The sequence below is a fragment of the Crocodylus siamensis genome, chromosome 3 (assembly GCF_052110815.1).
Source record: "Crocodylus siamensis isolate JL-2025a chromosome 3, ASM5211081v1, whole genome shotgun sequence".
Taxonomy (NCBI): Eukaryota; Metazoa; Chordata; order Crocodylia; family Crocodylidae; genus Crocodylus; species Crocodylus siamensis.
The window spans coordinates 121,718,721-121,862,899 of record NC_143397.1 but is presented as its reverse complement, the minus strand read 5'-3'; the positions used below and the strand labels follow the sequence as shown (position 1 = coordinate 121,862,899).

General features: G+C 44.0%; 1 protein-coding gene across 3 annotated transcripts; it reads right to left on the bottom strand.

Moving 5' to 3' along the window:
• Positions 1–80,635: 80,635 nt before the first annotated feature.
• On the bottom strand, positions 80,636–84,955 carry IRX2 (iroquois homeobox 2). Of its 3 annotated transcripts, XR_016441313.1 has the most exons (6): positions 84,452–84,955; positions 83,590–83,995; positions 82,795–83,490; positions 82,568–82,687; positions 81,916–81,983; positions 80,636–81,225 (listed from the first exon to the last, which is right to left on the bottom strand). XR_016441313.1 is itself a non-coding variant. In XM_090039108.1 (5 exons), exons 1-4 carry the CDS (start codon positions 84,692–84,694, stop codon positions 82,599–82,601), a joined length of 1,434 nt encoding a protein of 477 aa, XP_089895234.1. In that variant the 5' UTR covers positions 84,695–84,955; the 3' UTR covers positions 80,636–81,983; positions 82,568–82,598. The 3 variants fall into 3 exon arrangements, 2 of the variants coding, with proteins under 2 accessions (XP_089895234.1, XP_089895235.1); XM_090039108.1 differs by having other exon boundaries at positions 80,636–81,983; XM_090039109.1 differs by lacking the exon at positions 82,568–82,687.
• Positions 84,956–144,179: the final 59,224 nt, after the last annotated feature.

Here is a 144,179-nt window from a genome sequence, read left to right as displayed (position 1 = left end):
ACTCCCTGCACAAAGAGAGTTCTCCACCAAGCCTGGAGCTGACTAGGACTTCCTCCAGACTGGGACAGCTTCCAGTCAGCCTCAGGCTGTTTGGGGGGCCCTGCACATGCAGCCTGGAGCTAGAAGGGGACTGTACATATTTCCCTGCACTGCCTGGGGCTGGCTGGGAACTGTCCCAGTCTGGGGCAGGTCCCAGCCCCACAGCTTTTTCCCAGACCTATACCCTGATCAGGTGATTGAGGCATGGGGCTTGGAAAGAGCTGCAGGGGAGGAGCAGGTCCCAGCCCGCTGGCCTGATGTACCTATGGGGCAGCTAGCAGCAAGCACCCAACTGGGTAGGGGCTAGCAGCAAGCCCCCACCATGCTGCCTAGCTGCCCCACTGGTGGATCAGATTAGGGGGCTAGGAACTGCCCCTCCCCCACAGCTCTTTCCAAGCCCTCTACTGCCAATCTGGGAGCCAAGGCTGGGAGGTCCCTGCTGCCAGGGTTGGGGGACATTGTCCTTCCACGGGAGCCAGCCCTTGCAGCAGGCATCTCTAGGGAGCAGGGAGCAATGTCCCAGGCCCTGCCAGGAGACAGCTGTCTCCTGGCCCTGTACTCACTGCCAAACCTTGAGCTAGCACCCAGGGGGAGCCTAGAGTTGCCCCTGGCTGCTGCAGGGGAGCAGAGAAGGCTGGGAGCAAATCTGTTCCCAAATATATGCATGTGTAGATGCCTGCCCAGGTTGGGTTTACTCCAGTGTAAATTACTGTGGAATAAACCCATCCCACAGCATTTGAACATGTAGATGCACCCTATAAGTACAAAAAAATGACCAGGATTTCAGAATGTGCTGAGTGCCTGAATGTAAGGCCTAACATTAAAAACCTCTTCAATGTTAATTATAATGGATATAGTCAATTCCCATTTTTTAAAATCAATCAAGTACCATTATTTATATAGTGTGATTTGATTTTGTTACAAAATTTGGATCCTGGTTACAATCCTAGCAAACACCGTGCAAGTCATCAGCATTAATTAATCAGGTGATGTATTTGTGGGAAGACAGGTGGTGATAATTAAGTTTTGGCAGGGACTGAGGTCTCCCAGGTGCAATAATCACCCATGTGATACATGGATTTGACGATGTGATATACCCATGTTGGGGTGGAAAGGAAACTCAGTCTCCATGTGGGAAGTGTTTAACAATCCCATATTACTGGACTTCTGCTCATCATTCAAAAGAGCCACAAAGAATTTTTTCTTCCATGAATGTTTTATTTTCCTTTGTTTTATTTCCCCCACCACTCCACCCCCTGCTTCCTCTGAAGCACTGGACATTGTCCATAGCTAGAAGTGGGAGTTTGGGTAGGGGGCACTGCTGTGACTAGCTGGAGAACCTTAATGTCATACCAAAATAGTCAAGGATGGAATGTTTTTGTACCCATGTTAGTCCAGGAAACATATGGGAGGCAAGGCAATTTTGTGCTATCCTTTCTTAGGATAATTGTACAATTGGGAAAGAAATTTGACAAGCTTTTCGGCATAAACCACCCTTCTTAAGGTCACCTGAGACTTTTAGCTCAGACCTGAAGAAGGGTGTTTTGTGCCCAAAAGCTTGTCAAATTTGTTTCCCAGCTATACAACTGTCCAATAAAAGATAACACTGAAAAAAGTATTGTTTCTAAAGTAGTCAACCAGTGTAAATTACTCACTAAATTTGTAGGAGACAAATTTTGTACAATTTTTTTACTGTAGGAGACAAATTTTTTTTATTATATTTACTCATAATGCAAAATTCTTCCATTTGACTTTCATTAAAGGTGTGTGTGTGTGTGTATTTATTTATCTGCACACACACGCTTACAGACTAAAGCACAAGTGTAGATCTATATATCTATACAGGCAGACAGTTAGATAACCTGTGCTTTAGTCTAGCAAGAATTCAGGTCATATTAAACTGTAAAACCTCCAATGGCAGCTAGAGTAACTACTATGATCTGTGTTCAGTGCCATAGCAAGGAAGTTTAGCATCCAGAGCAAGCCCCCAGCAGCAGTCCACCCTTGTCCCACACATAGATCTGGGGGGCACATGCCCCACATGCTTGCCCAGGGATATACACAGTGGTGGGAGGCACCCTGCTGCCTCTCTGGTGCCTCCTCCCCCCAACCCGACAAGCTGCTCGTGGCTCTGTCTCGTGCTCTGCCCCAGCTGGGTAGTGCCTGCCCCAGTCCCAGCCCCTCTTCTTCCTCACCAGGGGCCTCAATCTGCACCCCCCCATGCCCCTTCCCTCTCCCCATTCCTCCCCCCCTGCAACAGACTCACCAGTTGGACACTGCTCTCCAAGCTGCCAAGCTGACTGCATGCATGGTGCAGCTGCATGCATGCACACAGCATTTATCGGTGACATTATCAGCCACATCAGCCACATTTTTTAAAACTATTAATAACAAAGTATCAACTCACAACTTACATGGACTCGATGATCTCCCAAGGTCCCTTCCAGCCCTAATCTCTATGAAATCTATGAAACCTGTTGGCACCCTTTTGCTTCAGTGCCCAAGATGGTCGCCCCACTCACCCCTCCCTTGCTATAGTACTGTCTGTGTTTTCTTCAGAATCATCTGTTATGTATGGGGACTGGGAGATGGAACATTCTAATTTTTCCAGTGAACAGGAAAGATGATCACTTTTACTTCCTGACATTTTGGCCCTGGTTCTCAAGTATACCAAGGCCCCTTTAAGCCATTTTAGCAGTGTAGACAACTGTTGATCCTCTGAATCATGGTGTACAACTGTACATGTACAAGATCTAAGTCAGATGCCTGATTAATCTGTTTGTGCCTGACAAGCCCAATTTGAGAGCAACACAGCTTGTTACAAGTTTCACAGATCCATATGTTGTGCAAGTTGGAGTCCAAGTTTCTAGCATTCTGCTTTCTTCTTTCTCACTTTGGTTCCATCCTCTGAATCAAAGTCATTTCATGCTGAACTGCACCCAGTGCCAGATGTTCCCTCCAGATTGGATGGGATTCTGCACGTGCCTCCCAGCTTTCTACACTAATGTTGAATGACTTCATATATTTTTTGCATACACTGTGACACTGCCCTAGAGGGAAACCCTGCTTTCTAGAGCCATCTTGAATCTCACTATACATAATATTCTTGGGGATATGGTCTTCTCCCATACTCCTGATGGCTGATCCATCACACCTTTTCTTCTTGAAAGTGTTTTGTAAGCATGTCAGTCCTATGCACTCCAGTACCTTTGGTTTTGATATTCTGTCTTCCCACTTTATTTTCAGGATCTTACACAGACATCTCATGCTCAAGTCTCTTGATATGCCTAGCATATGTAGTCCACTTTTTTTAACAATAAAGCAGTGATAGGAGCATGTCTCATAGATTAGTATCTTCACCTTAGCTGATAGTTTGCTGTTATTCCATGCATGTTTCTGTAATAGCCCAAAATTCTTAGCTGCTTTTCTGATTCCATTAGTCAATTCTGTCTGAAGGTCAAGATTGCTGCTGATTGTAAAACCCAAGTAGCAAGAACTGGGCACATCTGCATGTGACACTGTGTTGCTGTGTAGCAACATGCTACACCACCATAGCATCAGTGGATACAAACCATGATACTGAAGCTACATCACTGTAGCGACAAGCTACTTTATTATAGTGTCACTATGGTGACATAGCTGCTAAAAATAATTGTGCATCACTGGGGATGGTGCAGTAACAGCTGTTACTGTGCCATCATTTAGTACTCCCTAAAGCAAGTACTAAATGATAGCACACTAACAAATGCACAATGGGGTACATGTGTAGACCACCACATTGACACCATGGGGCAGTGACACTTCAATGACATCAAGACATTTATCCTCCAAAATAGTGTCAGGTATTGGTTCTTTCATTCCTTGGTACATGATCACAGTCTTCCTGAGATTAATTGCCATCCCTAAACTCTTGCATGATTCAGAAAATCTGTTCAAGGCATTTTGCAGGGAAGACCAAGGCCATGTCATCTGCAAACAGGAAATCTCAAAACCAGTTCTTTCACCCTGGTTTTCACTCTAAACCTTGCAATGTGGAACAAGCCTCATCTAATCTAGTTCAGAGATAAATGCTATCATTGCTGTTCTTGAATGCATGAAGAAACAGGAATGAAAAGTAGATGTTAAAAAGCACAGGGGCTAAGATGCACCCCTATCTCACCCCATTGTTGATGTCAAAGGTTTATGCTTCCTTGTTTTCATACACTCCAGTTTCCTTCATAACTTGATGTAATGAGTAAATTATGTTCAAAAGTTTGGGGGAACAACCCAGTTTCTTCAGAACAGTAAAAAGGCCCTGTCTGCTGGCTGCATCAAGGGCCTTTGTCATATCAATGAAGGCTATGTGCAGTGGTATGGATTTTTCTCTACACTTCTCTTGCAGTTGCTTGACTGAAAAGTATCAAGTCAATGGTGAAGTGCCCCAAGCAAAAACTTCATTGACTTTCAAGATGGATTCTTTCACCTAGAAATCACAGCTTAGGGAACATGATGTGAGTGACAATTTTTCCAATGATGTTCAAAAGGGAGACACCTCTGTAGCTGTCACGGTGGCTTCTATCCCCTTTGTTTTAGCATAATTTTCCAAAACAAGCATCTTGACATCTTGTGGTACCACCTCCTTTTTCCAAAAGAGCAGTATAACTTCATGAAGTTTTCAAAATAATTCATCATTGGCACATTTGTAGATTTCAACAGGCAAACAGTCGTTGCCAGATGCCTTGCTCCCAGGAATTAATTCAATAGCTTTCTGCAAATCTTCATTGTCTAAAACCATCATAACTTTGTATGGTGGTAGTCTTCTTGCTTTTTGCATTTGATTTCAGTCTCACTGAACTATATAATTCCATAGTATTCAATCCAGCATTCACATTGTTTTTGTTTAGCAGTTAATGACATTTCTGTTTAAGTCTTTCAGCAGACCTTTTTTCTTCTTGACTGGAGCAATTCCTTGTTTGATGCCTTCATACATTCCACAGTTATCACCTGTGTCAGCTGCTTTGTGAATGTCATCACAGAGTTTCAGCCAAACTTTTAGCAGTGTAAAGCAGCCTTAACGTGGCTTTAAATTACTTTCCATTGAAGGCCCTCTTACACTTCCAAACAAGTAAAAAGAGGCCCAAGTAGAAATGAAAATTTAGGCTTCAGTTTTGAAAGATGAGATTGCCACATATAGTACAATACTAAACCTAGTCTACTGTATTGCAACAACCACAAGCTACACAAAAGCTCTAAACAAAGCTTAAAAATCATATGCTAAACAAAATGAAGTGAACTTTCATAAACTACATGTCATTAACTGCTGCATCATGTTGTCTTTATTGTATAACAGGTTTAGCTGCTTTAATTGCAAGGGATTCTACATAGATTTGCAAATGTGCTTTTCCCTTTATTGAACAACAGCCAGCACAAGAATGGGAACGCTGCAGCAATGCTATGCTAGCAATACTTCCTAACAATGCCTTAAAACAGGGGTGGCCAACCTGTTGTACAAGCGGCACAAGGAGCCTCCATGTGAGGCATGTGACAGATCAAGGAAGGGGCAGGCAGTACAGCTGCAGACAGGCAAGAAAGGAGAAGGCAGAGCAGCAGAGCAGTCAGGGAGCATGGGGCAGGAAGCAGAAAAAAGAGCAGGGGATTGGGCACAGTGCATAGAGAATGGAGTAGCCAACAGAGCAGAAGATCAGGCAGGGAAAGAGGATCAAAGCAGCACTCAGGGAGGACACAAAGCTAATTTGTGGCATACCTGCCAAAAAACTTGCCCCCCACTGCCTTAAAAGTTCTGTAGGGAATAATTTGTAACCACAGAAGGAACTATAAAGGAGTAAAATTAAATTCATATTTCAAAGCTGCTATTTGGCAGGAATAGACAAATTAATGCCACTACAGGAAAGAAAGGAAAGTGTGATGTTCATATGTAAGTAATCATTATAGAGAACCGACTTTATCCAACAGGCAGCAAAGTGGTCTTCAGCACCAATAGCACTTTGGTTAGTTGGTATTTATTCTGAAGGAGGCATTAACTACTGAATTAGCATCAATTTCTGAAGTGATTTTCTTAGAAGTTTTCTTTCCAAATCTGGTCTCACAGCATTCAGAGGTCTAGCAAAGGAACATAAAGAATGTTATACAGGGGCATAAAGGAAATATAATACTGGATTTTTTTTTCAGATTTAAAAGCAAACTACAAAAAAGCAGCCGTGATGGAGTTCAGCATCTTTGTCACATGCTGGGGCAACAATCAACAATATTGCTGCATCGCCTTAAAAAAAATCAGGCTTACACGTTCCAAAGAAGTATTTTATGATCATGTCTAATGGACAGCATTCAGCTGGAATTTGGCACCAGAGAGAATGGGAGTGTTCCAGCTCCTGGTGAGTGATGGAAGAGTTCTGCGTGGGACGAACTTGGACTGCCTAATAAGCCTCTAGGAAAAGAGGAGTGGGAGCCTAGGCAGAGATAGGCCTTTTATTTCCTATAAACTATTTGTCTTCAGGGAGGCAAAAATCCATCTGCAGATTGACTCAGCCTGAACCAGTGGGTTTTGGATGAGTGGAGTCACAGACCTTACATTTTCCTTGCCAGAAACCTGGCATTTCCATGATAGCTTGGTTCATTGCAGCAAACTTTGCCAAGTTCACACACTTTTGCCCCCCAAACTCCATGCTCTTTACATAGATGCATTCGTAACAGCCTCCCCCACTACATATACACATGCACACCACTGAAATGGCTTGAATTAGCACCTTCAGGATTCAAAAGACTCTCTGCCACACCCATTAGCAGGCAACGGTAGGCTTTTATCTTCTTCTATGGAGTCAGCTCTAGAAGGGAACAAAAATCTAAAAAACTCATCCCAAGTGCCTGAGTACCGTCAGCAACATTTCTTTCTATTTTATTTCTTATTTTTCCTATTTTTCTTTTTTAAATAAATCAGGGCATCTATGTTTATTGATAATTATCATCATTAGAAATGTGCATAGCAAGGCCACTAAAAAATATGGACATTATGATGCTCTTTATGGCACTGTAAAAACTTCCAAAAGGCATCTACTTTGTTGCCAGTCTAGCTCAATTATATTACATTAACATTTTGCATCTGGGAATTGAAAGACTGAGAACCAGGGAAGTAAGAGACAGGTGATGCATAACGAGTAAAAAAAACAACGTTACAAGTGTCTGACCAAAAGAAAATGATGGAAATGTTTGCATTTAGAAATTCTCTGTCCTATATTTAGTTATATTTCTTTGGAAAGCAAACTTTTCTACATCTCGCTGAACTGTGAGTAAGAGGCGGGACACGGTTATAAAATATGGCTGAGGCTAAATTTAGTTTATTCTATAATATTTGTAATTAGGTTAATATGCCTTATAATGTTGGGTTGTTGCTTCTATTAGTAGTATTAATGTTGTCAATTCTTACATGTTCTAAAAGAATTACACAACATGAAATATCTTCCAAAAAGGGCTTGACTACACTATCGCTAGGAGGTTTTTTAAGGATTTTGCTCCAGGACTAATATAATCAACACTGTTTTGTAAGACTTAACAATGGCTATTATCAGAATGAAGCAAGTTACCTCCTTTTGAACTCCACGTTTATCCATAGGCAAAACAAATGACATAAAGTTTCGTTCCTGAAACTTCAACATTAGTCCTATTTTAGCTGGCAGCCTTTTGCTCTTCCATGCCAATGACAGTTCTCTAGGTCTTAGTGAAGTGTTGAAATTGCACATTCAGGTACAAAGGTAAAGACTTAATTCAGGCATATGACTATGGAACAGCCTTTATCCCAGAGGACTTGTGAAAAGACACTTCTTTATCAAGGCCTGATTATCATTTGCATCATTTTACCCATATAAATAAGCTCTAAAATGGGCATGGGCTCTTAATGTTGCCACAGCAGTGCTCAGGTACTTACTGTAATAAGAATCAGGTCTTCAAGTCCCCAAACTGGAAATAGTTAACGGTGTACATCAATCTAAAAAAACAAAACTATAAATGTAATGGTATGAAATTAAGAGTTCAATGTTTGTAATTCCTTCTAGTTACATATTCTCTATTTTCTCCCAAAACACACCTAAATAAAACCTCAATTAAAAAAATCTTGCTGCTCTATTCTGTAACCAGCTCAGTTACCCTCAGCAGATCACCTTTTAAACACCTGAGTGAGGAACAAATTGAACCTAATCAGTTAATCCTAATTACAACCTTTGGTCCCTCATGTTCTCTTTAATGAAACTTTGCAGAGGGCACGCCTGACTAAACACAAAGACACAGTGAACTAAATTCCTGCCAGTAGGTTTCAACTTTTGTGTAATGAATCTCACAGAGCAGTGATCTACTGTTCAAAATTCCCCCAGTAAGCAACTCTTGTGCGTATGGGTCCTAATGATTCAATCAAGCCATCTTTCCTTGATAAAACTGTCGCTGCAATCCACAGTCACTGAACCATCTTCCCAAACTTGTGTCTAGTAAATAATAACAATTTATTATAGACATAAGACATACACCTTGTTTTTGACAAGCAGAATGAAGGGGGAAGACATTTATCTTTTTTGTAGAAAGTAATGAGTAGCAGAAGCTAGGGAATAGAGCAGGCTCATTGTTCTGTTCTCTGAAGACTGCATTCAGACTTATGTTCACTTTTGCTTGGCAGAAGCTTAAGCATCAGAAACTGCTGTTGCCATATTTCATAGAATCATAGGAAGTGAGGGCTGAACGGGACCTCAGCAAGTCATCCAGTCCAACCCCCTGCTCAAAGCAGGACTATCCCTTTGGCAAAGCCAGCACTGTGACGCAGCTGCCTACCTTATTGCCCTCCTTGAGGCGTACCGTTCCTTGCTGAGACTCTCGTCTGCCATGACTGGATGAAAAATAATCAGTAGAATTCTTCCTCCATGAGAGATGATAGCTCACCCAGCCTGGGCGTATCCCTTGTTAGAATTATAATAACCCTGGATGCCAGTTGGCACGACCCTTATGAGGTCCAGATTGGGAGCTCCTCCACCCCTATGCTCCCACCACAGGCCTCTGTATGGTTTCACAGTCCTGCCAGACTTGGGCACTTTTTGTCATGTTGATCACTCTCCAACCATCATGCTAACCTGGAGCGTCTCAGCAGTAACTCCATAAACTCATACTGGGAATTCCTGACTCCATCTCTCACAAAAATAAGGAAACATGGGCGGTCTGGCTGCCTCTCACACTCTTCCAGTGCGTGTGCCATCATCAAAGAGCACCTCTCATCAGTTCCAATGGCCTTTTATCTCTGCCCCAAAGCATGTCCAGCCAGTTAGCATCGGGGCTCACCTCCCAGCTGCAGCTCATACCCTCTATGGGAGGAACGCCCACCTAGTATGAGTTGGGGTTGGGACTCTTCTCTGGGGCATGGTACTCCCCAGGGCTCAGCATACAAGCCAAGCCACTTCCAGCCAGGGCCTCTCTCACTGGCAGCTGGGGTTTCCTGGATGGGACTTCCATTTTGTGGCACACTGGCCATGAATCCTGTGACATGGCACCTAGTGCTGCAGTCACATTGCCTAGTGCTCCAGCCACATCACCCTTCACTGTCACGTAGGTAAGGGAGAAGGGGCAAGCAGGATCTTCTCCCTCTTAAACTTCTTCACCCTGCTACAATCCCCAACTAGATCATCCCAGCCAAGGTTTTGTCTAGCCAGGTCTTAAAAACCTCCAAGGATGGAGATTCCACAGCCTCTCTGGGTGACCCTTTCCAGTGCTTTACTGCCCTCCTAGTGAGAAAGTGTTTCCTAATATCTAACCTAAATTTCCCTTGCTGCAACTTGAGACCATTGCTCCTTGTTTGGTCATCTGCCACCACAGAGAACCATCTAGCTCCATCTTATTTTTGCTTTTTCTCCAAATTAAGGGAAAGAAAGAAAGAAGAGAGAATGTTAACTTAGGCACTTTTTCTCCCCTTGGAAAATTGTAAAAAAATGCTTAAAAGAAAAAAAATCAAGTTAAAAAAAGTAAAAAAAATAATTTTCTCTAATATTTTAAATATGTTTTATACTTTTCTAATGGGATTTTTTTTTTACTGAGAAAAGGGGTGAAGGAGTGGTTTGTTCTCTATTCTTTTTATTAAGCTTTTATAAATCCCCACCCAACTGATAAAAATAAAAACCAGCAAGGACATTTTAAAAATGTAGAAGATATGGAAAGAGAGATAAACATTTAAGAGAAAATATTTTTCAATGAAAATAAGTTTCATTTGTTTCAAAATGAAAAAGTGGAAATATTAATGCAGCTATCTATCACTGTTTTGTTTTGTTTTTTAGAAAAATCTAAATCAAACAATGTCAATGTGTTGTGTCTAACCACATAGATAGTTACATGAAAGAGACAGTGGATGGAAAGTGAAGTAGTGAAGTGACTTTCCCAGGGTCACAAGATGGCCACTCTTTGAGGTTGCACAGGAAACTTCCAGAGAAGAAAGTATAAGCCATTCTAACAGTGCTCTTGTGTGGACTGTAAGAGAGGCTATTTCCAGGACTGTGCATAGACAAGGACTGTAATTCACACTCATCCATCAGTTACAGTCACACGGCAGGTCAGTGATAGAATTGTGAAGGGCAGCCAGGTCCTTAAGCCGTAGGTTTCTGCCTTACCCACCAGTTCCCACTTTCTGTGTGTGTGGGGCAAACCCATGTGGAACATTTCTGAGCTTTGAACATTAAATACATGCAATTAATTTAAACACAGGTAACATGCAATTCTTTGGGTAAATTTTATTTCCTTCTCAAAAATTAGTGGGCAAGGAAAACTAGAAAAATATCCAAGTGTGGAATGCTTAGGAAGTCCTGTTCTGTCTGAAGATCATGGGCGATTTGAAAACCATCCCTTGCCATTCAGTTTACCATCCTTTTGCCCTTATATGGTCTTCTCCCTATATGGTTTCCCCAGCCTGGGTACTCTCCTTCACTCATCCCTTTGGCCAAACACTCCTGAAAAATGGGCCTATTTTCTCTGCACCGTTCTATTGTTTCTCCCTTTGTAGCATCCAACCACTCTTGGCTCTGTAGCTCAACAGAAAGCTTCAGTGAGTCTAAACTGCCAAAGCACTGTTCAGGTGTCAAATGACCATCCCCTGGGCTATGTTCAGGACACCAGTTCCCAGGGCCATGTGATAGTAAGTAGCACTAAATGAATCACTTTCTTTTAGCACTGGACAAGCAGAGGATTTGGGCACTGTAACTAACTTGCACAGTTTCTATACTTTTATCACTAGTCTCACAATCTTTGAGTAGGGGAGGGATCTCCATTTTTGCTCAGTCAGTGGACTCATGCTATTTGTGAAAATTTTAACTTTCTGTTTCAAACTAGTTCTGTAAGTCTCTATTCCTCCTGGTTTCAGAGAAAAGCTTGCAAATGCAAGTGAAACCGAAAGGCTCCAGAAGAAGAAAACAAATACAAAGAACCAGATATTTAGTATTTGGGATTGTTTGTTTAATACCCCTGATTTAAGTCAACCTCATGATTTTTTTTTAATACGTGAGACTGGCAATACTGGAAATTAAGCTACTAGCCCTGCAGATTCTCTTTGCTTCACCTCTACCTAGAAAGAAACCTTCCCTGCCTCTGGCAATCCACTACAGTTTTAATGAAACAGTACTCACATTCTCACAGCATCTTATATCCAACCCTATCCTTTTTGTTTGTTTGCATGGTTTTTGTTTGTTCATTTTCTTAGCCTAAGAAATAAGCTTATACCAAAAATAACATTCAGCTAAAAACCAAGGATCAATAACTTCACTGTATGTCCAGGTCCAGTCTTCTAGCCCTCTCCCCTCTCAAATGATTTCCCTGTATTATAAAATTTCAGTGGTGCAAACTCCTGCTCAGTCATTTTGGTATATTTTCATCAATATTATCTCTCTCCAACAAGGCTGTGTTGTGTTCATATAAAATGTAGACAGTATGAAATTGAATAAAGATGATACATTTTTCTTCTGTGTTGATTGTTTTTGCCAGCATCAATCAAATTTGACAGCAGAGAGAAGTTACCTTGGAATGAGGACCAATATTTTTCCTCATCCAGGTTTACCAGGGCTAGTTCTAAAGTTGCACTGAGGTTGTTAAAGAAAAAAAACATCTCTTTCTCCCATTCTTTGAGTAGGCCCTTTAGGATGAAGCTTTACTACTTAGGTTGGCATTGTCCTGATTAGTCAATATTATAAACAGCTATTCTGGGTTTATGCCAGTGACTAATATGAGGGCTGACCAGGATTTTATTACAGCAAACCTAAGGGTCTTTTGTGATATAAATAGCATAAAAATATGTATTACTCTGTCTACAAGATGATTTCTTTATGCATTATGAAGGCAGAGAGTAATATATCTGAAGTCTTATTATAACCCAAAAGCTTTAAATCAAGAACTTACAAATGGGTATAGCAGGACCAGCCCCTGAGGGCAACTGTGGCACCTGCTGGCAGCCAAACTAATCCTGCCTCACTCCAGCTCCTCTGCTATCTCCCCCTGCCCTGTCTGTCATGCCTTGATATAACCTTTATATTACTTTGGGAAGCTGTCCCTAGAGGCTTGAGAGCCTAATGGCTCTGTGCTGAGTCTAGTACCACTCAGTTACCCTTGCTCATGTTACACTAACATGTAGCCACTCTGAGCTACACATTAGTATAAACATCACAGTTGCCCTGCCCCTATTTGCTGGCCCAGATTGGGCCCATGGCCTGTCCCTACCCCACCCCACCCCCCAATCAGGCCACCATTTCCTGATGTCCCTCCTCACCCCTTTCCCTGCAGACCTGGATCAGGCCTACTGCCCCCTGTCTCCCCAGCACCCCAGATTTTTGCTCGCTCCTCTGACCCCCCAGCTTAATTTGACTCCTGGCAGGTGGGGAAATAGGAATCTACCTGCCTAGCCCCCCTTGTTGCCGCTACTGCTATCTGGGCTGGGCTCAGCCCAGAGAAGAGCAGCAACCCAGTGGTGGTAGAAGCAGCAGCAGGGGCTGGGTTCGAGGGTTCCCCTTCCCTGCCTGGTCTCTTAGGACAGCCTGGCAGCCAAAAGTAAAGCTATGGGGAAGCCCTGAGGAGGGTGGGGGTGAGCAGGGGGAACCCCAAGGGGCTTCCCTTATGTCCCACCCCCCCCCAGGTTGACTTTTGACTGCCAGGCTGTACCAGGCATAGGGGAAGCCCCAAGGAGGGTAGAGGTAAGCAGGGGGGAACCCCAAGGGGCAAGGGGAGAGCCCCGGGGCTGAGGGTGAACAGAGGGAGCCCAAGGGGGAGGGGGCAGGGAGGAAACCCAACAGAGGATTGGAGGGGGGGAAGAAACCACCAGCTCAGAATTGTCCATTCTTCCTCCTTGCTTCCCTAGATCCAGCCCACCATCCCCCACCCCTCCAGATCAGACCTGCCATCCCCTGCCTCCCCCAGCACCCTGTATACCTGTTCACCCCCTCCCTGCCCTTCCTCCCAACTTACTGTTGGATGCCAGTACTGTCCCAAGGGAGCAAGCAGAAAAAGGGAACCTGCCTCCCCAGTCCCTGCTACCTCCACTGTCTCTGTCTGGGCTGGGTGGGCATCCTCAAGTAAACCAGGAGGCGGAGGGGGTGCAAGTGAGCTGTGAGGGCCAGGGGGGAACTTTGAGGGTGAGGGGGGCAGGCAGGGACCCTGAGACACACTGGGGAGAACCAGGTGTGGAGAACCCACAAGAGCCCTGAGGAACAGGGGGGAGGCCTGGAATGAGGGAAGGGTGGGGAGGTGAGTCTTACCTTTCAGTCCTCAAGTCCCCTTTTGGCTTCAACATGTGATTGCTGCAAAGTGGAGCTAGGATTAACATCCATCAACATTTGAGCAGCTCAAAGTGCAATGTATAACAAGGTCCTCACTTTTAGGGAACAGATGAAAGAGCATTATACTGGTACGGATTAATACATTTTTCAGGAATTTGATCAGGGTAGAATAGAATTGTACTTAGGCACCGGAATCCACTTAGATGGCAAAAATGGGGAATAAATCTGGCCCTCGGAGGCCACAATTTACTAGGAGCAACATGGATATTTACTGATCCCAACTCATGTTAACTCATCATGTACTATCAACAGTTTGATTTATTCTGGAGATGCTCATCTCTGGGGTGGGAAGCAGTGATCCTTGTCTTTCCAACTGAAGTTATTACCACTCCCCTTAACTACTCAGTACCAAGACAATGGTATGTGAACAGAATCAAAGGCTTTCCAATTTGTGAAAACATAGTTTTGCTTCTTCTAACGTTAGCAGTAGCACATGTGAGATAGAAAGAAGTGATTCCAGACCTAAGTATATTCTATGCGAAAGTTTTTTTATTTTTTCGCATATACCAGATGAGGACTCTCTTTGTTCAGGAATCTCAGCCAAACATTAAAACCAATTCTCCCAGAGCAACTGTCTCTCAACAATCAACTTTTACTACAGCAAACGCTACCCAGCTTCTGTATAACCAGAAAGGAAGATAAGCATGTCTTCCAAGAATAAAATCTTGTTTGCATTTTAAAAAAAAAATCCTTGAAGACTGTGTAACAATATGCAGCAATACCTACTATAAGAAAATCATTTACACATTAACATTGTATAACTCCATTGAGTATAATTTCTCAGTGCATGAAATGAACTCTCATGTACATTAATGAAAAGGATCAATCCTGCATAGGAGGGATCAGAATCTCAGATAGTGACATTTGCCATTTCTCCATCAAAGTCAAAGGAACTAAACAGATTAATACTAGCTGAGGATCTAACCATGGGTGTCTCTTTGCAAATCCTCTTAAACTGAATGCTTTTTCCTATTTTCTTTTCTCATTTTTTTTCTGTCTTGTAGGATACAGTTCGAGAAGGTAATAAGTAGCTAATAGGACAATGGGCACATTATTGGGAAATTAGTTTGTAGTCTGCATGACTTCTTATTAAAACTAAGAATAAGAATTAAAGTCATATAGCAGGAAGGCAGTATGGCCTAGTAGTGCTTGGAAAAAAATCACCAGGGTCCAGAAGATACAACTTGTATTCACATTGCAAACATTGATTTACTACCTGACCTTGGGCAATTCATTCAAATTCCATTTTCAAATATGGGTCTGTAAAATTAGTCAGACTTATCTATAATGAAGCACTTACATCAGCAGCCTGATTTTCAGATATGCGGAGGACCATCTTCTCACACTGGCATCCAGTATAGAGATACAAAACCTAACCTTGATTACATAGGTAGGTAACTCTGGCCATATGTAGATGAGATGCTAACTGTGCAGTAGCCCAATACTACTGCACAGTAGCATCACATGGCAAAAACCATGATGCAATAGTGCACTACTGTGCAGTAGTGTTACAAAAAAGACGGTTGGCGCTACAAGTACTAAATGACTATTCAGTAATGACTGTACAGTCAGAGTCTCATGCAGACTCAGCTTTTGAGCACTGACTTTTTCCCCCTTTTTTCTCATTTCTAAGGTGGGAATAATAATAGATTTTTCCAGCTTTGGAAAGTGCATTAAGAGCTATGTAGCTACTTAATTATCTTTATCACCCCAGTATCTGAGCACAGGTGCAAGCTTCCATAGATGTGCACTGTATTTTTCCTTCTAACAGAGGAAGTGCAAGGAACAAACAAAGCTACGTGCCAGCATTGTGTACCCCTATCTCACCCTTGAATGTGTATTCTGCATACCTTCCCAAAGGTCCTCTCTGCACTGAGTCTGGGGGGGACATTCTAAAATGAAGGGCAAGATTTGGAAGGGATGTTGATCCATATACTTTAGTGGATACTCCCTGGGGTTCCTAATCATCTTGGTTCACATTACTTCTGTTACTGGCATGAGAAGCCTGCAGAGCAGCAAATACATGTGGACTAGGAAAGGTATTTGTAGACCAGCCACAATATGCCTGCAGATGCCTGCTGTCTTCACAGTGTTATGGGACACATATTGCTCAGGAAGCAAATATTAAGACAGTCCATTTGTGCCATTAACTGCCCACTTATATTTTTCAGTTCCCTTTAAACTTAAGAACTGTGATAGAGATGGTCTGTGATTGATAATTGCATCTGTTCTCCACCCCCGCCCCTCACCCCCATCTGCCTGTTCAGCAGAAAGTGCCTTGGCTCTCTGTGAAGACAGGGAGAGCTTACTTTTACATGCAGCCACACATGTTTTCAAAGGTATCATTTCTCTTTCTGGAAGGCTATAACTTTCTGATGAAGTCATTTGAAATACCACTTGAAATATGATACCATATAGAATCTGTTCTTTATATTTCACACACTTGTCACAAGAATGACTTGTGACTTTTTAGTAACTTGTGTTTTCAGACATGTCAGTGTTAAAATAAAATACCTTTTATCCTTTATAGCACAATAGGATCACCACTCCAAGATGACTTAAATGCCTTTATCCTTCCCACTTTGATTTACCCATTTAAAGTATAAAATAAAACATAATACTTTTTGGTCAATTATGTTCAGATCTTTTTGCTGTTAGTAAAACCCAATGCTCTACTGCAGCAGGCTGATGGGTGATTATCATTAAAGAAATCCCTTGCAATTAATATAATTGAACACTGGGACACTGCTCTTATTTATCAGCATGCACAAACAAAAAATTAAAATGCATCAGATTCCCAGACGTAAGGTATTTTACATACAGGTCTTTTTGTATCCTTCATAAGTGAAAAGTACCATCCATATCTCCTTTGATATAATTTAGTCTGGACAATAATCAAACGCTCAGGTTGTGCACTATTCTGTGGAGGTAGGAGGAAGGAGCCATTCCCTACTTTCCTGTTGAAGGGGAATTCAAGATGCAATGAGCCATAAGGAGAGCACAAGCAGGACAGTGACTTGTTTGGTCACTCACCTGAAAGTGAGGACATTTGGGTTCTAATCCTTGCACCAACAGCTGGTTTGTGTGTTTAATCTAATGACTTTCATTTAAAAATTAATGTGGGCCCTCCATATACTGGGCAAGTTCCCCAGCTTCCAGTTCATTATGTAACAGAATCATTATATATCACCACCAGTGCCTGTGTTTTAAAAGAGTGAGTCCTGCTCAGTTCTTCCAAAGAGAGTGCTTAGTCACCTACCTTTAAAGAAGGTTCTGAGCAGTGCATTTCAGCTAGACATCGATTCTGGATTGTACTCCAGAGGCAGATCTCACAAAGTTAGGTAGTATGTCACCTTGCTTTTGGTCACTAAGGGCAGGGGCTATTTCACCTATTAAGTATCTAAGTGGTTCTAGGTGCCTAAGTACAATTCTGTTCCAGCCTGCTCAAATCTGAAAATTGATTTTAATATGCCATTATCTGTCCCTTAAGATTGAGTCACAAAAAAATCACCAAGGAGGTGGAGGAGCCATCCATCTTTTGTATTAACAAATTTTCAAGGACTCAAGTGAAGTAGAATATAACTGCAGGCTGGTACCTAAATCCACTCATATGCCTAATAAGTGGAATATAATCTGGCCCTGAATCCTTTACTAGATCCAGCTTTAAATAACTTACTTAAGATAACAAAGGAAATCTTGCCAAAAATTGAACCCAGATCCCTTGAGACTCATTTCAACATGTTATGAGACATAGAATTTATTTTTAAAAGAACAAGAGTCCATTTATAGTTCTGTATCGGTGCAGAACCACAGTGTGGGCAAATAAGATGTGGACGTGTCATGATGTCATCCAGCCAATCATGTACATTTGGGCTCTGTATCAATTTGGGTGAGTGATAATAAAGAGAAAAAAACTTGAAGTCAAAAAAGTTCCAACACTTTGGTGGGTTATAATTTTTTTTAAATGTATCTTGGTGAATTTAGTAGCTGTAAACATGCTAACAACAGCTGTGGAGACCGAAGCTCTCTACTTGTCCAAATACAGGAGACTGAAGCTCTCTTCTTGTCCAAATACAGCAATATACTGTATACTACAATATACTGTAAAACTGTATCACACCCCAACTTGAGGGATCTCTCCATCAGTGGACAATAAAAATATTTGTAGTCCTTCCTGTCTTTGGTCCCTCTGTGGTGATGAGAATGCCTGACTACTGGAAACTAGATTAGAAGCACAAGCACTAAACTTGTTTCACATTACCGATTAACATGTTCTTTTTCTTCTATTTCTCTGTCCTTGCTCTTTAGATTTACTAGTGGTTGGCTGCTAAGTTTGTTTTTTCTGAAGCTCCAGCTCTTGAATAATGATGTAAGAATACGTGACTGGCAACACTGAAGCAATGATGACATACTCCAAGCCAAGATAAATACAAAGGAATGAAAGAGTTCCCATTTGAAATGCTCTATGTTGCATGAAGGCAGCACTGTGAATAAATTCTGCTTTTCATTTTAGCAAATTCCAGAGTGAATGGATTCCTCAGCTGATTCAACAAACAAGTATGAAAGAAAGCTAGGAGGAATACTAGATTAATGCCATGAATCATGTCTAATATTTCATAATTTCCAGGAGATGGCAGGATCATGTTTTGGGGAATCCTTAACTGAAATGCATAATTTAAGGCTAAACTGTCCTCAGAAGGCATTATTTATTTCCTATTTAATGTTGTTACAACAGGATTTCAGGGATAGATCAGCCAACACTATCAGAGAGTCAATTAATCAAAACTAAAGTGGTCAGGATAAATGTTACGTCCTGTTAGCAGAATGAAACAGAACACCTAAAAGTGTGTACATTCAGTACAAGTTAAGGTTCATTCTAAAAGAATATGGATGCAATGGTAGTGTCATAAAGGAACACTTCCATTTTTCATCTATGCAATCAGGAACTGAATATTTCCTTTAACGTTTCTGTCATGTTTTTGCTTTGCAGTACACATGAATATTATACTCATTCATTTGTGCATTTTTATGATACAATTTTGCAAACAAATGCAAATGCTAGATGCGAATTTTAAGATAGTTCACGTTAAACTATGAGTGTTTGCTTTCATTTGGCCATTGTGAGCATGTGTTATGAAGAAGTCAAAATCTTATGTAAAAGTATTCACAAGAATTGTTATAAGATTGTGGATGGTTTTCACAACCTTGGCATATCCAACCATACAGACAACTACCCTAAGCACTGAAAAGCTATTGCAAGGGTAAAATGCTTCAGTTCAAAATGTTTACACTTTCAATACTTTAAAGCCCTAAGAGGGTACAAAGAAGTAAGCTACCTTTGGTGGCTTGCTTATTTAAGATGCTTAAGATTCCTTTTCTGCACATTACAAACTGGCCTAAGGTTGAAACAGATTTTCAGTCACCTAAGGGGATTTAGATCCCATTAAACTTAATCTAATTAACTTAAACTTTAAGTTTAGTTTGGAGTTTCGTTTGCAGTCACTAGTGAGAAGTGGTGCCTTTGAAAAGTTTTAGGGAATATGAGATGGAATTATACTGGATGCATTTCCAAACAAGAAGTCCATACAGGTGGATTTGTCCTCTTGTATGGAACCATTTTATCTTCAGCAGGAGTTGCATATGCACTGTCAGTAGGATAAAACATCACAAGACTCTAGTAAAACTGAAATAAGAATGGGGTACAGTGGGCCTATGTGCAAGACCATGACTTTAAGCTTAAGCAGCCACTACTTGGAGAAACACTGGGTGCATCTACTTGAGAGGAACACCACTGGAAGCCACATATCATCGCCACCAGTGGGGACAGACTTGGGCCCTCAGGACGCCTGCCATGCCCACCTGGTAAGCCCCACGCTGGGGGGTACTCTCTCCACCCCTGCCCCTACCACTGCTCCCCACCTGGCCCGGCTGAGCTCCTTCTGGCCCCCAGAGTTCCCCCCCCACACCGCGCAGGGAGGCAGGAGGTAATGCAAAACTTTATTGAGCAGTCAGTACCCCCTCAGGTACAGATGGGTCTCTCATATGCTGAGAAATGCATCCATGCCAGCAACAATGATATCCTCAGCTTCAGGGGGAAGAGGAACATGTAGCATAGGCACAGGTACACCTCCAAGAAGTGGCAAACATTGCAGGGAAGCATGGGCTTGCCCACCACACTATCAAATCTCAGGGTTCATGCCAGGTTTTCAGGTATACCTGGGGCACCATGGTGATCAACAGTAGCACAGTGTGGTGTGTTAGGCACCCCTTAGTCCATGCAAACAGCTCATCATGGCATGCCCAGGACACTCTCACCAGGAGCATACTTGGGACAAAGGTAACATGTGGTAGGAGCCAGTCTTGGGGTGCCTCTCCAGAAAGTCCCCCTGGGAGGATGGCAGGGGTGCTGCCAGCTCTGTGTCCCAGTCAGCCACTCAAAGGTAGGTGCCATGGGCCTGGCAGCAATAGAGGAGACATCTTAGCTTGCAGGAGGAGAAGCAGGGGGTGGGCCTGGAGTAGGAGCTGCAGGTGCTGCCAGGAGCCAGGCCTGTCCTAGCCTGGGATGAAGAAGAGAAAGACAAGCTGCCTGTGGCAGGCATCTAGCAACCCACCTGCTCCTGTGGAGTGAGCAAGGATGGGAGGTTCAGCTGGTGGCTACCTGTACCAGGGCCTACCCAGCCGACTTGCCATGGTCCCTCGGCACCTGTGCGCGCATGCCCCCCATTCTGAAGCCGGGCAATATACAGTCCCCTGGTATAGTGCATGTTATCTCAGAAATGTTGCAAACGCTTACAAACAGAATCTTTCTCCTGGCTCTGCTGGTATAGCAGCTGTGCGTGGGAATGAGGCATCAACTGCATGCAAGGATGCACTGTCAGAGTCACCACCAGTCTCAGTTTGGGTCCTATGGGTGTGCCGGCTCCGGCACAGTGGCTGCTGGACCTGATGGTCACTGTGGTGGGGGAACAGTTGGGGGTCCCATGGGTCTGGCATGTGGAGGACATTGCACATGAATGGGTGAGGGGACAGGTGGACTATGTATTCTGGGACAGGCTCCTGGCCCTCAAGGATACAGTGTGGAAACAGCATCAAATGTAGGTTTGAGAAAGGAGTATTTCCTTGCCAAATATCCTATGAATTGGTAGTTACAGTAGTCTTGTTGGAAATACAGGTTTGAATCCCCTCAGGCAGAGAAGGGCATTGAACCTAGGTCTTACCTCTCTTATCTGAGACCCCTAAGCCTGGGGAGGTCACCATAATAGCATCTTTCAAAAAAGGAAGAATTGACCTGTCCTCACTTTCTGAAGGAGAGTGTTTCGACACCTAACTGCAAGAGAGGGTCCCAGGCTGATGTTTGGGAGGCTGAAGGAACATCGTATAATAAGGATGTTATTTTTAGTTTGCAATAAATAAATAATTACTTACTCCTTACTTTTGCTCACCAATAATTAAGTGTAACAATTAATTTCCTCAACAACTTGTAAAGCTTAATAACATGGAAGTTACGGAACTAAAACAACATCCAGGAATAGAACTATTCAATGGAGACACAAACTGTTGTCAGTGGCTGTGTCTACATGAGGTGCTGACTGCTTAGTAACCTGATACTACTGTGCAGTAGTGTCGTGTGGCAGAAACTGTGATGCCATGCTACTAAGCAGTAGCATTAGTCTACTGTACCATAATGTTACAAAAAAGACATTTGTCAGAACTACTGTGCAGTAACTTGAGTTACTAGTACTAGTGCTACAACTAGTAGTTAAAAGGTATCATTTTGGAACCGAGAGTTCTAGTTTTTTGTATGTCTTTTTGTCTCAGACCAACATAGCTACAGAGTACACCCCTAGTACTAGTACTAGCACTAGTCATTTAGTACTTGTTTATACAAATATTAAATGATTGTGCAGTTAGCATCTCATGTAAATGTGACCAGTGAAACCAGTTGGAGTTTTCCTGTTTATTCCATTCAGCACAGGACCAGATTCTACAACCCTTATGCAAACCCCCTTGAAATCAATGGAAATGTCCCTGAAAACCTCAAGCCCCTGTTTACTATTTTTAACATATTTCAATTGTGCTCTAAGTGTATATTTCTCATAATGAATCTGGGTCCACTTCTGGCTCTCAAGCTCCCTCCAAGTAGTACTATTATCTGCCAGTAATTGTGTGGCAATTGATGCGATTACTCACAGAACTAGAAAGTGCTCAACGCAAGAAAGGGTGTGGGCTGAATCAAACCCTTTGCAATTCTTCTTTACTATAGATCACATAACCTAGGACTATTCATGGCTCCAAAGTCATTTCTCCTATCTGAATACAGCCTAGCCTGGAGGCTTGAGGCCAGATTCTATTCCACCTCTTAGATGTGTGAGGGGATGTGTGGGTCTAAATTCAATCTTGTTACACCCTACTTGAGTTCCTGAAAAACAGTGAGTTCAAAAGGTAGGTGGATCCTCTTCCTTGCTCCTTTTTTGTGACTCAGTCTCAAAGTCAGATGATGTTGTGCTACAGAAGTGGTTGCAATATAGATTTTTAGGGCTTGAAACAGGGTGGAACGGAATCACATTTAGGCACATAAATCCACTTAGAATCTGGCCCTTGAAGTCCAAATCTGAATTTTTCCTCTTTGAACTATTAAAGCATTTTGGATTTGGGACTCAGATTTGATCCGTGCTAGAGAGAGTGTCCTCCTGTGAACTGGATTCTGAGTCTGTGCTTTTGGCTTAGGACCATCTCTCCCAGCTATCAACATTTGGAAATATCTTCTATTTCAGAACACAAACATTTTCAGATATTATTCTGAAGGCTAGAACAGAATGTCAAGGAAACACATAATCAGGAGTGCATCATACATAAAGAGCTACAAAACAACTGTTTGTCACCCTCCTCCCACAATGACAAAGAGCCTTCTACAACTGCTAATTAGAAAATTAGAGCACGGCAAATGGATTGCATTTCACTAGCAGCAGAGCTTCTTCCCCCCAGTGTTTTAAAGTACTTTTGAATTGTTTGCTGTCAGCAAAACAAGCATGCTACCTGCGATCCTACACACAACAAAGCCCGGCAGCAGGATTTCAGTCAGGTGATGTCACCCAGGTAAAATTGTACTGACAAGCTTTTAATTAAAGTTTTCCCACATATCTTTCTGCTGGTCCCCAGGAGCTATTATTCATTATGTGCCGACTGTCAGCCAATTGTGAGTTGGGAGGGAAGTGTTTTATTTTCAAAGCCCTTCCTGACAGCTAGAGAACACTTTGTTATACAATCTGTTTACTTTTTTCACACATACAATCTTGCTAAAGGGGAAATGGCCATGCAGTAGTGTTTGCAGTTTATGGTAATAATTAAGTGCATCTGGTAGCACAGTAACTGAGAAGAGGGCAGGTATGGGTGTGGAGGAAAACCATATAATTCTTCCTGTAAACTGCTACTCTCTATGACTCTCACCTTACCTTGTTCAGCCCCTGCCTTTTCCAAATGAAGTTTCTTGGGGCAAAGGCAGGTCCTAACAGGTGCACGGAGTCTGAATCAGGAGCATTTGAATCTAACCATGTGATAATTAGAGTAAAGAAACAAGGAAAAGCCTGTTTTGCTTATGGGAATAGAACAATGTAAAGCAGTTTAAAAACAGATATTGTCACCCCACATTGCTGAATTTCAAAGTTCATGCCTCTGACGGGAGCAGTGTAACATGCAAGAATGCCCATGTTGCCATGTTAGATCAGACCATTGGTTTGGCATCCTGTTTCTAGCAGAGACCAATAACTAATCCCCCTAATTTTTAATGATTTATAAAACAAAATAATTTCCTGTCACTGACTAGTGATTGCCAAGATTTATTTAGGCCTTAAATTGTAACAGATAGCTAGACATAGTAATAATTGAGACAAATTAAACATATTTTCTTATTTACTTCTGTTACTATGAAAATCAATACATATTTCTAGGGACATTTAAAATTAATTAAAACTAATGAAATACTTGTACACCCCAGATGAGTTGCTCACAGTTCTGTCCTGCTCCCCACCTCAGCTGTACAAGGCCTGCCCCTGCCCCAGCCCCACTCCCTCCTCACCACTGGGGCTTTGATCTGCCCCATCCCATCCCCCATGGCCCTTTCCCCTCCCATGCCCCTTCCCCCCACAGGCTTACTAGCGGGGAGCGGGGTGCACCCCCAAAGAATTTTTCTCCCTCTGCCTCAATCTGCCCCCACATTTCCCCCTCCACAGCCTGACCTGCTGGGCAGGGAGGGAGGGGTGGTGCACAGTAGGTCTTGGGTTGCTTTTTAATTCAAAAAGCAATCTACTTAAAAAGGTTGGAGACCACTGTTATAATGTGTTATAAATCCAATGTCTCTATTAAGTTCATGATTTGTTGAATCCAGTAGATTTATGAAGTGAAGTTCGTAGGCTCATCTACAAAAGGTGTTTTGTAAATTCCCTTTCAGAATTAGAACTGAGAGTTTGGAAAAGAAATGATTGTCTTGTGAGAAGTGTGCACCCAAAGCCAATTGGATATTTTTGTCTAGGATTGATTTCTGGTGTGCATTCATTCTGGTATGCAGTTGTTGTTTGGTCTCTCCTACATATTTTCCATCTGGTCATTTGGTGCACCGCATGACATATATTATATTTCTGGAGGTGCAGGTGTAAGATCCAGAAATAGTGATGGTTCTGTTGTGGAGTGTAGTGATTGTGGAAATGGTGGAGATGTGTTGGCAGGTTTTACAGTTCTCATCCTGGCATGGTCTAGATCCATTTGCTGTAGTTTGGGTCATAGGAAGTTTGCTTCTGGTGATGAGGTTAGCAAGGTTTTTGGTGCTTGTTTAAAGGCTAGGATGGGTGCTTCTGGAAAGATCTCCCTAAGAAATGGGTCTTCATCTACTATGGGTTGCAATTGTTTGAGGATTTTCCATATAGGTTCCAGGGAAGGGTGCTATGTCATAACTAATGGTGTGTGATTTGTGGGGATTTTCCTTTTGACTGCAGCAGTTAATTGCATGGTGGCTCTTTCAAAAGTGCGACCTATCCTTCTGGAGGAGTGTCCTTGTTAGGTGAAAGGACTTTTGAGATTTGTGAGGTGATGATCACAGGTATTCTCCTCAGTGCAAATTTGGTGATATCAAAGAGCTTCACTATAAAGTACAGCTTTTTTGGTGTGTTTAGGATGATTGCTGGTTCTATGTAGATATGTTTGTTGGTCCTTGGGTTTCTTGTATATGGTGGTTTGTATTTTACCGTTTGGCTATTGATCACTATGGCTAAAAAGGAAATGTTGGTGTTAGTGTATTCAAGAGATAGTCTAATGGATAACTGTTGAATTTGTGATGGAAATTAATCAGAAACTGCAGGTTTTCAGTCCAAATGATGATGTCACCTATATGTCTCAGGAATGGGTTTGATGGAATTGAGAAATTCTTCTTCCAAGTGGGCCATAAAAAGTTTGGCGTATTGTGGGGCCATTTTGGTGCCCATAGCTGTGCCCATGGTCCAGAGGAAATGTTGGTTGTTGAAAGTGAAGTTGTTGTGTGTGAGGATGAAGTGTACAAGTTCAGTAATATCTTGAGGTCTGTACTCCGAGATGTAATCTTGCTCTTGTAAATATGTGAGGCAGGCTTGGATGCTATCTTAGTGTGGGATGTTGGTGTATAAGCTGGTGATATCCATGGTGGCTAGGAGGGTATTGCTGGGCAGGTGGTCTATGTTTTTGACTTTTTGCAGAAAGTCTGTTGTGTCTTGGATAAAACTTTGTCTTTGGGTAACAAGAGGCTTTAGGATGGATTCAGTGACCTGCACATATATCTGTATTCTGAGTACCATATTCTTTTTACTTTCAACTTAAATAGTAAATCTGTACCTACATAGAGAAAGTGGTTGAAGTCAACATGTAAAAATTTTGGGCTTTGAATCAAGCCCTTCATCCTAATTGTTCTCTTTTCTTCAGCCCATGCAAGAAGTAAATCCTTACAGGCTACAACATTCAGGATTGTTATGGATTGCGAAGAGGTTTCAGCACCCAAATATCATTGTTATTCCATGAGATTTGAACACAGTTTTGTTACACTCTTCTTCCATAAAGTTATCTTCCATCCCAGTAGCTTCATGAAATAAACTGACTTTAACTACAAACCCAGTATAAACTCTTCCTCAGACCTAGAAGAGAGATGTACAGCAACTGATGTAAAAGCCTCTGGGCAGTCACAGCAGGACTGATTGTTTTCTTCCAAAAATAAAAAACACAGTAGAGAAAGGTTTTTAAACAAATAAAAATTAATTTTAAAAAGCTAACAAAAATATATCAGATACTTTTCAACAAATAAAAACATTATTTTTGAATAAAGAGTGTTAGTCAATGAAGAGAAAAGAGAAAATGAAGACAGACAAAATATAACCACTGAAACAACTTATTAAGAACATAGTGGAGTCTTCGTCATTTGAAGTTTTTAAACGAAGATCTAATAAATCTGGTTATCTTCTTAAGTCTGGTTGTACTCTGGCTCAACAAGAAGTTATGCACTCTGTGCAGAAACATTTTGGTGAAATTCTATGTCATGTTTTATGTAGCAGGTCATAGCTGTAATCACAATGGTCTCTCATAGCGTTAAAATCTAGAAATGTACTAATCTAAGGGCCTGATTCAAAATTCTTTGAAGTCAATAGAAAGATGAGGATTCTGATAAGATCTTAAGTGGTAAAATAACAAATGGGAGAGTTGCTGGCATCTGTACACACCCATATACTACAGTCTGAGCTGCCGAGCTGTAATTTACTGCTGGCATAGACCTGCAACAAATTGCTACTCCCTGGAGCAAGGCAGAACAAGTACAATGCAACACAGTTCCTTCTAGTACTGTTCTTGAGCAAGTTCAGCTGTACCCTGCTGTATATGGAGGGTTTTTGGGAAAATCATAACTTAACATGAAGGGTTAAATAAGGTCTTTTTCTACTCTGCCCAAACTTTTGCCTAGGCACAAGGAGGAAAAAAGCTGATTCCTTGGTTGTAGTAACTTACCTAACTTGCCACTCCAAGTATCATAGGGGTGGGAGCATGAAGCAGAACAATACCTAAGCAGGGTGTGCTTGACAGACAATGGCACCTGTGACTACCCCTGATCTGAAGCACTTTACATAGTGCACCTGCTGCCAATCATAAAAAGAAGCACAATCTGGCCTTTCTTTTAATTCATATTCATACCCCCCTTGATTTGAATGCTAAAAACACCAAGTCAATGTCATGATTTATATAATAAAATATTATAAAGGAAGGCATCCAAATAAGGACCATACCTACAGATCATATAGAATGAAAAGCCAAAGTCTTCCTTACACCAGACAACAGCTCTTCATCATGTCTCCTCCATCAGCTCCCCTCACTGGCCTTCTCCAGGTATAAGCTGGAAGTGCAGGCTTGGAATATCTCCTGATACTTATCATCTAGGGGACCAAAGAGTAAAATAAATTTCAAAGCCAAAGAGCGTTCCCCAGCCATGCACTGTTTCTTTTATAGTAGCAAAAGAGGAGTGTGGTAGCCGGAGCATCCCACATGGTAATGAACAAAGAAAAGGGCAATTTCAAATACCCAGGAGCCCATCTTATTTACAAGATAAAACCAATGTCATGGATCCCACCCAAGAGTCAACTAGTCATATGGATCATGCCTCCTGGAACTGTTACTAGGCCTCTGAGTCTCTACCTCACCCCTAGTGCAGGTCTGCATCACACTGCAGTCATTTATGCACTTGTTTTATGCTTCATCATTAATATTATGTGTCTTTTAAAGTACTGCAACCTCTACATAAGCCAGAGCAGGGGTGGCCAACCTGCAGCACAGGTGCCACAAGTGGCATGGGCAGCCTCTGCATGTGGCCTGCAATAGTTCAAAGAGGGGTAGGTAGAAGAGCAGTAGATGGGGAAGGAGAAGAAAGCAAAGCAGCAAATCAGGCAGGAATCACAGAGGGAGGAAGCAGAAAGCAAAGCAGCAGATCAGGCAAGTATCACAGGGCTGGGAGCATGAAGCAGAGCAACAGACCAGGTTGGGGAAGGGGACTGGAGAGGAACACAGGGAGAGTGCAGGGTTGATTTGAGGCACACCTGCCAAAAAGGTTGGCCAGAAGAGGATTGAAGGAGATGTTATAAGCCTTGCTCTGCCAATTACATACCCAAAGCTTCCTATAAATATAAATACAAACTCCTTATGTCATACACAATATCTAAGCTAAAATACCTTACTTCCATTACTTCCTGGATGTGCTATATACTCCTGACCCTAGATCCACTGCTTCTCTGCACTGTTTTTCTGCACTACTTTTGGTGTATTTTCAGAAATACTAAATAAACTTATAAAAAGCAAGCTCTTCAGACCCCTGCCCAAGAGAGTCTTTCCAGTGGATATGATGGAGTTGACTGACTTGTCTATCCACTCCTTCTCCCTTGTATATATATCCACAAATAGTCTACATGGTAATTCATCATGCTCTTTGTCCAGTGATGTATTTACTGTGGTGATATGTCAGACTTGCTGGCCAATAAAGTTGAGCTCTGTCTGGGTGTTCCCTCCTGTCTTGAGCCTGTCCAAGTGCAATGTCCTGCAGTGTGAATGAACCCTTAGCTTCTCACAAGTAACATTCTCTACAAAGAGAGTGACTTCCTCCAATGTTAGAAGATGGTCTGATTTTTAGGATCCCAAAAGAAGGACTCCTATTGCAGGTCACTGAGATCTGGGATGCCTGTGGCTGTGTACTGGGTCTGGGATGCCTGTGAACCCATATCTCTTTTAAGTGCCTAAGAAATGGATTGTAGATTAATGGTGATTGGATTGTCCTCTATTTTCTGTCTTCCTGGACAGTGGGTAACTTCATGCTTCTCCCTCAGTTCCTTTAAGTTGCCCATAGGAGTAGAGAAATCAGCTTCGTTTCTCATAGGCTGTACTGTCATTTTGTTTAAATGGTAGCTCAGGCCAGTAATTACACAGTACATTAGGTTACAGGGGCAACACATAGGGGGTGCATGTGCACCCCCTGAGCATGGTGGTGCACCCCCTATAAAAAGGCACTGCCAACATTGTTGGCAGTGCTTGCAGGTAGTCGCTATTTGCCACCCCACTGCCAACACTACCAGTGGCATCTGTGGATGGTCCACAATCCCCGCTAGCCACTGCCGATGCTTCCGGCAGCATCTGCGCGGGGTTACCAACCCCTGGTCAGTGTTTGCCACCCCCACCGCCAACAGTGCCAGAGGTGCCTGTGGGAGCTCTCCCACTTACCACTGCTGCACTCCCACCACTACCGCTGCGATCCCGCCACCGCCAGTGCCACTGTGCCCCCCAGCCGCCAGGGCACATGTCGTTCATGTTTGGTTGGGCAGGGACTGGAGTTAAGAAAAAGAGGCTTTCTCAGTTCTGAAAATAAATTTGGAAATAGCCCTATAGTAATCTGACAGTCTCCAGGATGGGTCCTGCCCAGACAACCTATGAGACACAAAAGGAAGAGTAACTGCTTCTACCTGAGTAGCCCTTCACTTTCTTGCCTTCAGCTGCATAATTTCCCATAGCAAGTCACATGACTACATTACTCACCAGTGCATACAGATGGGTTGGGCCATGATTAATAGTACTGTCATTGCTATACAGGGTAAGGTCAGGAGAAACCACATCATCTAGTTGGACCTCCTTCATACCACCAACCATTAAGTTTTAATCCTCTGCCCTACATTAATCCCAAAGAGATCAAGAATAAAGTATTTTCATCCTGGGAAGACTAAGAGCAAAGAGCAAAAGAAACCCAGGTGTCATCAATGCCTGAGGCCCTCACAAAGGCAAGGCATTTAGTAACACAAGGGAATTGTGTGATACAACCCGAGGTGATCCCAATAAATGAATCATGGCTAGTAGGGCTGTGCAAAGCTTCAGACCCTGATTCAATTTGGAGGAGATTTGGCCCAATTCAGTGGCTGAATCTTTGAATCTGAATTGAATCAGGAGACCATTTAATCTCTCTGAATTGAATCAGAACCCTCCAAATTGATTCAGAGAAATTTAGAAAGATTCAGAGATTCGGACATAGGCACAGCTTTAAATGTTTTTTCTACATACCTCAAGGTACCAGGCAGCTTATGAATGCTGTGAAGCTGGCATCCCACAAAAGCACAGAGGGCTCCCCAGTGCATTCGGCAGCAGACCTGGAAGTGGACCAGAAGCACTTCCAGCCCACTTCTGGGTCCACTAGGGAGTGTGCTAGGGGGGGCCCTGCACCCCCCCCACTCAGAGACTGGTGCCTCCTGGGTCTGAAGGGACCCCCAGGGTCCCCCCGTGGCGGATTGCTGAGCCAGAGGGACACGGGGAGGAGGGGCTGCATGCTCTGTGGTGGACCTGGAAGTACTTCCGGTCCACTTTTGGGTTCACCACTGAGCATGCAGGGGACCCCTCCCATACTCCTGTGGGACACTCTACACACCCAAGCATCACAGCATCCATGAGCCATGCCTCGTACCTCGAGATATGTAGAATAAACATTTAAAGCTGTGTCTATGGCCAAATCATTGATTCTTCGACTCAGCATTGAATATTCAGATTCGGCTGAATTGAATTGGGGACAGTGATCTAAATCAACAAATTGAATCACTGTCCCCGATTTGGGCCGAATCCAAATCCAAATCGAATACAGCCCATTTTGCACATCCCTAATGGCTAGTAATATAGAGGAGGCAAAAATAAATACATCAAGGTTGTTAATAATAACAACAGCATCAGAAATAATTTTACAGATGCTCTCATTTTAAAACCTCCAAGTGATGCAAGTCTGCCACTTACTAAGGTAAGCTTTTTCATTGTTTAATTATCCTCATGATATAGGAACTGTGTCTTATTTCAAGGTTGAATTTGTCTAATTTCAAGCTATCGTCTGGATCTTGTTATGGGTTTGTCAGCAAGGTTGAAGTGTCCCACACTATCAGATATCTTTTCTGTGTGTAAGTACTTATCCACAATAATCAAGTCACTTCTCAGACTTCTCTCTCTTAAGCTGAATAAATTGAGATCCTTAAGCCTTCCATTAAAGGCCGTTTTGTTTTGGGGGGGTTTCCAGCCTTTGGATCATTTTTGTGGCCTTTCTTTGAACTTTTTTTTAGAATTTCCAATTTTTTCAAGGGTGAACAATAGAACAAGATAAATATTTTAGTTTGCACTCTCTTCTCTACAGCAAGTTTGCAGCAGCTGATTATTGGTGTTGATGGTATTTTATACCTTAATATCCATTTCATCCAGAGGAATGCTATCTGCAAGACTTATCTATGTTCTCTAACTTGTAACAATTTTATTACAGAGAGGAAGAACACATGTAATATAGTCCTATCCAAACTCCACTTCCTCTGTTCTTTCTTTAGCATATTGTGTATAGGTATAATATGGCAAATCTTGTGCCTAAGGCTATTCACAGACAAGGACAGAGAAGTTAACAAGAAGGTCCTCAATTCCTTTGTCAGCTTCAAAAAGCCACCCAGCTCAGTACAGCAAGACTAGCTGTGAGCTTTTCTGAGATGGCAGGACATGGGAAGAAACTGCTACCAGTTTGCTGAGAAATATTTATGAAGGGACAAGGTTAAGAAGTCCTAGTCAATGCTGAGCTAAATGATTGATTTAAGGCATTGATTAGGGACTGTGGGGCCATTTATCTCCTTGCCATGCACCTTCACAATCTATCTCAAGAAACCAATGGATGGAGGCATGACAGTTACCTGAGGGTGAAGGTGCACAGAAAGGAATTCAACAACCTAAAATCTGCAAGTCACGTTAATCTGGTGGACATAGAGGAACACAGATATTTATGTAGATGGCAACAAGATAGAGAATATGGACAGCTTTGCCTACCTTTGAAAGCTTCATCACATGGGACAACAATCACTCTGAGGCAACTGATGCAATGGGAGGGAACAGCTGGACTTGGATGACCTGAAGCCGTTATGGAGAGACAAATATTTAGCTGCTCAAGAAGAGCATGTTCTACATCCTGTTCTATGCAGCAGGGACATGGACCTTCAGAAAGACTGCAGGCTGGCCTCTGAAATGATGCATGGCTGGCCTTTGACATGAATAACCACAGGTGGTTTCTTGTAGTCATTTGGGGAGATCACATCAGAAATAAGATGATAAGAAAAAGAGTCAGTTTGAATGACACCAATTCTCGATGCAGCAAGGGGTGTGAAAGGTGAGGTTTTATAAGAAAGCCTGCACTGGTGATGCAGAGTCCATGATGCAGACTGAGCATGTGCAGTTCAACAGAGAGCCTGCTCAGTCTTTATACATGTGTACTTGAGTTCTGAATCTGCTCATAGTTGGTAGCTGAATGCATGCCCAGCCACTGTGTAGCTCAAGCACTGTGTTCAGGCATCGCAGTTCACTTGCAGAACCTAGAATGCTGAAATGAAATTCCAAGAACTTCTGAAATAGAGGTGCTGGATCTTGGTGGCTGAAATTAAATTAGATCAATGAAACCAAGTGATAAAAGCCTCAAGTCAATGGCAATCATAATTTTTCCTGTAGTTCTACTGAGAGAAAAATAGAAGAATAAATTAAATGCAGGTCAATGGGAGCAAGGGGAAGGGAGGGAAGGTTCATTTCATCACTGGCACACTTTGGCCAAAAGTTAGAGAGCCCTATACTAGCAGAGCAAGTTTATAGAGCAATCTAATATGCATGTGGATTATAGGACACTTTGAAAAACTGGATTTAAACAGAAACTAAAACACACCTTAACTATGGTGCTGGCCCGTAATTATACACTATCAAATGCTTGTGTAGAGTACTCATGCTTTCTCAAACATTAATCTTAAAAAAAAAACCCAGCTTTTAAATGCTCTGACTAGATTAAAATACTTAGTTTCAAGCATTTATCTGTATGTGGTGAACCTTAACAGAAGAAATAGTAATAAATGTCTTAACAGAAGAAATAAATAATAAAAAGAGGGTTAGCAATTCAGCTTTCTCAAATTCATCATTAAACAATACGATTCTTTTATATTTTCAAAAAAAAATGTTTCTTCCAACCAATACTCAGATATACCATAAGAAATATCAGATCCATATATCCCAATAAGCACAGTGAACTCTTCCCAGGCCTTTAATTCTGTGAACCTTAGGTTGGTCAACTGCTTCATTGCTGTATAGAACATATCATAAAATGTACTAAAGAAGCAATTGTAATGGTCAGTGAAATGCCTTACTAAGAAACCAAATATAGTTACTTTGTTTCATTGAAGAACTGCCATAATCATATGACAGTTATACTATAAGTTATGGGTAAGGAGACAGGACAGTGCATTAGATTAATACTTTGCCTTTCTAATCTATTAATCTACTACCTTTGGGACATGATTTTAAATCCACTCCAGAGCAAAGTGACTGAAAATCATTCCATTCTGACAGCTTTAAAAGATCACAAGTGAAATGTGTTAAGAGGGTCTCAACCCACTTGATACTGAACAGGAACAGCCATACCAAAAGATGCCCAATATCAGGACAGTTTTAGCATTTCCAGCACTGAAATGACTAAAAATGGGTAGTTTTGTTCCAACAGAGAATATTTCTGACCAGACTGGGGTTAATAAGGATTGAGATAGATGATAAAACAGTACAGTACGCTGGACACTCATGCTGAGAACTGAAATGAGTACTGTATATTAGTGATCTATATATTAAGGAGGTAGCAAAATATTTCCTATTCAGACTTGTGACAAAGGTAAATATATATACATGGATACATTGTAACAGCAATGTGACTTGCCTGTTTATTTTCATTAAAAGGAATAATATGGGAAAAAAACCTCTGAAAGGGAAAAGCAAGCGCATATGCTATCCTGCAGCTGATTTGTCATGTCAAGTTTAACTACACTTAAGCTTAATATATTCTCATTATGGTACATTTTGTTCTGAATGTTCTGTTCAAAGTCGGAAAAAATAAACAGCAACTGGTGTCTTTTTCTCTAGAAAGTCTGTATGTGTGCACATGTATGTATTCTTTGCTCCTGGCATATTCCTATTTAAATAGTTTTGTTTATTAATGGGCTATCTTTCCATCATTTAATAAGGTCTTATAGATGTTGTATCCAAGGGCGAGCACAAAAAGAAAACAGCTGGACATTAAAGTGCAACATAATTAGTTATGGCCAGCATGGAAGACAAGACTGCATTCTCATGTTACCATTACTGTAATAACACATGTGATATTTTCTCCAGAAATTGTCTACCACTGTTGACCTACACTAGGCAGAAAATCCTATTACTATAGTTTAATTACTTTTTGCATTTATTTTGTTGTGCTTGCCACATTCTTTCTATTTAGCATTAGCCTTTGTCCCTAATATTAACTTGCAGCTGTCACTAACATTTATAAGGGCTGACTTGCATTTTTTTGCCCTATAAATGACCTTTGCTGCTGTTCAGTATATACAATATAATAAAACTATCTACAGAATACATATTTCTCTTCTTTCTTTAGGACAGCCAGAAAGACACACCTGAAATATTTATAGGGTGGGTTTTTTTTCTTAAGATAAAAAAAAATAGTTCAACGGAAACGCTATTTAAAAGATGGTATTTCCTAACAGATATGAAATGAGCTATTATTCTACCCAAATATAAAATGGTCTAAACTGAATCCAACACTGTCCACAATTGGATAACAAGAAATATTTCAAGTGCAGCATAAGTGCTCTCACTAAAACATGTCTTATTGTAAAAATAAGAGTCCTTCTGAAGAAACAGAAAGAGTATCTGCAAATGTGTTAATCAATTCAGTCTTTAATTGAATTTTAGAACAAATCATATGAAATTAAATAACTTCATACCAGATCATGGTCTCAAACAGACATAAATATTCTGTTTTTGACATGGAACACAGCATAGGATTACCCCTGGAAAACAAGGCACAATATCAGTGGATGAAATCCTGAACTTATAAAAATCAGGAAGTGTTTTGTCTTGATGTTATTGGTGCAGGGTTCCAACCAACATCTTTTTCAACTAGAGATCTTGAGCAATGGAAAGAAAGCTGTCTGTCTCTTCAGTCCCTACACACATCTACCAGAAGACGCCAGCATCAAAGTGATAGGGGTATGTGTGTGCGTGTGTGTGCGCATGTGTGTCTGTTTGTTGGAGGAGGGGGAAGGGGAAGAGGGTGCTAGAGCTGTTGGATTTTTTTTAACCTGAACTTTTTAAAGTTTCTGCACTTTTCCTGTCTTTCTTTTTACTGCTCCATACCTTTTCAAACTTCTCCAACTTTTTTGAATAAGACAGAGCAGCAAGGTTATAGCTATTACTCACTGGGCATGTCTACATCTGCAATTAATGTAAAGCAATGAACTCTAGCACTTTCTGCCCCTGTGTTTATTGCTCCTGTGTATGTTGTTTGAATGTACACTTGGGACCACAGCACATTGAGCTGGGTCCAAGCAGCCCGGCTGGCAGGGGACCCTGATAGTCAACTTGATAGTCCAGTGCTGGTCCAAATAAGTTCAATGTGCTGCAGAGGGGCTGGTTAGGGTACAAGCATGCTCCAGTGTGGGGCTAGCCAGCAGACAGCCCCTGCAATGCAATGCAGCACTCTTGTGCCTCAGCCAGCCGTATCAGTTCCTACATGTGTACTGTTGCATATTAAAAAACTCTGCAGCAGGGTAATACTTGTATTTTACAAGTACTACCCTGCTGTCAAGTTTATTAGTTTATTCCAGCCTGATCGGGGTGCATATGTAGACATCGAGTCATTTACTGCAGAGCTTATTAGTCAATTCTGCAGTAAAAGTCTCGTATAGATGCACCCACTGTGATGTGGATGAAGATATGAAAAATTAGAGAGGAGAAAAGGAACAATAAATGGAGAAGTAGGTTAAGGAAAAAATTATTTGGAGATGGATCATTTACTGTGCTAACTTTCAAAAAGGAAGAAATGAGAAAACCCAAGTTCAAAATTTCAAAAACGTTTGTGCTTTTTTAATAAAACAAAGCTACATTTAAAAAAAGATAGAATTTTATTTCTTGTAATTACAGAGTTCTGATCAAAGATTTAGAAATGTCATTAAAAGAGACATTTTCCCACAAAATAAGATTTTTATTATACCTTATTTTTCAGGAGAATTTTTTTTCAACTACAATGTTGACTGCTCTAGAAAGAGACCAATAGTATTCCAACAAGACTGGATATTTTCCTGCAATACTTCTTCAGCTTAAAACATATTACCTATCTGTAGCTATTTGCTTAGACTAGAAGACTTGTCAGGACCTGTCTAATTCACAAACATGACTTGGACTCCCACTGTAAATAAATTAACTTTATGAATGTGTTAAAAAGTTTCATAGCTTCATAGTTTGTAGGGTCGGAAGGGCCCTGAGCAGATCATCAAGTCTGACCATGGGCAAGAAAGGATGCTGGGGTCAAATAACCCCAGCTAGGTGGCTGCCTAGCCTCCTTTTGAAGACCCCCAGGGTAAGAGTGAGCACCACTTCCCTTGGAAGTTCATTCCAGATCCTAGCCACCCTGACTGTGAAGTAGTGCTTCCTGATGTCTAGCCTGAACCTACTCTCAGTCAACTTATGGCCATTATTCCTTGTAACTCCCGGTAGTGCTCAGGGGAACAGGGACTCTCTCATTGCCTGCTGGTCCTCCTTGGCAAGTTTATAGGTGGCCACCAGATCCCCTCTCAACTGTTTTGTGTAGGCTGAACAGGCTCAGGTCCCATAGCCTCTCCTCGTAGGGCCTGCCCTGCTGCCCTATGAATATGCACAGTTAAAAAAAAGTTTTCTCTTTCCTCCTAGTGCATTGATTATTATCAATAGCTACATGTCAAACTTAAGAAACAAAGTAAAAATAAGAAAATGTCTCAACTGTTCCTCTGAGATATCTTGTGCAATGGTGAGGTTTTATTACCTGGATCTTTTTCAGGGGCAGGTATCTTACGAAGGAAAGGAAGAGATGTGATGGCATCTAAGTTGATACCTGTGTTGAAGGAAGACCTCAGAAAAAAGCCAGACATGAACTCAACTTAACCTTTTTCAGCAGGGAGTTCAGTAAGTGGTCATGTTGTCATGCTGTCTTGTCCCCCTTGAGCATCACCTGTCTTACTCAGACTAAGCTAAAACCAAGTGCTGTTCTTCCAAGCATTTATTTCTACCTGTAAAGGTGGGAGTTTATTTTGATCCACAAGAGAAAAACAATATACAGTTATGTATCATCATCACCTTAACACTGGCATTTTAAATGAGCTTCTCAGTATCCACTTAATGTTAACGGTGAGAAAGACTAAGTAACGAATAAGACTCCACACATGAGAGACCTCCAGGAGAAACTACAGCTGCTCACTAAAACTTTCCAAGAGTTGTCAGAAGTCACATCTCCCATGTATGAAGTCCCATATAACTACAAGTACTATCCTGCTGCGGAGTAAAAAACTGTGCAGCAGCACACATGTAAACACAGACCCAGCTGGCTGGAGCACAAGGGTGCTGACCCCATAGACCTCCTGCCAGCTGGGGCTGCTCTGATTCAACTCAGTGTGCTACAATCATGGCCACGCATGTGAATGCACACCTGAGATCAATCAACTTCAGTACGATAAGCACCAGAGTTTATTGCAACACATTAATATGCACATGTAGATGCACCCAGAAAAGAACAGGAAAAGCTACCCTGGAATGATTTTGTCATACCTGCTTGTTTATGTATTAGGATTTAATAGCTCCTTATGGCCTTGTATAATGCTAAACTAGTCATTATAATAGCAAGTTCTGTGAGGTTTTTGAACTGGCCATGAAGAAATGTCGATTTATAAACTCTTGGATTGTTATTCAACATTCTCCACTAATAGCTTTTATGGATGTTTTAGCTACAACTTCTTTACAGGTTGTTTGTTGTATTTGTTGATTTCTCATTATTCAGAGTTTATTATTAAAGCATTATGATGCGATACATCAAAATGCTGAACTGGGACTTCTGTTTCAATTTAGGCACCTAAAAGGCACAAACAGTAGTCCAGGATCAATCCCATTCCAACAGTCACAAAACCTCTTGGGCATTGCATTTGCCACCTCTATCATAGCTTAGAGAAACCCTTAAGCACCTAGACTTAGGCTCCTGAAGATGTGCAGAAGTGATACAGATCAAGCAGCCAGGACCCTAACTACCATCTAAATTTTATTGCAGTCCAAATTGGAGATGGTTAAATTCAGCCTAAGACCCCAGAGAAGCCCAGTCTGTAGGCACCCACAAAGCATACTGTCACACTGAATGCAGCACAACATTGGCCGTGGCCACTGCCATTTGAAAAATTAGTCAGCAGCTGTATCAGAGGCCACCTTTTGCAAAAAATCCTAAATGGTTAGAGCACTCTTTCAGAAAGTAAGAACCATGCCTTGCATCTCTGATGCAGATTCTGGGTTCTGATCCATGTTGTTGGGGTTATTTCTCTCAGAGACACTCTTCTTAAAGCGCAGCCCTTCCCCACCCCTGGAGCATGTGTAAAAGTGCCCTCTAGTGTAAAGTACTAAACAAATGTGCATTAGGCTTTTCTACTGTGCAGTAGTAAAAGTGCATGCTTTTTTTACTAAGCCATAATGCACACTAGTCTATTTTTACTGGGCATTAGCATATTAGCATGTTTTTTGCTTTGACACTTTAACGAACAGCACTGCATGTTAAGGTGCATATGTAGATGTCCCCACTGCGGCTGAAATGGAGGTAACTATTGGCATGTCCACACACATAGGCATATGCACTTGCAGCATCTCAAATAGCAGCAGCACAAATGTGTGCCTCAACACACATGCCTGAATATGCACTTTGGTCTGGGGCAAATTGTGCCACTTGGGGCAAAGTGACCCTGCCCAACTCCTCCTGGATCTTCAGCTGGGGGAAGATAAAGACTGAGGACAGTACCTGTTCTGGCCCCAGCAGTGTAAAAATCTGCCCTGGAAATCAGCTCAGGGCTATTTGCCATCAGGAGCTTCTGAGGCCCAGCCAGCTGGTGTCTGGGGACACTAGCCCTCTGTGCCAGCTGGACTTCTGCAGCACCCCTGACTTAGAGTGGCCCCTGCACCCTCTACCCACTACAGCAGTCTAGCAGTGGGGGCTGCTGCCTGGCTGTGTCCTGCTGCCACCTGTGACAGCCTACAGACCCAGATGGAGACTCCACACCCAGTAGGGCTGTGGTACAGGTACTGCAGCAAAGCTGTCTGCACCTCTGGGCCAGCTGCTAGTGGGCCATGGCTGCACAGTTGGCCAACAGGCAGCACTGCTGTCATGTTCTCTGGTGCCCCCACTCTGCCATCTGGGCAGCTATCACCCAGAAGATGTGTTCCTTGTGATGGCCTTCTCTGAACTGTCAAAGCATGTCCTCTTGGCCCCAAATGGCCAGTCCACCTCATTTGCCCTGTAGCTGGGCCCCCGGTGCTACCTGGGTCTCGGCACTTGCCTCGTAAGCAGAGATTCTGGTATACCCTGTTTACATGAGTTTACAAATTCAAATTCTCCGATAAAAAAAACAAAACAATTTATCTTATAAAAGTGCACAAAATCCGTGTTGATATATTTACAATTTAAAACCAATTTAAAACCAATTTGAAAGCCTACCAGTGATTCTATCATCATAATAAACAAATTCTAAATATCTATACACTTTGGCATTTGCTTTTTTTTTTTTAATTGTAGAAAAATCATAGCTGCCCCTGCCCCCTTTGCTCACCAGGATGTGGGGCACTGAGCAGCACTGGTATGCTGGTACCCTACCCCTCCTCTTGCTCCTCACTCCCAACCCACAATCTGCCCCAGTGCTCCTCAGTCCTGACCCACAGCCCCTGCCTGCCCCCACTAGCTCCTTCCTGGCAGCAGCTCCATCCCAGCACCAGGACATGAGTCTAGCTGCAGCTGTCCCACCTGCTGATTTGTGGCTCTGCGCAGTCCAGCCCTTGCTGTTCTGCTTCCTGGACACAGGTCCAGGCCCCAGTGATCCACACGTCATGACTGGGACTCAGTGCACAGCCCCTCCTCCTGAGCAGTTTCCCCATCCCACACAGTCCCACTAAACCCACAGCCCCCCCCATCCCCCAATTCCTCCCACTCCTACATCCCCCCATCCCCATGTCCCTACTTACCTGGGACAGAGCCTGGGTCCGAGACACTGCTGCAGCCTTGCTGCACTAATATATGCTCCAGCATGCTGGGGCAGCAGGGACATGGGACAGTGATAGAGATGCTTTGGCCAGATGCCAGAGCATCTCCTTGGAGGACCCAGCCTCTGGTTGCTTCAGGGCATGCTCCAGAAGTACACCCTGCACCACTTTTTTCAGTGTGTGTTCTTTTTATACCGGGATTTCCCAGTATCAAAATTAGAGTCTGCATTGCATACATATTTTCATTCCCAGCATTCCTCTTGCAGCATCTCAAGCTACTTTGAGACACCACAACAGGAGCATGCTCACTCATCTGAACGTGCCCTACTAGGCTGATCTGTTTCTGGTCCATGGTTTTCTTTATGCTCCCGGATTGGATGACCTAATTTTGACAAGTTAGTTCTGTTTCCATCTCAATCAAATTATGGGTCGTCTTTCCTGAATAATTTAATTTTGGCTATGCTGCAGAAATTTGTTTTTAATTAATGCTTGTGTTGTTTAAACAGGCAATGTGTTGCAGTAAAATGTTTCCACCCTCCACAGATCCATAAATCTTGAAAAGCAGATCATTCTAGTTAGTTCTACTTTTGGCCAAATATAGATGATGGTGGTGGTTAAGTCCTAGGCTGTTTCAGAACATATCTAATATGTGGGTTGAAGTCTCTCAGAACAAATGTCTTTGGAAACTCCAGTGCCTGACTTGAAGTCAGTCCTTTTATCTCTATTAAAGATCTTACAATGATGTCAAGTGATCTTGTCATTACCCTAGTGATGCCTGTCTAGACTTGCATGACAATTGGATACAATTCAAATAGGTCTCAGAAGGATGGATATTCCCTTCTGTGTCAGAGTTTGGATGAGTATATAATGGCAGCTTCATCTATATTGCTATTAGTTGGGTGATGGCATATCATGCTGAGATCACTTTGCCAAAAAGAGGTAATCAAAATATTCATGCTAAGCCCTGGTACTACAAGCCAAATCAATTTGCACATCTTTGATTTAGTTATCAATTAAAGTTTATAAAGAACTTTTCTAGGTACTTTAATAATATTGAAACAAAATACAAAGTACAAATAAATGCTAATGAATTGCTCAAAATATCAAACAGACTAAAAAGTAGTCACCTAGAATGGACAAATAATAATTATACCCATTAAAGTACAGTTAAAACCTCTAATCAACCCATACCAAAACTTGGAAAAAAGCTTGGTTTGTTATAGAATACCTGGAAAATTAATACCAGTACATCTAAGTAGCACAAGCTGAGGAACAATTCCATAGTTGAAAAACACTGACAGAAAATATTGCTCCACCCCAACCAATTGCTTTTAAATTAAAGGAATATTAATTTAAATACTTCTTTTGATTGCAAGTGTGGTGCTGTCATAGAGGGAAAGCGATTTCCTATCAGATATTTGGGTCTCAAACCTTTAGGGTTACATAGGTCAAACATAGTGTCTTAAGCTATTTCTAGTAGCTAATAGCCAGCCCCTGTAAGTCATGGAGTGTCATCATGAAATGTTCACTTACTGGAGGCATCTACATCTCTGCTTTACTGGGGTGTTGACTAATTAGCTCTACAGTAAAGTATCACCATCTAGACATGCAGTACTAATAGGTCTCAGTAAACTGATTAACTCTGCTGTAGGAGAGTACTGTACAGGACGAGTACTATCCTACTGCAGACTTTAGTGCACCGTAATGCACATGTGGACAGTGACTGGGGCTGACTCAGACACAACAGTGTTACAGTGCGGGAGCTGCCTACTGGCTAGCCACACACTTAAGCACCCTCATGCCCCAGCCAACTCCTCCACAGCACGTTGAATTGGGGCAGAGCACCTATAGGCTGGCAGGCTGAACCCCCACCCCCAGGCCACCTGCCAACCAGGGCTCTACCAGCCCAGCTCAACATGCTTGCAGTCTTGGGTGACCATGTAAATACTGCACGTGGGAGCAATAAACTCCAACACAAACTGTGCCAGAGTTTATTCAGGCACATTAATTTCATGTCTTAGACGTGCTCATGTTTAATAAGAGGATCATTGTCACCTGCAGAAGGTACACCACAAAGTCCTGTGTAGATTATATCTCGGTAACAAAGGCAAGGATTATTATAACAAGGTCCATATCTGAAAGGAACAGTCACAATCTACTCATGATGCATGGAGGACAACAGAGAAGAGATGGGCAGGATAGCGTTCTTCAATCCAGCAAGGTTGTTTACTTCTTGGGCTGGGAGAGATGGGAATTGGGCAGCACCTCTGAATCATAAAGCCTGATATGATTTATTTTGAGGGGTGTATTTATTTTAATTATAATGAGACTTTAGAGTACCCCAGCAAGTGTTCTGTAAAAGTAATAAAGTTGTGTTAATATGAGGCAGCACAGAAGCTCTTTGTTATTAAATAAAATAATGCTACTACTTTTGTGTGTGCAAATTATGTGAGATGCAATTAGCAAGACTCAAATAACTGAAGCTCTTCAGTAGCTGAAATATTGTATATGCACACCAATACTGGCGCCATTTTTTCAGATCACAAAGAAGCAAAAGGAAAGAATATTTTAAACCCAACTAACTACTATATTTTCTGGTATATATAACCTGGAGGAGTTTTGCTTGGAAAATGATGTCTAAAAATAAAGGGTGGCTTATACACCAAAGTTATGGCATGAAAACTAATTGAAGATCATGGTAATGAAAGTTGAGAGAAATTCAACTAAAATGTATGCTGAAAACTTCTTTTCCAGAATTCTATCTCTCTTTTTGGAGGGGAGGTAGGAAGAAGTAGAATGCTCCTATATGCAAGTGCTTCTTCAATACCATAAAATATGGCACTTAAAAAAGTATTTAATTGCATAAAGACTAAATTTGAACTGCTTAGGTCACATTTTTTCTGAACAGTTACACCAACTAAAGTGCAGCACAAAATGTATGCACACATTTCTATTACTTTAATCGTTGATGAGCATAGATAGTCCCGTTCCTTATAAAAACAAAATACCTAGAAGTTAGTCTAGAACAAATAATCTGTCAGCCACTGACACATGATTACTTTGTCTTGTCTTTATGAATGATGTCAGTTCATCTATAGTTTGATTCACTTTTAAAAGAAAATGCCATAATTACGATTACAAAAAACAGGAAGATTAAATTGTAATTCACGTGATAACTTTATTTTGTCATTGTGAAAGATGCTAAGTATCATAAAGGAAGAGTTAAGAATTTTACCATTTATTAAATGTTTTGTGTCTATGGAAACAATAAATAAACATAATGGTATGTAAAGGATGCAGTGTGTTAGTTGTCTTAAATTCCAGACCTAAAACTACATCTAGGGTACGTTACACTTAGATCGACTTAACTAGGATTAGGTGAATCTAAGTGCCAAACTGTACATACTTCCAGGCAGTTTAGATCAGGCAAAAAATGGCCAGCTCAATTTGACTGTATAGATCAGACCAGCCCATGTCCAATCTAATCAAACGCATGTACACATCTGGAGCTCAGCCATGGGTCTTGGAAAGCCCAGCCACTGGCCCAAGATTTGGTCTGCCCCTTTCTATCCATTCCCTAACCCTGAGTGGGCTATTCTAAGTCCTTCCACCCCTACCACCCTTGGATGGACAACCCCGCCATGGACCCACCAACCCCACCCTGTGAACCAAGTCCCTCCCCCAGTCACACCAAAACTCCCCAGATCTACCAACACCTCTATCAACCCTCTAACCATTGCCCCTTCCCCTACTTATCCCACCCATTCCTCCCCATACCCCGACTGACTTAAATTACATTCCCAGCACAGCTCCCAGCACTGGCAAACATATACACAAGAGGTGTTATCATAGATCAGATGCCAGAAATGTACAGACATACATGCTCTTAATGATCTGTCCCACAGCCCCTACTGAAGTGAATGGCGCTTACAAGTGCTCAGCACCTTTAAACATAAAGCAATTTACTTTGGTGCCTTGGGATACATCTACACAAGACTAATTAATGTAACTTAGCCTAAGTTAACGTGTATTGCAAGCACGTATCTACATGTGCACACCCTTAATGCACATTCACTTAAGCTAATCAAGCTTAAATTTGATACTTGAAACGCATCTATCAAATTTAGGCATGATTAGTTAGTGTACATTAACACACGTGCAGATGTGACCCAGGAGTAACTTGAGTGCTGGGACTGCCCTGCCACTAGGGAGCTAGCCTGAGCCCAGCCCCAAGGAACATACAGGGGTGGAGGTTCTGGGCACCTGCAGCAGGTCTCTGCCCCCAACCCTTCCCCCTCCCCGCCGCATTGGCTTTCCACTCTAGGCTTGAAGACCCAAAATATTTTTAAAAGTTTTCCCCTTGTATATAGTTTTCCCCTTGTATATTGTTTCCCACTTTAGTCACGCTTAAATGCATGTGTAGAAGCACCCTAAGAGTAGCATAAAGCAATTCACTGTAGCAAGTAAATTTGCATATTCTGACTCTAAATTTGCATATTTGCGTCTTGATTCATAATTTTCCATTTTCACACCACATCTTAGACGTAGTTTTCCCATCCAGAAAGAAAATTCGATTATCTTTGTTATGTTTTGTAAATGGTAAGAAGTAAACATTTATGGAATTATTCTAGTATAAACATTTCATTTCCCAATTTGGGTTCAAATCTGACATTGTCTCATGTTTGCCAAACCAAAAGCAATCTACCTAAAATATCATAGCTATCTCTTTTGAAAAGTGCACTACTTAGAGAGTATTGTCATGAATTTATAGAAATATTTGTGAAAGAAAAAGTGAGTGTATGTGTATGCACACGTGCATATGGGAAAGAAAAAGCAAATGGTATGGCTTCAGACAGGCACCTCTGCTAGAGCAGGAGCTGAAGAGTGAATACCCAGAGTTTTTGCCCATTAATTGTAAAATTTTATTTCAGTTTATCTTATGTTTATAGAACAAAAATAGCAGACTATTCAGTTCCATTAAATAAAAGATGAAAGACCAATCCAGACCTTCAGCGCAGCTTTAGAATATAAATGAAATGTTTTTCAGGTGATATGTTGTACTAGATTTTTTTCAAATCTCCCAATTCTCTATGCATCATGACTACCCAAAATCAAAATTGTTGTCTTTAGCCTATACTAAAGGAAATCAAATTAATAGAACCAGCAGTGATGATATCCTATAATTATGCATTACATTAAGTATAGATGCCTTTAAATTTGATTAAATTAAATTTAAATGTCATCAAACCAAGGTTGACAAAGTAGTGCCTGATGAATATTTTGTTTTATAGCAACAGAAGCAAACATTATTTTCTTGCCTCGTGGCAAGCTGATTATATACATACGTGTGTGTGTGTGTGTGTGTGTGTGTGTGTGTGTGTGTGTGATTATACTGTGATTATATTGTTAGTGGCCATAATACATAACTTGAAATAAAATTTTTATTTTATGAAAATTGTATAGATTGCATTATATCAGTGTAATGTGTGTGTGTGTGTTACGCTGATATAATGCAGTCTATACAGTTTTCATAAAATAAAAATTTTGTTTCACCTTATGTATTATGGACACTAACAATTTCAGAATGAGCCTCAAAAAAGCTCTAAAGTGAATCTTTTCAGGGCTCGCTTTAGTTCTAAATTATTCACACTTTGACATTCTATAATTCAATTGCATCGTCACATTTTTTCTATATGGAAAAAAATACATAATCTAGCATACAGAAAGTGATAAATGGGAAAGAAAAGCATTTGGGTCATTTCCCAGCTCATTCATCAAATTTCTGTAGTTGAGACCCTAGGAATCTCCATCCAAAAGGATCGAATTTTGAGCTGACTTACATCCTATGCAACCCCATTGATTTTCAGAGGGCTCGCAGGGAGTGGAATTCAGTATGGAATCTGGCCCTCTGCCTCCATATCTAATGTAGAGTTAATTTCAAGATGGGAAAGGTGGGTGGGGGTTGGTCATTCAGTTTGACAATATGCTGAAGTGACTATTAAATAGTTCACTGGCCCAAACAGAATTAGAACTTTCATCACTTTAAAAGATAGATAGATAGATAGATAGATAGATAGATAGATAGATAGATAATAAAAAAGCCAATGTGTGTGTGAGTGTGTACTCAGCATTTTTTATTACAAAATAGACAATGTTTGCAATATTGGCTGCCTAGAGTTATATTGCAAAATCCATATTTAGGTAACTAATAGGAGATTCACAAATTTCACTGAAGTTAGTGAAAACTGCTTACTGTTCTTTGAAAACTGGCTTCTTTAATCCAGATGCTTGTCTTTAGGAAACCAGTTTTAGACATTTTGGCACACATTACTTCCTTCTTGTTAATTAAAGAAATGTGACTTCTGCAGGACAGAAGATCAGGGTGGCTAGAATGCTTCCTATAAATGCAGTTCCCTGATGAAATTCTTTGCTGCAGTTTCAGTTTTTTCACTGAATGTCTGAACCTTTGAATGGCAGAGCTGGTAGAAGATGCCTTCTTTCCTTTTCTTCAGTCATTAAGTGACAAGACAATGTTTAGAACTAAATAATCTCAGACTCATCCGTTTTGTCTGACAGGGATTGATATTGTAGAGTGCTGTATACGATACAGTTTATGAGCATGCTATTAAAGTCTGCAGCTTCAATGCAAAAAATTCATATATGTAAAGGGGAATTCTGAAAACATTGGTTTATATCTTTTTCAATGACCAAGCCGGAATATCTTTAATGAAGAAATGTCTCCTGTTTGTAATTACTCTTCTAATTTGAAAGGGTTTTTTCTCTCCCTCCCCCGTGTCCCCCCTCCCGCCTCCCTCCTTCATGGTGTTAACAGTGCTGAGACTTTTGTCATTGCCTTGGTATCCAAAAATAATATTCTTTCAAGAAAGACCTTGGGACTCCTATTGAGAGATTGTAATTAGTTATGTCAAATCTTCACTTAGCAGATTGTTCATAATATGGTGTCTCTTGTCAATCATCTTAACCAAATGAGGCCTATCCAAGCCTTTTCTATTTCTTTTGTCATCAGAAGATCCCTTGCTACTTTGCTGATGAGGCAGTACAAGCAAAGGGTTAAAGCAACTGAACTTTCACACAGATTTTTCCGGAGCCCTTTCCATGGAACTGTGTAGCTGGCATAAGTGCTAACTAAACCTTTTCACAAACTTCTGCAAAATTAGCAAATATATAAGCCTGGATCCACCTGTCCATTTTTCTAGCTGTAAACCAAGATAAATCCGCTAGGTACATTGATGTGAAATTGTATTATCATGGTGATAGATCATACTCTCAGAGGGCATATCTTGAAAAGTTAGCTTTAATCTTCCTAGAGATCCTAGGACTGAGGCTTTCATTTACACCATGCAAGGTCACTAACATGTTGCACAGACATCAATAATGTAGAATTTAGCCACTAATTTAAGGAACTGATTCAAACTGTACTCAGTTACTTACTGTTTTACTGACATACCATCCCATTGTCTAACAGTACTTGCTGTCAAAAAATATTTTTAATGAAGAACCCAAACTTTGCCTTCAGTGGGATTATCTATTAAGTACTAAACAGGCATGACCTGCTGGTGATTAAGAAAGGCTAGTAGGAACTGGGGCTTCTATTTTAGGTGTTAAGATTTTTTTCTTTATCTCATTGTTCTGCTAATTTTGACTGGACTACTGGGAATAAATCCTTCCCACCTACAGTTAACTTTCAAATATTGCTAGGTACTTATCATATTCCTCCTTTTTCCCAGAATTTCAACTCCCATAAAGTTGGGAGTTGAAATTCTGGGAGCTGAAATCCAATCTAAATGCATTGGATTCTATTCCCTTCCTGACTCACAGTTCTGGCTTTTTTGTGGTGTATTTCTACCCTATTATTTGATCATTGGACACTAGTGATGTAATCAGGCTAATTTCTCTAATTCTCAGTCTAGCCATCCCCTCCCTTTTGCTGACTGGTTGTTTCTCCAACAATCTCTTCACTTCCCTCACTTCCACTTGTTCTCCTTCCTTTCCTTCCCTCCTTATATGCCCTATCTCCTCAATGTCTCCACTTCCTTTTGTTTTTCTGTCTTGCTAATGCCCTCTATATTAGGTATCACCAAGGATATTTAAATACCGCCAAAAAATTAAATAAATAAAACCTGAGACCTGTGGCACCACCATGAACTGTGTAAACTACCCCCCTCTCCTCATTCTACTAATACCTTTTATCCTTTTCTTCTCTCCATTTGCTTGCTCTATTTAGATTGTAAAGCTCCTCAGGCAAAGATTCCTTCTGTGTGTTTGTAGTGTCTAGCACAAGATGACCCTTTTCTTAGTTATTTTTAGTTACTATCACAATAAAAATAATGAAGTTATAAATAATAATATAATAGCTTAGTACATGGCAAAATATTTGGGGAAACCTTTTCACTTTAAGAAAGGTTACACTTTTTTTATTGCTGCTAAATTCCAAGAAGCAACCCAGACTGGATAACCTTTAAAATGGTGGAGAACTGGGCATGGAGGACTGAGCATTTTGCCTGTGGTTTTAAGTTAGTTTCTTCATGCTGCTGACACTACCCATATTTCTGGTCACAGTGCTGGTATCTAAATGCCTTTCTTAATATAAAGTCGAATCCAAAGTAACTGTCATCTAAGAACTGTTAAATGGCTAGTGGAAAATGAGTCATTGATTCCTTTGGAAATGTTCCACATCACAAAAAACACTACTAAAATATGTTCCAGGGGGCACTCTTACAGAAGGCAAAGGCTGAATGTAAAAGGAAACCAAGCCCACTCTCACTAGTGGAGAGCCCTTCAGGTCAGGATTGAGATATGTTGTAGAAGTTTACATTGTCTTGCTTTATGCTATTCAAGATCCAAGGACAAGGCTAAGGCTCAGTTCAACAAAAGAACTTAAGTACTTAAAGTTGTATTTAGGTAGAATTTAGGTGCCACAGTCCCAAAACACAATCCTCAAAATCTCCATCTAATCCTTTGGATACCTATTAGCAATAGGTGCCTAATAGGCCTGTGCAAATAGGGAAGTATTTGATTCAGAGTTGGATTCAGCTGATTCGGAGGACAGTGATTTGATTCAGATCACTGTCCTGAATCAATTCAGCTGAATCGGCTTTGGAAAATTTGGTGCTGATTTAGAGAGATTTAATGCTTCGGATCGGCCAGGGAGAGACAGGTACAGCCGGGCGGGCAACTGCAGGTTCTCCCATGGCGCCTCTGACTGTGCCTGCCTCTCCCTGGGTAGAGTGAGCCACAGGAAAAGCCCTCATGGCTGCCCTGCCCGGCCCCAGCCTAGTCCTGACACTTGAAAAAAGAAAAAAAAAGCCCCGCACTCACCAGCTGGGGCCTCTGAGCACTTGTGGCAGAGCCCCCCTCCCCACCTCACACAGCACAGGACAGTGGGAGGCAGCAGGGATTGCCCCCCCTGCTTGACACCCATGCAGCAGCTGTCACATTGCACAGGTGCAGCATGGCTCAGCAGGGTGTCAAGTGCTGTCAAGGAGCTGAGTGGTGCCAGGCTCCAGCTGACATGTGGAGCTGCTGCAGTTCCCAGACAGCACGCAGACTGTTTAATCTATGGTCAAATCTCCGAAGCAGCTGAATCTTTTCCAAAGCTTTTCCAAATCCATTCGGACGCTTCGAATTGATTTGAAGCTTTTAATTGGTCTTTCGATTTGATTCGGATGCAGAGATTTGGTCCCTGAATCAGGCTGAATGTCCTCTGAATCGAATCAGCTACCAAAGTTTTGCACAGCCCTAGTGCCTAAGATTTTGCTAGTTGTGGGCATACCTATAACTTATTCTGCCTTGACAAGTCTGAGCAGTAAAATACTGATGTCAGCACCAAGCCTTATGAGGACCTACTCAAGTGTGCACAGCACATGTCTGAGAAGTGAAGGGCTTGGGTGTAGAGCCCCCTCACCCAAAGGGAGCAGAGAACCAGCTTTTCCAAACCCTGGGCAAACATTCTGAGTGCAGGGTTATCATATTAAATAGACACCACCTCCTCCAACTCTGGCATGACACCTGCTTCATTTTAAAAGGGATGACTTAAGCACTGAAAGGAAGGTAAGAGTTACAGAATCCTGGTGTAATATAGGCATTTCCTTGTAGCCCATAAAGGACAGGATTTAAGATGCATTTCTCCCTTCAGCATTGCCCACCAGCTGGCATAATGGACTTCCAACTCAGTGTGCTGTCTCTGAATTTTCTTTGGAACAGTTATGAGCATTTGATTCTGAGAAGATGGTTGTCTATAACAAGTAGAGATCAGAAAGCCTGCAAAGGACACCTCTGGGACCTTCAAACCTTAGGGCCTCCAAACTTACACCCTCGTCCCACCCTCTCCCATTCCCAGGACAGAGTTACAGAGATGAAGTTACTGATCAAATAAACAAAAATAGGCCGTATGCATCCCATGGTGTAATGGAATATAACAATGAACAATTGACCAGATATAGCACTGACTCTTCCCTCTCTCAGTGATCCCTGCTTTGGCTGAAACCACTGTAGCATAGTGGTTACAGAGAAAGAGCAGGATGCTAAGCAGTGATTATATACTACCCAATAGTGGCATTACCCCATGGGCACTGTCCCTAACTCTGAATTTCTGTGAGCATAGAGTGACATTGCAGGAAGAATGTTATAACATGTGACAATTTAAATATTAATAAGGACTTAAAAAAAACCAACATATGATACAAATCAAAGGTGCTCCAGTATTTTTCAAAGAAAGATAAAAAAAAATTAAAACACATAACCTGCAAATCTATGTAAAGAAAAAATTATCTTCTCCAAATCTCTCCCATTGTGGAAAACAGTATAGCCTGCTGATTTCGCCAATTCTGGGGAAAATCTTGAAAACATCTTGAAAGCATCTATGTTTCCTTTAAGCATAGTTTGAAGTCCCACGGAAGCAAAGTCATTAAGAGATACAGTCAACGCAGGGATTTAGGTGCCTAAAGTGGAGCTCATGTGGAATTTATGTCCCTTGGTCCGAATGTGCTGAACAAAAAAATAATCTCTGTGCAGCTGCTGCCTGACCCTGAAGACTCATAAACTCAGTAAAGGCCTTACTTTTGAATTTAAAGTCCCCAGGGTCCAAGCAGGCATCTCTGGGCATGCTTAGAATTGCTCCAGTCTTGGCAGGGCTGAGAAGTAGGCACCTCTTCCTCACCTAAATCAAGTAGGGATCCAGAAACTGGGTGTTCCTTTACCTAAATCCCTTGAGAGGTTCAGTCTGGTATTCTCAGAGCAAGATTAACACAATTCAACAGGATCATGCTTCCTATATAATGTAATGATGGCCAACACATCTTGTTAAAGCCCAAGGTGAAAGTGGTGTATAACAAGTCAAGGCTTAGCTGAGCTATAACCAGTCCAAGGACCCAGCTGGGTGTAATCAGGGAATTAGGCATAGTCATGCCTCAGGAAGCAGGCCCCACCTACACGGGCCTGTATAAGCTCAGACCAGAGAGCGGCAGCCTTTGTCCCACTTGGAACTCGTAAACCTGACCCCATGCTCTGAACCTCTGGCTGGTAAATCCATGAATTTTTTACTTAGATATTCCTGCCTGCTCTTGTTTATTCCTGTTACTGATTTTTCCTGTTCGTCTTGGACTTCCCGGCCTGGATCAACTTCTTGCTCTGACCTCACCTTGAGTCTGGCTTGCTATCCTAAACTGGGACTGATACATGGCTTTGACCTTGGTTTCCACTCCAATGAACTCTGACCTGGCATGATCCACTCTGACCTCCTAGGCTCCAGTCAACCTTAACATGGTGTATTTTATCCAGGGGCTTCATAATATAAAGTAAATTAGAGAAACAAAGCTCAGGATTAGCAGGTCAATGGCCCCAACTAGCAGCTACAGAGTCACTCTCCCTCTTACAATTTTTTTCTTTCTTGGGCAGTGGCACATCTTCAACAGGGGTCATAGTGACTAATCCCTACCACTACTGCTATCCAAACTAACCTCTAGCCTGGTGTTTAGGACACTCTCCTGAAAGATGAGAGGTGTGAGCTTGAGCCCCTTCAGTTAAATCCAGATCTTCCACAGTCTGGGGAAACATTCTGCTTGTGTGGGTTATTACATAAAAGAAAAATGGCACATTTACTTCCAGCATGTTGTAATGAGTGAGTTTTGGTTATTTCTGTGAAAGAAAGGCTTCAGGTATAGGCCATGATCTTCAAGTGGATGGTGGCATCTTCTTGCAGCTCTGAGCAAAGCCTTCAATCCCTGGGGAGGGACAGGAATTCCAGTGCATCTTTGTACAGTGTTTCTTATTGAACTGCTCCTGCTCTGTACGCTCTCTGCTTTTTCACTGTGAAAGTATTGCTCAGATTAACTGAAAGAAGCTCCACTAATTTGCATCAGTTTGGGATCAGATCTCTGAATACTCATGTGTAATTTGATGTTTTCTTCCTTTCCCTCTCAGACAATAGGTCTATCAGTTCATACAATGAAATAAATTAATTTTAATCAAAGCACTAACAATCAGACAAGTTTTATTTTTATTTCATTACGATTACTACCAACTTTGAAGGTGACAACGTATTGTGGTATTCTTGATCTTTGAGAAAAAGCTCTTAATTTACCAAAATATTTTATTTGAGAAGAATTGTAAGCATATTCCCAGGTATGAAGCACATAACCAATCCTTCGTGTGTATATATATATATACACATGTGTATATATGTATACATATCTATATCTATATATCTATAGATATAGATATATATATCTATATATATATATATATATATCTATATATATATATATATCTACATCTATATATATAGTATGTATGTATGTGTATGTATGTATATACATGTGTGTGCATGTATGCTATATGTTAGCATCTTAATTATGCCCTCTTCTTCAGTCCATTTGACTTCTGTAATGTAAAATGCTTTAAGAAAAAGACCCCAAAGAGAAAGCACAGTTGACAAAACAAAGAATTAGTTTGAAACGATTACTAAAATCTCTAGAAATGTATGTGTGTATAATATGAATTAAAACATGTCAGAATTTAAGACCATAAGTCATAGAACCTAGCTTGGATTCAGATTCCAGTTTAGGAATAAAATGATGAAAGTGTAATTATGTGGCAGAATTATGTTGAACACAACTGAGAGTTACTGAGGATTGAATTGCTTGTCTTTCTCCACCTTGTCCTCAGCCAAGTGGCAGGAAACAGCTGGCCAGAATTTTTGAGTGCCTGTAATGAAGTGAATACTTAGTTGTTAGGATTTGGTGATTAAATGAAATAAGACTAATATTCCTGTGTGGATTTGCTGAAAGATGATTGCCCTGAAAGGAAAGTAATTCTCTAAGTGAGTCATCTGACTTAGCTGGGGAGTAAACATATTCAGAAATTCAATTTATGGAGAAAATTTGTGGCGGGTTCTATTTTTCATGTTTGTGAGCATTATTCTTATAGGATTCCTTAAAGACTTAATTCAGACACACAAAATAATTCATTTATTCTTTGGTTCCTTGCCCCAATAAAATCTGTACAAATAAAATGTGGTATAATTAATGCATTCTCCTATCAAAACCTTCCCAATGTTCAAATGAAATGAACTCTAAAGCCCAAAGAGCCAGTTCAGGGCAGCACTGGGTTAAATGATGTACTCCAAAATAAAACACAGACCAGCACAACGTACAGTTGCCAGTGTATATAAAGGTTTATTTTTGGTATTAACAAACTTGCAGATAACAGCATGGCAAAAAAAGAAAAAAAAAAACATGATTGGGCATTTTCCATCTGTTAGTGTCCTAGAGCCAGTGCCATTGAAGGGGGGGGGCAAGCAGGGTGACCACCCTGGGGGGCCAAAGCAAAGGGGTGTGGGACAAACTCGTGAGTGGCTGATGTGGGAGAGCGTGGGGATGAGGGAAGGGCAGCTCCTGCTGCTGTGTGCAAATCTCAGGCAAGCATGGGGGGGGAGGGGTGCCCCCAGATCCATGCATGGGGTGAGGGTGGGCTGCCTCTGCAGGCTTTGCCCCAGGCCCCAAACTTCATTGCTATGGCACTGCCTATGGGAAGGAAGAATAAATAAGCTTAGTTCCAATTCCAACTTGATGTTTCCACCTCATTTATTTTCCCTTCCAGTGAGAGAGAACCTCAAATAATTCAAATTCTTCAGGAAGGTAATATTTCTAATCAAAGGATTAAAAAGCTATGTGGCATTTTCGTGAAACAATTTAAAAAACAGGATACGCTGAATCAGCAATTTTGAGGGCCAAATTTTTGCAAATTCATGAACTCCCTCTGTTACAGACACCTTGAAGGAATATTGTGTCCAGCAGTCCAAATGAGAATCAGAACTTCTGGGTTTCATCTTCTACCCTTTCCCAGTTTGCATTGTGACTTTAAGTAAATCTTTTAATGCCTCTGTGCTTGAATTACTAATCTCTAAAATAGTTATACAAAACCTGCTTCATCGTGGTATTATAAAGCCTAATTAATTATAGTTTATTAATGCTTTGAGTTTGGGATTAAAGGAATAGTAAAAGTCATGATAACAGTAATTATTGTTATGTAAATCAAGGGTATCACACATATGGCCCATGGGCTAGATACGGTCCATTGAGGTTGGTCATCTGGCTCACTGTCTCTCCCAGGGTTTTTGTCTGAAGCTACACAGACAGCCCCAGCAGCACCATGTAGGGGAAAGGAAGGGGATGTACCAGAATGGAGGAGCAGGACCAGGAGTCACTCACTCATGGGGTTTACCTTATTCCTTATATCAGTCTCATGCTGCTGCACAGGGAGGTGTCAGCGGAGCCACTATTGTGGCTGTGGCCAAATTTACCAGTACCCATTGCCAGTGGCCACAGGAATCAGTAGCACAGGTGACAGGGACTGCAGCTGCAGTAGGGCAGCATGAGGGTCTAGGGTTGCTTAGTTAATCCCTTAGCTTCAGAACTGATGCTGGCATATGATCTTGGCTTGTGACTTCAGTTCCAAACCTCTGGCTTGGAACCTCTAGCCTGCCCCTGCTTGCTCCTGTTCTTGTTTTACACCTTCTGGCCTGGATTAACCATTTGTGGTGACAATGACACCATCTCAACGTTCAGTTTGCTATCCTGAACTAGGACCAATACCCAGTTTTCACCATGGCTTCCACTCTGGTAAACCTCTGACCTAGAGCAATCCAGTTTGACTGCATTATGCTCCAATCAATCTGTCACGGGGTGGCCCCGCAAGCGGCCATGAGCTTGCTAGCACCCCCTTGCCGTGCCAATTAGGGTGATCTGGCACCCTCTACTCGCCCGCCACGTCTTTGCTGTTGAGGTTCAGAATGGGAGGCTGCCTACTTACACCTAACGACACCTTGATGGTATCACCTCCGTTCCAAAGTGGAGGTACTCTCACCCCAGCCTTATGGGCAAATGCGTGCCTCCAAACCTCCCCTTTAGCATGCCCCAAGCCTCGCAGCTGTCCCGTGGGACGTTGTCTGGTCCCCTGCCCCTCGGGTGCTCTCCCTCTGGCACCCTGGGCTCGTCCCCCGCCTGGCGCCCCTGGGCCGGGCTCTTATCCACCGGCCTATCACCGGCGCCCCTGGGCTGCCCTAGCTCCTCTCACCCCTCTTGGGGTCTCTGCCACGCTCTCCGCACCTCTCGCCCACCCTTGGGCCTATACCGCGCTCCTCACACTACGCCCTCTCTGGGGCCTGTACCGCGCTCCTCGCGCTGCGCGTTTCCCGCGCTTGGGGCTCAGGTGGCCGTAGCCGTGCCTGGCCCCCTTGACCCTTTCTTGGGTCATTTGCCCCACTGGGCAAAGTGCAGCCCTTATGGGCTGGGGTCCAAACCCCGTACACCGCGCCACTCCGGCACAAACAGTTGTGCCCCACAGGCACTGTGCCCCTACTGGGCACCCGGAGCCCCCAAGCTGTTGGGGAGCCCTGCTGAGGCCTCCTCACTCCCCTACAGCCTCACCCGGTCCTCCAATTAACTATAACACAAGCTGAGCCAACTGGCTATAACCTAAACCGCACAGAGTCTCCCTGCTCCGAGCATAAACACAAGCCCCACCAAGGCTCTCAAGCCTACCTCCCTTTAGGGCGTTCTTGTTCCCCGCATCATCACAGCCGGTTAGCGTGGTAAGGCTGCAACCACTAACTCAGGCCACTCAGCTCAGCCGCAGAGCTCCTACTCCTGCGGCAGCCAGAAGGGAACTGCTAGCTAGGCTTCAGCCTAGCTGTTTATAAGGGCCTGGCCCTGCCCCCTCCTAGCCACATGACCTGCCTGGTTGCCCTGGCAACCCCCATCTGTGTTGCTCCGGGGCACTTCAGCAGCCCTATTCCTCCTGCTAGTAGCAGGCACCCTAGTGCCCTGCTATACCTCTCCCCTTCCCGCGGTGGCGTCTCCTTAGGAGCGGGGCGCAGGAGTGCCCCGCGACACAACCCCCCCCTTAAGTTTAACACTCACCACGTCGGTCTGCTGTTTTCCAAGCGGTGTTATTACTCCCAGGTCCATTCTGTTCTTGGGTTTTCTTCGGCATTCGGCAGCACATAAACTGGAGGCGGAGGTTTTAAGGCACCTCCTACTCGCCTTTTACCCAAAGGCGCATCATGTGGGACTTACTGGGGTTTACCCGCCACAGGTAGCCCCCCCACATTAGCTACCCTTGGTAGATCGCCTACCTTACTAGCTGCTCTTCTGCCTGTTCTCCGCTGTCTCCACTCTCTTTCCACCCGCCTGGGACCTTCACTCCCAAGGGTCTGTCGTGTTCTTGCTCTTTCCAGGATATCCAGGCAGATCACGAGTCTTCCCCATATTTCCCATTGGGAGCTCCGTGCCTTTTGGGCGTCTTCTTTTCTCCAAAACTCTACCCGGCCCTGGCCCGTGTACTTTCCTCTGGGCCCTTTATAAATGCGCACAAAGGCCACCTTTCCAACTTTCTCCTCAATGCTCTTTCTGAGGGTTTTCCACGTAACCTGTTCCAGTATACCACGCATGTATAAATACGGTCTCTTCTCAGGCCCTAGTTTTCGCCCAACTAAATGTTCTTCCCTCTTCTGCTCATACGCCTGGGCTCTCTTTTCCTTTTGGGACAGCCTCACTCCCCTGGTCCTGTCCCCAATCCTCCATTCACCTAGCCCTCGGTGCATGTCTATTGGTGCACGACCCCCGTCCTTTGGGCATAAGGTCTCCCTCCTTAGAGAGGCCTTTTCTTTCCCCTTTTCTGTCTCTCCCTCTACTGGGCCCAACGACTCTTGCCGTCCTGAGCTAGGGGATATTCTCTCTCTCTTGCCCTGCCCTCAGGCCATCTTCTCCACCTGGGTTTCTAGTTGGCTCAGTCTTTCTGAGTGGACCTCTTGTGGGTCCACTTCAGCTCCCAGTGTTCTAGGAGGGCTGATTGGATCTCCTTAAACCAGGCCTCTCCTCACTGCCCTTTGAGGCCCTCCTCCCGGGCGCTCCTCTCCAACCCTTTTGCCCCGCCTTGCTCCCTGTAGCCCTCTGGATTCTGGTTACTGAGAGGTTTCTCCTTCCATGGACCTTGTGAAAGGACAGCCTGGAGGTCTCTAACTTGTGCCTCAGTTTGCCTTAGGACTTTCATAGATTCCATAGACATTAGGGCTGGAAGGGACCTCGGGAGATCATCGAGTCCAGCCCCCTGCCCAAAGGGCAGGAAGTCAGCTGGGGTCATAGGATCCCGCAAGATAAGCATCCAATTTACTCTTGAAGGTGTTCAATGTAGGCGCTTGAACCACCTCCGCTGGCAGACTGTTCCAGACCTTGGGGGCTCGGACAGTAAAGAAATTCTTCCTTATGTCCAGCCTGAAACGGTCTTGCAGGACTTTGTGACCATTCGACCTCGTCATCCCTTGGGGCGCTCTGGTGAACAGACGTTCCCCCACATCCTGGTGGTCACCCCTGATAAACTTGTAGGTGGCCATCAGATCGCCCCTGAGCCTGCGCTTTTCCAGGCTAAAGAGTCCCATGGCTCTCAGCCTGTCATCGTAAGATCTGTTTTCCTGACCTCTGATCATGCGTGTGGCTCTCCTCTGGACGCTCTCAAGCTTCTCCACATCCTTTTTGAATTGTGGAGCCCAAAACTGGACGCAGTACTCCAGCTGCGGCCTCACTAAGGCCAAGTACAAGGGGAGAATGACGTCCCGGGATTTGCTCGAGAAGCATCTATGGATGCACGCCAGCATTTTGGTCGCTTTACTAGCCGCAGCATCGCATCACAGGCTCATGTTCATCTTGTGGTCAATGATGACCCACAAGTCTTTTTCTTCTGTAGTGCTAACCAATGTAGCACTGCCGAGCCTATAAGGGTGCTGCAGATTTTTCCTCCCAAGGTGGAGAACCTTGCATTTTTCGGTGTTAAACACCATGAGGTTCTTCTCTGCCCATTTGCTGAGCTTGTCCAGGTCATCCTGGATCACCCGCCTATCTTCTGGCGTGGATGCTTTGCCCCAAAGTTTGGTGTCATCGGTGGACTTGGCCATTCCACTCCTGACTCCAATGTCCACATCGTTAATGAAGATGTTGAACAGTATGGGTTCCAGGACAGAGCCTTGAGGAACCCCACTGGTCACAGGGCACCATGATGAGTGACTGCCATCAATCACAACCCTCTGGGTCCGACCACGAAGCCAATTTCCCAGCCAGCGGATCATGGTGGAGCCAAAGCCACAACCGGCCAGTTTGGCCAAGAGGTGATCATGGGATACCAGATCAAAAGCTTTTTTGAAGTCAAGATATATGACATCAATCTCTTCTCCCTTGTCCAGGTGATAGGTCACCTGGTCATAGAAGGAAATGAGATTGGTCAAACAAGACCTACCCGCAACAAACCCATGCTGGCTGTCCCTTAGAATGTTAGCCTGGGCCAGTCACTCAAGGATGGCCTCCTTAATAAACTTGTCTAAGATCTTCCCCAGGATAGAAGTCAGGATAATGGGCCTGTAGTTAGCCGGATCCACTCTCCTCCCTTTTTTGAAGATCGGCACCACATTGGCCTTCTTCCAGTCTTTGGGCACTACACCAGAGCGCCAGGAGTTTTCAAAGATCCGTGCCAGGGGCTGGGCTATGACGCTCGCCAGCTCCTTGAGTACCCTGGGGTGCAGATTGTCAGGGCCAGCTGACTTGAAGGTATCCAGCTTCTCAAGGTGTTCCTTCATGAGGTCAGCATTTATGGAGGGTAGGGGATCCCCATCACCCAGATTTCCCTGTCCCATAGCAGGCATGGGCATCCCGTGTGACTGATGAAAGACTGACGCAAAGTACCTATTTAATAGGTTGGCTTTTTCCTGGGCGTCAGTTGTCAGTTGCCCCATCTGGTTTAGCAGGGGTCCAACATTGCCCTTGCTTTTCCTCTGGCTCCCCACATATCTGAAAAAGAACTTTTTGTTGTCCTTGATGCCTGAAGCTAGTTGGAGTTCAGTTGCAGCCTTGGCTTTCCTGGTTTGCTCCCTGCAGGACCGGACCAGCGCGGAGTAATCCTCCTTGGAGGTGAATCCCATCCTCCATCCTTTGTAGGCTTTCCTTTTTAGCCACAGTAGGTCCGCTAGGTCTCTGGAGAGCCAGGGGGGCTGCTGTGCCTTCTTGCTGCCTTTCCTCCGTGTTGGAATAGATTTAGCTTGTGCACTGAGGATCGCTTCCTTGAGAAGCAACCACTCTTCTTGAACTCCCAGCTCCCTGGGGTCATGGTCCCTGAGGGCCTGACTGACTAGCCTCTTGAGCTTGTCAAAGACTTCTATAAGCAACTCTCTCTCCTGGAGTTCCAGTTGTGTGGCTCCCACATACTCTGCTAGTTGGCCTTGAAAAACCCCCAACTTTCCCGCTAGGCTGTCTGTGTTCACCCTGGTTTGTGATTCCTGTAGACGCCCGCTCTCCTCTCTACACCTCTCAACCTCCTGGAACTGGCTGAGTTCCAAGGCCACTTGGCTCTTTATCTCTGAGAGCTCTTCCCTCAGGGTTTGCAGTTCTCTCTGCAACTGACCCTGTTCAGTGATGAGACATATCTCTTTGGCCTGACTTTCAGCTAGGAGAGCCTTAAGTGTCTGGGTCTGTCCCTCCAAACAGTCTTTTACGGTCTGCAGACTCTGCACTTGTTCCTTTAGCTCCTCCTGCTCCTTCTTAACGGCTGCTCTCTCTCTGGCTACTTGTCCCTCGAGGTCTTCCACCTTCTGCTTGAGCGGGCTCACAGTCTCTATGACCTGCACTCCCCGACTCGTCAGGGCCATGGCCTTTCGCGCCTCTGCTTCCCTAACCTCACGAACCTCCAGGGTCAGTTGGTTATTGGCCTCCCGGAGCCCCTGTATCTCCTTTTCCAATATTTGTTTCTCCCCCTGTAACTGTTCGTAATTTTCCAGGAAGGCTTTTACTTTTTCCATCTCTTGCTTCATTATTGTGCTCTCTCTCTCTATTTGGGCCCGGGATTGGTTCTGCTCTTCCCGTAGCTGCCTAACTTCCTGTTCGGCCTCCAAACAGCCTTCCCGCCACTTCTCTCTGTCTGCCCATAGCTCTTCTATTTCTGTTACGTGGCCACGGGTTTCCCTCTGAAGAGCTCCTATTAAATCCTTTGCCACCTCCAACTTCCGTTGCACCTGTAGCTGTTCCTCTGTCAGGGTTCTGCCTGCATCAAGAGCCTGATCCTTCCAATTCCCCAACTCTGCCTGCATGTGGCACAGTTTATCCTCCCTGACCTGGCTTTTCTTAGCTTCCTGGGCCATTACTAGTTCTAATTCCTTAGTTTTCTCCACCTCATCAGCTAGAAGGTGTCTCAGTTCTTTTATAGCCCCATCCCTTTTTCCCGACACTACCTGTCATTCGAGGGCCACGGCTCTCATCTCGGCTCTTTCTTTCAGAGCCCTAACCAATCCCAACTCCTGTTCCAGGCGAGCTACCGTCTCTTCTAGCTCCCTCATTCTTAATTCCTATGCCAGCATTTCTGGCCCTTGTCCTTCTAGAGGCCCTTTCTGGTCTCTGTCTATGCCCAGGCCATCTGTGTAATAGGCATCCATACCTGGTTCTGCCTCAGGGTCTGCGGTAAACCCCTTTTCTGCCACTTCCCCGTCTCTGCCCAACTTGGGGTTCGTTCTTCCCCCCCCGGGGAACACGGGTTTCTGACCCGCACACGGCCGGTTTCCCGGCCAATGCAGCACTTTGTCATGGGGTGGCCCCGCGAGTGGCCGTGAGCTGGCTAGCGCCTCCTTGCCATGCCAATTAGGGTGATCTGGCACCCTCTACTCGCCTGCCATGTCTTTGCTGTTGAGGTTCAGAATGGGAAGCTGCCTACTTACACCTAACGACACCTTGATGGTATCACCTCCGTTCCAAAGTGGAGGTACTCTCACCCCAGCCTTATGGGCAAATGCGTGCCTCCAAACCTCCCCTTTAGCATGCCCCAAGCCTCGCAGCTGTCCCGTGGGATGTTGTCTGGTCCCCTGCCCCTCGGGTGCTCTCCCTCTGGCACCCTGGGCTCGTCCCCCGCCTGGCGCCCCTGGGCCGGGCTCTTATCCACCAGCCTATCACCGGTGCCCCTGGGCTGCCCTAGCTCCTCTCGCCCCTCTCAGGGTCTCTCCGCGCTCGCGGCCCCTCTCGGGGTCTCTGACCACGCTCACTATGCCTCTCGCCCACCCTGGGGCCTGTACCGTGTTCCTCGCGCTTCGTCCACTCTGGGGCTTCGCCCTCTCTAGGACCTGTACCGTGTTCCTTGTGCTTCACCCTCTCTGGGGCCTCGCCCTCTCTGGGGCCTGTACCGCGCTCCACGCGCTTCGCCCTCTCTGGGGCCTCGCCCTCTCTGGTGCCTGTACCGCGCTCCTCGCGCTTCGCCCTCTCTGGGGCCTTGCCCTCTCTGGGGCCTGTACCGCGCTCCTCGCGCTTCGCCCACTCTGGGGCCTCGCCCTCTCTGGGGCCTGTACCGCGCTCCTCGCGCTTCGCCCTCTCTGGGGCCTCGCCCTCTCTGGGGCCTCGCCCTCTCTGGGGCCTGTACCGCGCTCCTCGCGCTTCGCCCTCTCTGGGGCCTCGCCCTCTCTGGGGCCTGTACCGCGCTATTCGTGCTTCGCCCTCTCTGGGGCCTCGCCCCCTCTGGGGCCTGTACCGCGCTCCTCGCGCTTCGGCCTCTCTGGGGCCTCGCCCCCTCTGGGGCCTGTACCGCGCTCCTCGCGCTGCACCCTCTCTGGGGCCTCGCCCTCTCTGGGGCCTGTACCGCGCTCCTCACGCTGCGCCCTCTCTGGGGCCTTGCCCTCTCTGGGGCCTGTACCGCGCTCTCTGCGCTGCGCCCTCTCTGGGGCCTGTACCGCGCTCTCTGCGCTGCGCCCTCTCTGGGGCCTGTACCGCGCTCTCTGAGGCCTGTACCGTGCTCCTCGCGCTGCACCCTCTCTGGGGCCTCGCCCTCTCTGGGGCCTGTACCGCGCTCCTCACGCTGCGCATTTCCCACGTTTGGGGCTCAGGTGCCTGTAGCCGTGCCTGGCCCCCTTGACCCTTTCTTGGGTCATTTGCCCCACTGGGCAAAGTGCAGCCCTTACAGGCTGGGGTCCAAACCCCGTACACCACGCCACTCCGGCACAAACAGTTGTGCCCCACAGGCACTGTGCCCCTACTGGGCACCCGGAGCCCCCAAGCTGTTGGGGAGCCCCGCTGAGGCCTCCTCACTCCCCTACAGCCTCACCCAGTCCTCCGGTTAACTATAACACAAGCTGAGCCAACTGGCTATAACCTAAACTGCACAGAGTCTCCCTGCTCCGAGCATAAACACAAGCCCCACCAAGGCTCTCAAGCCTACCTCCCTTTAGGGCGTTCTTGTTCCCCGCATCATCGCAGCCGGTTAGCGTGGTAAGGCTGCAACCAGTAACTCAGGCCACTCAGCTCAGCTGCAGAGCTCCTGCTCCTGCGGCAGCCAGAAGGGAACTGCTAGCTAGGCTTCGGCCTAGCTGTTTATAAGGGCCTGGCTCTGCCCCTTCCTGGCCACATGACCTGCCTGGTTGCCCTGGCAAACCCATCTGTATTGCTCCAGGGCACTTCAGCAGCCCTATTCCTCCTGCTACACAATCCTTACAGGGTGTCTCACAGGCCCAGTGCTACCATGGGTGAAGTCTACCATGGCCAGAGCAGCTGTGGCCTGCAGACACCTGGAAAGCAGGGAATATGGCTTATTGAGCAATTTGACCTTGACACCCTTGGTTTAAATCCCTCAATACTGCTTTCTTTTGCTTGGCAAAAAAGTCACCTTGTATATTTTGAGGGTATGCAATGAGGCACTTGGGGAAGAAAAGTTTTATAAGTTGAGTCATTCACCCAAGCAAAGACGTTATAAATTGTCTGTAACAACCAGCCAAATATAAAATAAATGTATAATCCCAAATAATAAACCAGATACTCGCCACTGTTTAGGTACAATCTATAGGTGAAATGTAGTCATAAAAACTATCCCAGCAAACCATATCAAATGGTGAATATGTTGCCATTAGCTGGTGAACAATTACAAACAGATGAAAGTGTTAATTTAACTGAGTAAATTATTCAAAATGAACAGTTCAAATAGCATTAGCACTAGCTGATTCACCTCTACAGTTAAAGGAGGGTAGACCTCCCAAGGAAGAAAGATGCCAGGGGTGGGGTTCATTACTGGGAAGTAAACCCAGAACTTTTCTGCTGCTCTCCTATCTGGATTCACTCTCTTCCAGACCAGCACCTTAAATCATACATGGGGGCAAGTGGCTGGGAACTAACAGCAACGGGGCAGAGTTTTTCTAGTCTCACTGTTAGGGTGTTCCTACAGCGAGAACAATAGCTAAGCATATTGCCTCTCCCTGAAACAAAACACTTCAGCCTCACCAGAGGACCAGTAAAGCCTTTCACAAACCCCATCACTTCTGACAATGATTAGAAAGATATCTTTCTGTTTCCCATTTCTGACCTCGAGGTCTGTCAGGTCAGCACACTGCTACTGATTTTAGTTTGTCTTTCACCCTATTTTTAATTTTGGAGAAAGACTCACTGATTGTCTGACTGACTGGTTTAGAGGAAATGTCATGATGCATTACAGATGCCTTTGGCAGGTTGTACACATCTCATAGTCCCATCCTATTTTGACTGTGTTCACTTAGACCAATTCTTTCTGTTTTCCACTTATAGGAAGGAAATAAAATATCAAGGGCCAATCCTGCCAGTCTATATGCAAGCGAGTAACTTTAAACTGTTTAAACTTTAAGCTAAACAGTGCTTTAAACTTTAAGTGGTTTGATTGCCTTCAGTGAGACCATTTATCTGCAAAGTGTTTAGATTCACATGCCAACATGGAACCCCACTGAAGTCGTTCAGCTATGCCGCAGCAGAATAAGTAATGTTAAGGGACAGAAAGCATAGAAAACAGTCATTCACAGCTCCACAATCCCAGCTCTACACACCTATGTAACTTTACCAACACAAGCAGTAACTTCAACAAGACTTCTCAATACATGATTCACAGGATTGGGCTCCACAAAGCCATATGCACCAGAAAAATAGGGAAAAAAGAATACAGTATAAAAACCAAGTAGTGAGGACGGTGACTGACAGACTTCTTGTTAGTGCCAAACACTTCTGTACCTCTGTTCACCTGTGTGCATATGTATACAGGCAGCGCGTGGGATCTATATAAAAAACATCCATCATGTTTAAGTGGTTGACTTCAGAAATTTATTGTTTTAAATCCAAATTCTTCCAGGCCATTAACACATGTAGGAGGCCTTTAGCAATTTTAGGTGTCTAACTCATTGTTGCAGTTCAAATTAAATGGATACGTGTATACATGTCAGGAAAGAACCCTGAAAATGTAGTCAGACAAAAACCACAGCTGGTAACTGTTTGAAACCCTTGCAAACTAGTGGGGCTGGTGTCACCCATGCCTAAATTGTCTCCAACACATGGCCCATGCCCAAGCCATGAGCAACTCTAGTCTATTACCACCTCCCCCATTAGGATTTAAATTTGGGCCTTCCAGAACCCAAGACAGCCAGCTGACCACCAGGCCACAAATTAGAAATTAGAATGCCCTCGTATAGTTGAATGTAGGTTACTGGACAGCCAAGACAAAAATATTTTTTGAGCTAGATGGAGAACAACCAAAAATGAGTTTGTGTGCCTCAGGAAGATGGATGCCTCCTGGCAAAGTAAGAGTGAGCACTTGGTTCCAATGCTATTTATGTATTTTGTATTAAGTAGTCCTTGGAAAAGTTACAGAGAAGAGGCTTCTTCACATTGTGTTCCCCCTGCTTGAAACTCCCTCCCTGCAGGGCGAGAAGAAGTGCCGAAACTGTAATATTTGAAAAGCCTTTGAAAGGCAGCCCTCATTATACTATTTTGTGCACGAGAGACCTCTTGGAAAACATGATCTAGAGTCCCTAAAAGAAAGGAGTGTGTCTGCATTTGGGGAGAGGACAAGAACGTCTGGTGGACTGGTCTCTGTTTTTCCTTCCAAAAGAAAAAAAAATACACTTGTACAATACTAAGCCTTAGTTCTGTCACTAACTCATGCCACCTTATGAGGCACTGGGTGACACTGTACAATCAAATCTTTCCTGAAACCCTTTTTTTTTTCATATGACACCTCTCCCCAGACGTTTAGCTTTCACAGGACAGTGGAGTGGTCCTAGTAATGATTAAATGATCCATTTGTTTTAGGACCACCCTGTACACTGGGATCCATAGTCCCCACTTGCAGTGATGAAACTCCTTTGGGCAAGGTCCTGCCTTTTGTCACTAAACTACAGTCCAGAATAATGCTCTGAATTACAGTGGACTGACATAAGATTTACATCTGTGTAAGCAGTGCATTCGGCATTAGAGAGTTATTGGATAAAAGGCATAATTAGCCTTGGGATTAGACATTAGTGTTTGGCTCCCTTTTGCTTGTTCTCCTTCAGGTTCCTGAATCTTTTCATTTTTACCACCTAACACACCAGATTCAATAGGAGGGATAGGAAGTTGAAGGATGCCCTTAGCTCTGCCTCACCTAGCCCATAACTTGATGGTTAGAGTACTATGCAGGGATATAGAAGTAAGTTCCAGTTTCCTGGATGTGGTGTGGGGCCTAGAGTCTAGGTCTCCCAGGCCCAGGCAAATATTCCATAACTAATAAGCTACTTATGGAGGAACACTTCTTTTTTCAACACAAAGTCAATGCTGCTGTCTGGTAGATAGATACAGCCATCCAGGCAAAAACCATCCTAGTCCTGGGTCCTGCTAAATTGTCTACACTTTCATAGTCAGGATCAGTTGCATTCAGATGGGCACATCTTAGCACAGTTTAAAACTCCCCATTGAGAGAGTAGAGAGCTATACACCCACTGGGCATAATACAGTCAATCTCTGGAAGTGCCTAAATGCTGTCCATTGTACAGAACAGAAAAGTTCAACAACTCTGAAGAGTGAAACAAAATGTTCGTGTGGAAACACACTAGTACAGGAGAATTGCAAGTCTACACAGAATCCCTTCCTGCACCTGACTGCAGTAGTGTGGAAAAGTGGAAGTTAAGTTGTAGACATCTTAGCAGCAATGTAGAATTTAGCCCTTAAATTGAAGTGTAATATCATTGATTTAAAAAAAAAAAAGAATAAAAAAACCTTATAATGTGGAACCATTTGATTCCCATATGGGTCATTAGAAGAGCTAGAACCCTTGAGTCCAAAGAAGATGGGAATGTGCTCTCGTACCTATTGACATCCTGCTCCTGTCCCTTCCCAGCTGTCCCCTTCTGCCTCATCTGCCCCTTTTCCTCCTTGCCCCTGCTTTATTACTCCATGACTCCTATCCCCAATCCTGGTCCTAGTTTTCCTGTTTTCCTGTTTTACCACAAAATGAAGCAAAGAGAGCATAGAAAATGGTCTCCCAACTTTCTATTCCAGTATAGCAGTGGCAGCCACAATAAAAAAAAGTCAGGCCTGCTCAACCTCTCTAGTCACTAGTCTAAGTCTTGGACTACTGCATGTTCATTGCAAATGGCATCTCAAGAGAACTGATCTGCAGCATGCCTCTTCAAACATCTATTGAATATGTGCAAATGACAACTGTCAAAGGCTCAGCAAACCGGAGTGAATTCTCATGAAGAGATCAAAAAAGGATCTTTTTCGACCCAGGGCAGACCCTTTCCTAAATTTCAACTATTTGTTCCAAAGTACTTACAAGAATATTTAAAATTGACAATCAATGTGTTTTTTCCTCACCTTATTCTCAGACATGGTTTAAATGTTTGAGGTTTTTTTAAAATCAGGATGAAAAAGACACCAGGCACAGAAAATTCCTACCTAAATAGTTAGTCTGGCAAAGACAGAGATATGTCAAAACAGGATCTTGCATGATAAATTATTAAACAACTATAACTATGTTATGTGTTACATATGTTGCATTTGCTTATACATAAAGGTAGAAATAGAAAATAGGTGAAATGGAACAAAGCAATGTTATAAAAGCCTGTAGATAGATAAAAGAATATATACACATATGTATAAATCTACATATTTCCCCTGTGAAGATCCCACTGAACTTAACAAGTCAATTTAATCTTCATGTAACCCCACAGACATCTTCTGGGTAACGCGAGTGATAACTTTGACACTATGATGTGTGTGCTTACATACTTGAGAGTAGAATTGGGCCCTAGGTATCAAACATATATTTGATACTTATCTTGAAATTTAAATTTGCTTGCATTCCTGAGGTGAAAAAATGAATTGAATAGAATCTGCATTTTTCTCTGCTCCTTCACAGGGTCATCACCTTGGATTTTAGAAGGTCATTTCCATTGCGCCTGTTGAAATTCCAGTATATATAGTAATTCCCCATAGCAGAGGTTGACTTAATGATAATTTAAGTGAGAGAACTGATTTGAAAAAGTCTTTTGCTTAAATTACCAGGAAGCCACCCTCTCCCTTGATATGTGGTAAGAAACTCTGACTATTTAGATGCAGAATATGCTCCATTGCGTTAACTTAACATACTGGAATTTGGTCTCCCATCAAGGGATTTATGTGAGTAACTCCTACTAATTATAACAGAAGCTGCATGCATAAATCTTCTACAGACTTATGGAAACCTAGACCTCTTTGTGTTTTATGTAGTCTACCTTAAATTTATCTACATACTTAAAGAACATATAAATATTAGAAATAACTGGAAGATTGATCAATTAATATTAACAAGCCATCATTTCTTAAGCCTTCATTTCTTCCGAGCAGAGAGTGCACTGCCCTATTAATATAATTTTGTCATATGCAAATGTTCAGTCCTCTCTGATTTTGGGGATTGCCAACATGATAGTGTTTAGAAGTGCTTCTGCTTCTTGCTTTCATTTTAGGTAATACCTCCTGCCTATACCTGCTTGCCATCACAGTGAGTTTATCAGATAATGGACAGATGATAAATAAATCTTTTTTCTCTCCCACTTTTACACTTCCATTTAGATCCGGAGCCTGCAAACAGTTATGCATGTTGGCAGCAAGTATTATTTCTGTGAGTAGTCTCATTGTTTTCAGTGGAACTGTTCACAGAAGTTAAGCAACTCAGGTGAGTAGCTGTTTTCAGGGCTGGGTGACAGAGGTCTGCTTGCATACAGGAGTTGCCAGTAGGTGGCAACTTCTATATTTATGTTTTCTGAATATCACATTGCATTTAAAATTACTACTGCATTTTTTGCATCAGCATTTGAAGCAGGTTTTGGTGTGTCAGGGAGGGGGAAAAAACCCCAACTACAAAAGTGCCCTTTCTGTGTCCCAGAAAATTCCATTCAAGTTTTGCTCAGATATAAAGTGTTAAAAATTATCATTTCCCTTCTCTCACTTGTGCTGCTCAAGAAAAAATCCAGAAGTCTGCCAAAATGATAACTGACTGGATGGGGAAATGGGGAGGGGAGGCATGACAAAGCAGCATCAGCATCTGATACTGCTCCAGAAGCCTCTGTAAACTTCAAGTATGCATGGGGAAACAAGAAAACTGAACCAGGTTCCCTAGGAACTAGCACATACATGGCAGCAGTGGCCTTTTCTCACCTCTGGAACAGCTTTTTCTGGATGATGTTGTTGGTCCTGAAACTCAAGTGATAGAGGTCTTCACTGCCAGAATCCTCCCGATGATATGTGATAAGGGATCATCACAGCTGTACATCACAGAATTCATTTTTACCTATTTCCTTAAAAAAAATCTTGGAGATTATAAAGAATGTATTATAATAAGATTATGTAGATTAAAAATGCGAACATTGGAAAATTTGAATATGCCAGAAGTAAGTCTGCCTGTGTCAGCTTAATTCTGCCTCCTTATGCACATATAATATGATGAAGCGTTTAATTACATCATTGCATGCCAGTTTTTTTGCCAGGACCTTCTTCATTGCAAAGGATGGGCTTAATTAACCTTCATTTTCAACTACAAATCTAGCATTTCTTAAATTTCAGGGATAATTCTAAAAATTTTTTTTAATTAAATTCACTTTAATTCATTTGGCCTGCTATATATTTTTATTTTTGGTAAGCTTTAACATTTTCTTTTATTCTCCTCAGAAATAAAATAATCAATTTACAACACAAATATGGCATTTCCTATACTTTAAAATACAGGATATGTGCACTTCCTATACATCATATTGTTTTCTCTTTTTAATATTTTAATGACAATGTAGTAATTCAAACCCATTGAACTGAATAGAGAAATCCTAATGAAGTCATATTTCTCATCAATTCTCACTGAGATCTAATATATGAATGTTTAATACTCTCAGATACTTTTACAGGGATTAGATTGCACCCTGTAATCTGAAAGGAAACTCAAAGGTAAAACTTCGTGATCTAACTTTACAATTTAATCTGGCCACTGCTAATAAATCCACATTCATTAACCATTACACCATCACACAAACAGGTTTGCTTATATTATGATTTATATGCTGACTGATTAGATCCAAAATCATAAACCTATAAAATTTAATAAAAAATGATTCACACATAAGCTACCTCAGAATAGCATTAAGATGCATAGCTAGAGTTTACTGGGGCTAGACTCATTAATATAAACTGGATTCCACAATACAGAAGCAGCTCTAAAATGAGGTTTTTTTCAAGGATTCCATAGCCTTCAACAGACCTATTTGTATTGAGTCTGGCCAGCCATTGCTTTCTGCTTGTTCTTATGTATCTCAGGAAGTTGTTTCTTGTGTTGGTTGATGCAGACATCTTCTTGTTGATGTATAGATAAAGGAAAGTTGATTTGAAAACTATTTCTCAGAGCCAAGTGCAGCTCACAATGAGGTCAATAAAAACAGAAGGAAGTGTGTTAATGTTCAAAAAAGGCTTTGAAGAAACATGGGGGCTTGAGGTTTCATTTGACAGGATTTCCACCTTTACAAATGGTGAGCAAGATGAGAAAGTAAAGTGGTGCCCTTTCTGACTGTCCTATGTTTGCTACCGATATTCTGCAAATTAAGCTTAGTTTTTTTATTGATTATACAGGAAACAGAAGATAATTCATCTGGATCTCTCATAGCTGCATATTGCAGAGCTACTGAGAGTAAAAAGTAATAATATCTATATGGCCAATAAAATGAAAAGATACAGCAGAGAAACATACACATGGAGCAGGCCTGTGGAGAAAAAGGGGCCAGTGATGCAGTTACTATGCTGATTATAATAATGTTTTAAGGTCAAGTGCCTTTCACCAGGATATCAGGTCTGATAGCTTTATCACAAGCCTTAAAATAATTGTTGTTCATGTTTAAGGCCCAGTACCTGGAATAATTTCATACTTAATTTTAAAAAAATTTCTAGGCCTCACATTTACAAAATAAGATGGCAAGCTGGATGTATCCTAAAGGCTCAAAATCAGCATCAAATGAAATAGAAATATTCATCATTTTTAAAATCTAGTGATTTCTAAACAAATGTTAGGCTGTCTGAGTGCATAGAGTCTAGTATATTGCTTTCAGCCGTGCTTCAGAAAGGCAATATATTCCCAATATAACATTATTTCCACCACTTAGACAGTCTCCCATGGGGAAAGGAAGTAGGAAGGGACATAAAGAGTCAAACCTTACTGAAATCCCATTAACAGGTTTCCTCACTGCTCTTTTGGGAGAAATGGCCATAGATTTGCTTTCCAAAGGCCTGGTAACTGGAATAGAATCTAGAATCTTGTTGCCTATACACTCCTTCTCCAGCATGTATTAAAAGAAAATGGTAGTGCTGCTGCATTTTATGAAGAGCCCCAAACCATCAATGCATTAAGGGGGTCCTGAGAATTCATATAAATCTGACCCCAAAGGCCCTGGGTGAAAGGAAGGCTGATTTTTGGATCCTGACCAGGTTTAGTTGTGAACTAGGTCTGAATTGCTCGGCCTTGTGAAGACTTGGGAAGTCCTGTGAGTGTACAGAATCCCATTTTAGATGCCTAATTCCTTGCTTTGGATCAAGCACTGCAGACAGTATCCAAACATTACTCTTTCCAAGTAGTACTCAACTGGTTTTAGAGCCTGCAGGACCCACCTCCACCACAGAACGTCTCTGGATGGCCAAAGGCTGACAGAAAACGCAGGTGCCCAGCTCTTCCTCCAGCCACCTCACCAAACTAGCCCTCAATCATCCAGGCAAGTCCTTGAGCACACAGAAAGCCCTCTGGCAAGGTCCCAGGAGGAGGATTTGATTCCCCAGAGGTTGCTTGCTCAATTCCATACGCAGATCTGCACAGAGTAATCAGCGCCCAAGATGCTTTAACTGGTCTGGATGCAGATTCTCTTTTTAAGGCATCTCTCACTGCAGCGCACAGCAAGCATTTGGCTTTCAGAAGCAGGCCTGCAGTGAGGAAGCGGTGTAATCTGAACTAGCCACCATTTCCAGGTTAAAAAGGGAAGAAAATCTTTCTCTGCAGTGTTTGAAATCCACAGGTGCTTCGCGGCACAGTGTTTTGTTTCCTCGCTGCTGACAGAATGGGCTCGGCTCACTGTCCCCAGCCTTACAGGGCCATATCCTGCTGTCGATTGGGAAGCTGAGCTCCCCACAGAAATCAATGGGGAGCTCTGTCTCGGGAGCGATGGCCTGATAGGGCCCACAGTCAGCAGCCACCAGCCCTACACGACTTATACACAATGAGGCCCATGGAAAGTTGAATCCTGGCCACCACCGCCTAATGCATTTGTGTTGGCTGCTCAGATCTCTCCCTGATAATAAAGGCACCCAGCTTCTCCGGGCTGTCTCCCTGACACTGTACCAGCACACCGCCCTCCTCCCCAGGGGTTACACCACAGACCCCATCCATCAATTATAGATCCATTGAGGAGGAGAGATCTGCAGCTCCCTTGACTGCCCTGTCGTGCCTGCAGCTCACACATCCAGCCAGCCACAGAAACTTTCCGGGCTGCCAGGTCTGTCTTTCGTTTCTTTCTTTTCTTCTCCCCTCTCCCCACCAGCCCCAGTGGATCTTGGAAACCTTGCTGGGCAGGCAGAACCCAGCTCCCAAGCTGGCTTCCCGGCAAAGCCAGCACTAGCACCGGGGCTGGAGCAGCAGGATGCTGCACGCAGACAAGGGCCTGGCCTTGGGGAAGCAGGGCGAGGACCAGGTGCAGCTGCGGGCTCCACGCACACACCCTGCCTTTGTTGCGGGGGCTCTTTAAATAGGTGCCTCACCCCTAGGCAGCGTCTCTGCTCCTCGCCTGTCCTTCCTGCGGTGGAAACCCTGCACAGACATCTGCATCTGCTTTCTCTCTCTTTTTTAAACAAGGGGAAGGCCAGCGACTGCCTGCTTTGGGGAGGTGGGGGAAGCCTGCTCGCAGCTGGGCGAGCAGAAAGATGCAGTGGTCTGGGTAAGGAGGATCAAAGCCCATCTGGAAATGTGGGAGGGTTGGTAGGGGCTTCTAGGTGTGTGTTTTTATTGTCTCCTCAAGGTACATATCTGCATTACATGATAATTAAAAAAAAAAAAAAAACACCTGGAAGCGTGCTCAGTGCCTGCAGAGATGCATTGCGATGGGGATTTTTTTTTCTTTTGTAAGCTGCACATCTGCCCTGCTAAAATAAATGGGGAGATGCTTGTTTCCCCTCTTTTCTGTATGAGGCTAATGGCCAAGAAATATTGCACGGTGCAGCTAAATGAGTACCCGGACAACTGCCTCCTCTTTCTGGTTTTTTTTTTTTTTTTTTTGGTGTTGAGTGTTCCGAGGTGACTAAATTTGCCTTGTTGAGCCTTGTAAAATCCTGACTTAATCATGTAAACTTCTGTGTAAGCAAAATAGACTAAACTTCAAAGGGTCAAAAAGCCTTCAGGGATTTGTGCTGAGACGCCAGCAATAGATCCTAATCTGCCTGCAGAATTCTGGCTATATTTGTCCAAGGAACTGGTACCAGCAAACTCTCCAAGGTAGAGATAGTGGGTTGATTCAGCCTTTATCCCCTTAGAGAGTATTGGCTTCGTGAGGCTCTCAGGCAGCGCTTCAACGCCAAGGGAGCTCTGCTTGCCCAAAAAAAGCTCGAAAAACGAAGCACAGGAGTAATTTGAGATAATGACTTTGTAACAGGCTTGGGCAGACCTTGGACAGAAGAAGTGAAAGATGTTATCACCCCAGCATTCCTCTTAAAATGCAGCCCCCACCCCCCTACTCCCCTTATTCCCAGTTAGTCAAAGCTACATTAACATTCCAGCCAGGGCTGCTAAACAGAATCTTAATTAGTCCTGATACTCTTGTGCAAGGGGTTTATTCATTGCACTCTTAACTAATGGTTGCTGTCAGGGTATTTTTTTTTCCTCTTCGGGTTCTTTGGGGATATCGTGTTCTGCTGCAAAGCATGACAGAAATGTAATGTGCATGCAAAAAAAAAAAAAAAAAGCTTGCAGATCTGAAATCTTGAGGCTGAGGCTGACTCCAGCCCTGTCTAATGGTGAGACATTGTTAGGACTAATGAGAATAACTTCCACAACAGATATTTCCCTACCTCTTGTTTATCTTAAAATTTAATGGGGCTCTCTCCCTCCCTCCCTCTCTCTCTCTCTCTCTCTGTTTGTCCCCATTGACAGAAAGCATTACAAAGTTGTTAGTGTTTTGAAAGCAGCTAAATTTATCTCCGCCTCTTGCCACCCGCGGCTTGGAAGTGGCCAAGTCCTGCCAGGACCTCCCCCTCCCCTGCAACCTCTTGCCCCTCTAGGTGCCAGCCCCCTGCGGAGCCGGGCGAGGTCGCTGTGCCCCGGGCGCGGGGGTGCTCCCGGGGTCCAAGCAGCCGCGGTGCACTGCGAAGCGAGCATCCCTCCAGGTGAAGGGCGGCGTGACAGCATAAGCCCCGGCACTAAACCCAGAGCAATGCAATAGGGATGCCTCGCGTTTGACGCTAAATTGAAGTGACTGTTGCATTTATCAGCACCGGCCAGTAATAGTTATTTGCCTATAAATCAAGGCTTTGCTACACTGATTTCGGAAACAGACTTATAAGACTATAAATGACCATTTAGTTCCTTCTGGAGAGAAGGGGGAGGGGGGTGGACCCCAGGCAACCCCAATCTGCCTTCTCCACGAGGGGGTCTGTGGCCCGTCAGCTGAGAGGCTCCTTCGCCCTAAGCTTGCGTAGCATTGATTACTCACCAAGAGTTCACAATAACTATCACGAAGCTAAACTAATTGAGACAATCATGCTAAGTTACAGTCGGGCAACAAGGTACCATTGATGTGGTAATGCCTATAGAAATGCAGACGTGCGCCTCACCACCATTTAATTGCTCCTTTAAATCTGTTATTGCAATGTTAACTGGCTTAAGTATATATTGCTGCCTTTTATTGCCTTGATGTGACAAATTAAAACATACACTCTGGAAGCCGCATTCATTGGCGGACACAAGGCGAGGGCAAAGCTGTCAGGCTGCATTCATTCATGCATTCTCCCAGCCCCGGGCTTCCCGGTGCACGTCGGAGCCGGGCGGGGAGCGGGGACTCCCGTGCGGGGCGGGACGGGGCAGGATGCAGGCGGGAGCCCGGGCAGCGACTCGCACACTTGCGCCAAGCCATTTAGCCGCGGCGGGTTTAATATTTCCCGAGGGGACTCATCGCCCCCCGGGGAGCGGAGGGAGAGGGCAAATCAATCGCTTTATTCCCGCGGGCCTGCTGAGCAGCGCGATCCAGCCCCCGGTATGAAGTGGGGGGGGGGGGGTGGAGGCTGTGAAGGCGGCGTGCCCCGTGGTGGCCGGCCCGCTGGAGCTGCTGGCACCGCTGCGTCCTGGGTCGGGGGGCTCGCTCCCCTGCGGTCCCTCCGCGTGTCCGCCCCGTCGCTCTTTGCAGCGGGCGCCCTCGCTTTCCCCGGGCCCGGCCCGGGGCGGGATTCATTACTGGGGGCTCCAGCTAATTACCGGCGCGGGGAGGGGGAAAAAATAAATATCCAGTTAAAGAACGGCCGGTAATTATAACGCCGCTGCTGACATGAACGATTAATAATTGATCACAAGTGATACACAATAAATGGACAATTTATCTCCCTATAACAATGCCAAGTCTTAGTCATCGTCCCCCTCCCCATTAATATATATAACAGGGGAAATATTCCCAGGGAGCAGGACGGTTATTATCCCCTACTGTTAAGTAATAGTAGTACTGTCATTATTACCATCATTAGTAGTCGTATTAACATTGGTAACGTTATTGCTAGTGTAGTAGTAGTATCATTGTTGTCATTATTAATAGTAGTAGTAACATTAACAATATTAATTGTGTAGTAGTATCATTGTCATTATTAATTGCAGTAGTGGTATTAGTAGTAGTATTAACACCAGTAGTAGTAGTAGGGCATCATTAGGGTATCACTATTAATAGCAGTAGTATTATCAATATTATCATTATTAGTAGTAGTACCATTAACGTTATTAATAATAGTAGTATTAACATTATTATCATTAGTAGTAATATCCTTACGGTATCGTTAAGATACCATTACTGGTAGTAGTAGAATCATTATTAAAAGTAGTAGTAGTAACATTATCATTAGTGTATCATTAGAGTATCATTATTAATACTAGTAGTAGTATCGTTGTTATCATTAGTAGTAGTAGCAGTGACATTCTTAACATTATTGTTAGTGTAGTAGTATCATTATTATTAGTACTAGTATTAACATTATTATCATGAGTAGTAGTATCATTATCAGCAGTAGTAGTAGTATCATTATTACTGTTGCTATTATTGCGGTTAGTGTTGTTATCCTTATTAATCATAATAACGATAATGATAATATTAATGCTATTGTTAATCATTTGAATGTTATCATCATCATCGTTATCATTATCACTATCATCATGATATCGTCACTATCATCATTCCCGTAGTCGTCAGCAGCAGCAGCATCCTTGTAGTTATTTGAATCACACGTAGCCGATTGCCCTAGAGGTCCCTTCCCAGGGTGACTGCCCGGCTGCAAGGAGGGTGTCCCGCCCTGACCCCCGCAGCTCGGCCTGCAGAAGGGCCATGTCCCCGCGCGGGGCAGGGGCAGTGCTTGTGTCCCCCTCCCGGGCCCCGCGTCTCTCCCGCCTGGCAGGCAGAGCCCGGAGACTGCCCTGGTCGGATAGTACAAAGCTGCGGCATTCCCCTGAGCCCGATGGGGCTGGGGGGAGTCCAGTTACTTCCCAGGTGGGGTCCCTACTCCCGGGACAGGAGGAGAGTGTCCTCCCCCCTCCCAACAACTGCTTGCTGGCCAAATAAATACATAAATAAATCAAATTAAGCACCTCTCCCCCCACCTTTCTTTTGCTGTATCTGCATTGCTGACGCCCCAAAGGCGCTTGATACCAGTCACGAGTCAGATAAATGAGACTGCTTTAGCTGCGCCCCTCGCACAGGGATGCAGAAATGCTTGGGGGGGGGGGCGGAATAATCCAGCGAATCCATCTCGGACTCCCCCTTTGGTTGCCTTATTTTCTTCTTGGTGCCTAGACCTGCTCCAGAACCCGGGAACACGCTTGAGTTTTTGCCTATGGGGTTTTCTCTTTCTCGCTCTGTTCGACAGCATTTCATTCAATGTCGTGCTGTTTGATGCTGCAAGTAAATGACCCCCCACCCCCAGCACCCGTCCCGTTAGCTGAGGGAGGAGCAGGCTGCCCAGGCGCGCAGGGAAGGGCTGGGAGCAGAGGGCTGCGGAGTAAGACGCATGGCAATGACTCCTGCCTGCAGAAGTTGAGCGGCCGGCCGGCCCCCTCCCGCTGCGGCTGACTGGCGGCGCTGGGTGGGAGTGTGGGGGTGCATGGCGGGAGGGGGTGGGGGATGAACTAACTTGACTGTGGGCTGCACAATGTGACGGGAGGAAAAAGTTTCAGAGCAGAGCAGGGCACGGCTGGGCGCTCTCCGCTCTCCCTTGGGCGCGCCTGGTTGCAATTACACGGGCCTTGCTTTGCCAGACTCCGGGCCTGACCTCCACCCCCACCCCGGTCAGCTCAAGGGGCTCGGGGAGGAGGCAGCCTGACCCCTCTGGGGAAGGTGCGGGGTGGGCACGGGGCGCCTGGCCCCGAGGCGGCTGTGCCAGGGTTACCTAGCCGGCTGATCCTTTGCCGTCTTCACTATTGCCCTCTACTACAATACCCTCCCCTCCGTCACGCACACACACACGTGCAAACACACATTCATACAGACACACACTTATACATATGCATAGGCATACATTAATGCACACATTCATATGGACACCCACCCGTGCATGGCATATATATGTATACACACACCTACACGCATACGCATTCATACGCACATTCATCCAGGCACACACACCTGCATCCATGCACACATATGCATACACACACATTCATATATACACTCATCCAGGCACACACACCTGCATCCAGGCACACGTATGTCTACACACACATTCATACGCACACAGGCATACATATTCGTACGCACACATTCATCCAGGCACACACACATGAATACACGTGTCTGGTTACACACACATTCATACACACACACGCATACATATGCATACACACGCATTCATACAGGCATACACACACACGCATACATAGGCATACACACGCATTCATACAGGCATACACACACACGCATACATAGGCATACACACGCATGCATACACAGATACATAAGGGCTGCTGCTGTATAGAGCCCCCCGCCCCCGTCCTTCCCCTTTGCTCCCTGCCGGCCCGGGGCAGACAAGCCGGGGGCTTCACCTAGGCGCGACCCTCCCCTCCAGCCGTGAACCTGTCCCCAGAGCCCTGCCCAGGCTCCCGAGGCAGGTGGGAGCCGCTCCCCCGCCCCCCGCCCACAATGCGAGAACAAGCGCCGGCGCTGGCAGGGAGCAGGGCCCGGCGGGCAGGATCGGAGCCTCCCCGGCGGTCCGAGCTGCCCCAAGCCCGGGAGAGGGACAGTCTGTCCGGGCAGCTCCGAAACAAGCGCCCGCCACAAGGAGAAAGCGGGGTGGGCTGGAGAAAATAAAGAGCGGAGAGTGAGGTCTGAATTCCCCGTGGCCGGTTAGCGTCTATGGGAACCAAGCTGTGGCTGAAGCCTAATTTCCACCCACCCAGCTCCTCTTTCCTCCCCGGATCGGGCTGCCACCCGTAGCCACGCTCTTCAGCCTGACTTAAGCCCCAGAGGAGGTGGGGAAGGAAATCTTTGCTCCTTAATGCCCTAAACAAATTGAGTTAATTTGCCAAATCCTTTGGGCGTAGTCCACCCCTGTCCCCGAGCGCGGGCGAGTCCCTGCCGGGGAGGAGAGAAGCCCCGGACCTTACACCCCCCTCCCCCCAGCGCGAGCACTTAAAGCGAGTTCCCCCAGACTTCCCGCTCCTCCTCCGGGAAAAAAATCCAGGTCTACATGCAGACAGGACTGGGTAAATTATGGAAATCTTTTTTAATTCTTTGGGCGTAGAAACATCAAAGGAATACCGTTAGCCTTTTTTTAAAAAAAATCTCTGCCACGGCTTTTGGTTTTTTACCGACTGAAATGTGCACTTCGTGTCCCACCGAGAACCTGGAACGGGGAGCGGGCCAGGAGGGTGGGAAGGACGGGTATTAACTCCGAGATGGGAGAAGAGGCTTTCTTTCAAATGCGTCCTCGGAAAATATTAATAATCAAGTTAATGTCTGTAATCTTCCCCACTGGCCCGGTAAAAGCGGGTTGAGGGCGATCGCGTTCAAACGTCTGCATCTGCATTACACCTTTGTCTAACTGCAAGACCTTCTTCTGACGACCTCTGCTCCTTTGATCTAATTGCGCTGCGTGTTGCATACGGACAAAGAGTTGCGGATTCCTCCTGTGCTAAACCAGGAGGTAAAAAACCACCGAGAATCGTGCCCTGTCATAGCCGAGATGAAGGCAGCAGGCCCCCGCTGCAGAGATGCTCAGGCTACGTGCTTTTATGCGCATTACAGGTTCCCAGAATTATAATTTCCGTCGTGTCAGTGGAAAGGCACCCTGGCATACTTTTCCGAATTGGTTTGATACCTTTATGCGGTTACAAAATGCAAACGGTTTTCCCCTTCCCTTCAGAAACAAGAGTCCCCTTCCCCTTCCTTACAATCGCTCCAGATTTTCCCGACTCCAGATGAGAACGGCTCTTTATCCAGTTAACATTCCCTAGGCTGATGCCTGAAGTATCTAAGATCACTTTCAAATGCCCTTTCTAACAAGACCTGAGCAAGAGGCCACTAATTTTCACTGAACAAAAAGCCACTGGAGAGAGATCCGTTTGTCAATATCAACTGGTCCAGCAATTTCCCATCTTCAGACACATCGGCCTATCTGAGCTGGCAGATGTTTAGACAAGATTTTATAAATTGTTCAATATCAGCCCATAATGAACCCCAACTGACCATTCCAAAGCAGCTAAAAGCATCCAGGATCTCCCCTGCTGGGATCTAATAATGCTCTCACCCTGGAACATTATTAATCATGGAATAAAATAGATGAGCCTCTTGAAAAATAAGTGTATGATTGATTAAAGGGCAATCTAAGAAGCTATTATTCTTGTTTTATAACCGTAAGTTATATTCACTCAATTTATCTTTTGGGGAAAATAAATGATTGTTCGGGTTTTTTTCTAAAATTATATTATATGAGGATTCTCATTATTTTACAGAAAATGAAAATGATGGGTTAGCTGTTTTACGAGCCTAATCGAGGTGGATCTCTTAAGCAACTAGCAGATTATACAGAGGGTTTAAACGACTCAGGGGAGGGAAAAAAGCATAAAAATTAAGGGCTGGGGTGTTTCGGGGTCTGGGTCTCCCCCTCTCCCACAGCATTGTTGGACATACTTAGAAACAAATGATTGCTTCACATATAGAAAATTAAGATGGGATATGCTGATTTTTTTTCTAGAAAAGAGAAATAAGAGCACTGAAAAATGCTAGCACCAAAAAAAAAAAAAAAAGGATGAATGGCCCCAGCATGTAAGAAATGTGCATGGATCCACATATGCACATGCACAACCACACATGTACACACACGCATGTGTGTGTACTAGTACTAATGCAACAGAACAACTCTGTAGGGGTTTACTTATGCAAAGTCTATCTTTGCAGGTTATTTAAATTCCTCATTTCTTTTGCATTCAAAATATTCAGTGAAATTACAACTTTGTACATGTTACGATTTTTCTAAATCATATATTACTATTTTAGGGGGAAATAAATGAAAAACACCGTGCTGTTGCAGACTAGTCTGTTTTTATTTACAATTAAAGATATAAATTAGTAAAGAATTCTCGTTAAACAACCAAAGATTGTATAACCATCAACGTTTCAAATAAAAACCAAGCAAAATTTATTTACAAAAAGTTCAGATTCCATTGCAATACAACTTGCATAAATTACTAGAAGCTTTTATATCATTACAAAAATAAATATCAAATTTGTTTCCACTTTGTAAGTACTCAAGTTCTCCAATCACATCTTTATTATCTCTACTGTATACATCTTTTACAAATAAATTTTACAATAAATCCTATCACACCTATAGAATATATACCGTGGCAATGAAGTGATCAATTCAAGATATCCTGAGAAAAACAGATCTGTTTTCAAAAGTCACACATACATTTTGGAAACTATACTATACCAGCAAACTCACATATGTCCAACAAAATTCTCTTTTAATAATTAGAGTCTGTAGATTTAATAGTGCTCTGTGGTCTTCTTTTATACAGTGGCACAAGATGTGATCCGGATTTAGAGATTTATTATATATATTAGCTTGGGGAGAGATGATGGCTTGCTGACTTTTTTCAAAGCAATTGTGACACCTACCTGTGGACCAAGGAAAAAACCAGATAATCTAAAATCCTTCAGTTATACACTAATATCGTCTTTTTTTTTTTAAAAGAAAAAGCAAAAAAGGAGGTGAACTAAAATGCTTACTCTTCTATTTTCTGCTCGGAAAAAAATGCTACTTTTAAAAGATCGACAACATTTTGCTTGGCCTTAAACAGAAAATGGGGGGAGGAGGAGGAGGGGCGTTGTTACTGGGCAAAAGACAATTCATGCTCAGCTGGAAATGCACGCTGGAAATTAGCATTGTCCTTGCTTGTTTAAAATTTGTAATCACCGTGTGAAACTCGGTCCACAATGTACCGTTTTGACGATATTATCTTCACCCAACTACCTTACTGTTTGAAAGAGTGATTTACTGAGAAATAAATAGATTGAAAGCATATCTCCATAAAATTTAAATCGTCGGCAATGTATTGTTTTAATAAACCGGGGCACATAAAAGTGATAGGAATCCTCTACAATGACCAACAAAAGAGCACAGACTCAAGAAAGAAAAGCCATAATCAGGGGGGGTTAAAAAAAAAAGACCAGAAAAGAGCATATTACTATGTAATCAGACTCTTATGTAATGAAGCAAGAAATTAATGTTAAGCAAGTTTACAGCTGTGCAATATGTCTTGGACTTGATGCCAAATGATCAGTGTAATAGAAAATGTTCTCACTTACTTGCATTGCTGTGTGATTGCACTTCTATAGGTATGGTTGTGCTCCTACTGTGCAGACTTCAGTGGGATCTGTCAAAATAGAACCGTCAGTTAGTCACAGGACACAGCTAGCTAACTAGATTATACACTCCGGGTACGTCCCAGCTCTCACTTGCACAAAATTCAGAGCTGCGCCATTTGAAAACCTCTGCCTTTCGCTTCCCGAATTGGATAATGGTGGTGGCTGAGCTCCTGAGCCACTTCCAGCACCAGACAATTTTATTCATTTACTGTCCTCATTTTAAGCCCTTCTGAAAATAGTGGTAATAACAATAAGAGTTTAAGGTTTTACACTTCATTTGGAAACCTATTCCTTCACTGTGGGAAAGGATGCAACTCCTTAAAATCAAAAGGAAAGAAAGCACGTCCTATTTCACTAAGCCCAGCAGACCAAATGGAAAGATAAACAAGGTTTTAAATAATGTACATACATTAGTTGAATTTATCGAGGCTGGGGTTTGGGGGTTGTTCCCCCCCCCCCTACATCTGTGTAATCCATTAGATCTCTCTTTAAAAAAACAAAAAAACAAAAAACCCTCCTCCGATACATCTCCTTGTCCTTCTTACTGCATGCAAATATCGGCTTGGGGGTTAAATAGTTTTTGAAAGCCCACATTTTATTCCTGTCCAGCTTCAATATTGGGCTCATCGCTGTGAGGACCGCCGGCAGAGTTGTCTGTTCTTGGAGGTGGTGCTATTGATCGTCCAAACAAGCACAGTGCATCTAAACTCGCCTACAGGAGTGATTTTGCCTTTAGGAAAAAAAGGAAAAGGGGGGAGAGGGGATGGGAAGGGTAGGGGTGGGGGGGGGAGGAAAAAAAAAGAGCAAGCAGGCACCTACCTTTCTTGGGCTCGTAACTAGAGGGCCTGTAATGCTGCTCTAGCTGGTTAGTGATGGTTTTCAAAGAGTCACTGCTCTGCTTGTGGACAGAGCTGGTGTTTAGCACAGTCTGGCTTAGTCCGTCGTTGGAAGCCACCGCGGCAGAGTTGTACCGCAGGATCCCCTGGCTCTGGAGAGCGTTGAAGTTCCCATAGTTTGTGTAATTGCTATAAAAAGGCGAAGTGTAATAAATATGCCTTCCCAGGAGGGAGGAGGGGGAGTAGGCAGAGCTGTGCGGGGCGGAGGCGGGGGTGGCGGCGGCCAAGGCCGGCGGCTGGCAGCTCTGGCCCAGGCTCTGGTGCTTGAGGTCCGACGTGGCGATTTCAGCCAGCGACCAGAGCTTGGGCTTGGCGGCCTGCGTGGGCGGCGCGGGGGAGACCCTGCTGTCCAGCGCGCCCTTGCCGGGGGGCCGCGCCGGGCCGTCGTGCGGCGGGTGGCTCAGGACCGGCGCCTCCACGCCCGTGAGCGGCGAGGCGGTCACGGCCGGCTTGGCGGGCAGGTCCCCGTCGCCCTCGTCGTCGTCGTCGTCCTCCTCCTCCTCCTTGCCCTCGGAGCCGGACTCGCCCAGCGCGTCCCCGGCGCGGCACGGCAGCTTCTCGCCGTCCGACTCGGCCGAGCAGGAGTGATCCGTCAGCGAGTCCACTTGCAAGCTGATCCCTGCCAAGGCACCCGCCGCACGCCCGGGTCAGCCGGCCCGGCCGTGCCCCGCTCCCCGCCCGCCCGCCCTGCCCCGCGCCGCCCCGCGCCCCGCCTGACCTTCGTCCTCCGCCGAGGTCTCGTGGCCCTCGGGCCCCTTGCCCGGGCTGCCCCCCTTGCTCCGCCCCGCGTCGCCCTCCTCCTCGTCCTCGTCCTCGCTCTTGTTGCGGGGGGCCCAGGTCATCTTGTTCTCCTTCTTGAGCCGGCGCCGGGCGTTGGCGAACCAGGTGGAGACCTGCGTGAGGGTCATCTTGGTGATGATGGCCAGCATGATCTTCTCGCCCTTGGTGGGGTAGGGGTTCTTGCGGTGCTCCTGCAGCCAGGCCTTGAGCGTGGCCGTGGCGTCCCGCGTGGCGTTCTTCCTGTAGGCCGGGTCGTTGAGCTGGTAGGGGTACGCGGGGCTGCCGTACGGGTGGTAGCCGATGGCCCCGCTCATGCCCGTGGCGTGCGCGTCGTAGGGCGAGCCCTGCGGGGAGGCACAGCGGGTTGGCACCGGGCCCCCACCCGCAGCCCGCGCCACATCTTTCTCCCCCCCCCTTCTCCCCGCTGCACAAAGCGGGTAGTGTCGTCGCCCCCCCCCCCACTTGTCTCGGCGTACATTAAATAAAGGAGGGAGCCCTGCAGCGGGGGGTGTTGCGCTTGCCACCCTCTCCTCACTGAGTGCGTGCCCAGGCCCCGCGGGTCCGCGACGGCCACAAAGCCCCGCTTTGCAAACCCGGCAGCCGACGGCTCCGAGCCGCCCGCACCAGCAACTGAATCGCCCCTTCCCGGCCCTGCTGCCCGCGGGGGGAGGGGGGCAGCCCACCGTGCACCCCCAGAGCCCCCCCACCCCACACACCGCCCCCTCCCTTCCCCACCCCGGGCTTGCCCCGGCACCGCCGGCTGCTCCGCTCCGGGCCGGCTGGCACGCCGCGGTAGTTACCATGTAGGAGGGGAATCCCGCGGCCGGGTCGGCGGAGTACTGCAGCGGGCTGGCGAAGCCGGTGGCCGCCGCCTGGGCGGTGAAGGCGGCGGATCCCGGGTAGGGGCTGAAGGCCGAGCCCGACGACGAGCGGGCCAGCTCCTCGCTGCGGGGCGCCGCCAGCGCCGAGGCCCCGTACGCCGGGCAGGAGTAGAGCGCCAGCGAGCCGGGCGGCTGGTAGAGGTAGCCCTGCGGGTAGGACATGGCTGGCACCGGGGGCGGGCGCGGGCGGGGGGGCGGGGGAAGGGGCCCGGGCGCTGCTCCGATGCGGCCGCGGCGCTTAGAGGGGGCCCCCCATGCAGCCGCGCCCGGCGGCGGAGCGGCCGCGGGAGCCGGGCATGGGGCGGCGGAGCCCCGCGTCCCCCTGGCCGGCCCGGCCCGGCGCCCGGCGCTCTGCGGCGCGGAGTGTGCGGCGGCGGCCCGGCGCGCTCGGGTTTCCGAGGGGCATTGGGGAGCCGAGCTGTCCGTCACGGCGCCTCATCTGCATGCTCCGCCGGGCCCGCCCCTCCGCCGGCCCCGGGAGGAGGAGGAGGGAGGGGGGTGCGAGGAGGCGGCCTTGCTCAGCCGCACGCCCTGCCTCCCGCCTGCGGGTGGTGCAACCCCCCAGCCAAATTGGGAGGGGGGTTGCATGGAGGGGAGGGGGGTGCCCGGCCGTGCCCGCGTGCAACACATGGCAGCCCTGTCCCCCGGGCCCGTGGGGGGCAGCCGCAGGGCGTGCCCGCACCAGTCTCCGTCTCCGATCCCGCGCTGCAGCATCCCCGCCTTCAGGACAGGCCGGGCCGGGAGCCCGCGGGGTCACCCCCCACCCCACGCCCGGCTTTGCCCCGCCTAGGGGGGCGCCAGCACACGTTCCCGCGGGCTGGCCGGGCTGGCATTACCCCGCGGGGCTCGGGCCCCTCCACCCCGCTGCTTCCCCCCTCGTTGCATCCCTGTGTGCCACCCCCTCACGCCATTTACTTAACCAAATGTGGAAGTGCGGGCCGCTGGCAGTGGCAGGCTTTGCGAGCTGTCCCAGAGCAGCACAATGAAGGGGTGGGGGGGGAGGGGGGAATAGGTTTCTTCGGAGTCTGCCGCACGGGGACGGGAAGGGGAGAGGTGTAAGTTGGCCGGGCTGCCCATTGTTAATCAAGTACCCAATGCTACTAATGCAGACAGGGGTATGGGCGTAGCTGTGTTGGTCTGGCTCTTTGGGTACAGCCGAGATCTTTTATTAGGTCTAATACAAGATCCCGCTGTACCCAACGAACTAATGCCGAGATACACCGAGAGAGGCGGCTGCCATGCTCTCGCTCTCTCTCCAGGGGTGTGCTTCCCTGGGAAGCGGAGGGTCTGGACATCACCTGCCCGGGTGGACATCTGGAAGCATGTTGAGTTTTGGGTTTTCTGGCTGTTGGAAGTCACCTGGGCTTCCCCCTTCTTCTCTGCCCACCCCCATCCCCATCCCCATCCCCATCCCCATCCCCATCCCTCCCGCGCACGGCTCAGAAGCGGTCTGGCCAGGAGACACAGTGGATTAATGCCTCTCCAGCTGTATCAGCTGGCCTCTGGGAGATGCAATCCTCGGAAAAAGGGAGGTGAGGGGGAGGAGGTTAACCCCAACAGGTATTTCTTGTCATGAAATCTCGAGTTCCCAGTTTGCGATAAGAAAGTGATAAACAACAGCTAAACTCAATGCAACAGATTACAGGACAGACGCTCGCTCCCCTACGTGATGATTAATGCACATACATTAAATAAAACTAGGAAAATGTTTTTAAAAAACCCCACAAGAGCTTAACATAGCGCACTCTAATATTGCCAGAGTTATATAGAATAATCGATCTCAGGCGATTGCATCTGAATAGTACATTTCTCTGTTTGGCAAACCAACCTTTAAGGATCTGCATTTGGGGGGCTCTGCTTTAGCGCAGCTGCAGCAGCTGCAGAGTTCCCAATGCAAAATTAATTATAACCTTATAAATGCATACATGAAGCTCTCTAAATCAAACAGCACGCCCTGAGAAATAGAGCAGACCCTCCGCCTTTTTATTTGGGAAGACACATCTCTCTTCTTTCCAGCGGGGGTGACGTAAGTATTTATCTACGGGAATTGATTGCTTTTAGTTCCCAGTCTTTAATAATTAGTGGTGCAATTCAGATTGGGAATACAATGGCCGCTGTGTTTACATTTTAACAGGGGATTAATGCTATTAAGTGAGTGTTACAGTTATGACCTGGGAAGAGTGCTTAAATAAATACTGTGGTCCCAAGAGGACTGATATGATTCAGTTCAGAGTGTGCGCAGCTACATGTATGTACAGATCTACATACACACGTGTTACATACGCTGCATAGATGTGGATGGATGTATCAGATAGGATGTTGCCGCTCTTTGCCTCGGTGCAACTCTTCTGTGATTTCCTTGGGACGATGTACTCAATCAGGAATTCAAGCCCGAACAAACACAAAGAGCAACCGATACTAAAAAGTGCAATATTTTCATCTCTGCTTTCCAAAAAAACCCTCGTTTTGTCTTTAAAAAACAAAACAAAACCGGGACTGATTTTGCGGGAGATTGATAGAGTTTAATATTATCATTTCAAAAGACAAATTCTAGCCTTGGTTTGATTTGCATAATTTTTGTGTGTTTGTTTAGCATCAGAAGGATCCGGTCTTGTCCACTGCAAGGAGGGAACATGCTTCTTATTGCAATAAAAACATTACTGATTGGACTTAGCAGAACTGGGCGAACGAAAAGCCGCTGAGGTCATTTCAATACAACGTGTAAAGTCTCTGTGATAAGACCTCCCTGAAACGTGTGCCCAGATTGCTTTCTGCAAATGGCCGGGGTACGGATTATATTGAACTTTCCCCCGGTTTATGCTCTCTTTTGCCCTGGTTACTTTAGCTTGTCATCCATGGGGCTCCTGAGCTGAAAGCCCCTCTTCCAAGAGTCCTGTTTGTGACTAATAAAAGCCGTCTATCTTGCACCATGAAGCAGTAGAATAGCACGACGTGCACTTTTATTGGTAAAAACTGTAGCGAATTAAAATGCCTACACGGAGACATTAAAACCTACACGCCGCCTTTTGATTTGAATATCTATTCATTGTTTCAGTATTTGCACGCCTGGCTGTTTAGCGACGGCCGCATTTTCCCCTTGTGATTTAAAGTTTCCTGGAGGGGTAATTAATAAGCAGTTAACAGAGAAGGGTCCTTTCCCGGTCCTCCTTCTCCTTAAGGATTTGGGGGAGACCTGAGTGTTTGGGTTGTTTGGTTTTTTTTTTGGGGGGGGGGGGTTGGTAGTTGATCGTTTGTTAAGTGCAATCTCCGCCTGCTCACACCAAAGCCACTTCCGAGGCTGAAGTTTGAAGGCGATCAAAGTTGGTCTCTGGGAATAGTGTCCTCCCTAATATAAGGCAAACACGAGCTGTTTGCTCTGCGTAATAACTGGCGGTGTGTGTTTATGCACAGACGTGTGTGTTCCGGGGGTGTTTGCTTTAGGACCCGATCCTGCTGTCTTGAATCAGGCTGAAATCCCAGCTCTGCCATGCCCAGGACTGCAAGCCCCGGCCCAGATCCACCCTCCCGGGTGCAGCGGAGTGGATGGTCGCGCAGGAACTTGTGGACGCGGCGCCCTGGGACCTGCGGTCCCGCAGCCCGCACCTGGCCCGGTTCCGGCGGGGCTGGGGAGAGCTTCCCCCGCTCTCCTCTGGTGCGGGGATCGCGACCATGCCCTGCATTTAACAGCATGCGATAACGGGCTGCTGTATTTAAAAAAATAAAAGAGCCATCATACAGGCAAGCAGGGCGAGGGGAGATGCTGAGTTTTCCAGGCAGAAGACAGGCTGGCTTTCCGAGGCCGCTTGAGTGTGTGTGACAGAAAGGGAGAGCCTTTCTGCAGCGTCTGTTCATAGAGGAAACGTGGAAGGGCTGGGGAAAGGCAGGCAGGGGGGCAAAGAGGAGAAGGACCCCCCACCCCCCATCTCCAGGATCAGATCTCTAGTTCAGGCTGCACGTGGGAGAGGGCGCTGTGGCAATGGCTTTGCCCCGCGCTCCGGCGCAGACACAGCGTGATTGTTTGTGGAAGCTGCTTCCCCTGGGTCCCTGCTCGGATTTCACTCCCTGCTTTCCCTTCACCACCTTGTCTAATTGCGGGCCCACGCCGCAGGCAGCAGAGCGGGGATCCTCGCAGGGGTGGGGCTCGCGCCCCTTCTCCTGGTTTCAGCCTGACTTCGCTTCTCAGCTGGGCAGCCGCGGGCATAAAAGCACGAGAGGTTTCTCTGCCCCCTCATTTTCCTCGGAGACGCTGCCCCAACTTTCTGAGGACACTAGAGCTCAGTCTGGCAGCTGGGATGATCTAGTTGGGGCTGGTCTTGCTCTGAGCAGGGGGTCGGGCTACGTGACCTCCTGAGGTCCCTTCCCACCTGAATTTTCCAGGATCCCACTTCTCTTTCCAGACCTGAAATGCGCACGGGGTCTGAAGCTGGGTTCTCGTACAGGGTCCAGTCATCTTCAAAGCCACCGGAAGAGTTTTGCAGTCCAAAAAAAAAAACAACAAAAAAATCCCCCACGTGCTCATTTAGAGAGAGACTTTTCTCTCCTCTTCTTGAGGATCTCCCCCTTCCCCTGTGCCGTGCCATGCATAGAGCAGCTAGAGGAGGAAGAGGAACTGCTTTTTGTTGTTGTGTGGTTGTTTGATTCTTTTTTTTTTGAAAGAAAAAAGGAAAGTTAGTTTTTCCGCAGCTGTTCTTAGCTACTTTTAGTGGCACACACCAGGCATTGCTAACAGTAGCCGGACAAAAGAGCTCAAAGAGCTTAGATGAGCCCTTATTGTCACCTGGGAAGGAGGCAAGATTATTTAGAGAGAGAGAGAAGCAGCGGGCAAGCCACAGGTAGGATGTTTCCTTCTATTAAAATAAAAGCAGCCTGAAGTCGGGCAGGTTTCTTACTTTTCTTACACTGACATTTTAAAAGGCGGGGGAGCTCTCGGGGAAGCCCCGCGTCGGACCCACTCTCAGCAGATCCCGGCTCGTCTCCCGCCACGCAGCCGGGCACGGAGCCCGCGAGCCAGGTAGGGCTGCAGGGGACCCGGCGGCAAACAGTGGCAGGGTTTCCAGCGGGGTGGCACAGGGCTGCGGTGGGCGCCGCGGCGCCCTGCCTCCTCCCCCTGCCCTTATTGCCCACCCGCACCAGGTGACCCGACCTCTCCGCACGCCTTGTAGCTGGAGCTATTTCGCGATTGCTTCCCTGGGAGGACAGGGGAGACCCCTCTCCTTTGCGGGGGCTGCCTTTTCTCAGCTCAGGGGCACCCCCTTCCCTCGGGTGTGCTCCGGGCTGTGCACCCCCCACTCCCGCAGGCTCTGCAGCCAGCCAGGCAGCGCATCCTCGCCTCCCAGCCTGCGCGGAGTGAGCGCCGGGACTGCTCTTTCAAAGGGGAGGAGGGGCAGGGGTGGGAGAAGGGGGGCCTGCCCCTGAAGGCCCCGCAGCCTGGTGGCACAGGGCCCGGCAGCGCCTGCCTGCCCCCCCGGGCGGTCCCGGGAGGAGCGGTCGGGGCGCGGAGTCCCCGGGAAGGAGCGCCCCGCGCCCGCCTCCCGCGGCCTCCCCGGAGCTGCCCATGTGCGAGCGGACGTCACAGCTGTCAGAGCGAAAGGCTTCCAGACCCTCCCGACGTAGCCCTTCCCCTTCCCCCTGTAATTGCCATCATCCGTCTGATCATCGCTTTTAACACTAGAGAGCACCTGTTCACCTGCTTTGTGCTTTCCTCCCTCGCTCTCGCGCAGGCGTGTGTCCGCAGCACACCGAGCCTCTCCCCCGCCTCCCAAGGCAGCCGCTCAGCAAAAGAAACCAAGCCAGCCTCCCCCCCGCCTCCCCCGAGCACCTGATGGGTTTAAGGGTGGCCAAAGCTTCAATCGGGACTGTCCCGGGGGGGAAGATTAGATCAAGCATTGAAGGTACGTCTTCCTGCTCCTAAAAACAAACATTGCAAAGCAATTTCTGCAACGATGTATCCTCATCAAGGCAGAGAGATCCCGGCTTTAACATCAGCGGAATGTGGGCCAGGTCTGGTGCCTTCATAGTCGTGCTGGGGTGTGTGGCTACAGAGCAGAGTCAAGGGGGTTTGCGTGACTTTTTCATTCCTTTGTCCTTTAGGTTCTTGTGTCTGCTGCTTGTAGTACTTGGGGTGCAGAGGAGTGCAGCATTGGTGTCTTTCCCCCCCTCTTTTTTCTACTCTCAGGTAAGTCATAGTGGGCACGTCTACACGTTCATCAATGCGCAGTGGTTACCAGCTTCCCACCGTGCAATCATTTAGTACTTGCATCACCAAGTACGAAATGACTGTGCAGTAACGTTACTGCACAGTAGCATCCTAGCATGGTTACCTAACGACACTTTCTGCTTGTTTCTACTGCATAGTGGCTCGTTACTACTGCTCAGTAGCATCGGGTCCTGGTTGGTGCCCAGTGATGCTACTGAGCAGTAGCAGTAGTGATGCTACTCACTAAGCATCTGGTGTAAATGTGCCCACTGTGCATTTAATATAGTACTTGTATAATCAAGTACTAAATAAATGCACAATAACAGGAGTCACTGCACAGTAGCACCAGTGAAACACCTTTTTAGTGACACTATGGTGCAGCAGTCTAATAATACTGTGCAGTAGTGTATTAGCACCATTGGTGCTGTGACAGGCTACTCCGCAGTATTATTAGGCTACTGCGCAGTTAGCAGCTCATGTAGATGCGTCCAAGTGCTCTCAGACATAGCTCCAGAGGACTAAAATGCTCTGGGAAGGAGCTCTTGTGTTCCTTTTTCTATTCATTTGAACTCTCATACATAAACACTAAAGAGGAAACCCAAAGTATATGCTACCATGTGATCTATATGACTAATCTCAGGTATGTTTCATCAACCTCTTGCTCTTTTTTTTAATACAAACCCATGGGGCTAGATTTACTGGTATGTTTTGAATGCTTCACCATACTCCAGAGCACCACCATATCCAAGAGTGGACTGCACACTGACCGCAGTGAAGGGAGAGGGCATAAACTGTGGAAGGCAGTCAGAGCATACTGATGAACTGGCATTTACTTTGCCAGCTTGGAGTCACAAAATGCTTAAGATCTTGCCAGCTGAAGCAAATAAAATGACAATTGGCATCCAATGCCATCTATCAATGAAAAGGTAGACAAGGACAAAGGTCCCCTTGTGCCCCTGACTTATTTCAACCAATAGGATGGAAGCATGCAAATTAGCTAAGGAGAGATGGTGCTGATTGACCACCTCCTTGTGAGTGAAAATGGTTTAAGAATGACCTGAGCTATTGATCTGGTTCTTTCTAGGCTCATAACAATTAGACACGGAAGTCATTATTAACTTATCTGAGTTACATCTTGATTTTTTTAGCCATAGCTGAAACTGATCTATAAACTGTGCTCTGCTCACAAGGAAAATTTGAGAAGTTTATATTTGTTTCATTATTAAGACAATTTGCCATTAAGAAAGATCTGCTAAAGAGTGTTTAATTTCTTTAAAAGGCCATTTTGAACCACTGGTTTTAACACAAACTTATTTAAAGGTTTTCCTAAATACGTATGCAGAAAATGCATTCTATATTCAAAGTCTAATTGCTGGAAGTTTGAAAGGATATGTTATGTTCTTACCGTAATAATCAGAATCCCCTCTTTGGCTGCATCCAGACAAGCGCAGCAGTGTGATATGTGGCACTCGTGCTGCAAGGGAAAGCAGGAAGGATTTTTTTGACCCCTGGATATTCAGGGGTCCAAAAAAAATGTGGAAAAAAAAACAGGGTGGCACACGTAGAGGTAGTGTGCATGGCCTAAAGCCGGAGCCAGAGCCTGGCCAGCTGGAGCTGCACTCCATTGCTGGCCATGCTCTGCACGGCAGGGTCACCACTGCTGCAGCCGCAGGAGGACCCCAGGACCCCAGGTAAGGATGCTGGGGCCAGCCCTGTGCTGGCCCTAGTCTCTCCTACCCCACCCAGGGTAACTTGCCATGCACCGGAGCGCGTCTGGCAGAGGCATTCTCTGGGGACAACTAGTGGTGGCACAAGGTGCACCACTGCTAGTGCCTGGGGAACCAAATGCCCAGCACATCTGGACACAGACTTTAAGTACAAAAGTTGACTCAGGCTTCATAAATAAGGATAGTATATGACCAGTAGCTTTGTTATATCCTTATAGGAATATGTGGGAATGGCTGAAGACTTTCTTTCTGGATATTACCAGAATACTCATTAGTGAGAGTAGAATGCTTGCTTCTCTCTTCCAGCTTTTCAAGTGTTATATGAAGTCACTGGGGAGAAATGTAAGGTATCATGTCTCAAATACCAGAATTATATGGATAATACTTAGTTCTGCTCCTATTTTATTTCTGACACAAGCAGCACCTTTTTCAAGTGTCATCATTTTTCCCCCTCCCTGAGATCAGATTTGTGTGAAAAAACAAAACCCTTAGTTCCTAATTTAAATATAAGGGAAATCCTAGTCCATCTTTGTAACTCTCTGACTTAGCTTCTGGCCTTCAGATTTGCAAAGTGTCAGAGCTGGGCTGAACCTGAACTCAGGTAAGATGGAAGTGATTCTGGTATGAAGAGAGAAACATTTAAAGAGCTAGCAGTCCCCTTAGTTTACCTTTTGTCAAGGGTGTCTGTCCTAGATCATCAAAAGGGTCGGCATGGGAACCTTTTCTTATTGGTTATTGCTGCTGTATTCTCAAAAGAGAATCAAAACTGAGTCTAGCTGACACAGGCTGTAAGGCTCTGGCCTGTCCTGTCAGGTGATGATATGGATGTGGTGATCAATGCTTTTTTTGAAATGCAGGCTGAGTTATTACATTTTATCTAGTAAGCTTTATGAACTTAATTTAATTGGAAAACTCTCTTGACAGCCATATCATTTCTCTGTAGTAATAAAATAATTCACTACATTTATCAGGTGTTTCTTTGTAGCTCTGGTGAGATTTTTTTTTCTTTTACATAACATTTAGGTCTTTACATATACTTTAAGAAACCATCTTTTGGCAGTACTCTTACTCATATAGCAGATTTTTTTACATGTCCATGTAACGTTCACACAGGACAGAAAAAAAAGAGGCCTAAATTATTTATGCAGCTAAATCCTATTGACTTTTTTACAGGTAGCTGAGTTATTTAAGCATTCCTGAAATTTTAACACAGATAAAAATAAGCCATTAGACTTCTACCAACAGAGAGCAAATGTTGATATTTTGAGACTATTATTTATTTGCACAGATGATGAGGCTACACTATTCTATGGACTAATTTGAGATCCATTCATAGAGGAATACAGACCTAGCTTTATCACTGTGGCAAGAGCCAAAAATGGCTATTTCCTTACTGATGAGAAGCAAATGACAAAAACATTACTAATTTGAATTTAATATACCTTTTTATTTTCCTTTTTTTGCATGCTTGGCTCGATTAGTGAAGGTGAAAAAATTAGAGATTTTTTCTTTATTTTTATCCCTTTATTTGGGCCATATTGATCTTTGTGGAATCTATTTTACAGACTTAATCTGTTAACATTAAGTATTAACCCAAGAACACTGCTTGACAATGTTTTTCTATTATTTAGTTTTCTTTCTTTCCTTCTCAAGCTGGTTATGAATTCGGTACAAGATTTATCTTTGTTAAAGAGTCCACCATTCAGCATTCTTATGACTGAGCACACAGGCCAAATCTCTTCCTCTAGCTCTTCCTCCAGTTGTCCATTGAGGAACTTGATGAGGCAAAAGAGAGAGGAATTTTTTCCTCCTTTCTCCAGATAAGTCAGTCTCCTACTTCTGCTCTTGCTCTATTTTGATGCATCAAAGAGACATCTGGTACTTGATGAGCAAGTTGTGTATCCTGAGGGTATGCATGTATGCAATTTCATTAATTGTGACATTTATAGTTTTTGCATTTTTAAAAATTTGTTTTCCTTTTATTTATTGAGCTAGAGTGACTTTAACATTTGTGGCTGCTTACAGATGTTAAAAAAACCAACCCCAAACGGTGCTTTACTTTAAACTCTGTGTCCCCCCACATCAAACCCAGCACATGCCCAGAAGACGTAATGCATTTATTGGACCTGGCTTGCCCAACCTCTGTATAGATTGGGTGCTTTAAGGGGGCTTTTGTGCTGTTTTTATCTTATAGCTTATTTAATTAGCTATTAGATAAAAGCAGCCAAAAAATCCCACCAAAGTGCCAGATCTATACAGATGCTGCAGAGCTGGGTCCAACTAATGCATTCCTTCTCCCAGTACAGCACATTTTTTGTTGTGTTTTTTTCTCATGTCTGTCTGTAGTGTTTCTTTTATAGGTGTGTAGATATCCCAGTTCATAAACTCTGGGATCAAGATGTGGCGAGAGTCCAACTGAGGGCAATGAAAATGGTTAGGAGGCTGGGGCACATGAGGAGAGGATGAGGACACTGGGTGGATTTAAGCTGCAGAAGGGAAGACCAAGAGGGGATTTGATAGCAGTCTTTAACTACCTGAAGAGGGGTCCCAAAGAGGTTGGAGCCAGACTGTCCTGGGTGGTAGCAGATGACAGAACAAGAAGCAATGGTCTCAAGTTGCAGCAAGGGAAGTTGAGATTAGCTATTAGGAAAAAATTTCTCACAAAAAGGGTAGTAAAGCACTGGAACAGGTTACCCAGGGAGGTTGTGGAATCTTATCCTTGGAGGTTTTTAAGACCTGGGTACAGAAAGCCTTAGCTGGGATGATCTAGTTGGGGATGGTCCTGCTTTGAGCAGGTGGTTGGACTGGATGCCCTCCTGAGGTCCCTTCCAACTTTAGTTTTTATGATTCTATATGGAACTTAGCCTCTGAAGTTGAAAGTTGCTTATGCTATGTACCCAGGAGACAAATAGCAGTACTTGTTATACAGTACCCTAAATACTTCTATTTTTACTGTTTTTCTATATTTAAAGTTAAACTAGGGATTTTAGACTGCAGCTAGTTATAAGGATGGGCTGGGATGACACTTGTATCTAAATGAGTAATTCATGATTTTTGTTTTCATCTGTCAACAGATTTTCTTTACCTTTATGTGAGTGGACTGGACACATAAGGGTGATTCTGTTCCACCCCATACATGTCTCTGAAAAAGAGCTAATGCAAAAGGTGGATGAGTCCTTCTCCTTCTCACTGTTTTTTTGTGACATAGTTTTAAGGCTGAAGACATGGTGGGTTACAAAACCAGGTGCATTAATGTTGTTTTTTTCAGGGACTTGGACAGGTGGAATAGGATCATACATAGGCACCTAAGTAAGTGCACACTGTTACATGAAAAAGCTGTTAATTAAAGTAAATGTATAAAAATAAAAATCCTTAGTTCCCAATTTAAATGTAAGGACAATCAGTCCTTCTTTATAACCCACCTCTTGCTGGCTAAACTACTGGTCTTCAGACTTGTAAGATTATGCAAGGCAACATCTAAATACATTTAAAATCTGGTACTTGGGCCTTTGCCTGTACCTGGAAACAAGATCATATTAGCACATTAACACTGAACCAAACAACGATCAGTATTCATTCAGCTAATCATGACTAATCCCTGCTCCAATTAGGCCTTGGCTGATATGTGCTCCAGTCTCTTGTTTTGAACTAGTTAACACACGAGCAATTCAGTATGTCCACATCAGGAATGGCTGAGTCATAAACCAGTTTTCTCAAACTGATTCAGCAACCACTGGCAGCAATATAAGGAGTGGATCTGTCAGCTCTGCCCCACTGCTCCCTCTGGCTTCTATTATTTGCTGTTTGAGAGCCTGTGTACAACACATTCCTGCTGAACCACGTATCAGCACAGGAAAAAAAATCCCTGCCTATTCACTCCAGCTCCCTCACCACCCGGGTTACAGTACTGAAACCCACAATATACATAACTGAGATTGTCCAGAAAAAAGCAGAAAAGATCAAACTTGACATTTCTCTAGTTAAATTGAGCAGATATTTCATAAGCTTTTAAATAAGCTTTCTGGTCTCCTTCATAGATCAGAAAAGCCATAAAAAATGACAGAAACACATGTTTTTTAAATTAAGGAGACTTGTCTTTCTCAAAGAAAATAAGAATGTGGACATATCCCACTGAAAATCAGTGGGCTTTGAATCAGATCCAGACCAGAGGGCCTGGCTGATCTGGAAAAGTGAAAACTTTAACCAAAGGGAGCTTTCTTTTAGAAATGGAAGGCTAGCAGAGCCCTCAGGAGGTCACATCAGCAGTGTTACAAGGGGTGGGGGGAGAGAGGGATGCTTGTCTCAGCACTTAGAAGGGGCACCAAAATCATGTCCCACTCCTGTCTGCATCTGCAGCTCCACAGCTCTGCTCTTGCAGCAGCAGCCAGTGCACAGACACCAGTGTGGGCAGAGCCAGGGTGGGCAGAGCACAGTGGTGGGAGCAACAGCAGGAGCATCTGGGACTGGGTAAGACTCCTACTCCCTGCTCCCCACAGGATTTCCTAGGGCACAAACCCTGCTTGTTTATGCCATTGTGTCACAACAGAGGTGTAACAACCAGGGGCTGAGACCTGGGCAATAGCAGGGGCTGGGACAGTGGAAGAGGTGGCTGGGCCAGGAGTCTAAGCGACTGACATTCTTGTGCCTCCAAGTGGGCGCCCAGGGCTGGTGCCATGTTTGTTCTTCATGGCTCTGTGTTTTGGGAGTACTTTTTTGATTGTGACAAATATTAAGTGTTTTTGTCCCAATCCTGCTCCACTTTGGGAACACATACAAAAGTGGCACTTTGCTCTGAATGTCTGCTTATTAGTAAACCTGGGTAAAACATTTTCAACTGAAACTTTTTTCAGCAAAAATACATATTTGAGGATGGTATATCTTTTCATGGATCAGTGTCAATTTTGCCAAATAGTCACTTAAAAAATCCTTGTAAATTTATGGGAAATCTAAATATTGTGTTTTAACTCTTTAAAAATGAAGCATTTCAATATCTCTGTTTGAAGTCACTTTTCATATTGAAAGTTCCTTTAGCTTAATTAAAAACATATGTTTTAATTGCTTGAAATCAAAATAATATTATGTTTTGGGTCAAACAAAATCTCCTATGTAACTGGAAATTATGTTTCTTGACTTTTCAATTTGCTAACATTAAAAAGAAATAGTTTTTTAAGCATTTCATCAATTCTTTAAAATTGTTTTTGGAATTGCCAACAAAGCAAAAAAAGAAACAAACCCAACATTATTCAACATATATACTTAGAAGAGTCAGAGGAACTGTTACTAACAATAAATTAACATGTTTCATTAAATATTATTCTATTTCCAGACATCTTGCAAAGGTGGCTAGATGAATACAAAATAATCTTGCCAAATTATTTGTTAGCCCTATACTTCAAACTGAATTGTGCTAATCTCTACTGGTTATACAGCATAAGCCAGAAAAGTGGGCCAATTCTGGTTTTGCACATAGATAGAGGTCAGAAAAAAATAGTACTAGAAGAGGGACTTTGAAATGACCAGCTCCATGGCTGGTCTGGTTCCTTCAATTCAATGGAGAGGATGGTCTGTTATCCTGTCTGCAAATGTAAACCTCAGGTGATATTTGCAGAGGTCTTGGGGAGTATAGCCTGTACAAATCAGCTGGGAATGGTCTAACCTGACTATTCGTTGTTCATCTAGTCTATATAGGTTACTCTAGTTTCCATCAGGGTAATCTATAGGGTAATCCCACTATTAGCAAGGAGACTAGGATGTGTTTGGACTATGACTGGTGGGTTTACAAGAGCACTTGCATTCCCTGATGGCCAACAGTTGTATGGCAACTAAACTGGTAGGCAGGATTTCCCTGTACACTGTGTCAAGTGGGAGTTCCTCTGCATGGCTGGCCAGTGATCCATGGGATATGGCCATGTATTTCCTGTAGAAATTTGGTCCCTACTTTTATTTCAGGCTGCGTCTTGTTCTCTTTATGAATTTACAGAAGGATCATGTGGTGCACACAGAGCAAGGTGAGTAAAGCTATGGGTATTTTTGAGAAACTGCTTGTCTCCCACATTCATTTAAATAGAAGGAGAGCATATGGACCACAATAATTAACAATTCGTGTGGGGCTAAGTGTTGTGTAAAACACTGTTGGTAACACAAGGACTGGGTATATTCTGGGAAAAAATGATGCTGAAGCATTTTCCTTCTTTGTAAATAACTGCATCTTTCCATCTTCCTCATTGCCATCAAAATAATCCTGATTGCTGCTACCCAGCTAATAGGTACCAAATCTAACACCAGTGTAGTACATGGGGCATAGTAAATGAGGCCCTTGGTAAATCCATGTGCAGTTCATGCCTTACAATAGCAATTTATGGTGAGATTATCTTGTTATATTAGCAAAGGGAATGGTACATTTTTTTCTTTTCTTTGTCATTTTCCTGCTATATGCCAGCTTCCTGTTGTCTTCGTGTCCTTTTTTTCTTTTGTGGAAGGTAAATGGAGATGACTGGTGATTAACTTAATTCAACCACTTCTGAAGTAAATTCTTTGGTGTCTAAGCCAGCTGACTTGTGCTTTTTCTGTTCTAATCAAATCCAGTTTCATAATTTCACAGGGTGAAGACCAGAAGGGACCATTAGTTCTTCCAGTCTCACTACTTGCATATGGTAGGCCATTCTATTTCATCCTCATACTGTGTCTCAGGTCCAAGGACTTTAGGTAGACCAAATGCTTTTCAACCCTCAGGAGGCTAAACTGTATACTTCAGGCAGAAAAGAGGAAAGGCCAAAATGTCATCAGTGGCGAAGTCATCAGCAGTGACAAACTTAATCAGGTGAGCTATATTCAGATGTTCTTAGATGAACTAGGAACTTTGCTGAAGAGGGTGGTAAAACACCACCAAAGTATTTCCTTCTGAATCCAGATCTAGTCGTGAGTATGCTCCTGAATGTGTTAACAAGATACACCAGACAAATGTCTAAGAGGATTTGCACACACCTCAGAACACTACTTCACCATGTCAGTGTCCTGTACCGAGCTCTGACCAATCACTGATACGTTGGAGAAAGGAGAAACACATCCTAATTAAACCATAAAAAACAAAAACCCAGCCAAAACAAAAAACAACCCCACCAGACTCAAACTCCTGCCAGAATACATTAGATCATTGTACACTAGGGAGAACAATTTTTTTCATGAGCTTTGAAATTGCCTAGCAAAAGCATGGCTTTTTTATTTTAAACTTTGTCTTAATGTAATTATTTATAATAATTATTATTTCAAACTTTGGAAAATGTAGACATTTTAAAACTCCAAAGAAACCATATCACTAGTCTGTGCCCTATTCTATATGCACAAGGTAAATGCAACCAGAGCATGATCACCAGTGCCTTGGTGAATGCTATTTTTTTACTTACTGGGCACATCTGCATGAGACATTTGCTATGCAATTTACTAATTAGCTGTGCAGTAAAGCTCTCGTGTCTACACATGCTATTAGGCTGTAGTAAACTAACTTACTCTGCAGCAGGATAGTACTTGTAAGTACAAATACTATTCTGCTGCAGAGTAAAAAACTTCACAGCAGCACACGGGTAGACACTGCACAGGTTAACTGAGGCATGAGGGTGCTTTAGTGCAGCGGCTGCCTACTGGCTAGCTCCACAATGAAGTTCCCTCATGCCCTAGTCAGCTCTTCTGCATCATGTGCAGCCAGAGGAAGCAGCCCCTGGCTGGCAGGCTGACCAGGCTGGGACTCCCTACCAGGTGGGGCTGCTCTGACCTGGGCCCACATGCTGTGCATGAATAAATTGTTCCTGGGAGCATGTTCAAACAGTGTGCCTGAAAGCAAAAAGCCCTGAAGCAACAAATTCCAGAGCTGATTCCTGTGTACTAATTGCATGTGCAGATGTGCCCACTGGATAACTATTTAGTTCAACAGAATGAGGGCCAATTTTGTATTATCCTGTGTTACATGCAGGACTTTCTGTGTTAAGAAAATACCATCTGTTTATTTTTAGAAACTTAAGAACATTTTTAGACAGTCTGTGTGAAATGACTCCTAAGTGACCTACGATAACACATTTTTACTTCTCACTGGGCATATCTACACGTGCGTTTCTGTTGGCTTAAATTTACTGCATAGTAAATTACTGTGCAGTAAGAGGGAATAGGCCACGGTCTACACGTACAGGTGTTAAGGCACATTAAAATGGTGTGGACTGATTTGGGACTGAAGTTAATCCCACACAGTGTTACTGTGCAGTAAGACATCTGGGCTTTACTGTGCAGTAACTAATCAGGCGTAAAAGTGATACCTGCATGATGCAGGTATCAAATCTATGCTCAAATCAGTGTAAGTCACCATATTTACTGTGCAGTATGGGTGTGCACGTGTAGATGTGTGCCCGTACTGCGGAGTAATTTTGGTTACTATACAGTAAATGCACATCTGTAGATACACTCACTCATTACAGACAGATATTAGAGAAGTAGTTCATTCTGTTCTCTAGTGAGGGTTTGTAGCAGATGCTTATCAGATCCCCATTGCTAGGTCTCTAATCAGATCTCTAGTCCATAAGCAGTCAAGCTTCTGACTTGTTTCTGACTCTGTAATAGGTAAGAGGGCATTTAATATAAAGTGCCAACTGCCAGCCCTCTTTTGAAATTCTGTCCTTATGGCTTATGGGACAAGTTGCAAACACTGATTAAATGTTCCAGACATAAGATCCATCCTATTGAGTTTCAGTAATAGCAATCATGTAAAGTATCTTCTTATATACAAGTATCTCCAGTTCCCATTGTTTAGTACCTTGCTTCTTGGCATTACTGCATAAACAATTAAAATACATTCCATACCCATTCACCTTTGTGTTGGAATTTGTCCTGTGCATGATACTGAACTAGTTTGTATACTTGGGTGTGTAATTCTCCTTCCACTTCATAGTTAGTTAGAAGCCTTCCTGACAACTCTAGATAGTGTCTCACCAGGAGACTGGTCCTCCTCCAACTGAGGTGGTGATCATCAGGACCATACAAATGCATCTCTCTACAGCAGGCTTCCTAATATTCCACAAAATAAAATCTCTTTCCCAAACCACTTCCCTGACTGACTGTTTACCTCCAAGCTCTTCTGTTTTCTTTCTTCTTTTGCTTGAGGAACAGGAAGAATTTTCTGTTATTGTCTGGATATTCCCCTCTTCTCAGATCTCTCAGGTCCTCCAGGATCTCTGAAATGGTGCCTGAAGTAGTGCTATGGATGCTAATGAGGCTTACCACAAAGAAATGTCTCTTGCCCACTCAGAAATCTGTTACTGTAAAGGGGGTTATGTAAAAGTTGCCCTTTAAGAATAATCTTTGCCATTGTGGATATGTATTTTCTGCTTTACCCCATAACTAGAATGATTTTGTGACATCCTCTTTACAAAAGGGTGGAAGGAATATTGACATCAGAAACACCCTAAGTATAAATGGGTATATACTTTAGATAGTTGGATAGGACAAAAACACAGCAAAACTCTGTCACTGAGGAGAGGAGACAGAGAAATGGAATATAATTGAATTGTGAAGAATGAGAATTTCATTTTCCCATCAAAAAACAGTTAACCTGTTTCTAGAACTATGGGAATAATTTTTCAAACAAGGTTTACAACAGGATAAAACACATACACACACAATGGAAATATCCTCATCATTGCAATAAAACATGCAGTAAAGCAACTTTAGTGTAACAAGGCTGTGCTTAAATCTAAACTCAGGATAATTCAAGATTCAAAATTTAGTTGGGAGATGCAAAGTCTCATTTTTTGTTGAGAGAGATGACCAGAGGTCTCTGCATCACAGGCAAAGGTATGTTAGGTCACTGATATGTGTTGCCACCAGTTGTGTTGTAGCATAGATACCTCCTATAATCTTTGAGATGGGCTGGTGAGGAAACACTGGGCCTCAAGCCTCTGTCTAATAACATGAACTCTGAGGTTTAAACACTCATTGCTGATCAGGAACCAGATTCTACCCATAACTGACCAACTATGAAATCTTCAGAGGGGCTATTAAATGTTAATAATGCATATTTTATATCTCTATTATGATTCTCCTCTACATTAGAAATGGCATGTTAGAGACTGTCTTTCTATGGAGTACAAGGCTAAATTCTTCCAAGGTCACAGTGCAATGAGAGAATGTATATGGGCCAGATAGTATCTGGTCTTTGCATGAGTGCACAGGAGGGAAGAAGAGGTGCACAATGGATTGGGACAACCACAGGGGACAAGACACCATCACAGCAGAGGAAGACTAAGAGCTTTGTAGAACTATACTTCCTTTAGCCTCTGCAACGGAGAAAGAGCACCAAGGGAAGTGGGGCCAATGGTCCTCCACCTATGCACTAGCAACCATAGCCAGCAGATCTGAGAGCCTACACAATACCCTCTGCACTTGCCAAGTAATTGCCTAGGCTTCTGGAAAATCCTTGGGAAGCTCAATGCTATCCTTATTTCTCCCTCTGGGAGGCACCACTGCATTGCTCCTTATATTGCACCACTGCTTAGCTCTAGAAAAGTAACTATGACATTCCTTCCTTCCTACAGTAGACAGGAATATGTATATCTGCATTACTCCATAAAGTGAGAAGAGTACTCTAATTTAGCATTTGTGCTCTTGGGATTTCAAAGCTGCTTCCAGTGCTGTTAGTATTGTTGGCATCTCAGATTCGTGTTAATTACATGACAGTCTCTGTAGAAGGCTCATGCTGTTCGGACACTTTTGTTTGTATTCTGTCTTTGTTTCTTATGTGCCATAGTTTTCAGCTGCACATCAAGTTTTAGTTTCAGTGTTGCAATCATAATTCCACACAAATTGCAAAGCACCGTAGAGAGTTATATATTTCATGGCCTAGGCTTTTGTAGCATTATGGACCCAGCATTACAAACCAATGTAACATGTGACTACTGCTGGAAGAAGGAGGCACAGCTGGCAGTTGCGTGGATGAGCAAGCACATGGAATGAGGACATTTTTCAAGCACTGGTTGGGGAGAGAGAAAAATATGCAAATAATGTCTTTGGCAATGTTTATTTATTTATTTTGGAGCTCATCCCATTGTTTTTCATCATGATCGCTTTTGACAGACCATGTATTGTGGTGACTTGGTATCTCAGCTCTTATTATTATGTGAGATTTTATAAGGTAGAGGATTCCTGTGCAACTATCCACCTTCTTTCCTAAGAGTAAGAGGGTTGTGAACTTCATATCTCTGCATTTTATCATATCATATTGCATCTTGTCTAGAAGAAATGTTATCACTTCTAAAAAAGACATAGCCAACCACATCCATGGCAGCCAGGATGTCTTTGCTGGGATTGCCTTCTTGTTAACCCAGGGAATAAATACATCTTTATTTTGGAGTGAGTTGAAAGCTCATCTTTAATGGTCAAACTATTGTAGAAGCTGCCCCTCCCTGGATACAATACCTTGCTGCCTGGCCCATTCAAATCACGGAAGAAGAGGCAAGTGATGGGTAGACTGATTCCCAGTACTCTGATAGAGAGGAACAGGGAAATCAAGAAGAGCTACTCAGGCAACCAAGTCAACTGCTTTTCTTACCTTCTGAGCTTTAGTGTAATTATAACTATTAGAGATGGGAGGTGTAGATGGTTGGTATGTTAGGACTAGAGAAGTGATGCTCAATCAGGGTGCCGTGGCACCCTGAGGTGCCTTGAGATCCTTTCAGGTGCACCATACAACATTAGTACTGTTAGCTGTGCAAAAATGATCCACAAGATAAAACCAGTGGACATTTTTACACATGTTCCAGGGTGGAGGGCTCTTTAATTAGAACATCTCATGCTTCAGATGTTGGCTGGGGCACTTTAGCTAAAGCTGTAAAGCAACCCCACCACCATTTTGAAATGTGGAGATGCTGAATACACGAGATGCAGGGGCTGCTGGAGTGCACTAATTAGCACACGCCAGCAAACTCGATTAATTCAGTATGCTCCAACGTGCTGCAATTACAGTGCATCAGAGTAGTGTCCCTGCTTGTGTACAGGCACCCAGTGGTTTCCAAAAGGAATCCATAGTATAAAAAACATCCTGACCTGTTGTGATCTTCCTGAGTTCTTTGCAACATTATTTTTGGTAGTCAAAAAATGAGTGAATGCTAAGAACTGGCATTTTCCGAGGGGTGCCTTGACTCTAATCAGGGGTGCCTTGAGTTCAAAAAGGCTGGAAACCACTGGGCTAGGGAGTGGGCCTTGAAATGGGGCAAAGTAGCGGTAAAGACATACCTGCATGGACCAGGCAGGGCAGATAGACATGGATTGTGTTATATAAGAGCCTCCTGATTGTTCAGGGCAAATGCTTTAAAAAAGACCTCCTGAATGTCTAGCTAGCATGATCATTCAAAGAGTGGTAGGCACTCTGTACCCTGCAGTCATGACGTATTTTACACCCCATAATCACCACACATGGCTAAGGGTGCCTAATTGAGCAAAGGCAGTTTAGCCCCAGCATGATCCTGAACAGAGCTCCATTGCCAATACCACCATTACATTGCCATTAGGGATCTACTGAAACCACGATGGTGTGATTTTCACAGAAGCTATGATTTCAGGTGGGCTCCATGAAAAAGCAATTTTGGTGGGCTCACTGCAAAATATAAAAAATAAACTTACTGGTAAGCAGAGGAAAGCACACAGGAAGCCCTGGAGTCTTGAGCATGGTGGGGGGAAGGTGGAGGGGGGAGGTTGAGATAGAAGGGGCAGGGATAAAGTGGGGGCAGGGAGAGTGGGGCAGGAGAGTGAGGGGCAGGGATGGGCTGTGAGCTGTGAGCAGCAGCTTTCCCCCTTCCTAGTTTTGGGCCATGTGGTAAACTGCAGGGAGGGGTGGGACTGCCAGGGCCCCCTCAATGAATCAGAGGTGTGGAGTGGCCTTGCTGTGCTCACCCTATAAAAATGTTTGCCAGCCCCAGGATCTGCCCATGAAATCAGCTGAAAGAGTAAAGCAGCATTTGCCTGCTGAAACTCAGCCATTATGCAGCAAAAAAGGTAAGAATCACGAGGCCAGAAAAAAACCCAAGCAATATCAAATTTTATTTAGTGAAACCTCAAAGCAGCCTGATATAATAAATATCATTTCCCACAGTTTGCGGTTCCCAGCTGAGGGAGCTGGATTAGGGTTGGACCAGAATTGAGGGCATAGTTACAAGAGCATTTTGCAAACCCAGTTTGTTGTTGTTGTTATTGTTGTTCAGAATAAAACAACAAAGAGGGAAAAAAAAGAAAAGGTGTTGTCCAGTAACTAGACTTGAAGGTACAGGTTGAGGTGCATTTCTAACCTGGCCTGGGTACAGGGAAGTGAGAACTAGTACCTGTGACAGTCACACTTACGGAATACATGCCCGTATGTGAATCCAGTGAACATGGTAAAATCTTAAAGGCCCATTTTGTATGAGAGAAGGTTTGTCTTAAATAAGTTTTTGCCTCATGTTTAACTTAAAATTAACATGACTTGTGACAAGTTTGGGGAGTAAAGTGTTGAGGAAAGTGATCAAGTCAGATTGGAAATCCCATCACCTGCACTTATAGGAACAACCCTACTAACTCACAGCAGGGTCTGTCTAGTTCACCAGCTTGTCCCTGAAATGGGACAAGATGCATCAGAGGAAAGTGCAAGACACCCAGTTGTAGACAAGTAGGGAATAGCCCACCCAGAGGGGAAGCTTCTTCCTAACTCTAGGTTGTTAGTTGTCAATTTATGACAGAAGTAGAGGTTTGATTTTTTTTTCATCCTCTTTACAAATATATCTCTTTAAATTTTGTTAACTCTTGCATTTGTGGTAGAGAGTTCCAAAAGCCAGTTATGATATGTACAAAACCCTTTAATTAGTTTGAAACATATTGCCTTCCTATTCAGTCCACACCTATTTTGTAAATATCTAATGCATATTTAATATCATTATATACAAAACACACTGCAGAATAAAAAATCAGGGATAATTTATTATTCTAATTACTATGGGGTAGAAATGTGTCAATTTTCCGGTGCAAATTGAGTAAGAACCCTCATCAAGGTAGGATTACAGACCACATAATGCTAGAGGGATTATATTGTGTATGTATGAAATACTAATTTTCTATAGCTGTAGAATGGTTTTACCTTGCTTGTGGTATTCAGTGAGATAGATTTGCGACATTCTAAATGGGGAGGGTGGCATATGCACATGATTCTGAATAAAAAAGCAAGTGAGGGAAGTCTGAAGCACAGAGTTTATCAAGTAAAACAACCTGTTCTTACAAGATTTCTACTGAATATTTTCAGACCTTAAAAGTTCAGGTAAACTTCAGCTCAGTACCCAGACTGTTAAAGTGAGACTTCAGGCATTTGAAGTTGGGCCATCTTGACTCAGTAAATCTCATACCAACAATGTTTCTTTAAACTTTTTTTTTCCACTGGAGTAACAAAGACATATGGTGCCCTTTCCACTTTTACCATCTAAACCACCTGTGCAGTTAAATACCAAAGGAAAAGCACACATTTTCCAAACTGTGCAAACAGAATTTCAGTACATAGGAGAGTAAAATAATCACATCCTATAAGTTACATTTTTTAAAACCCAGCCTCAAAAGTGCTCTTTAAATGTCATTCAGTGTACACTTTAAAGTATGTTTTCCCTTCCAAATAAAGATATCTCCAACAATGTGATTCTTCAGTGAAAGAAAAAAAAAAGACTAACCCTGTTCCTGCAGGAAACTCCCATGATAATTAGGGTTTGGCCTGTGATACAACTAAGAACAATCTAACTGAGATGCTCCCCACCTTTATTTAATTGCCAGTATGAGGAAAATACTAGGTTATAGATGTTGTCTTGTCGCACTGGAAGGCACTCAAAGTTATAGACTTCTAAAACATGCAGGCTTTCCTAGTTACCATAGTGTTTATCTCATCCAAATGACAAAGGCTGAAATCCTTTAATAATACCCCCAAAAAATTGATAAAAGGATTTTGAGTCTCCAATAACAGTCCAATTCAACTCAAATTGTTTTCATTCAAGTATTTAGAATGTGGTAACCTATTTCAACCAGAAAGCATTTGTAGATAACCCAATTTCTTTGTGTATAGAAACCTCAAAAGAAAGATGTGAGTTTGTTACTTATTTTTGATCATATATTTTGTATAAGTAATGTCTATAACCCAAAGTATTTCCTTTTAATTTATGCAATATGCTTTTTATTCTGTGTTTAGCACATAAAGACACATCTTGCAACATATATAGTAGCTTCAAATCCTGTGGAAAGGCTTACAGTAAATGTGATTGAGTTAGATGCTCAATACAGATAATAGACTATATCAAGAGCTGGTTGGGATTTCACCAGAGAAAGTGAAAAACCTAGTCGCCCAGGGCCAGATTCTGTTCCATCTATTGGGCACCTAAGTGGGTTAGGTTTCTAAATGCAATTTTATCACACACTGCTTGAAAATCCATTTACCCATCTACTTTTGTAACCCATCATCATTTGCCCTTCAGGGCTAGGGACAGACATTCAAAAAGCCCAAGCTTGAATTGATTCAATCTTTACAGGTTAGTTTAACCTGCACAGCTTGAACCGATTTCACAGATTTCATAGACATTAGGGCTGGAAAGGACCTTGGAAGATCATCAAGTCCAGCCCCCTGCCCAAAGGGTAGGAAGTCAGCTGGGGTCATAGGATCCCAGCAAGATAAGAATCCAAATTTCTCTTGAAGGCGTTCAATATGGGTGCTTGAACCAACTCTGATGGCAGGCTATTCCAGACCTTGGGGGCTTGGACAGTAAAGAAATTCTTCCTTATGTCCAGCCTGAAATGGTCTTGATGGAGTTTATAGCTGTTCGACCTGGTCATCCCTTGGGGCGCTCTGGTAAACAAACATTCCCTCAGGTCCTGGTGAACACCCCTGATAAACTTACAGGTGGCCATCAGATCACCCCTGAGCCTATACTTTTCCAGGCTAAAGAGCCCCATAGCTCTCAGCCTGTTGTCATAAGGTCTATTTTCCTGACCTCTGATCATACGCGTGGCTCTTCTCTGCACCCTCTCAAGCTTCTCCACATCCTTTTTGAATTCTTGAGCCCAAAACTGGATGCAATACTTCAGCTGTAGCCTCACCAAGGCTGAGTACAATGGGAAAATGATGTCCCAGGATTTATTTGAGAAGCATCTATGGATGCAAGCCAGCGTTTTGTTCACTTTACTACCCACAGCATCACATTGACGGTTCATGTTCATCTTGTGGTCAATCATGTCCCCCAAGTCCTTTTCATCCGTAGTGCTAGTCAGCGTAGCACTGCCGACCCTATAAGGATGCTGCAGGTTTTTCCTCCCAAGATGGAGAACCTTACATTTTTTGGTGTTAAACACCAGGTTCTTATGTGCCCATTTCATGAGCCTGTTCAGGTCAGCCTGGATCACCCTCCTGTCCTCAGGTGTGCATGCTTTATCCCAGAGTTTCGTATCATTGGTGAACTTAGCCAGTCAGCTTCTGATTCCAATGTCCACATCATTAATGAAGATGTTGAATAATACAGGTCCAAGGACAGAGTCTTGGGGGACCCAACTGGTCACAGGGCACCATGACAATTGACTTCCATCAACCTCCACCCTCTGTGTCCGACCACAGAGCCAATTCCCCAGCCAGTGGATCATGGTGGACTGGAGGCTGCAGTTGGCAGTTTTGCCAAGAGGTGATCATGGGATACCAGATCAAAGGCTTTTTTGAAGTCAAGATATATGACATCAATCTCTTCTCCCTTGTCCAGGTGATAGGTCACCTGGTCATAGAAGGAAATGAGATTGGTCATGCAAGATCTACCTGCAACAAACCCATGCTGTATATCCCTCAGGATATTGCCATCAGCTAGTCTGTTAAGGATGGCCTCCTTGATAATCTTTTCCAAGACCTTGCCCAGGATCGAGGTCAGGTTGATGGACCTGTAGTTTGCTGGATCCACTTTCCCCCCTTTCTTGAAGATAGGCACCACATTGGCCTTCTTCCAGTTTTCAGGCACTACACCAGAGCACCAGGAGTTCTCAAAGATCTGTGCCAGAGGCTGGGCTATGATGCTAGCCAGCTCCCTGAGTACCCTGGGGTGTAGATTGTCAAGGCCGGCTGACTTGAAAGTGGCCAGCCTGTCAAGGTTCACGAGGTCAGCATTGATGGAGAGCAGGGAATCTCCCTCACCTGGGCCTCCCTGTCCTGTAACAGGCATGGGTGTCCTGTGGGACTGATGAAAGACTGATGCAAAATACCCATTTAATGGGTTGGCTTTTTCTTGGGCATCGGTTGTCAGTTGTCCCATCTGGTTGAGCGGGGGTCCAATGTTGCCCTTACTTTTCCTCCAGCTCCCCACATATCTGAAAAAGGACTTTTTATTGTCCTTGATACTTGTAGCTAGCTGGAGTTCCATCGCAGCCTTGGCTTTCCTGGCTCGCTCCCTGCAGGACTGGGCCAGTGCGGAGTATTCCTCCTTGGTGGTGGATCCCATCCTCCATGCTTTGTGGGCCTTTCTTTTTAGCTGCAGGAGGTCTGCTAGTTCCCTAGAGAGCCAAGGGGGCTGCTGTGCCCTTTTGCTGCCTTTCCTCTGAGATGGAATAGCTTGAGCTTGTGCATTGAGGATACCTCCCTTGAGGAGTAACCACTGTTCCTGAACTCCCCTCCCCTTAGGGTCATGGTCCCTTAGGGGCTCAGCGACAAGCCTTCTGAGCTTGTCAAAGTCAACTTTCCTGAAGTCAAGGACTCCTGTACTGCTGACTGACTTGCTAGCTTTACTGTGGTTGGTGAAGGTGATCAGCTTGTGGTCGCTGTCGCCCAACTTCCCACTGATCATTAGGTCTCTGATTAGGTCATCTGCAGTTGCCAGTACCAGGTTCAGCATTGCTTTACCTCTCATTGGCTTGTAGACTTCTTGAGTTAGATAGAGGTCATCCATGCATGGGAGGAAGCTTTGCGACTACTCAGATTTAACCAAGCACTCTTCCCATTAGATGTCTGGGTAGTTGAAGTCTCCCATGACAACCATAGACCGGGAGCATGTGGCCTCAGTCAATTGCCTGGCGAGCTCCTGGTCAAGCTCTTGACTTTGGGTGGGAGGTCTGTAGTAGACTCCCACTGTTGTGTCCCCTATGCTGTGTTCCCCATGGATTTTAACCCAGAGGGTCTCCAGCCATACACTCTGGTCACCAATATCAGCTTGCAGGGATGCATAGCTCTCCTTGACATAGAGAGCAACACCCCCGCCTCTTTTGTCTACTCAATTTCTCCTGTACATGGCATAGCCATCTATACCTGTGGTCCAGTCATGGGTGGAGTCCCACCAGGTCTCTGTTATTCCTATGACATCATAATTATTTGTGTTAAGCAGGAGGACAAGTTCCTTCTGCTTATTCCCCAAGCTCCTGGCATTTGTGTACAGGCAGTCAAGTGTCCCCTTGGGGGCCCTTGCCTTGCCCACAGATTGAGCCAGGGCTGGGGCAGGGGTGGGCTCCCTTAAGTGCCTAAGCCCACTGGTTTTGCAAGGGTTGCTCATTGGGTCATCAGTAGCAGTAGTCCCCCCATCCCCCAGCGGGCTTAGATTTGCAAGTGGATAGACATTTACTTTTGAATCAAGAAATGTAAGCACATGCCTGCAGTGGCTCAAGCTATAAGCTAGGGGGTGCTACAGTAAGCCTTCCCTTCCCTTCCACCCTGCTGAGCAGAAGGATGGCATGGCCAGGCCCCATCAGGATGCTCTGATTAAGGAGGGGTTTAACCCCCCACTCTGCCTGTATCCGCAGCTGAGGTATGCCTGGAGGGAGAGGGGGAGGAAGCTCACTGCTCAAGGAGTGTTGCCAGACCCTGGCCCCCAGTTAGCACTCTGAGGCAATAGCGGGTTGCAGGAGGGAGGACTGCTTGTGCGCAGTGTATGCATCTGTTGATGATACTGAGCTTTTCAATCTCCCTCTCCTTGCTTCTTCACACTGTCTGCAGCAAGCTGCCAGACAAAAAAGCCATCAGGGAGCTGATAACACAAAGTTTATTACCTCATCAAGAAAACAAAAGCCTCTCTCTTTAGTTCAAGCTCTTCTTAAACAGCTTTTTCCAAGGAAGGAAGGGAGGGACATTACCATCTTACCTGTTATTAGCTCTGAAAAGCCCTAAATGGATACTATTCTGTCTGCATTTGTTCCAATGAAATTGGAGACACACACACACACAGATGCCTCTCAGCGTTAGCTAGCCTGGGGGTGGTGTGACTGTGATCAGATGCTGGCTAGAGTCTGTGCAGCTGGGGTCCATGATGTGGGAGAGAGGAGGTAGGGAGGGGGAATTCCTGCTTGATCAGCAAGGGGGTGGTAGAGCAGGGGGAAGCCTGGCAGACACTACTGTGCCTGGTGTCCTCCACCCCCTTCTCAGCCAGCCAGAGCAGTTTCATAGTTTCACAGTTGGTAGGGTTGGAAGGGACCTAAGTAGATCATCAAGTCCAACCCCCCTGCTATGGGCAGGAAAGAATGCTGGGGTCAAACGACCCTGGCTAGGTGACTGTCTAGCCTCATTTTGAAGATCCCCAGGGTAGGGGCAAGCACCACTTCCCTAGGAAGTTGGTTCCAGCTCCTAGCCACCTTGTCTGTGAAGTAGTGCCTCCTGATGTCTAGCCTGAACCTATTCTCAGTCAACTTATGGCCGTTATTCCTTGTAACTCCCAGTAGTGCTTACGGGAACAGGGACTGTCCCATTGCCTGCTTGTCCCCCTTGGCAAGTTTATAGATAGCCACCAGATCCCCTCTCAGCCTTCTTTTGTGTAGGCTGAACAGGTTCAAGTCCCGTAGTCTCTCCTCATAGGGCCTACCCTGTTGCTCTCTGATCATGTGAGTGGCCCTCCTCTGGACCCTCTTGGTGCTATCCACATCCCTCCTGAAGTGTGACGCTCAGAACTGGATGCAGTACTCCAACTACTGCCTGACCAATGTCACATAGAGGGGTAGGATGACCTCCTTGGATTTGCCCGTGATGCATCTATGGTTAGCCTTCTTGACTGCGTCCCTACATTGGCGGCCCATGTTCATCTTGGAATCAGTAGTGACTTCAAGATCCTTTTCTGCCTCTGTGCTGACAAGAAGGGAGTTCTTGCTCCTGGTTTTTCCTCCCCAGGTGTAATACCTTGCACTTGTCTGTATTGAATACCATCCTATTCTCATCCGCCCACTTCTGTAACCCCTCCAGATCTAGTTGTAGCCAGTCCCTGTCTTCTACATGCTCACTTCTCCCCACATCTTAGTGTCTTCTGCAAACTTGAACTAGGTGCTTTTCACCCCCTTGTCCAAGTTGCCGATGAAGATATTGAACAGTGGATAGTGGTCAGGCTAGGGAGAAGAGGGGCAGGGTCAGTGCAGCCCAGCCCAGGGATGAAAAGCATGTTGGGGCACTGGGGAACTGATTTAACTTAAACCAGGAAGGGGTCTGGGACAGAAGTTGCTTAAACCAGTTTGAACCAAATCAGTTAAGTCTGATACTACATTCAACCAGGTTTATCTTAAACCAGTTCTGGCCATTTTGAAACTGGTTTATGTGCACTAAACTGAAGTTCTGGTATAGGTTTAAATCAGTTTCTGTTCACTTAAGCTGGTTTATGTGTAACTTCTATCCCTAGCCTAAGACTGAGTCACAAAAAGGCAGTAAGGAGGAGGTGGAGGAGGACCCATCCACCTTTTGTACAAACAGGGTGCATCTACATGAGATGCTACTATGCAGCTGTTACTGCACATTTATTATTTATATTGGCAAGTACTAAATAAATGTGCAGTAAGCAGAGTTACTGCACAGTAGCACCAGTGAATGTTTTTAGGCAGTGCTACTGTGCAGTAAGCTAATAATATTGTACAGTAGTGTATTAGCACTGTGCTGTGTCATGCTTCTGCACTGTATTTTTGGCTACTATGCAGTCAGCATCTCATGTAGATGCACCTGCAGTTTTTCAAGGGTTTCAACAGGGGCAAACAGAATTTCATTTGGGCACCTAAATTTACTTGTAAGTCTAATAGGGGAAATAGAATCTAGCACCCAGTGATGAGGAAACTCACTTGGAACACAGGAAACCCTAATTCAAGTATTAGCTCCAAGTCCTGCACAGCAGGAACTTCAGTGAAGGTTTTCCTCATCCCAGGTGAGCAGCCTCATAACCAGCCTCTGGTTTTTTTAGGGAGTGGCAAAGATGTTATCGAGCCACCTTTTGACTATCCCTATTGTGGAGACAGTGGTGGGTTGAAATTGATCCCAGGAATACATTAGAGCAGTGAAAAGAACAGTCCTATAGGAACTGAAGCATATTTCTGGCTCCCTTGAACAAAACCTGAACATATGGACTCTGCAAAAAAGTACATAATATGGGATTTAATGGGGGCAGGGTCTTCCCTTGCAACTCAGAGCTATGCTATCCATACCATTCTGGAGAGAATTGCCAAGGAGTAAGCATCAAGGACACACAGGATTTCTGAGACTCTGTCTGCGATGTGCCCCTTGGCATTTCTTTGGCTTCTGTATGGAGATGCCTGAGGATTTAATATTTTCCATAAGAGATTTAGTAGTTTTGTTTTAACTTGGTCTTCCATAGACATTTTTAATGCTTCTAGGCAGTCAATACAGGCTCATTTGAATTGTTTATATGCCTGGAGTTTGAGGCCAAATTTGATCAAGTGAAGTAAATAAATACTATGAAGTTATTAAAAAGAAATGCATTACATATAAAGACCATTTTTGTTTCTGTCTGTAAGTGTTCTATTTTTTTTTTAATATGGAAGGAAACACATTAAAAATATGTAAGTGGCCATGTCAATTGAATGATTATATATACTTGCATGTTCAAAAGGACACTGATAATTTGGCCACCTTCTGCAAAAAACACAGCAGCCTTCTGCTATCACTGCTACTGTGTGTCCCCTCTCACACCCTCCTTGCCCTGGGCTTGAAGGAAAATAGGACTTTCTGCATTCTACCCATGATGTGATTAGCACCTTTTACTTATGTTATAGTTGTAGTAGGGGCAGCCATAATCTGGTCTAAAGTATTGATTCATCCTTAAAATCCAAATGACTTAAGAACTGGTTACCTTAGTAGCCTTGCCTGTCTCTTGATGCAGTAATGCCACTATTGAGATCAGTGTATGTAGCTAAACTAGAGTGGCATTGGATTAACTTGAAGGAGCTCTTGTGAAGATCCCTCAATTTAGGTGCTTGTTCTCCAAAGTTTGATCCAAAGTAGACTACACCCAGGTGCAGCATGTACTTGTGTGGCCAAGACAACAACAATTTGAGTTGGGATGGAGCAGGCCTAGGCTGGCAGGGAGCACAGGGGACAGCCCTACACTCTAGTTGATGGTGGTGGGTGACAGAGGGGCTGGCTGGGGCATGAGGGTGCTAAAACTGTTTAACATGTGGGTAGGTGGAAGACAGGAGTTGGTCTTCCAGCTGGCTGGGATGACTAGGTGCAATTTATGCTTGCGGTCAGTGTTTACACATGTATTTAATCTCAGTAAATTACCTTGGTGTGAGATAGGTGGATTCCTCTAAGGAAAGTACTAACTTGATAGTACTATTTTACTGTGGGGTTAATTAGTTTATTGTGACCTAATACCGCTGCACGTGTAGACGGTGACACTTTATTCTACAGCTAATTAGTCTACTTTGCAGTTAAGCACATGGCCAGTGGCAGCTAAATAGAGAATCCAGGCACCAAAAGAGGCAGATGCACCTAGTGTATGTGAAGAATTGTGCTTTAGTTCATCACAACTATCAATGAATTTATACTTGCAATACTCCTGTGTGGTGAAGCGATCATTGTATCTACTCCTCCTGTATGCTTGGGGATCTGAGATGCCATGAGATTAAGTCCACACTTGCCAAAATCATCAGTAAATTTGGAGTGTCCAATTTAAGCAGACCAGACCTGAGTTTTTCAGAATAATCAGGCGTATTCCAGCACTTTACCTGTACAGAGAAGAGCTCCTACCCCCTTTGCCACTGGTAGTGTTCAGCACTTCTGGAAATTTGACTCCAGGTGGCTCAAGCTGTGTGCCTGGAAAATAAGCAAATTCAGCCTAGGACAGACACTTGATATGGACATTTCAACCCAAGTGATTTACATCTGGTAAAGTTATAAGCCTGATATTGTCAATCAGCCTTAACTTTCTGTGATCTTACCTATCATTTTATTTTTTGAGTTTTAGTATTATTTTGCCAAGACATTTAAAAGGAAATAATCTTTTTTATGGTTTATTCAAGAAAATTGTTGAAACTGTCCACTGAAAATGTACCCAAAAATTCAAATGTGTGCCACCTGCATGATCAGAACATGCTTGTTAGAATGAGTGTCAGCAGACAAGGTTTTTTGAGTAAATTCAATATCTTTTATTAGACCAGCTAAAATAGTTGGAAAAAATTCTTTTTTGCAAAGTTTTGCGTACAGGCATCCTTCTTTAGGCAGAGGGAGTGTCTGCAGTAGTTTGCAACTGCAGGTACTCCCTTTGCCTAAAGAAGGGTGTTTATACCCATATGCTTGAAAAGAAGATTTTTTCCCAACTATTTTCGTTTGTTTGATAAAAGATATCAGATTTACCCAAAGAACCTTGTCTGCCTATGACCTGAGACCTACACAGGTACATCCAACACCCCTGAAATATTAGAACGAACATGACATTTGGGCATGCAGAGTATTCTGTTTTATTTGTAAATAGGTTTAATGAATTCAAGTACACACCAGAGGCCAGATTTTATTCCACCTACTAGGCATCTTAGTTGTAGGTGCCTAAGTATGTTTCTATTTTGCTCTGCTTTAGACCCTGAAAATCTATTCATGCATCTGCTTTTGCAACACACTATCAGCCAGGCCTTAAGACTGAGTGAAGAGGTGGCAGGGGAACCCACCTAACTTTTGTATTCATAGTTTTTCAGAGACCTGATTAGAAATGCACAGAGGTGCCAAAGTCAGAGAATCATAGGCTCGTAAAGGACCTCAAGGGTCAGAAGTACACTTAGAAGTCCAATATAGGTAGACATAAATGTATGCATGTGTATATAAATGTCATTTTGCATTTCCAAATACAGAATTTGCAAGAAGGGAATCAAACGAAATGGTACCACATTGGAAAAAATACATAGAACTCCCAGAACTAAAGAATAGCCTTTTGTATTTTGCACCTTTCTTAATTACAGATACATTCACTAATCTGTATTATATTTAATTGTACTACATATACATTGCATTATTTATTGAATTTCAATTAAAATATTAGTTAAAACAAGGAAATTCCATGACTAAAATATTGTTTTCTTTGATATTAAATGAATGCATTAGATTTGCTACATTTCTACTATAGCATAAGTAGAATACTGTTTGATCACTAATAAAATACAACAACTATTCTGCTCATGAGATTAGCCTGAGAAATCACTTGCTGCTCTGGGGTGAGTTATTCTGTTAATCCATACTCCTGGGATTAACAGTGATTATATCCAATGGGAAATCATGCAGCTTTCTAAATATATTTCTAGTTTTCTTCAGAAGTACTTGTAGGAAAACAAGAAGTGAATGGTGTATACAGAATGATTTCCCATGGTCTTTGAAAAGCAATTCATCTAATTGTATTACATTTACATAACTCCTAGGCCTTTTGCTCAAAAAAACTGGGCTTCTTTTAATCCATCTGTCATACTTTATTCTAGTACAGGGTAGAAATCACAACATGCTTCAGAAAGTTAATCATTAAAGACTATGAATTGCAGTTGTATGTACAATAGGGCACAGATACTGCCACAAATACACATTATATTATCATATCACTCTATCTGCTTCACGTTTAACCGCCTTTGATCTTATCTAATAATAGATATATAGCTGAAATAATCACCATTTAAATATATTAGGTTGTTTGACATAGGTACTACACACAAGGAAAATCAATAATGATTATACAATCACTAGATACAATGTAAACTGCATACCGCAAATGTCTTTACAGGGTTAGATAACATCACAGAAATCCTAATGAAAGTCAATAGCCATTAGTTTTTGAAGCAGCACTTGAACTTTTTCGGGTTTTTTACAGTAACTAGTCCAACCTTAGGTGCAAGATTTTAAAACAAATGAAGATCAAAGCAAGAATGACAAGTAGATTTAACAAATGCATCTCAGGAACTGGTCAATATTTGCTGGTCTTTTGAAACGACGAGTGAATGTATGTTCATTTTATTCAGCAAGTGGGATCTACACTAGCAAGATTATTCAGATCTCTGGAAAATATTATTGTATTATCCATTGAAATTATAGCCATTCTTGTGAAACCCAAACACCTGTTATTCCACTAACAATAAGAAATAAGATGACAATGAAAGAGACAGGGTCACCTCATACTGTAGGATAGATTTATTCTTCAGTACAAAGTATAAAACCTCTATGCCAATTAGAATAGGTATTTACAATCAAAATTAGATATGAAGAGAATGTTTTGTACAGCTCACTCCCTGTGAAAAATGATGCTTTGTTTCTCTATTTTTCTTCAAAGCTGTAGCATTTTCTCATTCCTCTGTGTGAGGTTTTATGGCAACCTAATTCTGAAAAGTTAGGATTTTGCATTCAATTAACAGTCACGAAAATGAATCCTCATGTATAAAGGGTGTAACAGGCATGTAATAATAATTATAATAATATATAAGATTTCATCAGAGGCTGATGAATGTTAAGGTCATTTCAAATTATTTTGGTACAATAAGAAAAAGTTTTCAATAGGATGTAAACCACTTACTTTTAATTCCTGGAGTGATGCAGTTTTACCAAGCACAAGTAGAACAATAATGATCAATTGCCAGTTCTCAATACTGTCAGTGAAGTACAAGAGAGTGCAAAATATGTTCACATGTGAAAGTTGTATTATATTTTCTGGCCAACAAGATATGGAAAGGATTCTATGTATAATCAGCCTTTTAAAATAAGTTTGGAATTGTAAAAAAAAAGTCTCTTTTTAGTGCTATTTTATGGCACATTCAGAAAGAAATTTAGCATTATTTTATAATTACATAGCTCTAGTGTTAGGAGCTTTTCAAAACTCAATTTATAAGTGAACACCAAAGAAGGATTTAAAAAAAACTTGAGCAAAAACATAATGCACCCATTCCTATCTTCTTATATAATTAAAAGCTTTTTTGAAGGTATGGAAACAACAGTTTATAACCCTTATCTTCTATCCACTCTAACATGGCTGTCAAATTTACTGTTTAAGCTTTTCTTTGTAATCACACTATTACGCACTTCATCACCTTCCCCACCCCCATCATTCGATCTAATGGTTTTAAAGGGAAAGGAAATTACTTGTCTTCACTGCCAGCACTTGACACTTTTATGGGTCATTTGTAATGAAGCTATTCTTTGGTTTTAATGGAGACCTTGATTTGGACCAGTGTGAATAATTGTCAAAAGGTGATTAATTAAATAATCACCACTACCCTGTAAAATGGATCAACATATTACATTACACTGATCCAAAAGTTATTTTATTCCTGCATTAGACTTCAAATTCTATGCATTTAAACAAGCCTTAAACTGGGCCATATAATTTACTACACATTAATTATACATATAGCATGGCTAAAGTAAGAAAAAGTGTTTTACACCTTTTTTAACTCTCTAAAATATGCGGCCATGGCTTTTAATAATGCAAAGATCCCTTGTGAAAATAATATACCTGATTATTAAGTAGGGATAGGTAAATATAAAGGCTTTTATCTACATAAATCATAACTTCTGGAAATGTCATTATGTTTTAGAAATATGTGGCTTTAGCTATCAGACAAATCTTTATATAAAGAAAACAATTTCTAAACATACAGTCATGCTGCTTAAGGGAATTGAAAGAAGCACATTTAAAAGTTATCAGCCTGTACACAAGACAAATTAATATGTGGTGTTAAATCATCAAATGCTGTTTTTTAGATTTCTGAACTGATAATGCTTAAAAAAAGGAATAAAGGAAAGCTTAGTCAAAGCTTTCAGTTATATCTGTATTGCCTTTAGTTTCACTAAGGTAATTGAAATGCTCAGTAATTAAACTTAATATGTGCTTATGAAAGCAGGTATCTTCATCCTCAAGAAAGGCTGCTTGTTATTGGATAGACTAGTGATGATACTTACAATTTTTTCAATAGTTAAGCCAAATGAACTATAAAAAATGAAATGGCACTATTATGATTCATGGTTTTACAACTAAATATTTAAAGTTATTTTTGTTTTTTCTTGTTTTTCTTTTTTTAACTCCCTAATCTTTGAATCATAAATTGATGATGCTTACGGTATAGGGAGACACCAGATGCAAAGAATACATAAAGAGCCAGAAAATGATAGACACAATATTTTTCATGCAAAATTTCTCCCTTTTTCCAGGGTAAAAAAATACTTCAATAGATTGAGAGAGAGAGTCACATTTCAGAAAAACATTAAATAGCACCAACATGTTAAATGATGATAGAAAAGGCAATACTTCACAGAAATATGTAGGTGTCTGCTGTACACAAAAGGCAAATAGCTGTTTTGAACTGTGAAGACTATTTAAAGGTTTAGTGTACACCTTGGATTCCTGCTGCCTACATAAGCACAGAGACCTAAATCCACTGCATACTGGGACTAACTGATCAAAGCAGTAGTTAAATCTATCCATGGAAAATCTAAGTAGTCTTTGGAGGCAGCTCTTTGAATGCAGATTAGTGATTTCATTCAAGTAGTCAATCAACTGCTTTTTTCCCGGCTGTTAAAATGTCATTGAGTGAACACAGTAGATAAAAAAATGATGAGCAAAAAATAATATTTCAACTTGAACAAACTTGCTATTTGTAGACTGGATCACATGAATCTGCTTCAGTCAAGATCATTTCAGAGGTAGCTACAGGAATGAATCCCACAAAGGGACTAAGTTTAATCATCCAATCCCAGACTGTATTGATTTTGGAACTACTTGCAATGACTATATAAATAAGCCATTTCTTTGCAACTGTATCTGGAGTCGGTCATGAACCCAAAACCTTCACAACCTGGTCCAAAGTGAATTATGCCCTGCAGAAATAAATTAATAAAACTAACACAGCTAGGCTTCTCTACCAACTTATTTTCACGTTTCAAGAGCTTAAAAATATAAAATCAATAATCATTTAGTCATAAGGGTAAATGAAGCGACATAACATCAAAGTATACCCTTTAGCCATTCAAGTCATTCTAGGTAATTTATCTCATCAAAAGGCACTGGTAATAATCCTTTCCACTCTGAGACAAGCCGCCACACAGCTGCTGTATTATCCTAGAGTAAACAAGTTTGGAGAAAATATTAAAAATCAATATCTGTTTCCTTCTATCAGGCCAGATGGCATCCATCATAAATCTGCCTTTGTAAAGAGTTCTTTACGTTTAGCAGCCAGAGTGTGAAAGACAACTGAATTAACAATATAAAACTCAGCCCATTTTAATCAGAATTGACAGCTGTATTTCCTCAAACTTACAATATTGAGGCAATTGAACAATTTGCAAAAATTAAACAGACATGCAAAGCAATCTATTCTATTAATACATTAATGTGAGCCCTGGCTCTGGAACTCCAAACGGAACACTAACTTCACAGAATCCATAACACAAACGTAAAAGGCTTGCATTTGTCATTTTTTTGTATTCTTGCCATTCTCATGCCACAAAATGTAGCAATCACCACTTATTGGAGGGTCTGCCACATTGTCTTGCTGCTGTCTGCTGCTCCTGAGAAGATTACAGAAAGTTCTGAGTACAAGCAGTCTAATTACAGCATCCCAAGAGCAGTAGCTGTGATCCTAAAATAGATAATGTGTCTGTCTAAATCATCATGGCCCTGAAGAAAAGGCAAACCTGCAGGTCCCCAGTGGTCCTTAGTGGGCAGTTTTTATACTGAATAACTGCATCCCATTCCAGGGTGGACGGCTGAGTGAAGCCAAGAACTTTATTCATCCCACAATGCAGACTAAAGCCAGAGAATGCCAAAGAATTGCTATAGAATGGATCATGCTATACATCCCATAATGTAGAAATATGGCTGTTCAGATCCCTTTTTCTAAGTACTGAACAAATAGGCATTAGATATTCCTTGTTAATTGTATAGATTCCCAATAAAATGTCCTGGAGGGACACGTCATCAAGACCAAGGGCTCTCAAACCTTTTCACTGGGTAGGCTACATCTTCCCTTATTCACCAGTGTGTGGACTGCTCCTATCCATAACATACCTATGGTCACTGTAGTAATTGCTGACATGGAAAAGCAATACTGGAAAAGTAAAAGTCAGTCACTCTGTCTACTACTTTTTATTTGTCATGAAGACACAATTTCAAATCGGTAGACACAGTCAGGTACTTGTGACTTAAACTGGAAACTTGCAAACAGCTTCACATGGAAAAAAAAATCTTTAGATACCTGTGAATCCAATTAATTTCAACAGGACTCTGTTCCAAGGAATAGTTTGCCCAGTGGGATCCTTCCTTTCTCATGTCCTTGTGAGAAGGCATTTAGCAGAATTCACACATCTGTTGAAATCTGGCATGGCAGGATCATGAATGCTTCTGTTATGGCCTCAAACTTGTGACTTCTGGCTCTCAACCATGTGCCTTAGCACCCATACCACTTCAGCTTCACCTAGTGGGATAAGACAATAGTGGCAATTCATTGTACTGTAATTAACTGGTATAAAAAAGAAGCACAGGAAAGACTGGAGTGAAAACCAAGTTCTGAATTTTTTCTCCTTGCAAGACAGACCAAGATACCCATCCTGTGATAACTTTGGACAATTTTATCATCAATTTCTGTGACACATGCACTTTTTACATCCTCCCACAATCCAATACTTCCTAAATTACTCACCTGAGATCACACTAAGTTGTGATTAATCATTTAACAGAAAAGTTTAAATTCAATTCATGTATGCACAGAAAAGCACATGTATGGCACAAGCCTAACTTTAAAATGGAAAATAAAAAATTCATATGGATCCATCGGGGGAGCTGAGACTTGTTATTTTTAGATTTTTTTTAAATGAGCTCAGACCCTTTTGTTCTTTTGATAAGTGTCATGAAATATTTAACATTCCTAATTTTCACTTGTGGTGATGCTTTCATATGAGACATTTATTTACACAAATTACTGGTATTAAATTGAATTATATTCCTGCAACTCCTCCATTCATAGAATGCTTTCAGTTTTCAGTAGAAACAGACCAGCTTCTCATTTATATAATACGCTGATATTATGAAAACAGGAGAGAAAAGAACAATGCCTTTAGACAGAATGTGCATCACAAAACTGGATTATTAATTTTCTGATATATGCAATAAAGTATAATAGATAGGGTTATTATTTGTCAATTAGATGCATAGCTATATGGGGACACACATAGAACATGAGTGGAAACATGAGTTTCCCTAGGGACAAAGAGCAGTGGCACAATATGTGCTGCTACTGCTTGCCCCTGGAAAGGCTCCTGCATGTGTGCTCTGACATGAGGCACATTGTCCTGGGTGGGGTAGGGGAGGCCAGGGCCAGCACCTGGGATGGCCCCAGCAGCCTTACATGGGGTCCTGAGGCCTCTGGGGGTGCAGTTGTGACAAACCAGCAGCTCAGCATATGGCCGTCAGCTGGAGTGCGACTTCAGCCGGCCAGTCTCCAATTTCTAGCAGTGCACACTGCTGCCATGTGCACTGCCTTGCTTTTTTAAAGCAGGGATTTGCACTGAAAATTACCCGTGTGGGGAATGCCTACATGTTTGGCATGTGCTATGTGCAGTGCTGCAGATAGGTCTGAAGTGCCACATACCACACACTCATCTGGACGCACCCATAGTTTTCAAGAGAAATGAGATCTAAATAAAAAAGCCCTGGTTTCACCTAAGTCAGTGGTAAAACTCCTATTGATTCCAGAAGAGTGAGGATTCTTCTCTGACCTGCAAACTCACTTGTTTGCCAATACCAACTTGTGGCACTATGGGGCAAGGCTGAGGTGCAGTGCCAGTTTGCACAGGGCAGGTGCTCAACCAACTTGTGTAATATTGAAAGATCAGTTTGGGCCTAATTGCTATTTTAGATGTCTAGGTAGCTAGATGGGGAATCAGCACAAGATGGTGGGGCTATGCTGTGCACATCTGACATGAAATGGTTTGGAAAGGTCTCACACTGCTGCAGGACTGAACTCATCTGCTGTGTGAGTCCCAGTATGGGGCTGCATTGGCAAGAATTTTTGGTATATGCCTTGCGCTATGACACAGCAAAAGCCTGGCATAAACTGACTAATTCTTACTGAGGTGGAGCTGCAAGTGCCAGAATTGACATAGCTGTTGGTGACGTGTAGGGGGTGCACACAGGGGCATGTGCAGCCCCTGAGCTTGGTGGTGCACCCCCTGCAAAAAGTGCCGCTGACGCTGCTAGCAGCACCTGTCGGCATTTGCCTCTCACCACCCCCCCACTTGCTACTAACACTGCTGGTGGCATCTGCAGGCAGTCCCCAATTGCTGCTAACCACTGCCAATTGCTGCTAACCACCACAGACGCTGTTGGTAGCATCTGTGGGTGGTTGCCAACTGCCAGTTGGTGCTCGCCAACCCCACCCACACTACTGACACCACTGTGGCTGCCTGTAAGAGCTCCCCACTTGCTACACCCCCGCTGCCAACACCATTGCCACTGCCTGTGGGCAATCATCGTGCCCCCCCCCAGTCTCCGGGGGCACGTGGTGTTCATGGACACTGCTCAGTGACTTCAGTATTAAAAAGGGTGATGAATTTGATCATGGTATTATGTAGGGTCATTGGCATCATAATAAATACAATTTTCATACAAGGTTTGGATTGGGGTTAGAGATATTAAGCAGTTAGAAATCAGGTCAATGTCTTCTGTGTTTTGAGGTTGAGGTGTTCTGTTGAGAAGAGGGATTAGATGGTTCTTCCATAAGGGCTAATGAGATTAGACTGCTCATCTGGCAAACCATGCTATTCAGGTTTTGTTTAGACGTTTTAATCTTTCTTTTTCTAGGTTGAAAGAACTAGTTATGTTTAGCTTGGAGAAAAGGAGATCAAGGGGAACATGCTTTAATATCTATAATACATGCACTGGATGACAAATGTTGGATACGTTTAGTTAACATTAAATTCCTTACTTATAACTTAAATTCTAAATACATGTACACACACATATTTTTGTGTGTGTGTGTGTGTGTGTGTGTGTGTGTGTGTGTGTGTGTGTATGTATGGTTGTCCTTTGCTTCATGGCTTCTCAGTCTAAATGTCTGTTCTAAATCATTGCCTGCTCCTGATGTTGCATCCAACACAATCTGGTCATTTTGGTTCCCAGTCCAAAATTCCTGTGATGGTTAGACACAATAGGAGTTTCCAAATATTTGAAGGGCTACTGTGAAAAAGAGGGCGAACAAATATTCCTCCTTGCTGCAGAGGGCAAGAACAAAACAATGGCTTTAAATTGCAGCAAAGCAGATTTATATCGAATCTCAGGATAAAACTTCCTGACTGTAACAGAACAAGATGTCTTGGGAAATGATAGAATCTCCTGCTTTGGAGAAAGAGAGAGAGAGAGAGAGAGTGTTAAGGCTTTATTTGTCCCAGTGAGATTAGACAGGGAGCAAAAGGGGCAGACAGCTTTATTGTACAAAACAAAAAGGGGGTTAACAGAGTGCTTTTCAAACACAACAACAGGCAGCAATAGGAGACAAATGCAGTATAGAATAGTGCCACTTAATGCATATACATAACAGTGGGTGCGTGTACACGTGCATTTGATCCAAGAGCAGTTTACTTGGAAGTAAACTACTTGCGAGTAAATGCTCCTGGGGTGGCATATATACATGCAGGGCCTTGGCAGCAGATTTCCTGCTCTTAGCATCGAGCTGGTGCTACTTCCTGCAGCCCTGCAATGGGGGAGCCCCAGGCTCCAGTTGCAGTTGCCAGCAGCCAGCAGCCATCTGGAAAAGGGAGCCCTTGTTTTCTGCTCCCTGGACAGCCACTTCCCTAGCCAAAAGCAGCATGCACAGCACAGGGGCAGCACACAGCAGCTCTCTCCTCATTGCCTCTGTCTCTCTGGGCCATGGCTGTTCTAGCCCCAGCCCCTGCAGCTTGGTGGGCAGCTCCCTCTTCAGCAGAGCCCCAGACTCCTGCTGGCCACCACGCTGGCCCCACTGGCCCACTGTGCCAACTGCTGACTGGTCTATAGCCATCTGGGTCCTCTTGGCTCCTGCGCATGAAACAAGCTGGACCCCTGCCTGTCCCACTTTAACTGGGCTGGACCCTGGGCCAGACCCACACCCTGGTGGAGTGTACCTTTGGGCACCTCAGTGGATGCTGGCACACCCTCACTGCCCACCTTGAGTTCTCCAAGAACAACCTATCCCTGGTCATTTTTGCATATAACATCGACGAGGCCTGGGAAATGCTATTCCATGAGGCCTGGGTGGAGGAAACGTGGTGGGTGGAGGCTGCCTGGATGCAGGAGCACTACCTGCAGCAACAGCAATAGTCGTGGGCCACTCTCCCACCCAGGCCCCGGGTGAGCCACACACCTACCACCAGGGGCCATGGCATCGTGTATGAGAGGTGCTGGCCGAACACCTCCTCTTGCACTCCTCACAGTATCCAGCCTGGTCCGCTGCCCACAGCCACCCTGCCACCCCCCGCCCCCCAGCAGCACGCTCACTGCAGATGCATCTAAGAAGAACAAGCTTTTATTCTCCTCACATTAAACAGCCCCCTCCCAACGAACAGAGTTTCTCCCCTTCCCTCACCAAGAAACAGATCCTCCCTCTCTTCCCCACAACAACAGAGCCCCTCCAACACCCACCCCACCCACAAACAATAAAACACCCTCTTCCCTATGCAAACTATTTACGACAATGTGCTCTGTGTGCCATCCTGGCACGGGGGGTCATGGGGTGGGGGCACCTAGGGGGCACAGCCTAGGGACAGGCAGCCAACACCCTAGTCTCTGGCAGTTCCCCCATGGATGCATATGTTGCAGTGAGCCTGGCAGCCTGGCAGCTTGGTGGGCAGCTCCCTCTCCAGCAGCTGGTGTCTAGGGCCAGCAGGGGCAAGTGGGCTGTTGGGTGCTGGCCACAGACAGCCTACTTCCCCCACCCCCTTCCTAGGTCAGGACAGGACAGGCTTCTGGGAGCACCAGCTGCCATGGTTCCTGCTGCCCCCACCCTCCTCCTGCAGGCCAGCCACTCTCCTATCCTGTCACCAAGCCCACAGAGCCTGGGCTCAGGTGGTGCAGAGCTCCCAGACAACTGGGATGAGGAGAGCTGCCCATGTCCCTACCCTTCCTGCAGGTGGCCTCCCTGGAGAGGCACTCTGGGGCCAGCCCCTCACCCCCGTGCTGGTTCTGTGCCCCAACTGTGCCCCTGCAGTGCATCTTGTGGGTGGTGCATGAGGAACTATTTGCATTGACTGACGGGTGCCCAATCCAGTACATTCTGCTGCTGCTGATCACCTGGGTGTCCCCAGCGCACCTGTGCACCTGACACAGAGCCCTGAGCTTGAATAGTGCCAGGGGCAAGCCCATGTTGCCCTGCAACCTCCACTGCCACCTGGAGAGCTACCTGTGGTTGCACTACATGTCCTGGCCCCCCCGCAGCCAAGGAAGACATCGCCACCGGCATCAATGTGTTCCTCAGTATGTGAGAGGCCCGTACCTGCCTAGCTGCAGGGACACAGACTGCTCAATAAAGTTTTTCACCTGGGGGAACCTGGGGCCAGGGGAGTACAGGTGGGCCAGGCAGGGAAGGGGAGGCAGGGGCTGGGGTGGAGAGGGGCCTCCCCTCAGTGCAGGACTTATCAAGTTGCCAGGGCTGGTGTGGCTGGTGGCTCCACTTGATCCTGGATGGTGGCAAGGGAGTGAAGCTCTGGGTAGTGACTTCAGATGGCTGGGCGTGGTGTTCAGGTGCCCAGCCAGGGCTCCCATCTCCCAGAGGAGGAACTGGCACTGCTGGTGGTTGGTGGTGACATGGCCAGCTGTATCTCTTAGCTGGGACTAAGGCTGCACCGATGTTGGGGCAGGCACTGGCCCGGGTTCCCTGACCTGCCTGTGGATGCTGTGGCCAGGGAGCTTGGAGTGATGAGCTGCTGCAGGCCTGAAGGGCCCTTCCCAGTGATGTGTCACTGTGGATGCTAGGCCAGGGCAGGGGCTGAGGCAGGCTGTGCATGCTGCTGTACACAGCATGGATGTGACATGGGTCCCAGGGCACAAAGAAGGTGGTCAGTTGCCGCATAAAGGGCATGGACTTCTGAGCACTCCCTGACTGATAATTGTGGTCAGTCATAGTGACCCACTACGCTCACGAGGCCTTGACCTTTATGCAGCACTGCAGCACTGACCGGTTGTGCCCATGGTCCCACATCCAGCCGGACAGCCCCTCATAGACATGAGCATTTGAGCACCTGCCCTGTCCAAACTGGCACTGCACCTCAGCCTTGCTCCATAGTGCCACAAAGTTGTCAATATCTTACATGGGCCCGCACTGTTCAACATCTTCATCAGTGACTTGGATGAGGGGGTAAAAAGCATCCTGTTCAAATTTGCTGATGACACTAAGATGTGGGGGGATGTGGGCACACTAGAAGGAAGCAACAGACTACAATCGGACCTAGACAGGTTACAAGGGTGGGCAGTTGAAAATAGGATGGGATTCAACACAGGCAAGTGCAAAGTGATGCACCTGGGGAGGAACAACCGGCACCATACCTACAGGTTGGGGAACTCCCCTCTTGTCAGCACAGAGGCAGAAAAGGATCTTGGAGACATCATTGACTCCAAGATGAACATGGGCCGGCAGTGTGGGGATGCAGTCAGGAAGGCCAACCGGACCTTGTCATGCATCCACAGATGCATCTCAAGCAGGTCCAAGGAGCTGATCCTCCCCCTCTACGCGGCACTGGTCAGGCCGCAGCTGGAGTACTGCGTCCAGTTCTGGGCGCCGCACTTCAAGAGGGATGTGGACAGCATGGAGAGGGTCCAGAGGAGGGCCACTCGCATGACCAGGGGACAGCAGGGCAGGCCCTATGAGGAGAGGCTACGGGACCTGAACCTGTTCAGCCTCCATAAGAGAAGGCTGAGGGGGGATCTAGTGACCTGTTATAAACTAGTCAGAGGGGATCAGCAGGCATTGGGGTAGTCCCTGTTCCCCCGGGCACTGCTGGCGGAGGGTAGATTTAGGCTGGATATCAGGAGGCGCTACTTCATGGTCAGGGCGGCTAGGATCTGGAACCAACTTCCAAGAGAAGTGGTGCAGGCTCCTACCCTGGGGGTTTTTAAGAGGAGGCTTGATGAACACCCTGCTGGGGTTGTTTGACCCCAGTACTCTTTCCTGCCATGGCAGGGGGTCAGACTAGATGATCTACCCAGGTCCCTTCCGACCCTAGAAACTATGAAACTATGAAACTGTGAAACCAACTGGGGCCACCAGTCATGGGCACAAGCAAGGGCACGGGTGTGGGTGAGGACAACGTCATTGGGAATCCTATGCCGGCAGCTGGGTCTGGGGGCTGGCAGGCCTGTTTAGAGCCTGCAGCACCATGCAGGCCTGGACCGCATGAGCCAGTCAGCTGTGTGGCACTGTGGCACCAGGCAGTGGCACCAGGGTGCAGACAGGCTGGCACAGCTAGGCTGCAGCTTACCCAAAGGGAAACAGGGGCCTGGAGTGCCCTCAGGCTCCTTTCATGTGTGCCCCAGGGCTCAAAATGCCTGCAGGCTTTTAAAGGTCCTGAGGCAACCCATCCTTGTGGCAGGAGAGACTCCCAGCCCAGAGCCCTGGGGCTAGCCTCAGGCTGACCCCTTAGTGGCAGGGCTGACTGGGAGCAAATTTGCTCCTGGTTGGCATCTACTTGTGTGTTACTGCACAGTAGCTGATAGCAAGTACATTTTCTATTTGGATTTGCAGGTAGCAATTTTACTTGCAAGTAGTGTCATTTACTGTGCAGTAAGCATGCGCATGTGTAGACACGCATGCTTGTGACGCAGTATATTATGCTACTGTGCAGTTAACTGTCTCATGTAGACATGCCCATTCTGGGCATCACAGTGTTCAAGAAGAGACTGGCTAGGCTTCTATCTTGGAGTTGGACCAGATGAACCTAGAGGTTCTTTCCCAATCTAGGATTCCATTCTACTCTATTCAACTATTGATACAGCAGCCACTAAGTTCCCTTTTTTTTTTGGCAACTTTGTTTTCCCAGCTCACCCCAGTTCACAGATGAGCTAAAGCAGATGGCAAGATGGTTAGAGTATCAGCAATAGTTTTCTCTGGCCATTTACTTTGGTATATGGTGCACACAGTGGTATGCTGCCTGACTTTATCTGCCAACAATCTTCCACATGCTATTAGATATACTTTCCAGTTTCTTTGATATGAAGATGCTTATATAGTTAAGTTATTTATAATGGCTCCTTGTTCCTCAGAGAGCTCAAAAGTTCTGAAATCAATGCATCATATATAAACTTCTTGAGTGCTTTGCTAGCTGTTTGTGGGGATCCCAAGCTGTGTATATCTAATAGCTTAGGTCCCAGGAAATTAAAATTTCCCTAGGAAGTGTGGTTCAGGAAGGGTACATGAGGTATACATGAGCCTGTAAAGTAAATAGCCTGGTTTAAGGAACTTACTCTTAACAGACATGCTTAGTATTGTTTCTAAGCTTCACAGTGAAACAAGTTCAGTTCAAGGAGTGTATGAACATCCCAGGCACAGTCTGCATAGTTTATAAAGTCCTTAAAACAAATAACTCTGATTCCAGGAATCTAACAGCTACTTGCTAATTATTTAAATATTTATAGCTGTAGTTTAACATTTGATAAAATTATTCAAAATCATTTAGGAACAAGATATTTTAAGGTGTGAGGACATTGTTTAGCTTAAAAAAATCTAGAACATAGAGGCAATAGGTAGCAAGAATTCTTACATGTACATCTAAATTTATAGTTTACAAATACAGCATAATATATTGCATAGCTAATGAACAGACTATAGTTTGAGCTTTGCTACTGTGACACATTAAGAGTCCTGGTCATGAATTTTTCAGGTGCACACATTGGTAAAAAAATAAAGATTGCTAGAAGGAAATCTAGGATGTCAGAAAGGCCAGAACAAATGGGAAGTCTGTCTGCTAGGTTGGCAGGTACAGAGTCTTTCTTGAAGGACATTGGTGCCATTTTTAGCAATATCATTATTTCTTACTGGAGGGACCAAGGAGTTTGGGATACAGATACAGCTCCATTCTTTTTTTTTAATTTTAATTTTAATTTTTCTTTTGCAGTTTCCTGCATACAATCTGATTGGAACCTGCACACCCAGAACATTAGAATTCTTGACATCTTTCCTGCACATTATGATCCACTTCTGTGATGGCTGATGATACTTACGCTTGAATACCTTTATCTCTAGTACCAACAAGTAAATGCTGAGGCTGTGCCATCTTTATACAGGAGCCATTCAGTATAATCAATGTCAAATGGAGCTTATCACTACTTAGATACTATGGTGATAGGTGATTTTTAAAAGTGTAATATAGATAACAGGACAGAACTGGATAAAATATTGTTCCTAAGGGCAAGGAAGACCTTGCCATGGGCATTTTTTATATTGTCTGCCTTAGGCTAGGCTTAGGAATGCTAATATAGGGATCTGCAAACCAAGATGCCCTGCCTTGAAATCTTATGAATTTTGTGCTGCTAACAAAAGGAGGACCTTCTCAATACTCATTACTGGTGATTACTATGATCAATTAGTATCTTATGAGTAGAACCTACTACAGAGATGGTCATCACTGCTCTTGGACTAGGAACAGATATTTGAATTTTTCCTGGATAAGTTGTGCCTGTGTTTGTCTCAGGATTGGTGTGTATACACATTTCCTTTCTAAACTTGGTTTAGTGAGAAGCTGAACACAGTGCTGCTTTTCTGCCATTGATCTAATGATACAATCAGAGCATTACAGTACAGACATACTTCGCAATATCCTGGCATAGCCTTTTACTACCTCTCATCTGGGAAACTTTTTTAGGATTTATCTTGGGAGAAAGGACATGAATGTCTATATGATTGCACTTTATCCCAGGATAAAATAGTTTATCCCAAGATAAATGCAATATCTGTTTGCAGCGACAGAGGCATACATTGCTGTGTATTTGGAATATAGATATTGGACTCCTATACATGTTCAGGGAGGCTGCTCCGATGCACTGTAACTACAGCACATTGGAGCAGACTTGATTAATTGACCTGCTGCTGGATCATGGTAATTACTGTGCTCCAGCAGACTCTAGTGTCACATGTATCAGCATACCTGCAATGAAAAATGGCAGCAGGGCACTTTAAACTAAAGCTTGTTCAACAAGCTTTAGCTCAAAGCACCCTACCACCATTTTTCAGTGAGGGGACACTGATACACATGATGTTCTGGGTGCTTTAATAGCATGGCTCTAGGAGCTGTGTTAATTAAAGCTGTCCCCCCCGCCAATCCCCTGCCTCCCAGAGCACTTCTGTAAATGCCCATTATTTCCATCTAATACTTCAGGACACAGGAGTTGTTATATGTTTGCAACACATCATACTGAGCATTGGTGATGCATAGGGGGTGCATGCAGGTGCACATGCAACACCTGAGCATGGTGATGCACTCCCCCTATGAAAAGGCACTGCTGACACTGTCGGCAGCACCTGTGAGCAGTTGCTGCTCACCACACCCCTCCATCCCCACTTGCTGCTGACACTGCCGGCGGAGTCTGTGGGCAGTCAGTGATTGCCACTGGCCACTGTTGACACTGCTGGCGATGTCTGCAGGTGGTTGCTGACCCCTGGTCAGTGCTCGCCACCCACCCACCGCACACTGCTGACAGCACTGGCAGCGTCTGCAAGAGTTCTCCGCTCACTGCCGCTGCACTCCTACTGCTGCCATCACCACTGTGCCCCCCACAGCCGCCAGGGGCACACTTTGTTCATGATACTGAGTTCCATCTATTCTGGTAGTTTGTCTTTGACAATAGGTATTGTCTGTTCCTTTAGAAAAATGACCAGTATTTGCTCAGTAGAATACTAATGAATAACCTGCTCCTTTAAAAGTTGCTTTCTGATCCCAAGTCATTAGTCACTGTTTTACTCTCTATAGAGTTATGATTGATATCCCTTATGATCTCTATGTTATCTAACACAACTCTGTGTGGATGGAGCTATTTTCAGCTATCCTGCTTTAAAACCCTTCTGTGCTCTGGCCTCAATGTTTCTTGTGTCAGTGAATTCCATGAACTGATTATGCACCATGCAAAATATGTTCCTTTCCATCAGCTTTATTTATTTTGTCTCTTAGCTTCTTTGAAGATTCCCTTTCTCTAGCCTTACAGGAAGTGCCTAATTTGTTTTCTTCATAATATTCAACATTTTACATACCTCTATCAGTTCACTCATACATTTTAAGTTGCATGTTATGTTAAGTAATGAAATGGTGCAAATGTGGCAGTGTAATTGCGCATTTGGCACTTACTTACAGTTTGGGATTCTAGTCTTTCGTGTGGTAAAACAGAAACATCTTGCTTGTGTACTGTACCTGCCTAGTGGGGAATGGAGGAGGCTCTTCCCTCTTTTTAGCCCAGTAGTCAAGCAGTTAGGACAAATGCCTAGGCCACAGAAGACCTACGCCCCCCCTCCACGGTGTTTGAATCTGCTCTCCAGAAAACTGAGCTAGAAATTGCCCAGAGCCTTCTCCAGCCTTCCTTTGGAAGCACTAAATGGTGGGAGGCAATTATTCCCAGTCACTGGTTTTTGCATGTCAAATTTCAGGACTTACCAGGATTTATATACCCAGGTGATTCTGTTCTGCTGTGTAGGTACCAGCTGGAATGCAGGCCTCTTGAGCATATGAGGGCAAAGCTGACCTTCATACTGTGTGCAAACGCTCAAAGTTGCAGTTACATGGCTATACATGTGCTACTTAGGCACATAAAACAGAAGAGGAATTAGCCCTTCCTTTTTAACCCTTAACATCTCCTAATCTTTTTAGCTGTTCTTATACAGAACTATTTCCACACCTAGAATTATTTCTATTTTCTGCCTTGGGGGCCCTTTTTTTCTGCTAGTTTGTTTTATGAGGTGGAGTGACCAGAACTGAACTCAATATTGCAAATACTCCATTAATTTCTATAATCTTATTTTAAGCTTTATTTTCAATTTCATTCTCTACACATTGTAACTTGCTTCTGGACCTCAAGTGAACACACAGCTTAATTTTTAATTGAGGCAGCAACAGTGATGTCCAGGTCTTATTCCTGAGTGATTATAATAATTTAGAATATAGGAGTACCTGTGAATATTTCAAATTATTCCCTCCAATGAACAGTATTTTACACATCTCTATGCTGATTTTCTTCTACCATTGTGTTGTCCATTTATCTAGTTAAATAATTTAAATAAAGTTGTGACAGCCGTACATTTTGCCACCTTATATCACCTAGCTTATTGAACAAATGAATTTATTCTTTCTCACAGTTTTCTTGTATTATGGTACCAGGGACATTGTCAAAAGCATTACAAAATCTAAATCAATTATATCCACCCATTCTCTTTTATCTATTGTTCTCCTGATGTATTAAAAAATCCTATTAGATTTTTTTCAGTGAGACTTACCTTTAAAGGAGCCATGTTGTTTTTTTCCTTTTATATCAAATTATGTACAATTTGTCTGTATTGGTTCTGTATTATGTGGGGCAGAGCTGTCCTGCTACCCGGCATGTCCACTGGTGCTGGATAGTGGAATGATTTTTAGGGAAGCTTAGGTTTGAAATAAGCAGGAGTAACTCTGATGAATAAGCAGTCACAGACCAAGCAGCAGCAGCAGTAGCAGCAGGATGTGGTGAGGATGGCAATGGTTTCCTTCCTGAAAAGCTGCATATATCCTATGATGGTGCTGTGACATGGCAAGTTCAGGTCACCACTATAATAAGCCTGCCCCAGCCATGGGTCTATACATTTTCAACAGCAGAGCAGGCAGAAGAAGAAATTAGAATCTGAACAGCTGTGAAAGCGGATGAAGGCTGCAGTGGAACAAGATGCCAGTTGTGTTCTTCTCCTTGCTATTGGATAAAGGCCACCTTCTGTCAAGACCTGTGTAGAATCTGATGTGTGGCAGGTTCTTCATGATAAAATAAGTCAATTCCTTAAGCCCTTTGGCAACCAACTAGTGGTGATGGGGGCAAGATTGTGAGGTCTGGAAGCTTCTTGTCATGAACTGGCATGAAGGCAGCAGTTACAAGAAGGTCATCTAGCACTTGGATGAGACAGGGGTGCAATTCAGCAGCTGCAACTGTGACTGAGCAGCCATCTTCAGGGACCAGTCTGCTTATGACACATGGAGAGGGGGCTAAAAAGGTGCCCTAAGCATAGGCTGTCTAATACGGTATTTGGTATTTCTTCCTGATTGGATAAATACATCCAGTGGGATCACCTTTACTATGGTTGAAAATACCAACAAAGACACACCATTATTTTTAAGATCTGGAATATCAGAACCTAGTCAGAAAGGCCAACCATACCTTGTCATGCATCCACAAAAGCATCTCGAGCAGGTCCAAGGAGGTGATCCTCCCCCTCGATGTGACACTGATCAGGCCGCAGATGCAGTACCACGTCCAGTTCTGGGCATTGCACTTCAAGAGGGATGTGGACAACATGGAGAGGGTCCAAAGGAGGGCCACCCACATGATTAGGGGTCAGCAGGGCGGGCCCTACGAGGAGAGGCTAAGGGACCTGAACCTGTTCAGCTTCCACAAGAGAAGGCTGAGGGGGGATCTAGTGGCCATTTACAAACTAGTCAGAGGGGACCAGCAGACACTGGGGGAGTCCCTATTCCCCTGAGCACTACCAGGGGTGACAAGAAATAATGGTCACAAGCTGGCAGAGTGTAGATTTAGGCTAGATATCAGGAGGTGCTACTTCATGGTCAGGGCAGCTAGGATCTGGAACCAACTTCCTAGGGAAGTGGTGCTGGCTCCTACCCTGGGGGTCTTTAAAAGGAGGCTGGATGAACACCTGGCTGGGGTCATTTGACCCCAGTACTCTTTCCTGCCATGGCAGGGGGTCGGACTTGATGGTCTGCTCAGGTCCCTTCTGAACGCTTCCAGCTATGAAACTATGAAGCTACGACCCTCGTGGACAACCCTAATGGTGAACGCCCGAAGTGCTGCATTACAACTGTGGCTTGAGAACTCAGGCAGCACAACATTAATGTAACTGCACTGAGCAAGACCCAGAGAGTGGGAGATGGGCAGTCCAAAGAACATGAAGGTGACAGTACCTTCTTCTGGAAGTAAGGTAAACAGGAAGAAGGATGCTAATTTCATGGAGTTGGTTTTTCTTATTAAGAAATGCACTCATAAACCAACTCAATGAGTTCCCTATTGGAATTGAGAGGCTTATGATTCTGTGTTAAACTGGCAGTGAGCCAATATGCCACTGTCATCAGCACATATACCTTGACTCTTGACACCACTGATGAAATCAAGGAGGAATTCTATGGCAAACTTGACCAAGTTGTTTCTGACATTCCTGAGGGAGACAGACTTATTGCTCTTGGTGATTTCAACACCAGAGTTGTAAGGGACTCTAGCCTCTGGAAAGGAACCATCAGTGTAGGAAAGGTCAACTGCAGTGACATCCTCATCTTGACCAAATGTGTGGAACATGAACTCATCATCACCAACACACTGTTCCACCAGAAAAAAGGAACAAGACATCATGGATACAGCCATGATCTAAGCACTGGCACCCAATTAATTATGTTATTATCCATGCCCAGGATTTCAAAGATGATCAATTGACCTAAGGTAGGAGCTGATGATTGCTGGACTGATCACTGACTTATATGCTCAATTATGTCACTTAAACTGTCCCCTGAATGATGGATGCAACAGAAGCAATGCTGATAGAAGATCAATGTTGAAGGACTTCAGCAAGTGAGACCTCTTCCATCAGTGCCTCAACAAAAAAACTAATGAATTCCCATTAACACAATGGGAGAATGTCAGCATCATGTGAGGTGCTCTCAAGGCCACCATCATTAGTACCTGTGAAGAGACACTTGAATTCTCTACCAGAAAACATCAAGACTGGTTTGATGAGAATGACTGGGAGATCAAAGAGTTGATCGATTGCAGGTGTAAGGCCTTCTGTGCTTGGCAAAATGACACCAACTTCAGGCAAAAGAAATGGAATCTCCAACAAGCCAAGGCAGAGGTCCAAAGAAGGACCCCTCATATGAAGAACAAATGGTGGAAAGACAAGACTAAAGAGATTCAACATTTCACTTACATCCACAATATGCGTGTTTTCTGCAGTGACACCAAAGCCATCTATGGTCCAAGCACTCAGGGACTAACACCCTTGAAACCTAAGGATGGAGACTACCTGATCAAGGAAAGGGGAGCTATCAATGCCAAAATTTGGGGATTTTTTTTTATCAGAGAAAACCAGGATCCCTACTGATGAGGCCTATCCAGGACTGACAGCGTGGACATGTGCTTTCTTTTTTGATCTGTGACATGCTGTTTCTGCCACTTCCGCTTTTCCATCTCCTGTTGTTGTTGAAGGGTTTTCAAGTACTGAGATCCCTGCAACAGACTCTTCCTCTCTATATATAGTGTTGTTTCATTTTACTCATGGAAAAATGTGGATTTGGGAGTTTTTTTAAATCCAAAATTTGGGATTTTTTTTATCATCAGCCAGCTTCAGACACACAAATTAGGCAATCATGGAAGATAATAATCCTTGATTGTGAGAAATTGCTGAAGAAGAGTACAGGACCTGATTTTGATGATAGTCTAGATATTTTTGGTAAACATCCAGCCAGTTCAGTCTTAAATTCCTTCAAAACCCTTAGATAAAAAAGCAACAAGTCACAGTGATTGGATGGTATTTGCCCGTCAGTTTATCCAAGAGCTTCATCTTTTTGATGCATTAATCTTTGACGTTGCTTCATTTTCCTTGCTAGGAAAGAAAAGATTGGATATAACTATCTCACCACCATTTTTGGTAAAGACCAATATGAAAAAATCACCTCCTTGATAATGTATATAGCCTCTTTAATTAGTTCCTTTACTAACTGGCACTATAATGGGCCCACTGATTTTTTCCCCCCTCCTGCTTATGCCATAATTAAAACATTTCTAGTTTTTACATTTCTATTTCTAAATGTTACAGTTGTGTCTTCAGCTTTTTACCCTTTAAATTCCATCTTAGATTTGTCAGTTTCCACTTTGTATTTTTCTTGCCATAGTTTATGTTCTTTTTAATGGCTTAACTGAGGTTGGATTTCTTTTTCCAAGGAAATCTGTTTGGCTGGCTGACCTTTTCACTTGGCCTCCACCTTGTCTATTTGTCATTAATAGATTCCTTTGCTTTTCTTGAACCACTGTAAAATCATTCTTGAAATGTCCCTGGGACTGAAAATGTCCCTGCATTACTTTAATGTGCTTTGAATAACTATATGGTGCATTTTAGTTAGCTGTGTGAGGACAGGCAGAATGGAGAGGAGGCGAATTCCTTACAGGAAGGTAGCCTGAGAGTCACTCAAGCACAGCTGAGGCACCCTTTGCTCTTTCTGAGATCAACTGGCAGCCCTTGGGTTCCCCACTGTGTGGTGGGTTAGTGGGTTAGTCCTTGCATTGCGTTATCTGCTGCCACAGTCAGTCATGCCCTGTCATGTTCTCCCTCACTATTTGAAGCGAAAGAACACTTACATTAGAGTGAATCAAAAGCTTTTACTGAACTCAGTGGTTACAGCTGACATTAACGATATTGTTGGCAAGCGAGCTGCAAGCCAGATGAATCCAGAGTCTCATAAGCAAGTGAAGGAAAGCATTCAGTGAACTTTGATTTTTTTTTCTTGTCAATTTGAGTTCTATAAATCTGTGTCTTAGAAACTCCTCCAGCTTGGCCCGAATATTTCTTGGAAGCCCAAATTTCCTCCAGTCCCAACAAGCTTCTTTTTATTAGTCCAGGATCTGTAGTCTTCCCCAGAAATAAATTACTTTTGTCAAGGCAGGTTTTCTGCCAGACTTTTGCAATATATTGTCTCTTTCTCTGGACTGACAGTTTGAATGTTAATACTATAATTGGCCACAGCTAGAGTACAGTAACTGCTAGTTTTGAGAACCTGGTCCAGGACTTTAATATTCACATAATGCCCAAATTCACTTGGAGAAGGTAACTGAGCAAAGGGCAACTCCATTTGAGTAGCCTGATGGGATGAGCACTGGGGGCTACATCCAGGAAGGGATACAAGGTGCCTTACCGCTGCTTTAGGCTCCTAAATTCAAAATCTAGAACCTCAAAATCCCTGTTTGGATGCTGCTGACATTGGCATTGCCTACATGACTTGGATTCTTATTTCCATCAGTAAAGATCTTTAGATGCCTGTGTAGAACTTCTCAAATCCTGACAGCACTGAGTTACTTGGTGCCAATCCCTGCTGGGATTTATAAAGTAGGTGCTTCTCTGCTTATCTCACCTGCAAAGTCTAATTCAGCAGGCATTCTTATAACGTTCCTGCTCAATTGGGCCTGCCCAAAATACATCTAGAGGAGACAGAGTCCAGCCTATTTCAGCCAATAGATCAGTGGTTAGAACATGTGGAAAATATGGAAGATCCAGATTCCAGCCCTTCCTCTGCCTCATTAAAGCAGGATTTTGAATTGGGATTAGCTAGATCTCCTGCCTGTCTTATTCATTCCTATGGAGGTATCACACTGTGTAGAAAAAAGTAGATATTCAATGGAACAGGGATGCTTGTTTGACTGCCTGACATTTCAGGTGAGAACCCTAGCCACTGGCCTATGGAGTAAATTCTCCTTCCCTTCTCTGTTCCAAAGGATGATTAATTTGTTATACATGCAGGAGCAACTTTCAGCAGGAGATACTGAGAAACACCCACCCCAAGGTATTTTATAGCCCAGGGGTTTGGATATTCTTCTGACAAAAGTGAGACTCTTGCCCCAAAGCAGACAAGAGATGAGAGCCTAGGTCTCTGATGGATGAACTAACCCCTGAGTCACTGCAAGGCAGCAGAACCCCCTTGTGTCTGTGCAGTTTGTGAAAGGATGGAACTGGCTTAGACCCCTAAGTCCAGGAATGTAGTCTTTATAATACATTCCTAGCAGAGAGAGGAATATAAGGCCAATCTTCTTCCTCAGGGCTTCCTACTGGCTAGGTTATGTGGTACAGCAGGGTTTAGAGCCCCTACTAGGGCACCTAGTTCTCCCCAGGTACTGAACAAGGAGCCTTGGAGATGAATGCAGGGATCCCACTAGATGGTAGGGAACCTTATAGTTAGGAGTTGCAGTGGTGAGAACATATCTTCTTTGCGGGTCTAGTCCTGAGAGTTTGGTTAAAACACAGATTTCCAAATTCAGCATACTCCAGCTATCATGGTTTTTCCAGTCTAGGGCTTCTGCTCTGCAGTCCTTGTTGGTGGGGGACTACCATGGTCATATACCTGGGTAGACCTCCTGGGCTTGGTTCTCTCTTCAGTGAAGATTCCCCTTACCCCATCCTCAGCCTGCACTTATTAGTTTCACTGGGTAGAGAGGCAGGAGGCTGAGCAACCCAACTCTCTTCTTCTTTCAGTCTCTGTCTCCTCTCTCTCCTCCAGCTACTAGACAGCCTGACAACTCAATCTCTTTATCTTCCCTTCACATCCAGGACTGGAAAGGAGAAGAGTTGGGTGAGAGACAAATGTCCCTGTTGTCCACTCTTTACAGAAGGGCTGGAAGGCTCTTGTGAATTTATTTTTTTCCTTTCAATTTCAAAGAAAAATGTAAATTTCCTTGCCAATTTTGCTTTCACTTTTTGGCTGGGAAGACAAAAATATCATTCTCCCACGCTGAGGCTGTCTGCAATTCTCATGAACATAGTTACATTATTGATTATTTGTATCCTGACTCAGGATAGATTCCCCCTCCCTCCCCTGCCAAATGCAACATTTTCCATGGGTTGGAATTTCCATTTTCTGGCCAGCTTCAGTAGTGAAGCCTTTGCCAAATACCACAACTGTGCTGGGACCCTGTAAGTAGAGAAGAGTGCAAGCTCTAGCATCTGTGACTGCAACCATAATTTCAGTGTGAAAAGACATTGCAGTGATTGTGTGGCCTGCATAATATCCTAGGGATAAATTAAAGTCTTGTCTGAGTCTTGTGCAAGTGAGTTAACAACTTCTGTCTTGGCCTGGCTTAAGCCACAGTGGTTATACTGCAAAACAACACTTGAGCTGCGCAAGCCCGCATTTTAGCAGTGTAAGGTAGCTGACTCTTCATTGCATAGTTAGCATCAGTGGCACTCAAGTTTCATTTCATGCCCCTTGACAGGTCACTGAGCTCCACTTTAAAACTCCACTTAAGTACAAGCAGAATTTTTTGTATGCATAGGAGTCATGCAGGGCAACACTTGAGTAACATTCATAGCAGTGAAAACTAGCCCTCAATGTGGGGTGGGGGGAAGATCTGTGTTTCATGCCAGAACACTAAAAACAATGTTTTTGGGACACCTACGTGGCAAGAAAGGTGAATGACATGCTACTGAATCTAGCCCTTATGTTTTAACTGAATCCCTGACATTAAGCACAAAAGGGTATTATTTAATGGCATGATTCCCTTTATTAAATTTCCTTGGCAGAAAATGTATTATTTTAAGAAAAGTCATTTGGGTAAGTCAGGAAGGGCAAAGTAAACCTATGCAATGCATTTCCTATAGATTGTTTACCTTTTGATCTTTCAAAGCCCTGTCTTTTTTTAAAGACAGCCTATTAGGGCTGCTTAGTTTTGGTTTAGCAATTGCTAAACTAAAACAGTTGAAAGAGGTGATATGCATAAGCAAGACAAGCAAACAATAGAAATGCTGATTTTCACAGCAGTGGAATTCTGTCAATGAAGTGAAGCTTAATGTTATTAAACAATAATTAAGCACTTGAAGTGTAGTCTTTTACGCTTGCTAATCTTGGTGACTGTTTACATGCTACTGTTTGTTAAATGGCAACGTTTATTGATTTGGTAAATTCAGTACCACATTGTATATTTCCATTCTGCCTGTGTTCCTACATGTGGTTCAGCATTTTTAAATGTCAACCGCAAAGTATTATTGATCTGTAATTAAAAGTGCAGAGAAAAATTAGCATAGTAGAAGTTTACAGTCATTAGTACAAGTACTGTTAGGCAATGATTTAGCTTGTTTTTAACACCTCTTTCTTCTTAGGTATTGACTTACATTATGATACCCACCTGAACTGCTTTATTTTGCTAAAAAGAAGAGTTTACTGATTGCTACACACTGGCACTTTACTAGGCTTCTGATATTGGCAATATATGGTATTTCCTGAAGGAAATTTTTTTTTCCTGAAAAGTTTTCTTAGATGTGAGAATAAGAAAGCAGAGAAGGAAGAAAAAAACATTATAGTAAATATTAGAAATGCTTCAATTATCTAGTATATTTGTGGTATGTAACCAGGAATTGTTTTCCCATATGAACAGAAATGGGGACTACAATAAGTAGAAGATTCTTCTGCTGTTTGCAATGAAGATGCCTGAAAGGAAAACACGCTATGTGGTACATTTTCTTTTTTTTTCTTCTTATATGATTTTTTTTTCTCTTTGGAGTTAGGCATGCTCTTTGAAAATGCTTTACAGGAGAGATTGCAATTGTTAATAGCATGCAGAATGTAAGATGCTGGTTCACTTCCAGATCAGGTCAGTAACAACTGAGAATGATTAACAACTGCTTGGTGGCTTACATAAAAGGCATCTGATGGTCTCAGTCCATTTCCCAGTCAAAAGTGACACAGAAGCTACCACTATAATTAGCACTAATTGGTTACCTTGTTGGCATTATCAGCTGAGGGACTAGGAGCTGAATGGGTATGTACCCTGAGCTACCCTCTCACCCCTAAAGGTGGACCCTCTAGGACATTGGAGAGATAGTGTGCCACAGATGCTGTTATCCTGCTCTCTCTGTTCTGTGAACAAATAAAAGACTCTCTCAAGAGGCCTTGTCCTGGCTCCCTTCATGAATACTAAATTCACAAGCACACACATACACAAATGGTTTAACACTGCCTCACTGATGTTCAGGAAGAACTTGGAGCACAGGAAAGCAATTGTAACATTTCTGTGACTAATTTGTCAAAATATTTACCTCCTGGTTTTCAAAAGCTGACAATGCTATGAGCATCAAGCTGTGCAGAAAAGTTATTTTAAGCAATAAAAATGCTTTAATTTAGGGCTTCCTTGTTTTCAGAGATTCTCAAACACATTAAATAGGACTGTCTCCTATAAACTGTTCCTTCTGTTTCAAGTTGGTTATGCCTGATTAGGAATATTTCAGTCTATTTGACTGACCGGTAATGTTTTCCTTCAGGTCGGTGCAGCTCTAAGAGGCCTTTCTGTAAGGTGGGACAAAGATTTTTCTGGGTGATATCTTTTACTGGTCCATTTGTATATTTGGGAAGGACATAGACAAACTGTCATCTACCCAAGCTTGTCTTTGTCCTTCCCAACAATACAGTTGGTCCAGTAAAAGATATAACCCATAAAAATATTTGCTTCTCACATTTTTACTGGACCAGCATAGCTATGTCACCACAACAGTGCTGTGCTTCTTTATGGTAAAACTTTGCCTCCTAGTAGCTGTCATTTATGTGGCTGATGCTCCTATTCTTCCCTGTAGCAACATGATGTAATATAGTCTTCCTTTGACAATGGGTCATGTGGCATGCTGGGTCATGTATCTGTGGATAGTATCACAGGAAATGAAGTCCAACTAGGAAGTGTGGACTGTAGGGGATAAAGAGCATGTAAAGCATCCAAATAATTCCCAAGAGGCAGTGAAGCACCATAGGGAAGCACCATTTAATATTGCACTTTTGAAGTGAAACATCTGAAGTGATATGTTTTAGGTGAATTCAACCAACAGAAACAAAATATTTTGATATGAGACCATCAAAATCTGTCATGTTCAATGAAAATAGTGAAATGAAGAGTTTTACTATTTTCAAATGATTTTTTTTTCAGAAAAATTTCAGTATTTCAGCTCTTTCTCCTGGTTCAAGGTAACTAATACATTTTTGAAATATCAGAATTTCCTGAGGACAATTTACTATAAAAACAGCAGGAGAAAGAGAAGACACTTCCACTTTGATTACAATGGTAGGGAGAAGGAGCTAGAACAAGACCAAAGCTTCTAGAACAGAAGTATGTATCCAGCTTGAGAGTTTGGAGCCCTTTTAGACATATACATTAAAAACTTCTTTTTGGTTAAAAGCCCGCAAAGCTCCCCCCCCAAAAATGAAGAGTCTGAGATGCAAAAGAATGTGTTTTTCCACCAATACTGAACCCTATTTTTTATTCTCTCTGTTGTATGCACAAGTCATACAGTGTGAATTAAAAACAAGCTGGAGTCTTATCAGGGGATAAGGCACAATGCCGCATTTGTTGGAACATAAAACATGCAACATGCAACATGAAAAGAATAAAAACCAGTAAGGTTATTTGCTTTACTTATTACCATGCATATTCATTCATTCATACAAAAAAAACAAGTGTGCGCGCGCGCACGCGCGCACACACACACACACACACTTAGACCGCCCTGCAAAGGTTAAGGTTTT

Bases quoted from the DNA above. Each gene is read 5' to 3' on its own strand.
- IRX2 (XM_090039108.1), bottom strand. From the start codon at position 84,694: ATGTCCTACCCGCAGGGCTACCTCTACCAGCCGCCCGGCTCGCTGGCG. The intron at 83,996-84,451 runs GTAACTACCGCG...GCCTCCCCGCAG, and splicing joins CGGGATTCCCCTCCTACATG to GGCTCGCCCTACGACGCGCA. The intron at 82,688-82,794 runs GTAGGTGCCTGC...TCACTCCTGTAG, and splicing joins TAGTTACGAGCCCAAGAAAG to GCGAGTTTAGATGCACTGTG.